The following is a 144,179-nucleotide window of genomic DNA, read 5'->3' on the forward strand; positions in this document are numbered from 1 at the left end:
GCTCCTGCGAGGGTTAAAGGAGATAGCCAAGCTATGTTTTTGCTTAATTTCTTCCTCTTGCCTTAACGCCGTTGAGTTGAAGTTCCCGGACCTGGCCTGAATGCAGCATGTGTGCCTGAGTGATGGACTTGATATTTACACAAGCCACGCTGATAAGTGCACATGTGTTTTTAATGTTTTGGCTTTCTACACCACAAACATGTCAATGTGTATATGCGTGCACACAGTCCGGCTGGGACTTGAGTAATGAGTTTTTTACTGTCCTCCAAAGCTGACACCTTTGTGAGCAAGATTTCCTGCCGCACTGAGCAACATGCATCCAGTACCTCCTGTGTTGTTTGAGGGCCACCTTCCAGTTGTCCCACCAGGAAAGGCGCTGCACTTCCAAAACAGCAAACGACCCCAGGCAATCCTTCCCCCTGTCTTCGCGGGAGCCAAGCTCAACAGGGCTGATGATTTAAAAGCAGATTTCCCTCAATACAGCCTTCCTGAGCCCCCAAAGTCCTGAAGCGGCCTGTCTTTGTACTGCAGCTACAGAGAACAAAACGGAGGAGGAGGTGAGCTGCTAGTCTGGTGGACTGCCGCTTGAAATTCAGGAAAGAAAAGTGTTAAAAAAGAAAATTTAAAAAAGGGCTTAATTATCTCGTGGTTTTGCAACTGCTGTTAAGGTTCCTTGCTTTTCTGCAAGTTGACTCAAGTTAATTACAGCGTTAAACATTCTTTTTACTTACCCCTCACTTCTATCCTCCCCTTTCTTCCCTTTAGTTCTTTACTTTTTTTCTCTCTCTCCTTTTCTTTTTTTGGTTTTGTTTCTTAAGGGGTGTTGACCTGTGTTTAGTTCTAGTAAACCGAACCCTCTTGCACGTGAAGCGATTGGTTAATTGAGCCGGTGACTGACGTGGTAAATGAGTGCGGCTCGCAGCAGCCGGGAGCTGATTGGCTGCGTCGGGAGACTCCGAGGGCTTTGCAACAGGAGCACGGGGCACTCGAGTCCTGCAGCCTCGGGAGTAGGTGCTGCGCGCCGCCCACCCGCCCGCCTGCTGCGCGTCCGGAGCCGGGACGCGACTCAGTCCGCCGCGTTGCGCTGCCCTCTCTGCTCGCGCGAGCTCACTCAGCGCGCCCGCGCCAGGCCAAGGTCCGCCACCGGCCGGAGGCTGGGCAGGAGCGTGCGGCCGCCGAGCCTGGCAGGGTGGGGACGGCGCCTTTTGTCCCTGGAGATTCCTAGAAGGAGCCCCAGAAGTTTGCGGCGGGACGCGCGCGTGGAGGCAGCGAGGGCAGCCCCGACGTCGCGGGTGCGAGTGCGCGGAGCCAGCATGGGCAGCGGGCGCGGCGTGGGGGACCGCCGCTGGGCCGCCTCGGGCTTGCTGCTGGCGCTGGCCGCCGGACTCCTGGCCACGGGCTCGGCCAGCGAGTACGACTACGTGAGCTTCCAGTCGGACATCGGCTCGTACCAGAGCGGGCGCTTCTACACCAAGCCGCCGCAGTGCGTGGACATCCCGGTGGACCTGCGGCTGTGCCACAACGTGGGCTACAAGCAGATGGTGCTGCCCAACCTGCTGGAGCACGAGACCATGGCCGAGGTGAAGCAGCAGGCCAGCAGCTGGGTGCCCCTGCTCAACAAGAACTGCCACATCGGCACCCAGGTCTTCCTCTGCTCGCTCTTCGCGCCCGTCTGCCTCGACCGGCCCATCTACCCGTGCCGCTGGCTCTGCGAGGCCGTGCGCGACTCGTGCGAGCCGGTCATGCAGTTCTTCGGCTTCTACTGGCCCGAGATGCTCAAGTGTGACAAGTTCCCCGAGGGGGACGTCTGTATCGCCATGACTCCGCCCAATGCCACCGAAGCCTCCAAGCCCCAAGGTAAGGCCGCCCCCCACAACCCCGGCGCCCGCGAGCCCCGGGAGCGGCCAGTGACGGGCCGCGGCGTAGACTGCGGGACAGCCTCTGCCACCCGCACCCGCACCCCGCCGCTCCTCCCCGGGGTTCGGAGGTGCGACCTAGAGGTTGCTCTCAAGCTGTGCAGCTGATTTTTAAAAGCTGCTAGTCTGTCCGAGGTGTCGCTTGGCGCCTCTGGAGACCCAGGTGCACGGCGGCGCTTGCCCGGGAGGGCGGCTGCGCCTCGGCCCCATAGAGTCTGACTCGGTCCTGCCCCTACAGCAGCTCTTCTTGGTTTCCACTCTCGCTTTTTCAGTTCTGAAACAAAGCCTAACTCCTTAAGTAAAAGGAGAGCTCGCCTTTCCTCGGGGAGGTGGGGCGGGGGGGGGGGAGGGGGAGAATCTGGTCCCCGTGGAAGTTTTTAACTCGCGAGATGGAATGCCCCGGTAGGAAAAACTCAAAACCCAAAGTGGAGGAAGGCCCAGAGAATGCTAGACACACAAAAATGCTAGGCGCAGCTTTATTTTCATTGCTTCGATGAGGATTTTTTTATTTTTAAACTTTCCTTTAGCTAGTCCTGCAGCCCCGTAGCCCCAGGACTTGGGAATAAAGAAGTTCAGACACTGGGGGGATTTGGGTTTCTCCACCTTTTTCAGGCTCCTAATTCGGAACTCCGCGGGGGGAGGGGTGGGAGGATGGAAGACCTCTCTCGTTCCTGCCTACCCCCTGCTTCCCTCATTTACACAAATCCTCAGGTAATTAGAAAGATAAGAAGTGTAATTAGCTCCTTGTTCCTCTTCTCCTTGGGGAGTGGGGCAGAGGTCCTGCAAATTGGAGGCATCCCTGACAGTCTCTAGGAAGGGCCTCTCTGCCCCCTCTGGCCCCCTCCCCTCTTCCCATTTAAAGGGCAGAATCACAGCATGTTGACCTTACCATTGTAGGAGTGAATTCAACTCTCATTTCTTTGGAAGCGGGGTTTAGACTCAAAGATGTGAGCACTGGGCTGGGGAGCCATATATCCCAGGTGCAGTGAGCACAGAGGACTGGGCCATGAGGGCTTTTTGGAGAGGGTCTATAGGCTGGGGGTAAGGGCTGCTCACTTGCTTAGCCAATCACCCTGAAGTGTTTAATGACTTTAACCTTTTCTATTACTGATGCCAAAAGAAGAAATGCCCACCAAGGGCCTGTACAGCCACTTGGCTCCCCCACAATGGAGACAGGTATGGGGAAAGGGGTACCCTGAATTCGGGATGCTCTTACTTATTCTAGGGAGGGAGGAGATGGGTCCAACGTGACCGGTGTTGGGCGGCATGGGCCCCGGGGCTGGTGGGAAAGGCAGCAGCCTGCCTGCAGTGGCAGGGTCTGGGCATCTCTGCTTGCCGTGTCCTGGGTGTTTGAGTGCACAGGGCTAACCTTCGGGGAAATGCAGCCCTTTGAGAGCGAGAGCTAAGCAGTTACCTAGAGCAAACAAAGCACTTTGTGTTCTGTCCGTGTAGAACCGTCCCCTGCAGCCCACAGGATTTTCCTTCTCCTCTTTCTCACCTAAGTGGGGGATTAGCCCAGCCCTACCCTGAAAGGCAGTGGCCAGCTCTACTTGGGCTGAACTGAAGTCCACCCCCAATGGCCATTAATTTTCTCTTTCTGGACATGAAGTGGAAACCTATGGGGGAACACCTTCAGGGAAGATGGCTGGAAGTCCAAGGGGGAATTGGTGAACTAGATGGAGTGTCTACTTATGAGGGGAGAATTTCCCTGCAACCCAACTCCCCAAAGGCTAGGGTGGAATGGGGGAAAAACAAATAATTGATGTTTTCTTGATGCCTTTTGCCCGTGGCTGCTGTTCAGCTGGCCCTGCTACCCCATCAGTAGCACGAGCCTGAAAATTTGCACCACGCTTCTCTGTGGATCCCTCCGCCCCAGCAGTGCTCAGGTAGTCACCTTGCCTGAGAGAGCAGCTGCTCAACAGAGAGAGAAGCTGTGAGAGGACCAGGAGTGGGATTTGGGTGCTGGTTCTCCTCTCAGCATTTCTGGTGGAGAGACCTTGCACCTGAGAGGGCACATGTTCCTTCCTGGGTCTGCAGCCCCTTGGTGTGAGGGGCCCCCTTCGATTTCCTCTGAGGAAGCTACTGACTGACAACTGAGGTGTGTGTGTACAGGGGACAGGTTGAAATAGAGCAAACTATTGGTCCTCATCCATGAAGAAAACTTTATGGCTGGTGGCGCTGGAATAAGAACTGGTGGCTTTGGATAAGAATACGTGCACTAAAATTTAAAACTGAATTTACAAAGTAATCTCATATCTCTACATACTTGTGGGCTGGTTTCTGTTCACATACATGGGCATGTATAGTTTTGGGACATTGGACAGGCCTTTGTGGCCATATGTTTATTCGGGATAAACCTGATAATGATAAATAAATCAAAAGATATCTTTCCCCCGCAAAAGGCTGATGTCCAAGGCACATCATCTGGTATGGAAGAGGTGGTCATTCTTTTTCCAGGCCTATAGGTTGTGGAAACCCTGGTGGCGTAGTGGTTAAGTGCTATGGCTGCTAACCAAAAGGTCAGCAATTCAAATCCACCAGGCGCTTCTTGAAAACTGTGGGGGCAGTTCTTCTCTGTCCTGTAGGGTCGCTATGAGTTGGAATCGACTTGACAGCAACGATTTATAGGTTGTTCCTTCCCATCTCTACCAGGTTTTCTGGATTCAAGTTGTACGAATGACCACATACTGTTCGTTATTGTTTAGGCACGTTGTGCATTAAATCACCCTGACTGGTTTATTCACAGATTGCAGAGGCCAGGGTACCATCATTTCCCTACACGGCCTTCCTTAAAGCCTTTTCTCTGTGCTTCCAGGAGTTGGCCAGGAAAGACCTGCTGTGTGTGTGTGCGCAAGCATGTGTGTGTGCGCAAGCGTGTGTGTGCATGTGCATATGGGCGTACGTGTGTTGCGTGTGTGTACATATATGTTTATGTGTGTGTGTTTTTTTTTTTAGTTCACGTAGTACTGGTTCCAGTGTTGGGCTTTTTCTTCTGCTCCCCCTTAAATGTTAATAAAACACAGGCCCTTTTAGTCCTTTGCTCTAGACATTATTTTAAATACACCTTAAAACAGCCGCTTAGCTCTGCTACTCAGATGGATGACCAGGTGGATTGCTCCTGCTGAGGCAGCCTGCTGGGGCCCAAGGACACACCAGATGAGGCGCAGATTAATACGGCATTGCACGTTCCTCCTCTTTTTCTCAAGCTGCTCCAGAGCCACCTATAAGAAAAGTTGAGACGATTAAAAACACCCTGAGCTCACCTGCAACAAACTGCTACTACAATGGGAGGCATAGCCGTCCAGCATAATTGATAGGCCTGAGGAAAAGGCCCCAGTGGGGCACAGGGCCCTGGGCTGTCAGTCGGATAAGGGAACCCAGGGTGTCCAGAGAGGGTGCAGAGGGGATGGGGCGTTGACTGGAGATTTTGATAGTCCCGACCTGATAGCTACTGGTTTGGTCAAGACTGTATTTTGTAGAATGTTGCAATGTGATGACTTCCTCTTTTTTTTCTTTTCTTTTTTAAATAACCTGTGAAAGGAAAATTCAGAAGCACAGGTCAGTCTTTTGGTATAGGCAACATGGTCATTTCCGTATTGCAAGATTTCGTTTCTCTGTTTTTCTTTCCGTGGAAGCAAGACTCATAATACAAAATTCTAGGTAAGTTTTAGCCTGTGTCAGGAACACCACCTCCAGAACGCAATCTCAAGTTCTGTGTGAGAAGCAAATTCCCAGCATCGGGACCGAAAGACAGTCATGCAGTCTGCTGCTTGGAGTGTGTTTCTTGCTGCCCTGAGAATCTGAACACAGAGCAAAGACGGGAGGGCTCTGTCAGTGAAGACTAAGGGGCGTGCTCTCTGCTGGGCCACACAGGGACCCTGCTTGGACGTGGGGAGAAGTAGGCACCATGTGTCTCGTGTGTCCTCTGTGTCCTGTGTGACCTCCCCACTGCTGACTAGGTGCAGGTGGCTGCAGAGCAGCTGGGCCCTGGGGCCACCATTTACCTTGGAGGGATGAGTAGCACTGTGCCCTCCGGCACCTTGGCAGGCTTTGCCCATTTCTCTGTGTGAGCCATTGGGGTGCACAGTGGGGACAGAGATAATGTCACAGAAGCCACTCTGGAGAGGGAAATGGGAGGAGGAGGAAGAAAGGAAGGACAGAGAGGCCACCTATTGGCCTGCTTGTACACACACACACACACTCACTCACTCACTCACACTTCTTCTTCAAAGCACTTTACAGTCACTCACTAAAGCCCCTCCAAAGGGTCTCTTCCCATCAAGCTCTGTCCTCCCATTTGGCAGCTCTTGCTAGTGCCTCACCAACCCCCACCCCAGCTGCTCTTGCTTCCTGCTCCCAAAGGAACTCTTACTAAATAGCCCTTGGGTTGGAGTGTGGGAATCTGTCCGAGCTTCTTTCTGAGCAGTCTCTGAGAGAGCTGGTCGAATTGATTGCCTCTCTTGTTGGGAATTTGGAAAAGAGAAAGGGGCGAGAATTCAGAGAGGGCTATTTAAAGGAGAAGGGAGAAACGATCGGGGACAGATAAACCTGGAAATCTTTTTGGTTTCTAAGCCAGCTTTTTCCCAGGGCCCACAATACTCCATCAAGTCCCAGTTCACAGAACCTGCCTCTATCCAGCACCAGGCAGTGTGGGTTTAAATAGTTCTGCCATATCCAACAGCTTGAGCCTCACATTTTTTAAAGAATGTACTGTATGCCTGTTTATAACTTTAGATGCTGGGCTCAAGGAATATTCTTTTTCAGTTCTAAGGTTGCCCGTCAGAAATCCCAGGAGACCTTTACCTACCTTCAGCCTGGTCCTGATGAGCTGTTTCCCAGGGGTGCTTCCTCTCCCTTCCCCTCAGCTTCATTACTTACAGCTCTGTTTCTCCCCTTTTCCCTTCTCAGGCACAACTGTGTGTCCTCCATGTGACAACGAGTTGAAATCTGAAGCCATAATTGAACATCTCTGTGCCAGCGAGTTTGGTAAGAAAGTGTTCCTGGCCTCCTCTGCAAGGTTTGGAATTCCCTGTCCCTGAGTGTCAGTGCCCCTGCTGTACACAGAGAGCCTCTTTGTGGTGCTTGATATTCCTTACAGCCGTCTCCCCAAATGGCTGCGTTTCTTGGGCAGATAGAAAACTTAGATAGGGCGGGGAACGTGCCAGTTTTTATAAACGTCAGACTTTCCTTCTTGACACATCTTGGGGGGCTTTCTCTAGGAGTGGAGGGAGGCAGCCCTGGGGACAGGTTGACAGGAGCTAGGGGAAAACACCAAGTCCTGTGCAAACGTGGGAGCTGCGAGGAGGTACAGCCACCTCTTACCTGCTCCAGCAGGCAGTTTTGGCGCTTTCTTTCCAGACTGGCTCTTTTTGACATCCACCCCTAGGTGTCAGCACTACTCCACACAGGATCTGAAATGGCCCGAAAAAAGCCTGACCCTGGGGTACCTTCCAGGGAGGGGGAGATTTCAACACTTAGGGGGTTCAGATGAGGGTCCCCCATCACGCTCTTCCAGGCGGAGAGAACTGGCATCCCCACGCTAGCATTATGTCGCTCCCTTCTTCTCAAATCGCTCGGGTTAAAAGTGAATCCAGAATCTGCACTTGGTCCCAAAGAGAAGGGCTGCGTGTGGCCTGGGGAGCAGATCCCGAGGGTCCTTTCGGGGAACACCCCGATTCCAAATGTCTGGGAATCTCTCCTCTGGGAAACTGCGTCCTGTTGAAGGGCCAGCCCCTTTCTGCCCTGCCTCTGTTTTACACGGGTGTAGAGAAGTGGCTCAGGTCAGGGTCACTTGCGGAAGGACAGGTTCAGCCTAAAGCTGGACAATGTGTTTCCTGTAATTCCTGCATTGAGTTTCAGAGGTTGGATTTCTTACAAAATTCCCACCAGGAAAAGCATAAAGGTAGGTAATGTGAGTCTTCGTGTCCATCAGAGCTGCCTCCTCCATGTTGTCATTATTCAAACATGTTAAAATATACGCAAGGGCCTTGTGCTGGTAAAGTGCCATGCACACATGTATGCGCACGCACACGCAAGTCGAAGGAAATTTTTACTTCATGACAGATGCGTTCTTAGGGCGTTTGTAACTGTGAATAAAGATGGAGGCTGGAGAATTCAGACCCTTTGCCACAAGCAAGCTTCTTGAAAATGGATACATTCTACTTGCTTTATCCCTGTATTAGGCATCCCTACTCTTTTATTCTTGGTGGAGGCCAACAGGACCTCTAGGAAAAAGTCAAACTACTCTATACTTCTCTCTGCTTGTGTTTGAGTCACACCCTTTTATCTTGTTTCCATTTAAAACGAACTCAGATAAAATTGCAGAGGCTACCTGAGGTGGTGTTTATAAACTCTGATTATCCTTCCATATCGCTGTAGTTAACGTTTGCTTCTTGATGTTGACTCTTGCTTCACCCGGGTGCCAAAAATTGAGCCTGGTGGGTCTCCTGCTGTAAAATCTGTGGACACACAGCCCCTCACTACCTTGTTGTGGTTGTTGGTTGCCATCAAGTTAGTTCTGACTCATGGTGACTTTATGTCTAACAGAACAAAACGTTGCCTGGTCCTATGCCATCTTCATTATTGTTGGTATGTTTCAGTCTATTGTTGTGGCCATTTGTGTCAGTCTCATTGAGGGTTTTCCTCATTTTTGCTGACCTACTTTACCAAACATGGTATCTTTTCCTGCAACACACTTCCTTAGCAGTGAGGTTTTAATCTGCGAAGGGGGTTGAGATTCCTTCCCAAAGATGCGTTTCGACATAGAGAAAACAAGGGCATAAATACAACCTCTGAGACATCGTGACAGGAAGCTTTGGCTACATGGCTGGGGCACGAACAATCTTCTCAGATAAGGCTGCTATTCCTAAGGAGTCTTATGAGGGATAGAGGGGCAGCTCTTCAGATATTGTAAATTGAAAGACTCACTTTGAGAAGTTGGCCCCTAGACATTTTGAAAGTCCTGAAGTCATATTTGAATGAACTCTGAAGGGTAGTTTATTTGAATAAACTCTGGCAGGTGATGCTTGCTGTTGGGGTACTCAAAATTCAATGTATCTGATCATTTCTTCATTCATGTATTCAGTCAACAAGTATTACTGAGTACAGAGCACTGTGTTAGGTACTGTAATCCAGAGTACTTATGTGGAATAAACTTAGTTTTTCTAATCCTGAGCAAGAGCTACAGCTGCTAACGTAAAGGTTGGCAGTTTGAATCCACCAGCCACTCCTTGGAAGCCCTGTGGGGTAGTTCTCCTCTGTTCTGTAGGGTCACTATGAGTCAGAACTGACTGGATGGCACCTAACAACAACATCAATCCTGACCAAACACCGATCAGTGATTCCCTAGGGAACTGTAGAGTCGCTTTTATAGCTCACAGGCTTCAGAGGGGGCTGTGGGCACTCGGATCAAAGTGAATATTAAGGAGCTGTGATGCATTTATGTTCAGAATCTTTGGGACTCATCAATCTAAAGTTGCCGTCAAGTCTCCTGTCTACTCCCCAGTTGTCCACTAACGTTCTAGGACCTTGTGGCAAGTAGTTAAACTAGAGGCATTCCTTAGTAATGGGCTGAAGAGCCAAGCCTTGGGAAGGCATTTGAATGTGGCAAGGTTGGCAGTTTGGTGTAGGGCAGGGACCTGGAAGTTACTTGGGAAACTCACCTGGAGTTGGTCATCTTTTCCCCACTGAAGTGGTACCTACTCAGTCACAAAGCTACCTCTTTACTGCTTCCAGGAAGGAGGGAAAAAAGAAAACCAACCCAAACCCATTGCCATCGAATTGACTCCCAACTCATGACAATGCCGTGTATGTCAGAGTAGAACTGTACTCCGTTGGGTTGTTTCAGTGACCGTAACCTTATGGAAGTAGATCACCAGGCCCTTCTTCCATGGCGCTGCTAGGTGGATTTGAACAGCCAACCTTTTGGTTAGTAGCTGAGTACAGTAGTCATTTATGCCACCCAATGACCTACAGGAAGGAGAGGTATGTCTTACTTTAATAACCAGACTGGTCTTGGGGAATCAGAGTAATTACCTGCTTGGGGCTGTGTTCCTTTATCCCTGAGATTGTATTCTACTTGGGTTCTTAGAATGTTTGAGTTCTTCCTGGACCTTGGAGGTCATTTTCTTAAGTACGCTTATTTGGTAAATAAGAAAACTGACTTTCCCACCTGGAGCTCTTTTGCTCTGTACCAGGCTGCCTTCCTCACTTAAGTGAAGCCAAATGCCCACTGGGAGCTAGTATATAAAATCTTGTTTCCGTAGAGCTTCCAGTAGGAGCAGGAGGCATTTATGTCCTCAGCACGGGCATGGTGTTGGCCTGTGACAAACTTCCTGGATCTGGATGCAGTAGAGACGTTTGGTTTATTGTTTGTGATGTTCTTAAAGAACAAAAAATACGATTTTTTTTTTAAATCTCTGTTGGGGCTTAGCTCTGCCCTTCTCAGCACCCTGGAGAATGCAGCCCTGTTGGGAAACTTGTTTCCTAACTCAGTCCAGTTCGTGTAAGTGAGGCCGGCAGCCCCGCTGATGGGATAGTTAGGAAACAAAGAAATTCTACAGTCCAAACTGGCACAGAAGAGAGAAGAAAATAATGTTTTACTCCCTACTCCAGGGATCAAACTTAGCATTAAGTGGCACTGACGTACCCCGGGGGAAGACAGATTGCTGGAAGGTTCTCTGAGCCCCAGGAATGAGGTGTGCATTCTGTCTGGGGGAACACGCACAGCTACCCTCCTGCCTACAAGCCCTCGGGCTCCCGTAGCCTCCTTGGAGCCCCCTTACCCACCTCCCTGGCAGGCCGTTTTTAACGCTGACAGATCTGCTTGGTGACTCGTTTCCCACCCCTGCACTACACCCCCTCAGTTCAGAGCACATCAGTAGAAACACCTGTGTGCTGGTGCTCAGGAATGCAGTTGGATCAGCCTGGATCAAGTACCAGATGTGGGAAGCCAAAAGTTACTTGGTGCAAAGTCTCTGAATTCAACATGGCAGCCTGCCTGCCTGCCGGACTTAAATTAGGATGCTCTGGTCTGGCTTTGTTGCTGTTCGTTCTCTTTCTGCTTTTCAAGTGGGAAATTCTTACCCTGCTGTATAATAACAGAGTGCTGCTCTTGCCTCTTAAACAGGCCAATTTAGTATTTGCGAGCCGCTCACTAATAATCTTGCTGTTAACAGCTCCGTACCCACAAGCCATCTTTCCTTCAGGTTAGTTTATTCCAGGGATGTGAGGATATGATTTATAATTGCTTTTTTATGGTGTTAGCAGCCTTCAGCCATTCATTCTCTTTAGCTTCTTCTCCAGTATCTGTGGACACCCTCAAGCTTTTCTGGCGGAAATTGCCACGATGACATACTTTTGTTAGGATATCAGTTACCAATTGGCTGGTGAGTTGACTCCAACTCATAGCAAACCCATGTGTGTCAGAGTAGAACTACGCTCCATAGTGTTTTCAGTGGCTGATTTTTCTGAAGTAGATTGCCAGGCTTTCCTTCTGAGGTGCCTCTGGGTGGACTGGAACCTCGGACCTGGTGGCGTAGTGGTTACGTGCTGCTAACCAAAGGGTTCGCAGTTCGAATCTGCCAGGCGCTCCTTGGAAACTCTGTCCTATAGGGTCGCTAAGAGTCGGAATCGACTTGACCGCACTGGGATTTTTTTTTTTTTTTACCACCAGTTCAGAACTTCTAACCACTCCGGTTTTTTGAGCTTTGAGAAAGTTCAGGTGGCAACTTCTTGAGCCCGCTGTTAGCTTGCCATGGAAAAAGATTTCTTTGCCCCCCTGAAATTTTCCCTGCTTTCTGGAAGGAATTTTTTTCCATTTGTATTTATATGTTTTCTCATAAAGAGTAAAATCGTACCTTGCAACACTAAAATTAGTCGAAGAGGAACGAAAAGAAAAATCAGCTCCCACCGTGAGCATTTGGGAGTATTTCCTAAAACAATGTTTTCTGAGGTTCCTGCCTCTTCTCTGGTATGTTCACACTCTGCCACTCTCTTCTTTCAAGGTATTTTGGCTGCGCTGCTGGTGGGAGGCATAGTGCGTTACTCTGAAGGACAGTTTGATCTTTTGCAAAAAGTAGGCTAAGTAAGCCTTTCCAAACTAATCCTTGAGGCTTTCTCCCCCAAATGGGGAAAACCTTTGGCTGCCAGCACAGTGATTATAAGCAGCATCTGTAGGTGGGTTCAGGGCAGGCTCTGTATCTGATGCAGTATTTTACTGAATCTAAGGCACTCATTGTCAGATGCACTATTATTTTTATAGCACTGACAAAACATACTTCATGTTAAAGTGGGCAGAAAATATGTATTTTAGAATGATCAAAATCACGCTTTTTTCTGTACTCAGTCACTGACAGTGTTGTATAGGTGGTAGGCATAAAGAAAAAACTTTGTCAAATGAGCATATGAATGATAGGGGATGGTGAAACCAAAAAAACCCATTGCCACTGAGTCGATTCCAACTCATAGGGACCCTATAGGACAGAGTAGAACTGCCCTGAAGAGTTTCCAAGGAGCGCCTGGTGGATCTGAACTGCCAACCTTTTGGTTAGCAGACATAGCACTTAATCACTACGCCACCAGGGTTTCGATAGGGGGTGGCAGGGACATGGAAATTGGATTTCCTTCTTTATAAAAGGATAAAGCTCCTTCTTGGGATCTGCAACTTGTTTATTAAATTCGAGGAAAACTACACGCCTTTGTTTTGGATGATTGAGTGTTGTATATATATGAATATGTTTAAAAAAAAAAAACCCTAACCTCCAGAAATCTAGTTCCATAGAAGTAAAATTAAATAGACATGGGAGAAGGAACTGTTACCCTGGGGTGGAGTTGGCAGGCTGAAAACAACTGTTTTTTATTGTCATTGAAGATCTCTAAAATATATACCCCATTCACAGACATGTAAATTCTTGGAACAAGTTCTTACGGCGTTTCATGTGCAGGAAAACAGTCAGGCCCTTCGTTAAGTGTACTGGAAGTGTAACCCACAGCTCAGGGCCTGGGTCCTAGCCTAAATGGTCTTCCATTTTAACCCATTCTAAATGGGTTATACTGTGCAGAGGATACACCGAGCCAGAAGCATTTGAAGCCTTTGAGCTGTGGGGGAGAGTTTGTGATATTAATCACCTCTTCACGCATGGTCTCAGATTCCAGAGTTCCTGAGTAGGTTCTGGAGCCTGGGGGCCTGGCTGGCGGAATCAGGCTCTGGGAAATTGAGGCTGAGAACACTGGGAACCACTTGCACTCTGATACCACATTGAGGAGCCAGGAGGAAAGGCTGGATAAAGAGTCAGATTTCTCCTGTGGGGAGCGTGGGACACCCTGTCTTCATCTCTGATTCTCTCTTGGCTGTAAGAGCGTCAGGGAGATACTTAAATAAGGCAAATTTCAGTTAAGAAACACTTTATTTTTGACTTTTTTTGTTCTTACTGTGCTTTAGGTGAAAGTTTACAGTTGAAGTTAATTTCTCATTCCAAAACTTACACACATATTGTTTTGTGACATTGGTTGCAATCCCCACAGTGTGACAGCACGCTCACCCTTTCCACCCTGGCTCCCTGTGTCCATTTGTCCAATTCCTGTCCCTTTCTGCCTTCTTGTCCTGCTTTTGGATAGGAGCTGTCCATTTGGTCTCGTATATCTGATTAAACTAAGATGCACATTCCTCATGTGTATTATTTTTTGTTTTATATTCCTATCTAATCTTTGTCTGAAGAGTGGGCTTTGGGAATGATTTCAGTTCTGGTTTAGCAGAACATCCCGGGGCATAGTTTAGGGGGTTTCTCTGGCTAAGTCTGATCTTTTTGCATGAATTTGAATTCTGTTCTACATTTTCTTCCTGCTCTATCTGGAACTCTCTCTTGTGATGCCTGCCAGGGCAGTTGTTGGTGGTAGGTGGGCACCATCTAGTTCTTTTGGTCTCAGGCTGGTGGAGTCTCTGGTTCAGGTGGTCCTTTAGTCTCAGTAAGGAACACTTTAGCATCTTTGAACCAATGAAAGTATATTGAAGGATGAGAAAGGATGCAGATGTCCATAATCAATGGATGGGTCATAGCGTCCTCTGGAACAGAGTTCCGATGCTCCCTCTGCCATTGTATATAAGCCCCACGACACTGGACAAACTTCTTAACCTCTGCAGGCCTCAGTTTCCCTCTTTGAAATGACAACTGATAAACAGTTCATAGGGTTTTGGTGAGGAACAGGTGAAATAGTGTCTGTAAAGAACCTAGCCTGGGCCTAACACTTGTAAATGAAGGCAGTAGATGTTCATTTGAGTATTCTTTTCAGGAAGTAAACCAGCCATTTGTCTCAGGTAGATGAGACCTCCCTCCGTGGCTTTCCCCAAAGAAGCGAGGGGTGCATTGCAGAAGTTCTTCTGATCTTCTGCTCTCAGCATATTTATTTGGATCTTTCCTGAACCTAATCCCATTTCCAGCCCTTCCTCCCTCCTTGCAACTTGATGGAATGATTGATTTTCTTTTGGTGCAAACAGTTAATGCACTTGGCTGCTAACAGAAAGGTTGGAGGTTTGAGTCTACCTGGAAGCACCTTGGAAGAAAGGTTTGGCATTCTGTTTTGAAAAATCAGCCAGTGAAAACTCTATGGAGCACATTCCTACTCTGTCTAGCTCACATGGGGGCACCATGAATTAGAATGCACTTGATGGCAACTGGTTTTAGACAGGTTTAGGTGGGGGTACAATTGGTTCAGAATCGGCTGACATGTGGCTTCTTCCTCTTTGTGGTTAAGACATGGTTTCCTCCAGTTCTGACTAGCTTATTCCTTGGGATGGTCAGTTGCCAAAAAGTATGGTTTAGATGTCCTTTGAAGTCCTTTCCAGCATGCAATTCTCAGATTCTGTGATTGTGAACAACCAAGCCCCACTTCCTAGCCCTCTTATCTTTTGACGTATGTATAAAATATCATGGAGTGTAGGAACGGGGGAAGGATTTACCCTCAAATTCGCTTCTGTCCTCTGTAGCTTTTCTGAGGAGGAGAAAGAGAGAGGGAAGCTGTTCACAGCCCACACAAGCTGTCCCTTTCTTTGGGTGTTGGGTTGCTCATCTGTGCCACTTTGTCACCGTAAAGATATGCTGAGCTGCGTGAAACTTCAAAGATCAACCAGTCAGTGCCCTCATTTATAGACTGAGGAAAATAAGACTCGGATAAGACTAAGGAGTTAGTCATTTGATTGTCCAAGGCCTCACCACATGGCATCTCCCACAACTTTCATTTCCATCAGCACTTCCTTGGGTAACCAGACCAGATTCCATACCCATGCTTCCTCACCCTTGCTTCCTTGTGTCCTCCAGGGCCCTCCTGTTTGAATCCCTGCTGAGAATTTGAATTTATAACAAGTTCCGAGGAAGTTATAAGTAAGAATCGAATCGCTTGGGGATTTTGTTAAAATGTAGATTCTGATTCAGTATATCTGGGGATGGAAATGCGAATTCTCAGCACGGGTTTGAACTGGAATGAACGGGTTCAAAGCCCTGGTGTTCTCTCAGGCCCATCATTGTCATTCTGCTAGGAGTGGTCCCGGAATCTCCTTGGGAAGAGGGCATAGGGTGTTTCTTTGCTACTTTCAGGGTCTGTGGACATTAAATGGACTACGCATGTGCTTAACACATAGAAGGAGCGTGGTAGTTGTTGGTTCCCTTCCTTGTGGGGAGGCAGGCTGTGTGGTCGAGGAGAAGGAGCCTAGGCTTTGGGTCAGAAAGACTTGGATTAAATCCTAACCTTGCAAGCTGAGGGAAACCCTGGTGGTGTATTGGTTAAGTGCTATGGCTGCTAACCAACAGGTTGGCAGTTTGAATCCACCAGGCGCTCCTTGCAAACTCTATGGGGCAGTTCTACTATGTCCTATAGGGTCGCTATGAGTCGGAATCGACTCAACGGCAGTGGGTTTGGGTTTTTTGGTTTGCAAGCTGAGTGACCATGAGTAGACATCTTCCTAAGTTTGTTCCCTCATTTGCAAAATATGGATAGTAATTCCTACTTTGCTGTATTGTGGAGAGAATTGAATTAATCAAGTGTGTAAAGTCCTGAAATATGGCAACTGCCCAATCCGTAATCATTGTTATCTGCTCTTCTTGGAGAGACTTTGTTTCAGGATGGAAATTAGTCTGGAAAGGAGGATTCAATCTAGCAATCATGAAATCGGTTTGTTTAGCAGAGAAAATGTAGTAAGTGGAATGGACTATCCTGGCTAATTGAGGGTTAAACGAAAGAAGCCCTTTAAAACACCTGTTTGGGGAAAACTTTAAAAGCTTTATGCAGTTTCATGTTATAGTAAAAAAGAAAAAAACACCCTGTACTGTTGTGGTGGTGGTGTGTCGTCGAGTTCATTCTGACTCACAGCGACCCTGTATGACAGAGTAGAACTGCTCCATAGGGTTCAATCTTTCTAGGAGCAGATCGCCAAGGTCTTTTCTCCCAACAGAGTAGCTAGTGGGTTTGAACCACCAACCTTTCAGTTAGCAGCTGAGCACTTAACCATTGTATCACCAGAGCTCCTTCTAGACCTTATACTAGAAGTTAGGAAATCTGGGCTTTAGCTAGATGACACCCTACGTCATTGTAACATTAGACATCATCAGACAATTACGACTTCAGAACATGTGGAACTTGGACTGAATTTATACCGGTTGTAGGACACAGAAGATTTTTGTTTTCTGTTTTTAAAAAATCTTATTTCTAATATAAGCTCTCCTGTTCATAATTTTTGGGGTTTAAGAGTGATTTTTAGATTCTTTTTGTGTTGTTTTCTCTCCTCTGTCTCAAGCGATATCTTTAAGGCAGTTTTCTTTATCTTCCAGTAGTTGACTTGTAACACTCACTGTCTTTTGCTAAAGAAAAAGACTATTCAGAAACAAATGAGCACTTAAATATTGGTAAAATTCTTCCAGTTTTGCAGAAATGAGCCAGAAGCTCCAATCTGTATTTTTTTTTCCCCAAAAAGAGAATAAATGGCCAAAGAAATGCTAGGCCCTTGCCCTGCCCCAACCTGCTTAGAGCAGCCAATTAAACATGCATTAGTTTTGGAAAGCTTCTCAAAGACCTATAGATTGCACTTGAAATCTTTGTTTAGTCTTTCAAGGACACTGTCACACGGATGATTTATCAAAGAAAGTTGTTTATCTGGCAGTAAAATAAACTCTGGGTCTGTTCAGACTAAGATTTCCCGTGAATTTCTACCAAGGTAAACACTGGTAACTGGCAGGTTGCAAATTCCGCGTGAAAGCCAGACACATACAATAAATATTTGAACTACAGCTTTGCTGTGTAAGAGGCCCAGCCTGTCACTGTGCTGTCACTCCCGCTGTGGCTCGGAAGACCTGGCATGGCAGCCTGGCTGGCTTGGTGACCGGGAGACAAACCTGGCAGTGCTGGTGTCTGCAGGGGCTGTCCCTGCTGTGTAGGCCTCTCAGGGTCTGAGTGGCACTTAGTGCTGGCACCGGTGACTTCCTGGTTCAGAGACTGGGAGGCTCAGGACGGCTTCCCTCAGCATCACACAAACAGCCTTGTGATGAGTTATGGGGGAAGCGAACCAGGCTTCCTAAAAAATAGAGGTTCGTTGGACCGAATGGGCATGGGGCTTAGGGTGTGTTGAATGAATTGGGGCCGTGGGGTATAGGAGCTGGGGCCAAGGGATGGTGGTAGGGGGTGAAACCACCTTCTGTGTTCTGCTGTGCTTAAGTGATACAGTTGATCCTCATTATTCACGGATTCCGTATTTGCAAATTTCCTACTTGCTCAATCAGTACTTGTGACACTTTTGCAGTCATTTGCAGACATGTGCAGAGCAGCAGAAAATTTGAGTCACCCAACCTGCATGTTCCCAGCTGGGGTTGAACAAGGTGATGTTCTGCCTTCTTGTTTGAGCTCTGATACTGTGTACAGGTATCCTTTCCGCTGTCTATTTAGTGCCATGTTTTTCGCATTTTTGTGCTTTTTGGTGATTTCCCTCTTTTTTTTTTTATATTAGCTTTTATTAAGCTTCAAGTGAACGTTTACAAATCCAATCAGTCTGTCACATGTAAGTTTACATACATCTTATTCTGTACTCCCACTTGCTCTCCCCTATTGAGTCAGCCCTTTCAGTCTCTCCTTTCGTGACAATTTTGCCAGCTTCCCTCTCTCTCTATCCTCCCATCCCCCCTCCAGACAAGAGTTGCCAACACACTCTCAAGTGTCCACCTGATATAATTAGCTCAGTCTTCATCAGCATCTCTCTCCCACCCGCTGACCAGTCCCTTTCATGTCTGATGAGTTGTCTTCGGGGATGGTTCCTGTCCTGTGCCAACAGAAGGTCTGGGGAGCATGGCCGCCGGGATTCCTCTAGTCTCAGTCAGACCATTAAGTATGGTCTTTTTATGAGAATTTGGGGTCTGCATCCCACTGATCTCCTGTTCCCTCAGGAGTTCTCTGTTGTGCTCCCTGTCAGGGCAGTCATCGATTGTGGCCGGGCACCAACTAGTTCTTCTGGTCTCAGGATGATGTTGGTCTCTGGTTCATGTGGCCCTTTCTGTCTCTTGGGCTCTTAGTTATCGTGTGACCTTGGTGTTCTTCATTTTCCTTTGCTCCAGGTGGGTTGAGACCAATTGATGCATCTTAGATGGCCGCTTGTTAGCATTTAAGACCCCAGACGCCACATTTCAAAGTGATTTCCCTCTTTAAAATGGTCCTTAGTGCTGAATTGCTGGCTAGTGTTCCTAAACTCAAGAAGGCTGTGATGTGCCTTATGGAGAAAATACATGTGCTAGATAACTTTGGAAACCCTGGTTGCGTAGTGGTTAAGTGCTATAGCTGCTAACCAAAGGGTCGGCAGTTTGAATCTGCCAGGCGCTCCTTGGAAACTCTATGGGGCAGTTCTCTGTCCTGTAGTGTCGCTATGAGTTGGAATCGACTCGATGGTGCTGGGTTTGGTTTTTGGTTAGATAGCTTCGTTCAGACATGGGTTATAGTGCTGCTGGCTGTGAATTCAATGTTAATGAATCAACAATATATATTAAACAAGATGTCTTCAAACAAAAGCACACATAAAAGCAAGGTTATGGATTGGTTGGCGGAGTGGTTAAGCGTTCAGCTGCTAACCAAAATGTTGGCAGTTAGAATCTACCAGGTGCTCCTTGGAAACCCTGTGGGGCTGTTCTACGCTGTCCTATAGGGTCGCAATGAGTTGGAACAGACTTGATGGCAATGAGTTTGGGTTGGTTTGGGTTGGTGAAAATGTGATGAAGGCTGGCAGGAACCTACCCTGTTTCTTCCTTCGGAGCAACATATTCAATATTTGCTAACTCAGTGTTCACAGCAACTTTATAGAGCATCACTACCGCGAGTAACGAGAATCAACTCTGTTGGCAGAAACCACTGCAGGTGCTTCCCAAGGGTCTCTGGCTTTGCTCAGTGGTGGTTGTGAGTGATCCAGTTGGGGATAAAGATGGCAGATCTAGCTTGGTGAGTGCTGAGTCTTAAGCGCCCCCTGTGTGTTGAAGTGAATGAGTAAACAAAATACTGGTGATGGTGAACTAAACCTTTAAAAGGGCGAGCCTGTGGTGATTGTTTATAGTGGTTTTTCAGGGAGGGATCAGTGAGTTATGAATTGCTGGTTCTCAGGCAGTCCCAGATGCCGGAGCTTCAGTATCACGCTGGCTTTGGGGTCCTAATGCAGGTCTGAGTTTAAAGGTGCTCATGGGTTCCTCCTGCAACTTAAACCCCACCCTGGGACCCTCTCATCTGACTTCCTTGGTGGGCCAGGCCAGTTGCTGGGAGGGTAAGGAAGGAACCTGGAGAGGAGGTGAAAGCTGAGCCTGTTCGATGAGGGCTTTTTTGGTTTGGGGCCTGGGCTCGGCTGTAGAGAACCCAGGTTCATACTCGAGCCTCAAGAGTAAAAGGTATTGGGGGTTTAGAGAAGCGTGGGGGTACGTGAGGCTGAGCTGCTTGGACAGCTGTTGGGGATTGATGGTTTTTTGGTATGAGTGTAATAGGTGGTTATTGGCTTGCAGATATTTAGGGGAATAAAGGAGTATTTTCTTTAGGGCATGAATTAAGGGGAATCATTTACAAATTCTGAAAGGGTGTCTGGGAGTTGTGAAGAGATGCCAAAATAATACTTTGGCAGTGGGGAAAAATTAGGAAACAGCTTCCCCACACTCTGTTCTCTCTCATTCAGGCAGGATTATCAGAGGGATTGTATGTCTGTTGTTTTCTCTAGCCCTGCCATAAGCCACCTCCCCAGGACATTTCCTTTTGGGACCACCTCAGACGCGTTCTCTTCTCTTTGTGAGCCTTTTGAAAATTAGCTCACACTGTTGTGTATTCCATAACAGATCCACTTGGCTTTTGGACATGGCTTTATGGCTGAAGGAAATCCCTAACTCTGTGTCTGTGGCACCAGGGCTAGAGATGGGCCCGGAAGAAGCACTTTAAACCCCTTAAACACAGCTGGTAGCTGAAGAGCAAGTTCCCTCCTGCAGCCCTGCACATGGGTGCAGTGTCGCCAGCTGGCTGAGTGGAGCTCCTGGACACACGCACTTGTGTCTGCAGCAAGGGACTCAACAGAGAGTGCCCGTGTTTCTTCCATATGTCGCTTGGCCTCAGCTCCATGCTAATGACCTTGTTCCTGCCCTCAAGAATCTGATGGGCATGACAAGCCTTGGCCATGCTTGTTTCACTCTTTTCTAGTAACTTCAGGTGCTTTAGTGCATAGTTCCAAGTTTTGGGCCTGAAGGAGGGAGGGGGTCTTTAGCTGAGGCTGAAGAAATTCAGGGACGTTTCCTGGAGATGAGCGTTCTCACTGTCAGATTAATGGAGACGCTGAAGAAGGGCATTCTCTGGTGTTGGGAGATTAGAGACAGGACGGGGAGTGAAGACTCAAAACAAATGATAATACTTAAAGTTAGAAAACCACATTCAAGTAAATAAATACAGATACAGAATGATCATGTCTCAGTTCTAGCAACTAACTCAGACTTCTGTGTCAGGGCTGGCGCTGACCAAAATCTTGGGGACTCGAAGGCTGAAGTGGGGTGTGACCAAGGAGTTGGCCCTTCTGATTCATTTCTCTTGGTTACCCAACTTGAAGGATGTTGGGGGTCCAGGAAGGTACCTCTGCTTCTTATGGAGCAGCAGTGGAATGACCAGGTGTTCTGCAGTGGCAGCCCACTCCGCTGTAGCCACGGGCCTGAGTTAGAGTACTACCCAGGTGGGCTTGGCTGCAGGAAGGAAGGGCTCAGTCAAGTAAGCACTAGTTGTCTGCCCTGGGCAAGGGGCTGAGAAGTGGAAGGGCAAGACTGAGCTGAGGGCGGGTAGCCTCTAACCTCCCACATAACCCTCAGCGACTTCCACCTAGAGAAGCAGGGCTGGCTGGAAAAGTCTTGGCGTTTGTTCTGAGATGCAGAGGTGCAAAGAGGCAGTGGGTAGAGCTCAGATGCCCGCAAGGAGACAAACGCCAGCCACCACCCAGCCTCTCGGGTTACAGCTATTTTACCCTTAACACATATTCATTTTAAAACAGGTGTGTGTGAATTTTTTTTTCCCTTTGGCAAATCTAACCATCCACAGATGGCAAGCACTCTTGCACAGATTTATTTCAGCAGACGGTTGTAGGGTTCCTTTTGAGTCCATGGCTCTGCCTAGACCTTATACCGCATTTACTATAAAATCGTCATCTGAAGAGGTTTTAGTTGTGCAGACAAACGTATTCATATCATTTCTTCCCAGGGCCTGGCAAGAGGAAGGTCTCCATAGTCAAAGTCAAAGAGGGCAACCATAGAGTCAGACCTGCTCCCTTCAGGTGCTCTGAACCTTGAATTAAACATTTGGCAAGGAAAGTGAGACCTTAGTTCGCCAGAAGATAGCTCTTACCTGTGTGCATGCATACAGGCAAGGGAGGTTTCTAGTAGGTCCAGCTTTATCTGGTTGCATGTTGTAATTGTATTTAGTTGTATTCCGAGTGAGAAGCCCTGAACACAGCTGCTTTGATGAGGAGAGTGCACCTCACTTTATCACACCTTGGTCTGACTGACCCAGAGCTGGTGAGTTTTAGAGAGCAGAGGAGAGGGGATGTTTATGGATGAGCTAATGGTAGGATGTCTTTTTTTTTTTAATGGTAGGATGAGGGCACCTCACCACACCCATTCCTGGGGCCAGCTTGAAGCAAAGGTGCCTTTGTTCTGCCTCTCAGGCCCAGGCACCTAGCACTTGTGCTACTCCTTATGGTATTTCCTGCCCTTGGGAGGAAAGTGACCCAATGAACTCAACCCCATGTGGTGTTAGAGACTTAATAAATGCCAAACCAACCAAACCAAACCCAGTGCCGTCGAGTCGATTCCGACTCATAGCGACCCTATAGGACAGAGTAGAACTGCCCCATAGAGTTTCCAAGGAGTGCCTGGCGGATTCAAACTGCCGACCATTTGATTAGCAGCTGTGGCACTTAACCACTATGCCACCAGGGTTTCCTAATAAACGGCAGTTGGGTTGAATTGAGGATGCATCACATGCCTGGCTCAGCACTGATTCCTGCACATAAAAGGATGATGGGGTTGTGGTTCCTGCCCTCAAAGGGCTTATCGTCTAGAGGAAGAAGACAGATACATATAATACTGTATGACAAATGCTCACCCTTCTGTAATAGATAAGCAGTGGATGCCAAGAGCGTAGATGAGGGAACAGTTCTTCTAGGAACGGGTTAAGAAAAACTACAGAGAGGAGATAACCTTTGTGCTGTCTTCTAAGGAATTGATAGAAGTTCGCGAGGCAGAAAAAGTGGGCGTAGGAAGAATGTTCCAAGCCGAGGGCCCAGCAGAGATAAAGACATGGCGGCATGACATTGCCCCCAGGAACTTTGTTCTGAGTGTGTGGAGCAGGAGCCAGAGCCTGTAATCAACTCATACTTGGATCACCACAGAGCTGGTCATTACCAAGAGCAGTCATCATTAGGAGCTGTCATAAATTGCCCTGACTTTTCTCTCCAGACCTTGTTAGTGGCCCAGGTAGGCAGCAAATATGGCATTTTTGGAGCCAGCCCCATAATTGTTGGACTGGTCATGGCATTAGTCAGGGCCTGAGGGGCTGGGTCGGGTAGGTGTCTTAGACTTCTTGGGAGGAGGGAGGTGAGAGGAGCTGTAGCTGCATTAACGGATAAGGGGAGAGAGATACAGATGATGGGGTGTGTGTTGTGTCTGTGTGTGTGGGTGTGTCTCTGAGGTGCATGTGTAGATGCACGTGCATGGCTGTGGGGCACCGTGGGCCATGTGCACGTGCACATATGCATGGTTGTGTTTGTGTTATGGGTGCACAGCATATTTGCCTGCAGAGCTTGCATAGCTAATGGAGCCTGTCTCTTACCTCCGCTCTGGGCTCACCAGGTGCAGTGCTTCAGAGTGAAGCCTTCAGGAACAGAGTGCCAACTTTCCCTTACTCAGGAATGGCTTTACAGAAGCCCATAAGGGGTTTCTTTAAAACAATGTCGTTGTGCAAGCCAAAGGCCATCTTTGTAAACTGGGGAACATTGCTAGGGTCTTGGCGTTTTGCTTCTTACTCCAAATACCAAATAGGCCCGGTTTGTTTTGGTTTTAGTGTTGGCGGCAGGTTCCCTTAGAACTGTTGGTTCTTTGGGCAGGAATCGCTTCCTGGGCAGATTTTAGCTGCTGGCAGGGATTGTCATAAAGGGTGTGGTATAATCCCCAGGATTTTAAAAGTATGTTGGACAGAATATGCATAGCCTTAGGAGTGTCAGACACACCTGAGTTTAAGGTCTGGTTCTATCACCTACTATGTCAGCTCAGACAAGTCTCTTAACATCTCTGTAGCTCAGTTTACCCACATGTTAAAAAATGAAAATAGAAAACTTCTGGGCTGGGAGATAAAATATGATGTGATGGAAAATAACACCAGTTCTGGAGTCTGGGGATCTAATTCTGTCTTAGCTTTGTGACTTTGGGCTATTTGGTGAAAGTCTCCGAGCCCCAGTTTCTATAAGTAAAATGAAGGGCTCACCATAGGTCACTTCTAAGGCTTCTTCCAGCTCTGAAATTGTCTGGTTTTTTGGGCAAACTCTGTGACTTGGTTTCTTGATACAGTGTCTTTGTAGGTACCTCGTGCCCTGCAGATCTTTCCACTGGGAATTGTTGGGCCTCATCTTAGGCACATGTGGAAAAGAAGCTTGTAAGTCAGGGAGTGGAAGAGGTGAAGAGTGACTTGGATATCCTAGTTGAAGAGCTGAGTTGAGCTGGGGCAGAGGTGGGGGGTGGGGTTGTCGGACCTCTGCCAAGGGCCGTGGACTATATGCAGTATGGGTCAGCATTCTCCACCAGGGCTGGAGTGTCCACTGGATGTCCTGGCTGGAGGCCCTTCTCCTTGAGCTGAAACCCACATTTAGGGTCCCTCTTCTGAATATGTCCTTGAGGTTTGTGTTCTCCCCTATGTTTACTCAGAAACCCAGGCATGGAATGTGTGGGAACCTCTTGCCTGGGGTAGGGTCTGGGAGGGAAGCTGTTTGGAAGTTTGGAACAAGTAACTTTCTAAGGATTCAGAACTGGGCTTTAATTCCTGATCCACAATTTACTAGCTATGTGACCTCGGCCACATCCATTTCTCTGAGCCACGGTTTTCTCACCTGCCAAATAGGTGCAAACCATGCATACTTCACAGAGCTCCTGTGTAGACCCCATGGGATTGTATCAGAGTGGCGGCGGTGACAGGGTGCTCCCTTATAGCTCTGCTTGGTGTCTCTAGGAAAAGCTTGCAGCATGGCTATTTAATACTTAAAAGCCACACACTTGGCTTTTCTTAAATACAAAAATATAAAGGGTGCATTCATTTTACAGATATGCCAGGTCTGAACCAGGATAGTAATATTAATGTTTTTCTCGGAGGGGCTTAAAAAGAATTTTAGAGGTTATCAAAATCCAGGCTGATCTAACCCCAGAACATCTCTGTGGGTTGTCAGGGGGAGCAGATAACAACTGAAGACTCTGAGGACCAAAGCAGTGGGTAGGAGAGGCCACTGGGAAAATGGCTTGAGACTTTGTGAGGGCCTCATTCCCAAAAAGGGGAGATGGCCTAGGTGCAGGGGCCTCATGTAGGCCCAGTGCAGACCTTACATCTGGGGCCTCCAGTCTTCCTCCATACTTGACCCATCTCTAGTACATGTGACCTAGCCAAAAAACCAGAATCTTCTTTTTCTAGAAGAGTGGTGAGTGCTCTGGTGCTTTTATTGACTCTCTCTACACTGTACCTTTGTGCTGATGCCAGCGTGTAGGATGACTGTTCAGCATTCCTTGGGCCCGTCATGGCTGGTGGCAGATCTTATGTATAGGTGGGAGTTGTGAGGTGGGAGAAAGTGAGCTGCCAAGTCATTGTCCCAGGACACTGAGGTGGCAGGTTGGTTGTTCTCCACTTTCCAAAGGGCCTGCCAATCCTCTTTTCCGTGTCCTCTCTTCCAACAGGAAAGCTTATGTGTTTCAGAGTGTCCCTCCTAAGGATACAGGTTTTTTTTTTTTCTAGTGCCATCGAAGGATACAGGTATCATGATGAAAATAATTGAGAGAGCTGAGACCTTAGGCCAACAAAGGGAGGACTTGTTCTGGGTAGCTCTAACAGAACCCGGCTTAATGAGGAAATAATACCTTGTTCAACAGAGAGATGGGCTACCTTGCCAGATAGTGGGAATTCTAGCACAGGAGCTAGCCACAGGCTGCCTGTGATGCCTGGAGGCTGGCATTTGGCAGGAAGTCAGAAGACATGAGCCTATGAGCCTTTTCAACCCTGCAGATTCATGATTCAGGGATTCTTGGAGCAACTGCTGTCTGCCTTCCCGCTGGTGGCTTCAACCCTGGAGGTGGCTTTATTGGTAGATGACCATTCCTTTTCTTGAGGGAATAAGAGGATTTTCCTGAGGAATATGGAGAACTAAACTGGGGTATCCCCAGCTCCTTAGGTCATTCAACTAGTTAGGAATCGCACCTTTGAAATGCGTTTCTATTCAGTCCCCCATCTCGCATATGAAGCCTCTCTTCAGTGAGGAGAGGGAGGGCTCCTTGGTGTGCAAAGCCAGAATCACACAGTTTTTCTGAATTGCGTGTCTTTGAGATGGAGACCAGATGGCTTGGAGCAGCCTGGTGGTCATGACTTGTATGGAATGGTCCTCCAGTTATCAGTGGACATGAAATGAGGCCCAGGCCCTGGGCTGGGCTTTCCTCTTCTCCTCTGTTCCTCCTGCCTTTTCCTATATACAAGCAGGACTGTCTGATCCCACCCCCCACTCCCTGAACCTCCCTTGGTATCAGTTTTCCTCGTGGTTTTTAAAAAAAACTCGCTTTTTGCCTTCACAGTTGTATAACTCTGTGTGCATGTATGTGTGTTGGGATGGGGGGAGGGAGGAGGAGTGGTGAGAAAGTTGACCATGAAGCCGTTCCTCCCCTGGAAAAGGAGTAAAATCAATATATTCTGTTTATTTTCCTCTGTGACTGACAGCTCTGTGCCTGGAGCCTTCTTCTCTTACAGACTTAATGTGTCTTCTGGCATATTTCCTTGTTTTGAGTGGTTATTCAAAGCAGTGAACGGGCAAGCCTAAGAAAGAGCTAGGAGCTTTCCTTTTCCTCCTCATCCCCATCCCTGTCCCCCCTTTCTGATGTTTTTTGAGGCTAGGTCAGTGGGAGGAGTCTGGTGTGGGCCAGGCCTCACCCTCCAGGTTCCTAAGAATGAGAACCTGTTTGGAGTTGAAGAGCAACCTGTTCCTCCCATGGAGCTCTCTGCTTGGCAGTTCCTGGGAGACCCAAACCCCAAGAAACTGGCACAGGACCGCACATAGACATCTACTTCTGAGGCAAAAGAGAGGGATTATTGGCATCCCCAGGCCTATCGTGATCACCTTGTGTGAGGCCATGAGCTGAGGTCCAGGGTTTCTCTAATACTTGAGCTAAACTGCACCCAGTATGGTGGTCCCAGGTCCCTGCCTCAGCCCAGCACACTCGTCCAAGGAAGGCGGGCCAGGAACACACCTGGACAAGTCCCAGGAGAGCTCAGTCAGTGTCTCCTGGAATGGAAGGGATTGAGTGCTGAGCTGCAGTGCTGCTGTTTTATCTGATATGGGGTCCTGGGAATGAGGGAGTGGGTCTGGGGTTCTGGGAACGAGAAGGGGGTCCGGGCAGTTCTCCTCAGGCCCCCCTGAAGGGGGAGGGGCGGGCTGGCAGGAGGCCTCAGGGTCCTCACTTTCCTCTTTTACTGCAGCCACTTTCTTGCAGGAAATAACTTATCTGATTGTGAGCTGCAGTCGTTCCTCTTTAGCCGAAGTGGGGCTTAGTTTTCTTTTTTTTTTTAACATTTTGTTCTGGCATCAAGATAGGAAGAGGACTGCTTGCCTTTGGAGAAGGAGGGCGGGAGGAAAGAATTCTGAGGCTGTTTGATCACAGGGGGCTGGGACCTGAGGGGCTGTGGTGAGGAGGCAGGGGCACCCTTCCAAGACAGAGTGTGTGTCAAGAGTGAAAAATGAGAGGAAAAAGTGCTGGGGGGACAGTGGGGGCCACGGGGAGCTGGGAGTTCTGGCTCCAGTGCCTGGTCAGCAGATGCTGGCTGAGTGACTGGCCCTCAGTTCCTCTTTAGGCCTTAGTTTTCTGATCTGTAAAACGAGACTTGGGCTAGATGGCCTCTGAAGTCCCATTCAGCTCTAAGCCTCTTTGCATTTATGCCCTCAGTGTTCTTTAAACACACACGCATGCCATGAAGCAAAAGCCTCTCTTCAAAGGAAATATTACCCTGAACTCCATTATAGAAATCTGTCAACGTGGGCCACGAGGTTGGAACAGGAGGGAACCTGGAGCTGGCCTGCTTGGCCACCATTTACTCCTGGGGCACGTCTGTAGGGTGACTCTAACTCTTGTAGGATGTAAAGGGTCCTGTGGAAGTGAGTCTGACCTCAGTGAAGAAGAGCTGAGATACCTCAATGAGACACTCACCCTGTTCTGTCTTCCTGGTCTGGAACATTGGGGCTTTTGTCAAATGTCCAGGCCTCTGGGTACAAATGATTACATTTCCATTCAAACCATGTTAGCCTGCTAGCCTGCCTTTGCTGGAATTCTCCAGGCATTAACCAAATGATTCATGGCAGTGCCCCAGGGGAGAGTCTTATTCCCTGTGCCGTCCTTGCTGGGTTTGCTGAATGAGCGGCTACTTACTACAGTCCCTGCAGGCTATGGCTGAGATTTGCTGAGGTTGCCTCGTTGGCAGCTGCCTGAGCCTGTGTCCCTGTTGCTGCTCGCCGAGCTGGAGATCGCTTGATGCTTCCAGCCCAGCTTTGCAGGGCCCCAGCTCCACTGCCAGGTTGCGGATCCCTGCTGCTGCTCCTAGCGCTTATGGAGCCACGCGAGTACTATACCCGGCCTCTAAGTGTGAGTCTCTATTAGACAGGGCCTTACAACCAGGTTGCTTAGGTTGTGATGTGTTCCAGCCTCTAGTGAAACAGCTCCTTTCATCTATTTACACATCCATAGACTGAATGGCCTACATAACAGCCACTGTGCTCTACCCGGAGCCACAAATCGCTCCTCCCTTCAGGTCCTGCTTTTGAGTCTGGGCTAATGAACCAGACTTTCTGTTCCTCTTGGATTTCTCCAGGGCCTTCACATTCCCTCTCAGTGATTTGGCTCCTCTCAGCTCCTCCAGTTGCATATGTTTGGATCCTACTCACTTGACAACCTGGGGTTTTATTTTCCCCAGAAAGTTCTTCACCACTTAGGTAACTGGTCAGTTGCAAACAGGTAATGATGGGGGTAGGGGAGGGTTGTGGGGGACAATGTTGTCCAGTTGCTCAGACCATCTGTGCTCTGGCCCAGCTTGTATACTTTGTACCCAGCCATAGGCTAGATGGAGCAGTCAATCTGAGAAAAGAAATGGGCTCCAATCAACTTGATCTATTTTTTGAACTATCAATAGACACAGGAAAATCGCAGGAATGGTATTTTTTTTCTAGAAAATATAGTGTTGATCTGAGAGATTTTGACAAGCTCACCTGCTGATTTTGGTCTGACCTCCATTCCCTCCATTGGATTGTCTTTAAATAAACCTTGAGAATGGCTGGAAAAAACAATCCGGTGCCTACACCTTATCTTTCTAAGGACTGTTTCGCTGAGTTTCCTATCCAGCCACCAGGTCTATTTGATATGGAAGACTTGCCCTAACTCCCAGGAAAAGGCATAAAGATCATTCCAATGTCATTTAAAGGGAGAATCCATATATGTTTAAGGGGGGCAAAAAGGAGGAGTTGCATATGATGGCTACCTGGTAGTCTCTCTGATTCTAACACTTGTACAGCAGAGTGCTTTTTGTTGTAGTGGAGGGAAGAAGAAGCCAAGATGTGACTGTCTCCTGAAGCACAAGAAATAAAGATGCTGAAATCTAAGTGCCAGAAGGAGAGGGAGAAACAGGGTGGGGAAGATTTGGTGTCAGCAGACACATACTTAAAAAGCAAGAGTCTAAATTTATCAGTGTACTTACCTGTAAAATAGTCCGGGATCTTCACTCTTTTGGGAATGGGATGAAAAAGAACGAGATTATAGATAGCACAGAGAACTTTTTGAAAGACCCCAGGGAAAATTTAAAAAAAAAAAAAAAATTTAAAGCTAGGGTTCTTTTGGCTTAACCAGAGTAGAAATTATTTTTTTGTACTTCTCTGTTTTCCCTGAAAGCAGAGGGGTGTTTAAAAATTGGGGAGAAGATCAGGAGAATAAAATGGATGAATGAATAAAATAGAAATAGTGAGATACATCTATACATATATATCTAATTTATTTTTGAATATGTAATTTATTTTTTAAAAGTATATTTGCATGGTATAAAATTAAAAAAAAATGTACAAAACAGTACAGGGTTAAAAGAGAAACAGTTTGCCATTTTCAAAATACTTTCCCATATTTAATCTTACTTTTATTTTGAGTATACAGTGACCTGGTGTGATACGGAAAATGTTGTTATCCCTCTTTTTCAGTTGAGGAAAACGAAGTCCAGAGAGTTCAAGTGACTTGCCCAGGGTCACACAGCAGAGCTGAGTGAAACACAAGGCAGGGTGTCAGGATGCAGGTACCATGATGGGAGGACTCCCTTCCATGTGTCTCTTAGCAGCCTGTGTCTGTTGAGACCTAAAATGCTGTGGGGTTAAGAGTTTGGGCTGTAGGACCAAGTTGCCTTAGATTGAATTCTGGCTCTGTTGCTCACTAGTTGGTGTCTTTTGGAAAATCCTGTGCCAAAGCGCCTTGTCCTAAAAAGTGGAAGATAATAGTACCCACTTCATTAAGTTATTGTGAGGATTACATAGAAGGCACTTAGGCCAGTGCCCAGCTCTTGACAGTCAATACCCGGAATCTCGAGACAGACTTAGTAGGTGATGGTAGAGGAAGGTGATTTTTAGAGGGATGGTGATCTCTGCCACACAGAGAAAGGCCAGCTTGATGCAGTGGGTACTGGTGTGTGAATCTAGGAAGGCACTCCAGTGAAGAAAGTATTGTTGGTCTGGAGCAGCTGGTTTAGCAGAGGAAATTCTAGACATGGGATGGGCACCCAAGGGGTGCTATATAACAAGTCAAGGCCTGGATCCTGGCAGCCACTGGGAGGCATATATGCAATGGCTCTGATGTCTCTCTGCTTGGAGGGAAGGGTGTTACAGACCTAATTTATAGCATTACCACTGTGCTTTGTGAACAGAGTCAAAGAAAAATTCAGACGTGCCTGTGCCTAGAACACCTGAGGTTAGAGGATATCCATCTGCCTTGTGGCCAAACCAGAGAAAGTTAGATGTTCCCCTGGTAGAGGGAAACCAGTCAGCTACCCAACAGGCACTTTAGAAACTGGGTTCGAAAGGGTGAGGAGAAGGACTGAGGAGTGTGCCTTTGGTACTGAGCGTTCTGAAAAGGCCTCTAGCACTCGAACAAATTGCCCCAGAGCTCATTTTAGGCTCTCGGAGAAATACTAGTACCAGTTGCCACTGAATCAATTCCTACTCGCGGTGACTGTCATGGATTGAATTATGTCCCCCCAAAAATGCGTGTATCAGTTTGGCTGAGCCATGATTCCCAGTATTGTGTGGTTGTCCTCCATTTTGTGATTGTAATTTTATGTTAAAGAGGATTAGGATGGGATTGTAACACCTTACTAAGGTCACATCCCTGATCCAATGTGAAGGGAGTTTCCCTGGGGTGTGGCCTGTACTACCTTTTATCTTACAAGAGATAAAAGGAGAGGGAAGCAAGCAGAGAGTTGGGAACCTCATACCACCAAGAAAGCAGTGCCAGGAGCAGAGTGCGTCCTTTGGACTTGAGGTTCCTGCGCTGAGATGCCCCCAGACCAAGGGAAGACTGATGCATCACAATGACCTTCTTCCAGAGCCGACAGAGGGAGAAAGCCTTCCCCTGGAGACGGTGCCCTGAATTCAGACTTCTAGCCTACTGGACTGTGAGAGAATAAACTTCTCTTTGTTAAAGCCATCCCCTTGTGGTATTTCTGTTACCGCAGCACTAGATGACTAAGGCAACCGCCTCATGTGTTACGGAGTAGAATTGCTCCATAGGGTTTTCAGTGGCTGATTTTTAGACGTAGATCACCAGGTCCTTTTCCAAGTTGCCTCTGAAGGACTTGAACCTCCAACCTTTCGGTTAGTAGACAGATGCTTAACCGTTTGTGCCACCTAGGGACTCCTTCAGGGAAATAAGGATCCTTTAAAGCCTCAGTTTGTTTGTTGAATGTCAGCCACAATGTAGGTATTCACCAGAAGTCCTTTGGAGGAATCATGCTCGGAGTAGATGAGAGCGCCAGCGAGCAGTCAGTAAAGCTGTGAAAGAATCCCAGATCCGGAGACTCTGTCTTTCCCGATTGGCCATGCATTTGAAATTCTTCATACCATAAGGTGTGCAGGTTTACTCTGAACATTGCACAGCCCCCCGGCTGGTGTGCAGGACTAGCCATGGCGTGCATACCATATTAAGGATCCTTTCACAGCAAACCCTGTATTTGTGACAAACTGGCATTGTGGACTGTTATTTTTATAGTGTCTCTGTATATATAGGGTCGCTATGAGTCGGAATCGACTCGACAGCACTGGGTGTTGGGTTATATATACATCTGTCTGCACAAAGATATAAACGGGTACTTGTGTTTGTACATTACCTGACAGATGACAAGATATCTTCCCACTTGCCAAATTATCTGAAATATTCTAATGGCCGCCATGAGCACAAATATTTTGAGTTCTGAAGTGACTCAGCTGGTGCTCTAGCTGTGATTGTACACAAGGTGACATTCATCTTCCATCTTCCCACTGTATGGATGTCGCGTTCGTCCTTCTATGCTGAGAGGCTGAGGGATGCTGTGAGTTTATTTCTCTAGCGAATCGATGGTAAGGACCTGCCCACTCTTGGTGACTCCCCCAGGTTTGTAACAGGGCATACCCTGCTGATGAGACTTACGGGGAGGAGCTGTGGTCAGAGTCCTCTGGTGGAGCTCTGGTGGCCTTGGAGACGAGTTGGAGGAGAAAGGACTGTTCCTTGCTCCCTGGGTGGGACAGCAGCCCATGAACAAGGTGTGGGGGGCACTTGGCAGGCAGCATGAGAACCTGTGAAAGGAAGTCAGAGAGAGTGAGTGTGTTGGCTTTGAGGGTCAGCTCTATAAATTAGCACTGAGCGCACTGACCGGGGGGAGCTGGGAGCTTGTAGAACTCCCCACAGGGCTCTCAGCCAGAACCACTGTCCCTAACCCTTGGGATTTCAACTGTCTTTGGTAGGAAGAGAAGCGCTATACGTGGAGCATACTGTAGTGCCTTAAAAGAAAATCTGTCCATTCTGGAGGTAGGAAATTGGTAAACAGAAAGCGTTTGCCTTATGAATAAACCAGTAAACCAGTTGCCATCGAGTTGACTCCAATTCATGGTGACTCCATGTGTGTCAGAATAGAACCATGCTTCATAAGGTTTTCAGGGGCTAATTGTTTGAAAGTAGATTCCCAGGTCTTCTCCTGAGGTGCCTCTGGGTGGATTCTATCTGCCAACCTTTTGGTTAGCAGTGAGCACGTTAACTGTTTGCAGCACCCAAGGACTCTACCTTATGAGTGGTAGGAGTGGATTTTAGAGTTGGAGATGGTGCCCTGAATACCTGTTTCTTGCTAAGCTCTGTCTCAGCTGTACCCCAGAGTCTTTGCCCATCTTCTGGAGTTCATGTGGGTCTCCTCTGGGGCTGCGACTCTTTATTCTTCCTCTGGGCTGACTCAGCCCCATTGGTCAGCAGCCTCCACAGCTGTGAGGCAGTTGTTCTGTATTTTGTGGGGCCTTTTTTCTTTTAATTGTGCTTTAGGTGGAAGTTTACAGTACAAATTAGTTTCCCATTCAATAGTTTGGACAGAAAGTGTTTCATGACCTTGGTTTCATTCCCCACAATGTGTCAGCACTCTCCCCATTTTTGCCGTTTTCCCTATTTTGTGGTGATTATCTAACCCTTCCTGCCTTCTCATGTTATAATTGATTGTTCTAAGGAGTACATTCCTCTCTGGTGTTATTGTTTATCTTATGTGCTTGTCTATTGTTTGACTGGGAGGTGGTTTCCAGGAATGACTTCATTTCCAGGTCAGAATGATGTCTTAGGGCCATAGATTGAGTTTCCTCCAGTCTCTGTCAGACCAGCAAGCCTGGTCTTTTTTGTGAATTTGATTTTTTTGTTCCACAGTTTTCTCCTGCTCTTTCCAAGACCCTCTATTGTGATCCCAGGCAGAGTGGTCAGTAGTAGTAGCCGGGCACCATCTTGTTCTTCTGGTCTTGGGGTCATGTAGGCTGTGGTTAATGTGGTCCATTAGTCCTTTGGACCAATTGCTCCCTTGTATCTTTGGTCTCCTTCACTCGCCTTTGCTCCAGATAGGGAAGACACCAGTAGTTGTATCTCAGCTGCTTGTAAGCAGGGGATTTTTCATTTTTGTTTTTCCTTTATTTTTTAAATAAGTGGCTTTCTTGAGGCAGAAAAGGAGCATGGAATTTGGGGCATGTGAGTTTTCATTGCCTTTTATTTTTCTTGCACCACCTAGTCCTTCAGGCTCTCAGAACCTTTGTCCTGCTACCTGTCTGTGAGGCTCCACGTAACTTAAAAGAAAGACAAGAACCCCAGGGAAGGTCAGAGGACCGAGCAGAGGAGTCAAGCCACCTGGCTCAAGACTGAGGACCCCCTCATCCTACCCTCTTGACTGCCTGCCCTCTGAGCCCAGCAGGGAACGGGAGCCTAGGAAACAGAAGGGCCAGCTTTGAGATAGGGCCGGGTGCCGAGTCCATTAACTTTTTAGACTCTTGGCTTCAACCAAACTTATCTCAGGCAAAGACAAATTTCACCTTTGGAAGACAAGCCTTCGTCTCCATCCTGTTTTGTGTAAATTGTAATCCAACCAGATAGTTGTATATCTCCAGTGGCGCTTTGCTGGCTGGGTGATAGGAGAGCCATATGTGCTGTGTCCCCCCGACTTGAGGGCTCTGCCCAGTGGAGCCTGGGCTTGGCCCCCATCTGAGGGCAGGGAAAGGTGTGCATGGTAGGCCCAGGCGGGCACTGGACCTCGGTGCCTGCCAAGGGGCAGAGTTGGGGCAGGCTGCCAGGGCAACACGGGCCTTTGGAGCCTTCTGGTTGTTTAGACAAAGTCTAGAAAGGTTGAAAAGAGAAAAAAAGAAAATGCAGACAGTTGGATAGAAATTTCGGGTTAGAAACGTGAACGAGTAGGAAGTAACTTAATGTGTGACTGTAGGGACGGCGTAGGCTCCAGTCTAGAGCCGAGGCTTCTGCTTCTGTTCCAGGGGCAATCTGTGATGTTTGAATGAAGGATTTTGGAAATATGCATTTTTCTTTTAAAAAAAGATTGTTTTAGCTTTCTTAGTTTTGTATTTTGAAGTCCGATGAATCTGAGGGGCGCTTCCCTTTCTGAATTTATATGTAGAATGCCCTCGGTAGGGAAGAGGGTAGCAGTGAGTCCTTAGTGAGAGCCTTCCCTGACCCCAGACCTGAAAAGCAGCTTACCCAGTAGAAGGAGGACACCCCAGGACACAGGTCACAGGCTCCTGTTTTGGTTATGTCCCAAATAGCTCCATGACCTCGGACAAATTGGTAACATCCAAGGTCTTTGGTTTCTTCACCTGTAAGCTAAGGAAAGGGACCCTGGTGGTGCATTGATAAAGCACTTGGCTGCTCACCGAAAGGTCAGCAGTTGGAACCCATCAGTCATTCCACGGGAGGAAGATGTGGCAGTCTGCTCCTTTACAGATTACAGCCTTGGAAACCCTATGGGGCAGCCCTGCTCTGTCCTATAAGGTCGCTATGAGTCGGAATCGACTCCATGGCAATGGAAGCTGAGGAAACTGGGCTGAGAACCTTGTAGTGACTTATCTCTAAGGTTCCTTCCAACTCTGGTTCTATGCTCACCAGACTCTGATTCTCTAAAAGCCAACGCTGTCTTTGTTTAACCGCCCTAAAAGGGTTGGAGAAACTGTACATTACTCTTACCTGTGGACTTTCTGGGGTCTTTAGGAGCCCAGGAGGAGGAGAGGAGTGTTCTGACCCTCCTCTTCTCTAGGCTGGTCCCCGTCCTGCCCCATCATCACCTCTACTCCAGCTATGTATCTTTAAAACATATGCTTACTTGTGCACAGGGGCCAGTTTCTTGTTAGGGTGGCTGAATACCCTTGTTTGCCCTGGTCAGTCCCAGTTTGTTCCCATGGTCCTGGCATAATAATTAATTGCCCTCATTCATTCTCGAAAGTGTTCTGCTTTTGAAGATAAATTATGTGGTCAGCTTGTGCTTCCTCTCACCCCCCTCCTCCACCGCCATTACCAGTGCTGCTCTGTGGTGACTGCCCCAAGAAACTGCACGGGGTATAAGGGATTTAAATTGTTTGGATGGGAAATCCTGGTCACACACACACAGGATTAATGATGTTTAATTTGGTGTCTTCTGGGATTTCTATGAAGATCTGCTTCCCCTCCTGAGGCAGCAGATTCTCTTAAAAGGGAACAGAAATTAGTCCCCTCAAAACCTGTTGATGAGTGGGAAGAGATTTAAAAAAATAATAATATTGTATTTTTTTTGGTGAAAGTTTACACATCATATCGGGCTTCCATTTAACACTACATAAATTATTCAGTGACATTGGTTACATTTTTCACAACGTGTGAACATCCTTATTAATTCTGCTCTGGTTGCTTTGTTTCCAGTAACTAGTTTTCCTGTCCACTTACTCTTCCCTTTTTGCTTTAGAGTAACTGTGGACCATTTGGCCTCCTAGATGGTTTTTTAAAGGCATGCAGTACTCGCAGGCGATATTCCTTATTTTATGAGCCAATCCATTATTTAGCTAAAAGGTGACCTTGGGATAGCTTTGGTTCAAGGTTTAAAGAATATCTCAGGGCAGTAGTCTTGGGGAGTGTCTACTCTCAACTGGTCCAGTAAGTCTGGAGTTTTTAACAATTTGAGTTCTGTTCCACATTTTTCTCCCATTCTATCGTATCCATGTATTGTGGCCCTGATTAGAATGGTCAGTACTGGTAGCTGGGCACCATCTAGTTCTTCTGGTCTCAGGGTAGATGAGGCCATGGTTTGTGTAGACTGTTAGTCCTGTAGACTAGTTTCCTGTCTGAGTCTTTGGTTTCCTTCTTTCTCTTTCGTTCCAGATGAGTACAGACTGATAGTTGTTGAACTGTAGGTTTTAAATATCTCATTTGTCCAAATCTTTTCCTCAAATAACTGACCTCTTTTTTGGTGAACTTTCTTTGTTTTTCTGATTAGGAAACACATAGTTGTTATTAGTTGCCGTCAAGTCAGCATGAAAGAAATGAAATATTGCCTGGTCCTGCGCCACCTTCGTGGTTGTAGGTGTGTTTGAGGCCATTGTTGCAGCTATGGTGTACTGCCTTCCACCCTAGGGGACTCATCTACCAGCACTGTATTGGACATACCCTGTCATGATCCTAGGGTGTTCATTGGCTAAGTTTTGGAAGTAGATCAACAGGCCTTTCTTCCTAGTCTGTCTTAGTCTGGATGCTCTACTGAAATCTGTTTATCATGGGTGACCCTGCTGGTATTTGAAATGCCATTGGCATAGCTTCCAGCATCACAACAATGATCAATCCAGCACAGTAGGACAGACTGATAGGAGGGTGGTGAATAAAATACCTACTTACTGTATAAAACTTGGAAGATTGTGAGAGGTGTAATTAAGAGATTAGAAACCAGCCATATACATAACACCCAGAGACAGCTACCATTCAGACTTTATGTATTTCTCCCCTTCTCTGCATCACTGATACCCCCATTGCTTACTGATTCCCTTTCCACTTAACATTATATTGTAAGCATTTTCCTTCCCTAAAGTTACTTTATAGTTTTCTTCATCCTAGCCCTTTGAAAACCAGACATTTTTTTTTTTTTTTTTTAATTATGAAGGACTGAGGGAAATGCTGACTCAGGTTTGTTCGGAAGACTTAACTTTATGTGAATCGGCTTTTACCTTTTTTTTTTTGGTAATTTTTATTGTGCTTTAAGTGAAAGTTTACAAATCAAGTTAGTCTCATACAAAAATTTATATATACCTTGCTGTATACTCCTAGCTGCTCTCCACCTAATGAGACAGCACACTCCGAGACAGCACACTCCTTCTCTCCACCTTCTATTTCCATGTCCATTCTGCCAGCTTCTGTCCCCCTCTGCCTTCTCATCTCCCCTCCAGACAGGAGCTGCCCACATAGTCTCATGTGTCTACTTGATCCAGGAAACTCACTCCTCACCAGTATTTTCTATCCTATGGTCCAGTCCAATCCCTGTCTGAAGAGTTGGCTTTGGGAATGGTTCCTATCTTGGGCTAACAGAAGGTCTAGGGACCATTACTTCCAGGGTCCTTCTAGTCTCAGTCAGACCATTAAGTCTGGTCTTTTTACGAGAATTTGAGGTCTGCATCCCACTGCTCTCCTGCTCCCTCCTGGGTTCTCTGTTGTGTTCCCTGTCAGGGCAGTCGTTGGTTGTAGCTGGGCACCATCTAGTTCTTCTGGTCTCAGGCTGATTTTTTTTTTTTTTTAATCCCACTGCTCTCCTGCTCCCTCATGGGTTCTCTGTTGTGTTCCCTGTCAGGGCAGTCGTTGGTTGTAGCCAGGCACCATCTAGTTCTTCTGGTCTCAGGCTGATGTAGTCTCTGATTTATATGGCCCTTTCTGTATCTTGGGTTCATAATTACCTTGTGTCTCTGGTGTTCCTCATTTTCGTTTGGTCCAGGTAGGTTGAGACCAGTTGATGCATCTTAGGTGGCTGCTTGCTAGCATTTAAGACCCCAGATGCAACACTCCAAAGTGGGATGCAGAAAGTTTTCTTAATAGATTTTATTATGCCAGTTGACCTAGATGTCCCCTGAAACCATGGTCCCCAAATCTCCGCACCTGCTACGCTGACCTTCAAAGCATTCAGAAAAGCAGACAATTTTATTTACTGTTGTCACCCTATCAAGTGAATACCACCTTAGTTGTAAATATGGCACCATGCAAAGCTTTAAAAGGCACTTCTCTGTTAGTACTTCTTAGGGATGATATTTGGAATGAAGTTTTTGGAGAACATTCTCTGCATTTTAAAGAGAAGAAATACTGGAACACAGCACGGTGGTAACCTGTAGGCCTCAAGTGAGGCATCCTTGTTGGCTTGGACCTTCATGAGTACCACCTGGGTGTCTGAGGGGTTGAAGGAAGACAACCTTGCCTAGACGCTCTTGGCAGAGTTAGTTTTCCCTCTGATAGTGTTCGCATTTTGTAAGCCAAACTCTTGGGGACCACATCCCAGCTCTGCCGTTGACTATCTGTGGCACCTTGGACCGATTACTTGAACTCTAGTGTGCTTCAGTTTCCTCTTCTGGACACTGGTTATAATTATAGTGTCTATCTCATAGGGTCTGTGATCGTTAAGGTGTGTGTCAACTTGGCTGGGTCATGATTCTCAGTGCTTTGGCAGTTATGATGTAGTTTGGCAGTCATGTGATGATGTAATCACCTCCATGATGAGATCTTGTATAATGTGATCACCTCCATGATGGGATCTGCTGTGAGTAACCAGTCAGTTGAAAGGGCATTTCCTTGGGGTGTGGCCTGCATACAATATAGGTGGACTTTTCTGGCAAAGCTTGTGGGCTTTTGCTTGCACTGGCTCCTGTTCATTTGATCTCTGGTTCTTGGGACTTGAGTTAGCTAGCTTACCTGCCATCTTGCCTGGTGATCTTGGGTTCACTAGCCCCTGCAGCTGTGTGAGTCAGGAGAAGCTTGCAGCCTGACCCAGGGACTTGGAGCTTTCCAGCCTCTACAACCATGTGAACCATTTCCTTGAAGTAAATTTCCCTCTCTATTTATTTATACACTTCACTGGTTTTGCTTCTCTAGAGAACCCAGCCTAAGACAGGGTCATTGGAGGATTCATGAATATGGACAAGTATCAAGTCCAGTCCCTGGCCTGTAGCAAGTGCTTAGAAAACTATTAGCCATTGCTATTATTGCTATTACTATTACTGTTATTAAGGCTAAAAGAGAGGTTTGTGCAGGCCTTTCTTCCTAGTCTTAGTTTGGAAGCTCTGCTGAAATCTGTTCAACATCATAGCAGCATGTAAGCATCCACTGACAGACGGGTGCTGTCTGAGCATGAGGTACATTGGCTGGGATTTGAATCCAGGTCTCCCTCTGAGCCACCACCGCCCTCATCTTCACTGTCGGGCATGGTAGATGTAAGCAAGGTTCCTGGGCAATGTGAGCAGTTGGGGTCGGCAGTTACGATCCGAGATATGGAATATTTTTCCTTGAATGATCAGGGCATCTATATTAGATTTTGAAGACAGAGAAAGGAAATAATGAAGATTTAGGAAGCTTGCCAGTGCTGGCATGGAAATTGAGATGAACTTGTCCAGTGCTTTCATTTTGCAGATGGCCACACTGAAGCCCAGAAAGTTAGTGGTAGACTCTGGACCAGAAGCTGGGGTCTGCTGACTCTGGGCTCAGGGTCCTTCCCTCTGAAATGTGCTGCCTCTCGCTATCACAGGCTTTGTTTATCTGATGTTGCAATCAGCCACAGCTGTAGAACACAGACACCGTAGACGTCAGGGCTTCTGGAAATGATGCCAGACCCAGCTTGCTCCATGTCAGCTGCGTCTTGGACATGCTTGTGCTGATCTTACGGCCTTTAGCTTGATCCTCGGTGAGTTTGGAGTGCTGCTTAGGGCCTCCAGAATGTTTAAAGCATCTCCCAAGAAAGATTCCTCAAAATGTGGGACTGTGAAAAGCCAAGGTAGCAAATGGAACAGCCCACCCTGTCCCCACTTCAGACCCCTAAATCCATGGCTCTCAAGTGTGGTCCCCAGAACAGCAGCATCATCATCACTTGGGACCCTGTGAGAAGTGCAGATTCTTGGGCCTCATCCTGTTGCTGCCGGGCCAGAGGCTTTGGAGTTGGGGCTCAGCAACTCGTGCCTTTAAGGGGTCCTCCACGTGACACCGATGATGTGGAAGTCTGAGAATCCCTGTCTTAAGTATCTCTCAGAGCCTGGAATAGCTCGTGGCTTTTCCATTTCATTGGTTCTGAAAACCACTCCTCTGGCTACATCTTTTTCCTTCCAGGATACCATCCCACCCTCTCTACCTTGCCATTTGGGCGAACACTAAGGGGTGAAGTGGAGAGGAATGGAAAACCAGTGACCCTGCAGCAGGAAAAGCTGTTTGCTTTGGCAGGTTTGCCTGGACTTGGAGCCAAGATTCAGTCAATCCTAATGATTGACTTTATTTAAGCGATTCTCCTATTCTCCTCTGCCTCTTGCTTTGTGGGCAGGGGTGGGAGTGATTCAGGTGTTTACTGGAAAGGAGCAGGACCAGGGCTATCCTTTGTCCCACTCTGATGGCCATGCCCCTGCTGCCAGGCCACCAATGCACACGACTTCTCAAATAAAACCCAACCAGGCAGCTCTTTGCTGAGTGGGGTTTTCATTTTGCACCATTAGGTTAATTCAGTGAGGTTTTAACACAATCCATGAAATCAAACAATTAGGCAGCTGGATTTTAGATGGCTGACGTCGATGCTGGCTTGTGCGTGTGTGTCTGTGTGTGTGTCTGTGTGTCTGTCTGAGGAGGGGCAGTAAAGTTGTAAACTCTACTCCCCTGCCTGACACACTCCCCACCTCCTCAAGGTGTCTGAGATCCAGAAGACAGGAACAGCTTCAATTAAGTAATTTGCCCCCAATGAGTCACTCAGGAGCGTTGTCTGCATCTGCTGGTTTTTTGCAGATGGGAGAAAAAGCTGCTTTCAATCTTTTTGTTTTTTGGCAGTGTATGTCCTCGTAGTCAGTAAAGGCATGTAAGTATGCAGCGTGTGGTTTGTGGTCAGGAGAGAGAGTCTGAGTTACTGTGACAAAGTGCAAGCCCCTTTCTTTGCTAAATGAATTAATGATTCCAAGCACTGACTCCTGCTGGGAACAGAGGAGCCTGGTAAGCTGCCGTTGCAGGGCCTTTGTCAGTCGGGCTCATTTGGGCCCTAATGCCTCAAAGGCAGCCCTCCACAGTGCCTAGACCCTCTGCTGAGCATTGGAAGGAGCCTGCAGTTCTCATAGCCAAGGGTGCTTACCCAGTGCTGTTACCAAATCTCATGTACACAGTTGGATTTGGGGACTGGTGCTTCCCCCTCAGGGTCGCCCACCCAAGAGATATATGACACTGGAGTTGGGAAATGAAATCTGACCCTCTCTCTCAGTATGGCTTAGTTAGGCCTTATTAGCCGAACCCACCCAGAGGTGCTGCAGAAGAAAAGCTTGGCTTCCGTAAAGATTACAGCCGAGAAAACCCTATGGAGCAGTTCTGTTCTGTAACACACGTGGTCGCCATGAGTATGAATCGACTTGATTTCAACAGGTTTGGCTACTATCGTAACAGACTTTTGCAACTGGTGGCACTGTGTGTATAGGAGGGTGTGTATGCTCAGCCCCAAGGGCTGATGCCCCAAATCCGGGCATTGGTCTGTGGACCACCTCTGATTGACCCGGCTGGTCACAGCCAGCTGGTAACAGGCCATTTCGTGAAAGGGCATGCTACCCTCATCTCTGTGACTAGCTTACCCCCTGCTCCTCAAATTGTCTATTGGGGAATGTTAGCCCTCTCTGAAAGGTTGGCAGTTTGAGCCCACCTAGTGGCTCTGAGGGAGGAAAAAGCTGGTGATCTGCAACTGTAAAGATTACAGCCTAGAAAACCCTATGGGGCACTTCTGCTCTGTCACAGGGGTTGTTATGAGTCAAAATTGACTCCATGGCACACAGTAACAACAGCCCTCTCTGAAACAGAAAGTAATTGAGAAAAAAAGAGAGTAACTTAGGAATCAAGGTTTGCGGTCAGATATCTGCCCCAAGACGATTTTTCATCAGTGCCTTTTGGAGAAAATGTATCCAGAGTGCTTGCCCAATTGTCCCTAGAATCTGCTGGCACCTCACTTGTCCACTTTTGTTCTCCTGCTCAGAAGAACTATGGAATAAAATAAAAAGCTCTGGGTGGCCAAGCAAGGGAACAGATTCTGGTCGTAGCTATGAGCCTCTCCAGCTCTGTGACCTTGGGCAAGTCACTTAACCATTCAGAGCATCATTTGAACTAAACTTAGTATCTCTTCCAGCTTAAAGTAAATAATCCGGATTCTAAACAAATTAATTTTTTATCTGAAAAATGATAAAGACAAAGCTCTGCATTCTATTTGGTGAGTAATGTCCGGGGTCTTAAAAGCTTGTGAGTGGCCATCTAAGATACAACTATCGGTATCTTACCATTAGGAGCAAAAGAGAATTAAGAAAACCAAAGACCCAAAGGAGCAATCAGTTCAAAGCACTAATGAACCACAGCCTACACAACCCAGAGACCAGAAGAACTAGATGGTGCCCAGCTACCACTACTGACTGCTCTGATGGATGACAGCAGAGGGTCCCAGACAAAGCGGGAGAAAAATTGCAGAGCAAAAAATCAAATTCACAAAAAGACCAGACTTACTGGTCTGATAGAAGCTGGAGGAACCCCCAAGACTGTGTTCCTAAGACACCCTTCCGATCTGGAACTGAAGCCATTACCAGAGACCAAACCATAGACAGGTCCATAAAATAAACAATAACACCCAAGAGGAACGTATTCCTTAGAACAGTCTATTATACTAGATCAAAAGGGAACATTTGCCCAAAAGCAAAGAAGGCAGGAAGGAGTAGCAATTCAGGATGAAAGGACATGAGAAACTTAGGATGGAAATGGGGGGAGGGCAGGCACACTATGGGGAATAGAACCAGTGTCATAGAACACTTTGTGTACAGACTGTAGAATGGAAACGAATTTGCTATGTAAGCTTTCACTTAGTGCATAATAAAAAATTAAACATGAAACCAAACAAACAAACACAAAAATGAGAATGTAGGGGGGCTAGGAAAGTAGATGAATGGAAAGGGAACCAATGAGAATGTTCGTGCACTATGAAGAATGTAACCAGTGCCACTGAACAGTTTGTGTAGAAATTGCTGAATGGGAACCTAAACTGCTGTGTAAACCTTCACCAAAAACACAATAAAATGTTATTTAAAAAAAAAAAAAAGATGGGCATTGACTAGATCTGTAGTAGTTCCACCCCCCCCCCAAAAAGGGGGGGACAGCAGGAAAAGCAGTGAAATTCTTATTCAAACAAACCCTTGTTGTTGTTGTTAGGAGCCGTTGAGTCAGTTCTGACTCATAATGACCCTGTGTACAATGGAACAAGAGACTGCTCGTCTGGTGCCATCCTCACAGTCGTTGCTATGTTTGAGCCCATTGTTGCAGCCACTGTGTCAGTCCATCTCATTGAGGGTCTTCCTCTTTTTTGCTGACTCTCTACTTTACCAAGCATGATGTCCTTCTCCAGGGACTGATCCTTTCTGACAACATGTCCAAAGTACGTGAGACAAAGTCTCTGCATCCTTGCTTCTAAGGAGCATTCTGGCTGTTCTTTTTCCAAGACAGAGTTGTTTGCTCTTTTGGCAGTCCGTTGTATATTAAGTATTCTTTGCCAACACCGTAATCCAAAGGCATCAATTCTTCTTTGCTCTTCCTTATTCATTGTCAAGCTTTCGTATGTGGGTGAGGTGACTGAAAACATCATGGTTTGGCTCAGGCACACCTTAGTCCTTAAAGTGACGTCTTTGCTTTTTAACACTTTAAAGAGGTCTTTTGCAGCAGATTTGCCCAACAGATCCTTAAGAAGCCTTAACTAAGGCTCTAACTAGCCTTGCCTGGTTGAACAGGAGAGTGGAAGGCTTGTCAAAAAACATACGTATGTAGTTTAAAAACTCAAATAGACTTTTAAAAAAGGCCGCAGCCCCTGCCTTCCCAACCCTAATTCCCATACCTCAGGGTAACCATTCTCAATTATTTTAGCTGTTTCTTGTGATAGTCAGCAATACGGAGTAAATACATAACATGCTCGTGTTTTGATTTCTTGATTTTTGTTTTTAGACGTTATCTATTGATTTTCTGTTATGGAAGATAAAGATTTAGTTTATGCTCTCTCTCCGTGTCCTTTCCCCATTCTTTCTAATATTGTTTTGTCACACTTTTGGTTAAATTAATAATTAATGTTCATAATTATGTAAATCTTCTTTGCAACTGAGCCGTGTAGTATACTGCCTTTGTATTTCCTTTCTTTGTCATCTTTTTGTTTTTCCCTTGAAATAGTAATTGCCTTAGTTTATTTGCCCAGTTTGTTTCTGTTATGAATTCAGCACTAATCTTTCTGATGGGACACCTAATATGGTCATATTCATCAGGTAACCTGACTGAGTTGAGCCCTGTCTTTCTGTTCCAGTCTGGACTGGCTGATCACTAGGCCTGATATACAGCTGTTCTGGAACCACTGTTCTAGGACTGTCCTTGCCTTTGTCTTATGTTGGCTCTTTGGTTTCCTGAATCTTCTTTCTTCTTTACTTCTGTGTTTTTGTGGAGCATATCATTGACTAGTTTCCTAAGAAAAGATATATAGGATGTGTGTGTGTGTGTGTGTATATACTTTTGAATGTCCGAAGTTGTCTTTTCTCTCCTCTCGCACACTGATGGATAGTTTGGCTGGATATCAAATTTGGGGGTCTTAAAAGAATTGCTCCATTATCTTCCAGCATCTAATGTTGCTGTTGATAAATTCAGTGCCATGCTGATGCCTGATTCTTTGTACTGAATATATTCTTTCTCTGTCTTTTCTGGAAGATTTAAAAAGTTCTCTTTATCCCCCTAAATGTCATGATTTAGTGAGTTGGGCACTATTTAATCTGAGAACTGATGTTCCTTGTTTCTGGAAAGTTTTCTGTATTATTTCTTTGTTATTTTCTCCCATTTGTTTGTTTGGTTTTCTCCTTCTATAATGCCTTTAATTCAGATGTTGAAACTCCTGGATTTATCCTTTATTTTATTTTTTTTTCTTCTATTTTCCACCTCTTTTCATTTTATTCAGCTTTCCAGAAAATTTCTTCAACTTTGTCTTAAAGTTCTTGTCTTGAATTCCTTGTTTCTTGGTCTTATATTCTAAATTTGCAAGTACTCTTTCACGTTCTCTAAACAGTCCTTTTAATATATGAGTCGGAATTGACTTCAGTGGCAACGGGTTTGGTTTATTCTTGTTCAGGAGCCCTGGTGGCACAGTGGTCAAGAGCTATGGCTGCTAACCAAAAGGTCAGCGGTTTGAATCCACCAGCCACTCCTTGGAAACCCTGTGGGGCAGTTCTACTCTGTCCTGCAGGGTCACTATGAATTGGAATCAACTCAAGGACAATGACTTTGGTTTGGTTTTATTCTTGTTTGTAAATACAATATGTTCTCTGAGATTATTATCATTTTTTAAAGTTTTCTTATTGTTTCCTGCATTGTCTCTGCTATCTCTGAGTTCTTTTTCCTGTTTGTTTTGTAGGTTTTTGTCTCTTGTTCACATTTAGAGACCTCCCTTAAATGCCTGCCATCCTTGGCTCTCCATTTGGATTTAAGAGTCCAAAACCAAACCCATTGCTGTTTGGTTTTGGACTCTTAAATCCAAAATTATAAACACTTGCAAGAAAGGAAACAAGAACACGTCAACGACATTTTGTATAATAGAAAGCAAATGGATGGCGGAACATGGCTTGGTAAACCCGTAAAAAAGCCCATTGCCGTCGAGTCAATTCTGACTCATAGAGACCCTATAGGACAGAGTAGAACTGCCCCCATAGGGTTTCCAAGGCTGTGATCTTTACAGAAGCAGACTGCCACATCTTTCTCCCGCAGTACGTGTAGTGAGTTTGAACAGCCAACCTTTCGGTTAGCAGTCCAGTGCTTAACCATGGGGCTCTAAAAAGCCACGTAGGAGTCCTTTGCGCTTCCACAGGGGCTGTGAATTTTTTGCACCTCATTTTAGTTTTATTGGAAGGACTCGTAGGTGTTTTCTTTTAGGCTGCTAGTTTATTTAGAGAGAAACCCTTCAGTCCTCTGGCTGGGCGATGTAAATTTAGCTACCAGTGTTCTCAGAGCTGACGGTCTCACTCTGCGGACTGTATTAACCTCCTGGTATCAGCGTAGCAGCTCACCCCTGCCCTCCTATGGGTCTGATGTATCTGAGCCTACAGTCTGTCTGGTTCAAACTTTCTAGGGTTTGGACAGGCCAGTCACCTGGCTTCATGGCCTAGGGGAGGGAATCTGAGTGTCCTCATACAGACTTTATACCAATTCCTGTATTTAATACAGCCTCTGTAATGGAGTTCAGACGCACCCAGTGGCTCCAATTCATGAGCATTTCTGGGTTCTGCGTTGTGGATCAGCTTGCTGCTTCTTACTGGCATCCCCATCTGGAAGCACCCAGGTTTAGGCTTTTCTGTCTCCCTAAACCCTGGTGGCATAGTGGTTAAGAGCTACAGCTGCTAATCAAAAGGTTGGCATATCAGTTCCACCAGGCGCTCCTTGGAAACTCATGGGGCAGTTCTAGGGTCAGTATGACTCAGAATCGACTGGACGGCAACAGGCTTTTTTACGGGTTTGCCAAGCCAGATCCTGTCATCCATTTGCTTTCTATTATGCAAAATGTCGTTGATGTTGTTGTTGTTTCCCTTCTTCCATGTGTTTATAACTTTTTTTTCTTTTTAACTATAATTTTAATCTGATTTCAGGAAGGACTGGAAATGATTGTGTGCGCTCAATCTGTTTGGCTAGAAGTGGCCAGTGGCATCTCTTCACAGACTTTCCAGAACGCGGTGGTCAACTCTACAGTACACGTTGTTTTTTCAGCTCCCACTGGCTCTGCTTTTTAGGTCTCTGGAATTCACTGTTGCTCCTTCATATTCCGGCCTCCCAGAGGTCACCCGTGACGCCTGATCACCAGATCTGGTGACCTACCTCTCAGACTTCATTCTTCTCCAACTCTGTAGCATTTGGCATGGATGAATGCATCCTCCACTTGAAATGCTTTCCTCCTGTGGTTTTTGTGACACTGGTCTACCTGGTTTTCCGTCTGCACCTCTGATGACTTGTGATTATTTTTATTGTGATGAAAATTTGTATAACAAAACATTTGTCAGTTCAACAGTGTTTACATGTGACATCTGTTATGTTCATCAGTGTTGTATGACAGTCATCACTGTCCTTTTCAAAGTAGCCCATCACCATTGACAGAACCTTGGTGCCCCCATAAGCAACAATTGCCCCACCATTCCACGCCTGGTAACCACTGATCAGCTGTGGTCTCTGTGTTGTTCTTGTGTGCCATCAAGTTGATTCTAAAACGACCCTATAGGACAGAGTAGAACTGCTCCTTAGGGTTTTCTAGGCCATAATCTTTACGGGAGCAGATTGCTCAGTCTTTCTACAGCAGAGCTGCTTGTGGGTTCGAACCACCAACCTTTCGGTTAGCAGCCATGCTCTTAGCTGTTGTGCTGCCAGGGCTTTTTAAGACTCCACTGTTGTTGTTGTGTGCTATCAGTTCAATTCTGACTCATGGCAACACTATAGGACAGAATAGAACTGCCCCATAGGGTTCCCAGGATGAAATATTTATGGGGGCAGATTGCCATGTCTTCTCTCCTGTGAAGCCACTTGTGTGAGTTCGAACTGCTGATCTTTCGATTAGCCACCGAGCATGTAACAATTGTACCACCAGTGCTCCTTAAGACTCCACTAAAAACCCCCAAACCAAACTTGTTGCCATGGAGTCAGTTCTGACCCTTCAGGACAGAGTAGGGTTTCCAAGGCTATACATCTTTAGGAAAGCAGATGGCCACATCTTTCTCCTTTGAGCAGCTGGTGGGTTCAAACCAACAACCTGTTGCTTAGCAGCTGAGTGTTTAACCACTGTGCCACCAGGGCTCCTTACCTTCTGTATACATTTGCCTATTTCATATAAGTGGGATCATAGAATATTTGTCCTTTTTGATGATCTTTATACTAACTCCTCTTCTTCTTCTCACTCCAGTGAAGACGCTCCAGGGGAAGCCCTCTTTCTTCTTTTCTCTATACTTTATCTCACCACGCCCTGCATTTTAACTATTGCCTGTAATCAGATGACTCATAATCTCATTTCTCACTCAGCCCCATTCCCACTTTCCCACCAGATCCTCCTGGATCCATGCAGTAATTCCACGTCACTGATTGGCACTTGGCAGAGGGTTGCCTTACATCCAAGCATGATGTCTAGGTAATTGGAAGAACAGGGACACCATTAGTAGAAGCAGGGGAGTCAGGCGGGAGAGAGAGTTTTGAAGAAAGTGTGAGTTTGGAATGTGTGTAATGAGAGTCCTACTCTCATTTCAGCCTCAGAAATATGACCAGGTCTCGTGGGGAGACTACAAAAAAAGTGTACTTCGTGAGCAAAAAATCGGGTTTGGGTAACTGAAAGTGGACTGAGACTTTAAAGGTTTACTTGAATATAAGGGATTATTAAAGATTGCCATCAATTGGTCTCAATTCACTTGGAGCAAAGGAGAATGAAGAACACCAAAGACACAAGGAAAATATTAGCCCAAGAGACAAAAGGGTCCACATAAACCCAGAGGCTCCATCAGCCTGAGACCAGAAGTACTAGATGGTGCCCGGCTATCACCAGTGACCGCCCTGACAAGGAACACAACAGAGAGTCCCTGACGGTGTGGGAGAAGAGTGTGGAGCAGAACTCAAATTGACGTAAAAAAAGACCAGACTTAATGGTCTGACTGAGACTGGAGGAACCCCCGAAGCCATGGCCCCGCAGACACTCTGTTAACCCAGAACTAAAAACCATTCCTGAAGCCCACTCTTCAGACAGAGATTAGATTGGACTATAGCACATAAAATAATACTCGTGAAGAGTGTGTGTCTTAGTTCAAGCAGATACACGAGACCAGTGGGCAGCTCCTGTCCAGAGGCAGGATGAGAAGGCAGGAAGGGACAGGAACTGGTCGAATGGACACAAGAAACCTGAGGTGGATGGGGGGGCGGGGGGTGTGTGCTGTCACTTATAGAGACTGCAGCTGATGTCACATAACAATATGTGTTTAAATTTTTGTGTGAGAAATTAACTTGAGCTGTAAGCTTTCACCTAAAGCACAATTAAGGGAAAAAAAAGTACTAAGACACACCCAGGCAGCCCCTACCTGCAGCTTCAAGTTTTGAGTTTTCAAGGTTGCCGGGTCTCTGGATTCTTGTTAGTTCCCTGGGTGGTGCAGATGGTTAAGCAGATGACCACTCACCAAAAGGTTGGCAGTTTGAATCTACCCCGAGGCACCTCGAAAGAAAGTCTTAGTGATGTACTTTGAAAAAATCACAGCCATTGAAAACTGTTATGAAGCACAGCTCTACTCTGAAACACATGCGGTCACTATGTATTGGAATCAGTTTGATGGCAACTGGAGAGAGGATTCTTGCTGGCGGTGACCCACAGGTGTGAGTAGTGTCCTACTCTTAGAGGATATCAAGTTGTTGTTAAAAAAATGACAATTAAAAAAACTAATCTTTAGTTCACAGTCCAGCTCTTACAGGTAGCTGAGATCAAGGGCCTTAGATCGTAATGGAAACGTTACCCCCCAGGGTGAGAAGGGCACGTGGTAAGGGAAGAACAGCTCAGGCAGAGGACACGCACTGAAGATGAACGTTGCTGGCTGCCCAGCATTGCCCAGCGTTGGCCGGCACCAGCCCTCTGTGTGGTAACCTGCCAGGCTGGCAGTCACACTGTAGCCTGCACTTGACAGATGAAACACAGAGACTTGGGGGGCTCCAAACCAGATTTTGTGGTCACACAGTTAGAACCTAGGACACAGGGCTCCGTCCAGCATACCAGCTGTCTCCCCAGCTGCTGCTTCTGGAAGTGGCTGCTCCATGCCCACCACCATCATTTGTCTTGCAAACTGTGAGCACGACCTATGGGTGAGATCCCTTGGGTCCGGGCACTGCCAGCACGGTGGGGAGGACGGCTGCTCCCAGGCTACCACCACCCCCGCCCCAGCAGCCTCTGGATGTGGCTTGGTGGGGGGTCGCACACATATTCACAAGGAAATCAACCTCGGACAGTTAATCACCTATCCAAACATTGTTGGTAATCTGCATCCTTAAAATAAACCCTTGAAAGATAGAAAGATGGTAGTAATTTCTGGCCATATGTGCCTTCTCCCTTCCTACTCTTCCCTACCTCAAAAAAGAAAGTGAGCCAAATGGCAAGGAATACAGAGTCTAATGCCTAACACGTTGCCGTCATTTGATTTCCCCTCCCTGCTCCCCTCACCCATGTAAACGAGATTCTTCTACACGGTCATGGCTGAGGAACATTAGTTTTTTATTTGGGTTATGATTAAAAGCAACACAATCAAAAGAGTGGAATAGTTTCCACTGAAGCAATATTTTAAACTGAGTCATGGTATGGGAGGAAATGGTGTGGCCTTGGGGGCTAGATGTGTGTTCTAATCCTGATTCTGTCTCTTAGAAACTGTGGCCTTGTCCTGACAGTTCTTAACCTTCAGTCCTTCTCAACTGTAACAAAATAACAAGGATGCTTTTTTAGTACGGTTGCTGTGAGTATTAAATAAGGAGCCGTATGTTGTTGTTGTGTGCCCTCGACTTGATTCCTACTCATAGCAACCCTGTATGACAGGGTAGAACTGCCCCATATGGTTTCCTAAGCTGTCGTTTTTACAGAAGCAGACTGCCAGGTCTTTTCTACTGCTGAGTGGCTGGTGGGTTCAAACTACCAAAGTCTTGGTTAGCAGCCAAGCATTTAACCGTTACGCCACTTGGACTCCTCTACAAGGTGTATATAGAGCCCCTCTCTCAGAGCCTGGCATGTGGTGGGCCCTCGGTAAATGATGGCTCACTTTATCTGAAGGCTGGGTGTAATTTGTCACTCCTGGCAATGCTGAGCAGCCCTGGTGGTGCAGTGGTTAAAGCATTTGGCTGCTAACTGAAAGGTCGAGGTTCAAACCCACCAGCAGCTCTGTGGGAGAAAGATGTGGCCATTTGCTTCTGGGAAGATTTGCAGCCTTGGAAACCTATGGGGCAGTTCTACTCCATCCTGCAGTGTCGCTATGAACTGGAATCGACTTGGCAGCACTGGGTTTGGTTTTTGGTGTAGCCTTAGGCTTTGGGAAGTAGCTTGGAACTTATCTAATCCCATGGGGCCACTTCTTGGAGGAGCTTGTGAAGGGAGCAGACTTGTCCTTCCTCCCTTGCCTCCCTGCAGTGCTCCTTGCAGCCTTGCTTTGAAAAGTGGTTTCTCCCAGCCCCTTTGGCCCTGTTTCTGCAGAGGGTGATGGAGACTTGACTTTGCCTAGGCCTGGGTAGTGAATCTCCTCTTGATGGTCCCTCACTCAACCCCACTGAGAAGTTTTCTCATTCTGTGAACCACAGGCTAGACAACGTGACATCTCCTAACTAAGCGAACCACCAAGTACGGGGTCGGTAAGCCAACAGGAAAAGCTGAACCAGTTGTGGGCCTGTTGCGGGTCGTCTGGGTGAGGCTTTGAGGGGGCCGTATCTGCACTTTCTACTCGCTGCGCTCCAGCCTGCTGACCTCCGCTGAGCTCTGTCCACAGTAGGGGTGGGAGTCAAGCGTAATCAGAATCACTGGGAAGAACTGGTTTGGAGTGGGGAAGAACCCTCTCTTGGAAGGACACAGCACTGGCTCCTGGCTGCCTGTCTGGGAGGTACTGTTGAATCTCACTCTAAAGTCGAGAAGTCACTAGGTTTCGTTTTGCCCTGGAGGAAACTCACTGGGAAAATGCCCCGAAGAAAGGAACTTACTGGGAGCTAGACTTGACTCACTTGCATGTGCCAGGAAGCCTGGGGCATCCTGAGAGGATGATGTTACTCTTCAGCTAGTCCGTTCTGCTCGTTAGTACCCTGTTCCTGAAACTTCTCCCAGCCTCAGGGGTAAGGCGTTTCTCAGGGGCGGGTACCAGGCCTGGGGTATTACGTGCATTTTGAGTTAAGTAGGAGTCCCTGGGTGGTATAAATGCTTAATGGACTTGGCTCCTAACCAAAAAGCTAGAGGTTCCATTCCACCCAGAGGTGCCTTAGAAGAAAGGCCTGGCTACCTGATTCTGAAAAATCAGCCTTTGAAAACCCTGTGGAGCACAGTTCTACTCTGACATACATGTGGGTCACCATGAGTTGGCGTCAACGGCAATTGGTGAGTTAAGCAGGCATAAGAATCTGAAGCTCTTTTCATAAGAAAAAGCAGTGGGAGAGTGTTTAATTTACCGGCTTTGACACATTCATTAAAGGTTTGTTCCAAAGATTTTTCCCTCCTCTTTATTGTTGGATTAGCCAAAGGTATATTTTTCTCATCAACTAAACATTAAGTAATAAAGTCTCCACGAATGCAGTTTTCCTTTGCCAGAATAGTCTCTTTCAACCAATCTTGTACCATTTCAAGTCAAGTCATTTTGAAATGGAGGTGAAATTGGGAAGTAGGTCTAAACGCCTCCCCCTAATTTTCTGGTCCCTTGAATCAGTACTTTAAGTTTGGAATTCATTATAAAGAATTTTGGGACCACAGAGTCAGTATGGACAGAATGGTGGTTAAAAGTGCACTTCGAGATATGGTCTAAGTTCAGGATTGGTGACTTTGGGCAAGTAAACGTAACTTCTTAAGCCCCAGCGCTCTCATCTGTTAGATGGGGAAAATAATTAGATCTTCCTCATGGAGTTCAGATTAAATGAGAAAATGCATGTAAAAAGCTTAGCATACGTTCTGACACATCGTGTGCTTTATAATTGTGTCAGAGTAGAACTGTGCTCCACAGGATTTTCAGTGGCTGATTTTTTGTACGTAGATCGCCAGGCCTTTCTTCAGAGGCACCGTTGGGTGGCCTTGAACCGACAACCTTTCTTCTAGCAGCTGAGATCTTCAACCATTTGCACCACCCAGGGACTCCTTATAATTGTTAGCTGTTGCTATTTACTTCGGGTTCAGCACTTTCCTCATGGAGTGTAGGTGGAAGCTTTGAGTTGTTAAGACAGAGGGCTTGGTAATTTTGAATTCAAGAGAGTCCAGAGGATATATGGAAACCCTGGTGGCATAGTGGTTAAGTGCTGCAGCTGCTAACCTAAAGGTCGGCACTTTGAATCCACCAGCCAGTTCGAATCCTCTAGGCGCTCCTTGGAAACCCTATGGGGCAGTTCTCTATTCTGTCCTGTAGGGTCGCTATGAGTCAGCAACAGGTTTTTATGGTGTCTGTCATCTAAGAAATACATCTCTCAGCTCCCTTGGAAGTATTGAGCTGGCCAGTCTTCAAGGGGAATTGTCTTAAAGGGCCTCCTCCCCAGAGGTATTATCAGTGACATCACGTATTCAGTGCTTTTCCAGCTGACACTGTGCCGTCCCCCTAATTTACCTTCATCAATAGATTCTGTATGCCCATCACTAAAGTATTTGGTCACAGGTTAAAAATAACGTTAATTCAGGGTCTGTAGAGACAATGGAAAGAAGAACTCAGAGCTGGTGGACGGGCTGGTTTTCTGTTTTTGCGGGAGTTGTGCTGAATAACAAAAGAGGCTTGGGGGCCGTATTAGATTGGTAGCAGAGATTAACACCATGACTTAACCAGGAGGACTTGACCAAGGCTTGCTCTTACCTGCCAGAAAGTCAAAATAGAGTCTGATTCTATGAGGGTGTACTCGCTGGGCTGACAGAATATTAACGGTCCCTGCTGTTAAAACAGCTGCCTTAGAGATGCAATCTGATGGACCCTGATTGCTTTGACGCTGAAGTTGGGTTAGATGCACCCCAGATGTGACAATTAGCAATACTCTTTAACTTCCTATTCCCAAGGGCACAGAAACAGATTCTGCGTGTCTTATTTACAGGGCCCAACCTTCAGGGAATTTTAGGTTCTTAAAACACTAAGCAAATAACTTTTTCTTTAAAAAAAAAGATCCAGATAATATTTTTCTTTGAATTCTGAGATCTGAAGCATTAGATTATATGACTTATGTTGGGTCATATGATTCCCTTCTTAAAGCATTATGATATTCTAAGTCACTGAAGTTTAAAAAAAAGAAATGATTTGATTTTGCAAATTTTTCTGAGGATTTTGACGCCCCATGGAATTTTCGAGCTACCATTAGACGCACAAACCGGGGGGCAGACTCAATAGCATAAAGAGTAACTGAGGCCTGGATTTTTATTTATAAAGCTGCCTCCTTCTTTTACTTGCGGTTTGTCGTGCATTTTTACCCTCGTCTTCAGCCATAAGCTTGGGTTATTGTTTTAGATGAAAAACTGCTCTAAAATGTTCTTTTCCTCTTCTCTTCTGTCTTCCCTGCCCCACCATTTCTAGCACTGAGGATGAAAATAAAAGAAGTAAAAAAAGAAAATGGTGACAAAAAGATCATCCCCAAAAAGAAGAAGCCCCTAAAGCTGGGGCCCATCAAGAAGAAGGAACTGAAGAAGCTTGTCTTGTACCTGAAGAATGGGGCCGACTGCCCCTGCCACCAGCTGGACAACCTCAGCCACCATTTTCTCATCATGGGGCGGAAAGTGAGGAGCCAGTACTTGTTGACAGCCATCCACAAGTGGGACAAGAAAAACAAGGAATTCAAAAACTTCATGAAGAAAATGAAAAATCATGAATGTCCGACTTTTCAGTCGGTCTTTAAGTGATCCTCCTGGGGGTGGGCCGGGGAGGGAGCCGGTGGGTTGGGGTGAGGGGTGGGGGAAGAGCGGGACAACCCTGGATCCATGGTGGTTCACACACATTTCTCCTTCCCTTGGTAGTGGACATTGTAATCCAGTTGGCTTGTTCTTGCAGCATCCCCATCCCCTTCCTCCATAGCATGCTCCAGACCCCTGTATAGCCAATATTTAAAGCTGTACGTTAAGGTAAAGAAAGGACCATTTAGATTAGGGAGCCATTTTTTAAGAGCTACAGTGCGAAACAGTATGCCACTGTGGAAAAGGAGGCGCAAACCCATTTCAGCCAGAGACACAGCCACTAAAAAAAGAAAATGTTTGCTGGTAGGAAGAAGGGGCTGGGCAGAGAAGTAACAGACATCCACAAACACCAAGTTCTGCAACTTGCCCTGTGTTTCAGATTGCTTGTGGATCTGTCGGTTAACAATAGCTTCGGGACTAGCAGATTCTCTCGGTAAACCACGTTGCTTTCAGTTAGAGTATGTCTCTTCCTGCCTATTTTAGCCAGAAACAGACACACCACATTTACAATTTAAGATCAGTTCCGGAACGTAATAAGGACACAGAAGAGAAACTCAAGCAGAGCGTATAATAGTGAAAACAAAGGAACTAGGAGGTAGGTCACTGCCTGCTCTCCCGTCAGTCTTTCCAAATGATATGAATCAGCCATTCTCAGATGCCATGTAAGTGGCAGTTAACATCAGCCTTAATGCAGGCTTTTACCTCTAGACTTGTGGAGGGGAGGCACGTGCCTGCCTTTGTGAAAAGAAAAAGAACACACAGTGGGTACCAAACCCACAGCATGAGAGAGACGACGAGTTTCAGACTGAGAAGGCAATGGTTAGTGGTTTTCAAAACACATCTTTAAAGAAGAAAAAGAGAAGAAGATGTTTTAGAACAGCCCAGCAAATTGCTGGTCGGGGTGATTGGGTGAAGAGCTTAGTGTTCTAATTTCATCTGTTACTTCACCTCACATTTTTTAAAGAGCCACCACCAAAAAAGAAAAAGAAATCCACTTACTTGTCAAGGTTTTTTTTTCTTTTTAAAAGTCTGTATTGAGCATTTGAAAGGTATGCTAAGACCAAGGTCTCTTGATCCATCTGAGACCGCTTTCTATAAGTCTTGCTAGGCATTTTAGTGGGAGGTAGACTCACCCGGTAGCATAGCCATGTGGTTCTTTTCTTTGTAAGGAGATTGATTGGTTTGCCCTCTCCATGGCTCTCACCCCAACACAAAGCTCATCAAAACAGTGCCTACCAGTCTTTTCAGCAGAAGCTGATTACTTTAAACATGATTGCCCATAGATCAAAGAAAATAAAAACAACTTGTCTGTCCCCTTGCACTTTAAAAAAAATTTTTTTTTTTTAATTTCTGCAGAGGGAAAGTTGAACCGCTAATACGTCCCCATCCCAGGAGATAGTACAACATCCCTGCAGCGTCTCCCAAGTGCCCTAAGATATTTCTCAAAGCCCCTGCGTTTAATGAAAACCAGTTGCCGTCAAGTTGATTGCAACTCACGGCGACCCCATGTGTGTCAGAGTAGAACTGTGTTCCATAGGGTTTTCAGTGGCTGAGTTTTTAGAAGTAGATCACCAGGACTTAGGTGCCTTTGGGTGGACTCAAACTGCCAGTCTTTCAGTTAACACATTAATGGTTGGCACCACCCCGGGACTCTTGTGTTTATAAAGTGATATACATAAACTTTTCCACTTAGAACAACTTCATTTCTCTTGGTCAGTTTATAGGAAGTAATTCTGAAAAACCAATGCTAATTTCTTCCCAAAAGCCTGATTCGTAATTCTCTGTGACGCCTCCAGGACTTAAGTGATTGTCCCTGTAGGTGAATGTTTATAACCCAACCTGAATGCTGCATCGAGGCTGGGAAGTGTCACTCTGTGACCCTGGTCTGCACACACAAGAAAGTGGAAGATTGTTAACTTCTGAAGACGCCAGTGTGTAAATCAGCCTGCCAGTTTAGTTACCTACATGAGAGTTATCCCACCATAATTAAGCTTTCACAATTAGCGATCTCACCATTTTAACACTTTTCTAATATTTATCTCTGACCTTTAATCATAGCGTTGGGAGAACTTCCGTGATTTGCCTGTAACTTGGGATGATTTTTTTTTTTTTAAAAAGTGTGTATTAGTTAATTAGAACTATTCTCTTTTCCTCTTGTCAAACTGAAATTCAGAGCGATCCACGAGTGCGTGACTCTGGGTCTTCGTTTTGATCGATTAACTCGAGTTCAGTGCACTTTGTCTTTTTGACCAAGTGCATCACGCAACAGCGCCCTCTTTCCAAGGCAGGGCTGTATTAGATGGGTGTATCTGGGCTCTTAGCAGTTACGGCAGCAAGAAATTTATGAAAGAATAGGTGGCCATACTCTGCAACTCTGTAAATGGGAATTCTCAGATAGGCAGTGACGGCATTTGAAGAAAGTTCAACATAAATTGGAAGTACGATTTGCAGCTGCAGGTTTGACCCCCACCCTCAGCGGCCTTGGACTTGTGAGTTCCACCGTGAACTTTATGATGGCATTAGACATCCATGAGCTTTTTCTACATCCCATCAGCAATTTCAAGATGAAAAGGGAGGCTCGGGGCCAGTAGCTGCATTTTTATCATATAAGCCTTTGTTTTTTCTCAACAAAAGATGTAACAAAACCAATGTGCAGACTCATTGGCTTGGTCATTTGTTTTTCCAAAAGAGGAGGTCAGTATGCAACTTGGTCATTAGTGCGAGTGCAAAGGTCACATTTCTCAAAGTCGAAAATAATCACGCTGGGTCGAGACCTGCCAGGTGGTTGGCAGAACTCAGCTACATCTTGGAAGAGTATTAGTTGTTACCTTAGAAGGCAGAATGTGAGGGGAGAGTGGCCAGAGCCTTTGATCTGTAACATATTCTGTGTAACCCTTGGTTCTTGGTGTCTGTGGCTTAGCACCGTGTTCTCTGAGTAGCTAGTTGTTCTGTTGTAAGTCCCTAGATGCGGTGGTCTCAGATGACCTGTCTTAGAAGCAGATCTTAGTCAACTCCCGAAGCATAATGCACTGTCTGTTCTAACCTGTCACCAGCAGTCACATAGGACACAGACAATACCCCTTTTCCCTCTAGTTTCTTCACGTAGCGCCCCTCTCTTAGTGTCTAAGCCTTTTCCAAAAGCTTTGAATACTGTGAAAATGTTTTACATTCCATTTCATTTGTGGTGTTTTTTTTAGACTGCATTTTACCAGATGTTTTGATGTTATCGCTTATGTTAATAGTAATTCCCATCTGTGTTCATTTTATTTTCATGCTTTTCCTGTCATGTATCAATATTCACTTGACTAAAATCACTCAATTAATCAATAATGTGAGTTGTGACTTTTTTTTTTTCCATCATCCACCCCTTACCCTCATACACTCCACATGTAACCCTCATCTTGAATTTTTTAAATAATGTTTTTTTGGTCCCAGTTCAATAGCTTTCAAATGGGAGCTGGGCGTGGGTGGGCTGAAGGAGCACCTGGGAGGCCCACAAGCTGCCCCGACCCAAAGCCTACATTTACCATCTGCTCCTATGAATAACTTCCAGAAGTGTTTCTCCTGGCTGTGTGTGTTTCAGATCGGAGAGAAGGTTAAATACTTGCTCTGCAAGAATGTATTTTGCAGTCCTGCCTGAGTTTCTTTGCCCCGTTTCTGCTTTCAAATGTTCTCTGACCTCCAGCCTAATTCAATGTTAAAATGGCCAACTAACATTTTAAAACACTTTGGAAACCCTGGTGGCGTAGTGGTTAAGTGCTACGGCTGCTAACCAAAGGGATGGCATTTCAAATCCGTCAGGCGCTCCTTGGAAACTCTGTGGGGCGGTTCTACTCTGTCCTATAGGGTCGCTATGAGTCGGCATCGACTCTACACTGGGTTTGGTATTTTTGTATCTGGAGTCTCAGGCCTGAGTGAGACCTTAGAGAATGCCACACCCACCCTTTAAGTTGCAGATGGAGAAGCAGATGGAGACCTGGGCCCCCAGGTCACAGGCATTGCTGGAACTAGAACCCAGGGCTCCTGAATCCCAATTGTATAGACACAATGTCTGAATCACCTGCTGAACTTCCCCGTTGAACCCAGAGTCTTGCAGTTTGCCAAGCCCAAGCTGTTCCGCATTAGAATATATGCTTCTTGCCCAGTGAATTCTTCAGTGTGACAGTTAATTCTGTTAGCAATTACAGCGATAACTTCAGTCAATGGAGTTCCCTGATTAACAAGGCACCTCCACACCTCAGACAACCAGCATTCTTACCCAGAAGTGAAAGAATAACTCCCAAATCACCCAAAGCCACACCCAAGCCCAGAGACACCACTTCTTAGGCCAGCTGTGAGGTCTTGTAAAAATGTCATTAAAGCCATGCTCCAGTATAGAATGATTTTCACACACGTGAGTACCTGACTGGTAAAATAGTGATAGTCTAGCTCAGCCAATGAAAACAGTGGCCTTTTTTTTTTTTTTTAAACAGAAGAAGGATGGTGAAGTGTGTACAAAGGCATCTTGGCTCCAGCTGCTGTAGTCACCATGAAGTTTGGGGTGCCCAAGGATCTGGGCGGCTTGAGTCTTGTGCTTGAGAGATACTACAAGATGGTCAGCTTGCCCTTGAGCCATTACAACACCTATACCTCTTCAGTGAATTATACAGGCACTCCCCTTGAATTTTGTGGAGCTGACTCATAGCAACTCCGTAACTGCCCCCTGGGTTTTCTAGGCTGTAATCTTTATGGGAGCTGATCACCAGGGCTTTTCTCTCTCGAACCTAATGAGTTTGAACAGCCCACCTGTTGGTTAGCAGCCATGTGCTTAACCATTGGGCCACCAGGGCTCCCTGGCACTGTCCTACCCAGGAGCAATCCAAGAAGAAGGGTCACAGTGTTATCCAAGTTAAATAGATCATCTATGGACACCTCTCAGATTGGACCCAGAGCTGCCAGCAATTCACTTTTGCTCATGAGGAAGAGAAATCTGTACCACTCACTCAACTGTAAACAAACGTAATAGGGAAAATCAGTCTTAAATTTTAGCACCCTGGAGAGCTTGCGAACACACAGTTTCCTGGCTTTCACCCCCAGAAATTCTGATTAAGAAGGTTTGCCATGGGGCCCTGGATGCTGATCTTTGAGCCAGTGCGCTAGGTTTCTCTGAAGCCAGCAGTCCACTGGATCTTAGTTTGCAAAACACTAATAGGACACGTGTCATTTGGGGACGGGAGACAGGAGATTACTTCGGCATTTCCTTTTCCACTACCCACACTTCATATTGCTACAACTTTTATGAAATCCCAAGAGTTGTTCTTACTGGGTTTTAGTTGGTAGAGGTAAGTTAAATACCCAAGTGAGTGAACCCTAACTCGTTCCTTCATAGCTGAGTACTCCTGGCTCTCCAAAGAGTGCTGCTGAACTGTAGTGTGCATGTGCTTCACCTGGGACAGTGTGGTCTGCGTTCTGCATTCCTAACAGACTCCTGGGTGATGCTGAGCTGTCGGTCCGGAGAGCACACTGAGTAGTGAGTCTCTAAAGCCGGGTGAGAGGGCTGCCATGGCTCAGTAGTGCCCCTGCTCCCCGCTATAATGCCACCATCTCTGGGATCTGCGCATAGATCCCATCTCCTGGGGACTTTGGGACGTAAAGAAAGTTAAACCATGGAGAATCACTGTAATAGACCGGGGCCTCGAATTGGTTCACTCTGGTTGAACCCTGTGTTGAGAATTTGCCTTCCCTCTCCAGATATACTAAATCGTAACTGACATTTTAACAAGATCCTCTGGTGAGTCATAGGTATATACAAGAATCACCTGGGGATTTCTAAGAAGCCCTGTAAAAATCCCAAAGCTGGAGGCTCATCCTTTCAACCTACTCATTAGATTTCATGTTTGTCCCAGACCTTGAGGTCTGACTCTTTTTTCCCATTCTCCACTTATTCAGGAAACTCAGAGACCCTTTTCCTTTTTTCTTCCTCAGCCATCTATTAGCAATCTAGGCTGTGGCTTTTACCAAACTTCCCCTGCCCCCAGCCCTGGACCCAACAGGGGTGACTGGCGCTTACCAGCCAGTGGTAAAGGCAGTTATAGTTTCCTTAGATGTTTTTACCTCGACAGCTAAAGTAATATTGGGATTTGACAACAGAACGGGACTTTTCATGTTTCATTTGTTCACCATGTCTGGGCAGTTTCAAACTCAGGCTGTGGGAGGAGCCAAGCAAAAGGGGAAACTGAAATAATTGGAGGGAAAATCCCTCCTCTTTGATAAACGGAGGCCAGCCTGCCCAGTCGGCTGATTTACTGGGAGAGCAGGGGCTCGGAATTCCTGTCAGCAAAGGCTGGGGAAGGCTGCCTTTTGTAGGTTTGGAGAAGATGGGTACCAGAGCAAGCCCCAAATAGGAGCCGAAAGCTCCTGTATCCTTATACATCTGTGGACTATTTAGATAAGAAAGGGCTGGACTTAATCACAGAGAGAGTTGTTTGCTTAAATAAAGGGAGGGAAGTTTGCATGTGTGTGTTTAAGGAGACTAAGAGGAGGTGGCAGGAAGGAGAAAGGAGCCAGCCATTTTCCACAGCTGAAGCCCCACCAAGTGGTTTTAATTAAGATGACCTTCCCATCACCTGAGTACCAGGAGTGGCGGATTAGGGGGTGAAGGATTCAGAATTCTCATGATCTCGTCCTTGGGGTTTCAGCTAAGGTCTGCTGTGGATGGCAGCAACTTCCAAGGAAAAGTTCTTCTCTTCCCCTCTCTTTGGAGTGGCTGAGCCCAGGGCCCTAGGGCTGTGTACCCTCAGGAAGCTTGCCCGTTATCTGGCCAGGTGGGGTCCCGGGCCAGGGCTTCTCTTAGGTATGGTCCTGTGCCAGGGCTTCTCTCCGATTCCTTGGGTGTCGGGATTTAAATAAAACAATCAAAACCCAGAACTGCACGTTAGATTTTCTGTCCAAGAAAGGAATTAGGAAGAAAAGAGGAGACGCTGCTGAAATGCTTCATACATGACTCCTCCTTAGTGGTACTTTTTAACGATTCACACCAGCACCCGCTGTCACTATGGGGAATGGATTAAAAAAAAAAAAAATTAGGGGCGGTGTTTTGAGGGCTTCAGTTTCCATTTTTGTTGCCTAGTTATCCAGAGAGCTTATGCAGATCTGGGTAATTTGGCCTCTTTGTCCAGAAGATTAAGCCCATCATCATCCAAAAAAACCAAACCAAACCCACTGCCATCGAGTTGATTCTGACTCAGCGACCCTATAGGACAGAGTAGAACTGCCCGATAGGATTTCCAAGGAGCACCTGGCGGATTCGAACTGCTGACCTCTTGGTTAGCAGCGGTAGCACTTAACCACTGCGCCACCAGGGTTTCCAAGCCCGTCAGAGGAAAGAATAAAGTATTCGAATGCCAAAACCCAACTGCCTATTTCACAACATGGCCCAGGGACAGCCATGGTGGGTTCCACAGAATTAGCTGGATTCCTCTGGGTTCAGCGCTCCCTTCCAAGGCTGGCAGAGACACCACGGGGAATCTAAACTCGGCTGCTGGTCTTGCCAGGTTACTCAGTGACTCCTAGCAGCAGTGCATCCCTCTGGCATGGCAAATGCAGCCTTGACCTGGGCCAGGCTTTGAGGAGCCCCCGAGGCCCCTGCAGAGGAGAACGAGGAAGAGCCGGTAGTCAGCCAGAGGGAAAAATAAGCGCCAGCCTGGAAACTGCAATTCATGTCAGCACGTAGCCTTCCCCGCTCTGCCCTGCCTTGCGAACCAATGCCACGCGTCCACTCTCCATGTCTTCTTATAATGCTCTCAGGTGGCTGCCTTGCTTCCTTGCAGTGCCAAGACTGGCAGCATTTACAATATGGAGGCTGGAGCTGGTGATGGAGGCATCCCTGACATAAGTCGGGACCATTTAGATTTACACTAGGACCAAGAGACTTGCATTTCCATGTAACTGGTTGGAGGAAAAGGAACTCACCTGGAACCCCTAGAAAATAGCGTGACTGTGCACGTGCACGCTTGCACACACACACATACACTAAAGTGCACGGAATCACATACAGTGTAGTGGGAGACGGTCACAGCTCCGCCCCAGAAGGAGTATTTTTTTCCAAGCGCAAGCTGCTCCACGTCTTAATTTGTTGCTATCATTTTTATAATCACCGCTAAGTGTTCAGACGATTCTGAGCAGCATTGGGAATGTTTGTGCTTGGGTAATTGCTTGTTCCCTACTGAAATTTCCGTGTCAAACCCTTTCATTGTTCTCATTATTGCTTGCCCAATATTCTGCCTGACCAGGAAGGGCAATAGCAGCCTGTTGGTATTGATTATGGAAGTCTCGGTGCCTTTCCATAGGCAGGCAGGCAGGAGGGCAGGCGGGCAGGCAGGCAGGCAGGGAGGGAGGGAGGGAGGGAGGGAGGCAGGCAGGGAGGGAGGGAGAGAGGGAGGCAGGCAGGGAGGGAGGGAGGGAGGGAGGCAGGCAGGGAGGGAGGGAGGGAGGCAGGCAGGGAGGGAGGCAGGCAGGCAGGCAGGCAGGCAGGCAGGCAGGCAGGCAGGCAGGCAGGCAGGCAGGCAGGCAGGCAGGCAGGCAGCTGTCATGTGCTGGCCACAGGAATTCAAGGCTATGAGTGAGGAACAGTGGGGGCAGCAGTTCCTGGTCCCTGAGCCAAACATCAGGACAAGAGAGACTTGACAAGGCCCTGGCCTGCCTCCTGATTTTGGTTGAGGCCAAACGCAGAGTGCATTTTGCACCCCCACTCCAAGTATTGCAGAGGAAATGTGACCCTTGAGTTTCTGATTCATGTTCACTTAACTCATTAAAATGTTGATTTACAAAGGCCTTGTGATGTCCAAACAAACCCCTGGGACCTCTATTCCAAGCCAACTTTTTTTCTTGGTGACTTTTGTGGGGAGGGTAGGTGGGAAGAAGGGATCAAAGATTTTGTCTTTGAACCAGGAAGCCACATTCCATCAGGAATAAAACTTGGACTCTCGGGCAGGAATGTAGACCTTTGGAATTGATGGGTTCTCCCTTGGGTGAGTCATGTGCTTCTAAACCATAATCAGAACCACCTGGACTTTCTGAAAGCCTAGTCACTGTCCAGGCATTGCATTTGAACTTGACCCATGCTGAAAAAGAGCCAGGGTACATTAAAAGGAAGACCAGTGTCCATTTATAGGAATAAATGTATGTCTACAGAGAGCACTCAGCAACCTGGGACAAATAGTCCATACTTGGCTCTTCTCTTTTGCACCTAAAATTTCTAATGACCACCTCAGATGAACACTCATTTACCCCTTTAAAAAAAAAAAAAAAAACCCAACCATTCCAAGAGCCTAGGGTGAATTTTCTTACAGGATACACATAAAGTCTGTTTGGAATGGGGCAAAAGGATGACTAAAAGTTCAGCCATGAGTATCTTCTTGGACCACCAAACTTCTTTAGGAAGCCCGAGCTTTTGTCCATTTTTCATTTCTTTTAAGAAAGAAAATGCCTCCTTCCTTCCTTCCTTCCTTCCTTCCTTCCTTCCTTCCTTCCTTCCTTCCTTCCTTCCTTCCTTCCTTCCTTCCTTCCTTCCTTCCTTCCTTCCTTCCTTCCTTCCTTCCTTCCTTCCTTCCTTCCTTCCTTCCTTCCTTCCTTCCTTCCTTCCTTCCTTCCTTCCTTCCTTCCTTCCTTCCTTCCTTCCTTCCTTCCTTCCTTCCTTCCTTCCTTCCTTCCTTCCTTCCTTCCTTCCTTCCTTCCTTCCTCCTTCCCTCCCTCCCTCCCTCCCTCCCTCCTCCCTCTCTCCCTCCCTTCCTTCCTTTCTCCCTCCCTCCCTCTCTTCTACCCTCCCTCCCTCTCTTCTACCTTCCCTCCCTCTCTTCTACCCTCTCTCCCTCCCTCCATCTCTCTCCTTTTCTTTCTTATCCCTGAACTGGTGTGAGAAGAGTACATTTCTTTTCAGGGCATGTGTGTGGTTGAGTATCTGTGTATATATGTGGGGGTATATCAATGTTAACAATGTATGGGTTGCACTGGCATGTATGTGCTTGTGTCTGTGTTGTTGTCTGTGTGTGTAATGTGGCTTCAATCCAAGGCTCCTACAATCTCCTACTCCTCACTGGCCTGTCTCCTGCAAGCACGTACCTCCCTTGGTGTACAATGGAATGTTAAATTGTGTGGCACCAATCTGTCTTGTGTTGATCACTCTTGTTTCTTGAATGTCTTTTAATCACTTCAACCAGTTTGTAGGTACCATGAGGACCATAACGACGTATAATACGACTCCTGTACCGGCCCACTCCACTACCATTGCTCTAAGCACAGTGACTTGCACATGGATTAGTTCATGTAGCTTGTACTGGATGGTTAAGAAAGAAGAGGAATGGGCAGAAACAAATGGACCTTAGAGTCTTGTGAATCATGGCCGCATGTGGGACCTCTTCATCCCATCTAAAGGATGAAGTTGGGCAGCATTCCCACCGTTTTGCTTGCCTTGCTTTGTAGCCCCTTCCCTACCTCCTATTGGTACTATTATGTTGATGCCATCTTCAATTAACCTAGCTCTTTTTCCATTATGACTGTACTTGAATGTATTAAAGGCTGGTCTGGCTTCACAGACGGTGTCCATCAGCTGCTGACGTACCAGTGAAATTAAAGAAAAGCTTGTTTTCCAGTATTTCTTTGGCAGAGGACCCAGCAGCTGACACTAGCTCAGAATTATGGCTCATAAAGCATACCGCCAGACCCCTAGATGCTGAGTGCTTTCTTATAAGGTGCTTTCAACTCCTTATCTTTCAGAACCATTAAATGTCCACATTTGGCTCGTTCCCCTTGGGACCATTTATTGACTATTTAGGATGATCCTTTCTAGTGCAAGTACAGGCAGACCCCCGGTTATGAATGTCAGACTTATGGACAACTCGTAATTGCCTTTTAATGTTATGTAAATTTGCACTCACTTTGAAATGATTGAACTAACCCCTACTTGCACCAAATTTTTCATCAAAATCACCTTTACTTGCTGCACTGCAGCTTTGAAATCACTGAAAAGCCTTTGAGCCTTTTCTTGCACTAAAGTAAGGCTAGATAAGAACCGAATGGACCTGTTCTGACTTACCTACAAATTCGACTTAAAGACACACTTAGGAATGGCTCTCGTTTGTATCCCAGGGAATGCCTGTAGTCAAGAACTGGCCAGGAAACCTGGGACTTTTCCTTCTAAATAAGTGGTTCATTTGGGATCTTCTATGTGAAATTAATTCTTCGTGATTCCTTGTTGAAGGACTTGAAAAGCATACTCAGAAGGCAGGGAAGAAGCATCACCAGCATCACACAAAACCCAATCAGACAACAACAACAACAACTACTCCCCTCCCTCCAAAATCCAAAATTTCTGCATGAATTTAGTATAAGTCTGCCAAGAAAGAAATTCTGATAACCTTATGTGCTAACTCTGACCTGGAAGGTAAAAGAACAGAGGTTTAGCTCCTAACCTGGTAAACCCCTGCTTTGTGGTTGTGGGGCTTGTCGGAAACATATTGGACATACCTTGCATTCATCAGGTTGGTGTTTCATCTCTGTTCTTTCTCTCACTTCATGGTGTCTCAGGAAGAGCCATAGCATTGGAGTTGGCTTAAAATACCCTTCCTTCTCTCCTGGGCATTCCTGGGTCAAGAAAATGTCTCCAAAGCCCAGGAATATGTGAGTTGGAAGTTGTACATAGCAGACCCTTGTTTCTGAATGACTTACACAGTTGACTGGCCTCCTAATGGGGGGAAACAAAAACAAAAAACTTCATGAAGTGTTTTTCAACCTCCCTCTGCTTACCACACTGGGGATTACAAGAGGAAAACAGCTACACCAACATCAAATTGACCAGACCTCTCACAGTGGCAAGATTTTCCAAATGCACGCGCGCACACACACACACACTTTCTGCCATCTCTCAGTAGAGATGTTGCCATCAGATAGCCTCCTGGCCCAGCTACAATAGAGCACTGGACTTGCGTCCCTGGGACTTCGGCTGCCTAGGAGGAAGAGGAGGGGACTTGGATTTCACCAAGACCCTCACAGCTTTACTTGTATGGCCCTGCTCCTTGCTGGTGTGAGAAGAGGGAGCTTGGACCAAGGGCCACCATCCTGGAAGGGAAATGTATCTAAGAAACCTTTTCTATCAATGAATGAAGCTCTCAAAGCTATTACTGTTAATACTATTATTCACCATCTTTTCTCCTCCCTTTTAAAATGTCCTCATTTTCCCTTTTTTTCTACTCATTTTCTTTGTCTTTTTCATTATTATGATTACTTTTTAATCATCTTCACTCATCTCTCTCTTTTTCAGGCCCCTCCCACCCCCTACCCTCTATCTTTCTGTTTTCTTTGCTCCTTACTTATCCTTCTCTCTTTCTCGGCTCCCCTTCAGGCTCCTGATGGAAGCTGAAGATGCTATACTTGGCTCAGGGACTTTCCTTCTGAGGCGTAAAGCAGTGAGAGCCTGGCTCAGGGACCCCCTTTCAGACTGGGTTGCTGGCAGAGCATCTGATCCCACTTTAGAAGGTCAGGTAGCCTCCTTGAGAAGGGCAAACCCATTTCCCAGGCTCTCCCTCCTTCCATCTCTCAGTCACCTCTTAAGGCTGCCTTTGACGCGGGGTGACCAAGTCTGCTTTATGGCAGAGGCATCACAGCTGAATTGCAGGAAGAGTTGCCATTCCAAGAGGCAGGATGGATGTGGGTTTGGATCCTGCAGGTATGAAATGTGGCATTTTGTGCCTGTACACGGCCACTCATCCTGGTCCATCCTCACATACAGGAACAGAAACAAACCACCGTTGTTTTCCAGCCAGGCGGCACATTCCTTCCACAGTTCATCACCCTGTAATCAAGCCTCATGTTTGCCACGCACACTGGGGGTCTAAACAAAAGTGGTTTCCTTTCACACAACACAAACCTATCTTCCATCTGTCAAGTTGACTTCCCCATCTTGGGACAACTGGCATATGGGCTCTGACACCCTGCTAGGTAGCAAGAAGGCCAAGTGACATGAAAGGAAACTTCCTGCTTGACTGAGACAGGCGACAGCTGGTGTCCTCGTTTTCTGAAGGGCTTAGAGAGGCACAGAGCCCTTGGAAAGTGTCCACTTAGCAACCAACCACTTTCCCGAGCACTCTTGGGATTTCCTTGGCTGGAGTCCATGAGGGGCTGGACCTTGTTGGCACTTGAGGATAGGAGAACAGACAAACTGCTATTTATCTCTGCACTGCCTGCTCTATCTGGAGGGAGAAGCTTCTGTTGTTTCCAGTCAATGATAACAGCCAACTCTGTTGAGTAACCACTATGCTGGCTATCATGAAGGATGCAAAGAGAAAGCAGAAACGAATCCTGCCCCTATGTATCTTGCAACCTCAAATGGAAGGTAAGACATGGGTGTGAATATCCACAGGGCTGGGTAGGAAGTGAAACACATAAGAGAGGTGTGGATGAACTGCTTTGAGAAGCTCGGGAGTGATGCTGTCCAGGAGGATCTGAAAGGTGGAGCAAGTGGCACTGATTTTCGGCCTCAAAGGATGGCTAGGACACACCAGAAAGAGGGCATTCCAGGCAGAGGGAACAGCGTGGACATTGAGATTGAAATTTAGGGCATGGAACTGATCCCGGAGGACCCACTGAAGGCTGAGGTGCAGGAGACCGACATAATCAGAAGTGCTTCCAGTCAGGGCTTTGAACCTGTTCATTCTGGTTCGACCCCCTGCTGAGAAGTTGCCTTTCCACCCCAGATATGCTGAATCAGAATCTATAGTTTAACAAATTCCTCAGGTGATTCTCATAGATCCCCAGGTGATTCTCATGAGTACATAAAGGGGATCTTGTTAAAATGTAGATTCTGATTCAGTGTATCTGGAGTGGAAAGGCAAATTCTCAGCAGGTAGTTACATCAGAATGAACCAGTTCAAAGCCCTGCTTCCAGAAGACTGGAGAGGCCATCAGCGGGGAATGAAAGGCACAGAGCAGGTCAGTCAAATGGCCTGCAAATGTCAATGACTGGCTCCTGGGTAGTGCAATGGCCAGGGCTGGCTGCCACTAACAGTCCCAGGCTCAGAGCCACTCAAAACACTGCCTGTTACTGATCCACGATGAGATAAGCGCAGAAGTTGCAATGCGATGGAGATATTTTACACTAGTTAAATCTAGTAATATAAATTTTGAGCTTGTGGTTAGTATACTTTGGTTTTATTTGATTTTTTTTCTTTTAATTCTTTTTTCTTGTCAGACCACAGAGAATGCATGCCCCGTCTGGACCCTGTGTCAGGGCCCCACAGGGTGGGCTGTGGGAGAGAGGTGGGAGGAAGGAGGAGTGGATTCGTTAAGCTGTCCCTGAGAGCAGGGATTGGTGTCCCCTTGCCCCATGTGAGCATCTGCTGGTAATGAAGCTGGTCTGTAGCTGGTCTGGTCATCGGCCTATAGCCGAGGCCACCTAAGTGGAATCCCACAGGGCAGGCAAGCAAAACCTTCTCCTTGTGGGCCTCTGAGATCCCATCTCTTCCTATAAACTATTTTCACCTGAATGAGCTGGACTTGGGGTCAAATAATGAAATAATACTCTATTTTTCACCTTTACTTTTCTTACCTGCTTTCTGGTCCCTCTCAGGTACTAAGGAACTGTCTCCTTTTTCTGTAGCAAAAAGTCTAGACTAATCCAAAGAAAAAATTCAAATTCTTATGCAAGTTAAATCTCCTCTCCTCCCCCTCTCCCTCTCCCTTACAGCCTCAGAAGCCCAGAGTGGAGAAAGGCAGGGTGTGTGGTTTTTTTCCTCTCCTTGTCCTGCCTCCTCCTCCACTATTTCTCCTGGTTGTTGGGGAGCCAGAAAGGGATAAGAATCTCATCCTCAGCTAGTGTCTCAGTAAGCTGGTGTAGGTGCTCTCTAATTGGTGGGTGCACAAAGCTAGGCTCTTTCTCTCATTGGGCACTTTTATGAGCTTGCTGGGAGCCTCCGCCCCCATGGAGATCACCCATCTTCCAGCTGACACAAGCAATACCCCTTCAGTTTCTGCTCGCTTGTCTGGTGGTGTCACTTGGTCCTGGAGGGAGCTCTCCTGAGTGTGGGCCCTTACATGGTGTCAGCCCAGCCCACATTCTGGCCACAGACACACCTGGCACTATGGCCCTGCCAGACTCTGGAATATCCTTCCCAGAGTAGTCCTCTCATTACTCTACCTTTTCAAAAACTCTATCCACCCTCACCTTCAGGAATCTTTTTGAGATTCAGACACCAGTCTCTGGGGCCTTCAGACTCCAGGGGATCTTCTTTATGCTCCCTAGGAACTCTCCTACTGGCTTCCCTCTGCTCTAGTCTCAAGGCTCCTTTTCTCGAGGTAGGGAAGGGGGTAGGGCTACATCTGAATGCTCTACTCTTACTAAGCCACCAATCTTCTTCTAAGAAATATATTCTCACCAATCTTCTCCCTCTATCTCTCTTTCCCATGCTTATTAAACTGAAGGAAGATGGTTGATGTTTCAGTCAGGGCCCTGACAGGAGTCAGAAAACATTCTATTTTAACAGAGAGAATGCAATATAATTAATTGTTAGCCAAACTTTGGATTCCTGAAAAGGCAAAACAAACCACCAAGATGCAATGGTTAAACACTCAGCTGCTAACTGAAAGACTGGCGGTTTGAACCCACCCACTGGTTCTGTAAGAGAAAGACCTGGTGATTATCTCCCAGAAAGATTGCAGCCAAGAAAACCCTATGGGGCAGTTCTGCTCTGTCACATGGGGTGGTTATGAGTTGGAGTTTACTTGATGGCACCCAAAAGACAACAACAGCAGTTATTATGGAAGTAGTAACTGTAACAAGCAGCTACCACACCTCAGGGAATAGAAGGAGGAGGTAGAAATTATGAAAACTTAAAAGCACTTCCTATGAATGGGAACAAGGTCTGCAATTGACCTCCTGCTGTAAACAACTAGAAAACTGAACCAAATCAAAAACCCATTGCCACTGAGTTGATTCTAACTCACAGCAACCCTATAGGACAGAGTAGAACTGCCCCATAGGGTTTCTAAGGAGTGAATGGTGGATTCAAACTGTGGACCTTTTGGTTAGCAGCCAAGCTCTTAACCACTGTACCACCAAGGCTCCAGAAAACTGGACAGAACATATGAAATGGACATTGTTAAACACTGGATAACAGACAGTGCAGGACTGTGATCTCTGAGAGAAGAAAAACAGAAGAGATAAGCCCTACAATTGCCCTGCCTCTCTGCCTGGAGCCAATTTCTGAACCTGGATACAGGGAGAGGGAACACAAACGGAGCCCAGCAGGCTTGCTGAGACCGTGTTTAAGAGAATTTAAGAGCATTTCGGGAGGTGGAGGTAGCTGGAATTTGTGTGGTGGAATACTGGAAATGAAAGAGAGAGCCCCAGGAACATACATAGCAGTCCCCTTGAGTCTTTGGCTGAATATCAATGTGCATGTGAGTAGGATGACAATCCATGAGATTGAGCAAAAAAAACCAAATACTGAGTTATTGACAGCCACAATATTTCCAGAGCCCACACAGTATTGGGAATCATTAGTTTCCACAAGACAGAGTGAAGAAACCTTGTTATATACAGAGACAACCCAGAAGGAACACTCCTTAATGGTTGGGCTTAAGTAACCTATAAGGCTACTCTAGACCTCCCTGAAAAAAGGTAATAAAAAAGTCAGAAAGATTAAACTGATATGCAGCTAACTTAACTGCCTTCCCAAGTAAAGTCTAACACTCTAAAGAAATGCAACAAAGCCCAGTGTTCAAGATTGTAAAATTTACAAAATTACTAAACGAAGCAGGAAAATGTGATCTATAATCAAGAGAGAAAAAAATCATTTAAAAGAAATAAATCCAGATATGACAGAGATAATGGAATTAGCAGAAAGTACTCTAATGTTTCCCACTCTCAACCCTTTATGTGTGGTTGATCTTAGTGACTCACCTCCAAAGAATAGAATATGGAATAACAAAAAGAATATAGTAAACTTGCAGTGGAGAGTCCTGAAAGTGACTACCTTAACCAAGTGATCAAGGTTCACATCACCAGTGATATGTTAATCTCATTTACTTCCTTTTATGATGCGATGAGAAGGGCACTTCACTGCAATATAACCCCTACCTGAACATGAGAAAAAAGCCAGAGAACTCCTAGTTGAGACACATTCTATAAAATACCTGAACAGTGCTCTTCAAAACTTAAGATCTTGGAAAATAAAAGAAGACTGGGGAACTATCACAGTCCAGAGGAGACAAAGGAGATAAGATGACTAAATGCAATGTGGTATCCTGGATTGAATTATGGAACAGAAACGGGATGTTAGTGGAAAAAACAGTGAAATCCTAATAAAGTCTGGAGTTTAGTTCATAGGGTGGTATTAATGTTTGGTAAAATAGAAGGTTAAGGAAAACCCTCAATAAGATAATAACCTTAGCAATGGGCTCAAACATATCAAAGATCATGGAGATGGTATAAGACTGGGCAACGTTTTGTTCTATTTTGTATATGGTCATTAACAATCACAGCTGACTCACTGTCAACTAACAACAACAGCAAGGTACCGATGTTAATCTCTTAGTTTTGATAAATATACTGTAGTGTAAGATGTTAACATAAAGAGAAATGGCACATTGAACAATATTGATAGGTCAACATACATTAGTTTGAGTCCCCCAAAAAAGAAGGAGAAAACATAAATATTTGAAGAAATAACAGACCAAAATTTCACAAATTTTTGAACACTAAAAATGCATAAACCCAAGAAGCTCAGAGAAGCTCAAGCAGGAAAAACAAAAAGAAAAGCAAATCAGAATCAAATTGCCAAAAACATGATAAAATGAAAATCTTAAAAACCTAATGATCAGCCAAAGAAAAGGACACATTATATCCAGAAGTGCAAATATAAAAATGAAGATTGACTTCTTGTCAGAAACTATGCAAGTCAGAAGGCAGTGGAGCAGTATCTTTAAAATGCTGGGGTAGAGAGAGGTGTGGGAGGCTTGCCAACACAGAATTCTATACCCAGCAAAAATATCTTATGAAATTAAGGCAAAAGAAAAGCTTCAAATGAACAAAAGCTGAGAGAATATATCTCCAGGAGCCATGCACTATCAGAAATGTAAGAGGAAGTTTTTCAGGCAAAAACAAAACAAAACGAACACACAAAAATAAAAAGGACCCCAGATAGAAACTTAAAAAAGCATGAATGAATACTGCCAAAAATGGTAAATGTATGATTACATATAAAAGGTATTTTCCCTCGTTTTTGAATTTCTTTAAAAGACTGTTTGAAGCAAAGTTAATAACAATGTACTGTGAGATTTATACTTCAGTAGAAAATGTATGACAATAGCAGAAAGGATGGAAAGGTGGAAATGAAAGTATACTGTTGTGCAATAATATTATTTCAAGTTAGCCTGTGATAAGTTAAAGATACACATTATAAACCTTAGAGCAACCACTGAAAAATTAAGCAAAGAGAGATAACTAAGAAGCCAATGGTGGAATTAAAATGTAATACCAAAAAATATCCAATTAATCAAAAAGAAGGTAGGAGAAAGGATTTTTTAAAAAGCTATGAAAAAGAGATGGGACACATAGAAAACAAATAACAAGATGGTAGATTCGAGCCTAACCATATCAATAAGAACTTTAAATGTGAATAGTGTAAACATTCCAATTAAAAACACAGATGGTCAGACTGGATAAAGTAGCAAGGCCCAACTACTTGCTATCTACAAGAGATGCACTTCAAATAAGTTACAGAGGAAATTAGAAAATATTTTGAATGGAATGAAAATGAATCACAAAATATTAAAATCAGTGGGATGCTGCTAAAACAGTACTTGAAGTGAAATTTATAGCTTTAAATGCTTAGATGAGGAAAGGTCTAAAGCCAGTGATCTAACTGTCCACTTTAATGATCTAGAAAAAGAAGAGCAAATTAAACCCAAAATAAAAAGAAGGAAGAAAGCAATAAAGAAAAGAGTAGATCCAAAGGACTGATGGACCATGTGAACACAGCCTCCACCCACCTGAGCCCAGAAGAAATAGATGGCATCCGTTTACTACCACTGACCACTCTGACAGAGATCACAATAGAGGGTCCTAGACCAAAAAAAAAAAAACCAAACCCAGTGCCACACACACCCACAGACCAGGCTTACTGGTCTGACAGGGACTGGAGGAACCCCTGAGACTATGGTCCCTGGACACCCTGCTAACTCAGAACGGAAGCTACTCCCAAAGTCCACCTTTCAGCCAAAGATTAGACAGGCCTGTAAAACAAACAATAACACATGTGAGGAAAATGCTCCTTAGTTCAATCAAGTACACAAGACCAAAAGGGTGACACCTGCCCAAAAGCAAAGACCAGAAGGCAGGAAGGAACAGGAAAACTGGACGAATGGACACGGGGAATCCTTGGTGGAAAGGGGGAGAGTGATGACACATTGCAGGGATTGCAACCAATGTCACAAAACAATTTGTGTATAAATTTTTGAGTGAGAAACTAATTTGCACAATAAAATTAATGAAAACAAAGAAAAGTAGAAATTGATGGAATAGAAATGATAAAAATAAACTATTGATGAACTTCAAAGTTAGCTCTTTGAATAGAACAATACAATTAATATACCTCTAGCTTGACTGATCAAGAAAAAAAAAAAGACAGAAATGATCAATATCAAGAATGAAAGGGGAGATACCATTGAAGATCCCACAGGCATCAAAAAAACAATAAAGGAATATTATAAAAAGCTCTATGCCAGTAAATTCGACAACCTAGGTGAAAAGGACAAATCTACTTAGAAATATCAACTGCCACAAGAAGAAGTAAAAAATCAGATAGCTGCAAATCAATCAAAGAAATTAAATTCACAATTGAACAAGTGTTTAAGGAAGACATTGTACCAACCCTGCACAAATTCGCATAAAATAAAGAAAGGAATGCTTCTCCACTCATTTTGTTGTTGGTAGCTGCCATCCAGTCTGCCCCGGACTCATGGCAACCCTGCACACAGCAGAACTAAATGCTCCCCAGTCCACTGTCATCCGTAGGATTTTCATTGGCAGATTTTAGGAAGTAGATTGCTCGGTCTTTCTTCCTAGTCCTAGTCCATCTTAGTCTGGAAGCTCTGCTGAAGCCTGTTCAGCATCATGGCAACACACAGGCCTTCCACTGAGAGATGGGGGTGGCCATGCGTGAGGTACTTTGGCCAGCGATCTTGGCCAGGGATCAAACCCAGGTCTCTAGCATGGGAGGAGAGATTTCTACCACCAAAATACCACTGACTTCCCCCCTCCCTACCCCCAAGTGACACCCCCTTTGTGCTCCTCTAGATCTTATATATCCATCAAGACTTAGTTCAAGGCTACTTCTCAATGAAGCATTCTCTCAATTATTTTAGAAGACCCAAATCCCTTCTTTCCTGAACTCTGCTTGCAATAAGAAGCCAGTACCTCATCACTGAGCACTCCATGGCCCTTTAGTTATTTCTGTGTGTCACTGTCACCAGCACAGCTTGACAACTCCTTGAGGGTATGTGCTACATGCATTGCATAGTTCCACACACGCCTTCAGGTTTTACATAGTTTGAGTCCACATTTGGATCTCAGTAAAGAGGTACTAAGGAGGCCTGTTGGTGCAATGGTTAAGCCCTTGGCTGCTAACCAAAAGGCCAGTGGTTTGAAACCACCAGCCAGTCTGGGGAAGAAAAGTCCTGGCAATCTGCTCCCATAAAGATTTCAGCCTAGGAAACCCTATGGGGCAGATCTACTCTGTTCTATAGGGATGCTAGGAGTTGAAATTGACTGGAAGGCACATAACAAAAAAAGAGTTACTATTTGAAATGGGGATGGCTTTTCTCCAACCAATCTCCATGGGCAAACATCCCCAACACCAGCCCCTACCCTGCCCTCAGCACTTACCAAGCAGTTTCATTCCTTCCCTTTCTTTTCCCCTCTTCCATTTCTTATGTTGAGAGAGGGTGTGGCTTACACCCTGATCACAGAGTAACCTGGGGAAGGCAGATACAGCTCCACAGCCTTACCTCCCAGCCTTGTGTCAGTGCCTCTGTTGGATCTTACAGTCCCGTTAAAGGGAACATAAAACAGTATGCCAACTTGCGGCCATCCCATGTGTGTCAGAGTAGAACTGTGCTCTGTAGGGTTTTCAGTGACTGATTTTTCAGAAATAGATCACCAGGCCTTTCTCTGGAGGTGCTCTGGGTGGATTTGAGCCTCTGACCTTTAGGCTAATAGCCAAGCATGTTAACTGTTTGTACTCCCTAGGAACTTACATCCTTCTTCACTTGGGTCAGTCTTGGTGACACCTGTTTTGTGTCATAATTGTTAGTAGCATCCCTTTTCACTCTCAAATTCCCTGTTTGGATGATAAACTTGTGGTCACCATTGAGAACCTGGAGCCCTCGTGGTGCAGTGGTTAACAGCTACGGTGAGCTACGTCTGCTAACCAAAAGGTCGGCAGTTGGAATCCACCAGCCACTCCTTGGAAACCCTGTGGGGCATTTGTACTCTGTCCTGTAGGGTTGCTATGAGTTGGAATTGACTAGATGGCAATGGGTTATAGAGAACCCGAGAGATCGAAGCACATCTTTATGCCAGTGAAGAAACTGAGGCCCAGGGAGGTTAAGTGGCTGTACAAGGACAACCAGCTATTTAGTGGCAGAGCTGAGATTTAAACCCAGGTCTCTGACTCACTGACAGGACTCTTTCTGCCTCACCCACAGCCAATGAGCCTACTTCATGGAGGCAGTGAGCCTACCGCAGTGGCTCCACCCTTCTTCCCAACACTGCTTCCCAGAGAGTCCTTCAGGAACACAGAGATTTATCTTCTCTGAGTGGATGTTTTGAGTTGGGAAAGTTATGGCTGTGGCCTGCTGGGTCTGGGGGCTGAGCCAGCAAGGGGCTAGGACCTGGGGAATTAACAGTGTTTAAGGAAGAGAGGTGCAGATACTTAAGCTGGGTGAGATGCAAGTGCGCATTGTAACTCTCCCACGTTCATTCCTGTCCAAGGTCAGGATGCCTCTTCTCTCTGCACAAGCCCTCCCGCCCTGCAGCAGCTGGGCTGTGGAGCTCATTCTTGCTAGGCTGCTATGATGAAAAGCTACCAAATGTGGATTGGGCACACTTATTCAGAAATATTAGGTGGTTGAACTGCTGAATGAATGGTTCCCAGAAATAACTTGTGAACTCTTGAGGGTGGGGAACCTGCCTTCCATGTTTGTAGAGCCTAGGCCCTGCCACCAGGCTGAGCACCTAGCAGGAGCCCATTCTTTCTTGTCCTGTGTTCCCTGATCCTGTCAGTGACACCCTGTCCTTCTGATCATCCAGTTGCAAAACCTCCTTTTAATACTTGACACCTTCCTCCTGCTTCTCCTCCCCTAGTCCTCTGCGTATTTAACCAGCTACCGAGACCTACACATTACTCTATGTGACCTCTAACTTCCGGTCCCTCTTCTTTGTGCTCTCTCTTAAGGCTTTCACCAGCTGTCACCTGGATGACTGTGAAACCGTCGCCTGTGCCTCAAGGCTAGAATGCAGCAAGAGTACAAGTGATGGCAGGGTGTTTTGACTGCTTTGCTCACTGATAAATTCCAAATGCCTTGAACAGTGCCTGACACTTCGTGGACACTCAATAAATAGTGAATGAATCAATCTCCCCCCACCTCATTTCTACTGTAAGATTTATCTTCCTGAATTATAGCTCTGATCAAGCTGCTTGAGGTTTCAAATAAAGTGTATTTTTCTAAATAATATGGTCCCCAATTTGGTAACCCCTATCCTGAATTTAAGAGTCCCTAGGTAGTGCAAATGGTTGAGCTCTCCACTCTTATCCAAAAGGTTGGTTGTTCTAATCCACCCAGAAGAACCTCAAAAGAAAGGCCTCGTGGTCTGCTTCCAAAAGGTCACAGCCTTGAATACCCTATGGAACGGTTCTACTCTGCACACATGGGGCCGCCATGAGTCAGAATCAGCTTGATGGTAACTGGTTTTTGTTTTGTTTTGTTTTTTTAACCTTGAATTTGTTATTTGTTATTTGTTATGAATTGCACTGTGTTCCCCAAAGTGTGTGTTGTAAATCATAACCCCTATACCTGGGAAGGGAAACCCTGGTGGCTTACTGGTCAAGTGCTATGGCTGCTAACCAAAAGGTTGACAGTTTAAATTCCCCAGGCGCTCCTTGGAAACTCTATGAGGCAGTCCAGCCCTGTCCTATAGGGTAGCTATGAGTCAGAATTGACTCAATGGCAACAGATTAACAGATTATACCTGGGAAGAACATGCTCAGCATTTCTCAAGCTGAAAGAACTGAAGAAAAACTTCAAGCCTCAAGTCACAATATTGAAGGATTCTATGATGAAAATATTGAATAAAGCTGGGAGCATAAAAAGAAGATGGAAGGAATATACAGAGTCATTGTACCAAAAGGAATTGGTTGATGTACGTCCATTTCAGGAGGCAGCATATGATCAAGAACCGATGGTACTGAAGGAAGAGGTCCAAGCTGCTGAAGGCATTGGCAAAAAACAAGGCTCCAGGAATTGACGGAATACCAGTTGAGATGCTGCAACACAGGGATACAGTGCTAGAGGTGTTCATTTGTCTATGTCAAGATATTTGGAGGACAGCTGCCTGGCCAACTGACTGGAAGACATCCGCAAGAAAAGTGGAATGACTGGAAGACATTGCAAAGAAAACTGATCCAATGGAATGAGGAAATTATCAAACAATATCATTAACATCACACGCAAGTAAAATTATGCTGAAAATCGTTCAAAAGTGATTGCAGCAGTACATTGACAGGAAACTGCCAGAAATTCAAGCCAGATTCAGAAGAGGACATGGAATGAGGGATATCATTGCTGATGTCAGAGGGATCTTGGCTGAAAGCAGAGAATACCAGAAAGATGTTTACTTTTGCTTTATTGACTATGCAAAGGCATTTGATTCTATGAATCATTACAAATTATGGGTAACAGTGCAAAGAATGGGAATTCCAGAACACTGAATTGTACTCACGCAGAACCTGTACATAGACCAAGAGACAGTTGTTTGAACAGAACAAGGGGCTACTGCCTGACTTAAAGTCAGGAAAGGTGTGTGTCAGGGTTGTGTCCTTTCACAATACTTACTTAATCTGTATGCTGAGAAAATAATCCCAGAAGCTGGACTATATGAAGAAGAATGAGGCATCAGGATTGGAGGAAGACTCATTTTAACAACCTACCATATGCAGATGACACAACCTTGCTTGCTGAAAGTGAAGAGGGCTTGAAGCACTTATTGATGAAGATCAAAGACTACATCCTTCAGTATGGATTACATCTCAACATAAAGAAAACAAAAATCCTCACAACTGGACCAATAAGCAACAACATGATAAACGGAGAAAACATTGAAGTTGTTGAAGATTTCATTTTACTTGAATCTACAATCAAAGCCCATGGAAACAGCAGTCAAGAAATCAAATGATGACGTACTGCGTTGGGCAAATCTGCTGCAAAAGACCTCTTTAGAGTATTAAAAGCTAAAGATGTCACTTTGAGGACTAAGGTGCACCTGACCCATACCATGGGATTTTCAATTGCCACATATGCATGAGACAGCTGGACAATGAATAAGGGAGACCAAAGAAGAATTGACACCTTTGAATTATGGTGTTGGCAAAGAATATTGAATATACCATGGATTGCCAGAAGAATGAACAAATCTGTCTTGGAAGAAGTACAACCAGAATGCTCCTTGGAAGCAAGGATGGTGAGACTTTATCTCATGTACTTTGGACATCTTATCAGGAGGGATCAGTCTCTGGAGAAGGACATCTTGCTTGGTAAAGTAGAGGGTCAGTGAAAAAGCAAGACTCAAGCAGATGGATTGACACAGTGGCTACAACAGTGGACTCAAGCATAGCAATGATTGTGAGGATGACGCAGGACTGGGCAGTGTTTTGTTCTGTTGTACACAGGGTAGCTATGTGTGGGAACCGACTTGAAGGCACCTAACAACAAAAACAATATACCTGCGGTTATAATCCTGTTTGGGAATGGGTTTGCTTTGTTATATTAAGAGGCAGTATCAGTGTAGGGTATGTTTTATGCCAATCACCTTCGAGATATAAAAAGAACAGATTAGGCATAAAGGGGTGTTTTAGTCATCTAGTGCTGCTATAACAGTCATACCACAGGTGGATGGGTTTAACAAAGAGAAATTAATTTTCTCACAGTCTAGTAGGCTAGAAGTCCAAATTCAGGGTGTCAGCTCCAGGGGAAGGCTTGCTTTCTCTGTTGACTCTGGAGGAAGGTCCTTCTCGTCAATCTTCCCCTGGACTAGGAGTTTCTCCATGTAGGAGTCCTGGGTCCAAAGGATGCACTCTGCTCCTAGTGCTTCTTTCTTGGTGGCATGAAGTCCCCAACTCTCTGTTTGCTTCCCTTTCCTTTTATTTCTTGTAAGATAAAAGGTGGTGCAGGCCACACCTCAGGAAAACTCTCTTTACATTGGATCAGGGATGTGACCTTAGTAAGGGTGTAACAATCCCACCCACCCTAATCCTCTTTAACATAAAATTAAAATCACAAAATGGAGGACAGCCACACAACACTGGGAATTACGGCCCAGCCAAATTGATATATACATTTTTGGGGGGACATAATTCAATCCATGACAAGGAACAAGCAGAGATGGGGGAAGATAGATGCCATACCACATGACTGCCAAGGAACAGAAGCTCAAAAGAGACAAGGACCTTCCTCCAGAGCTAGCTTAGAGAGAAAGCCTTCCCCTAGAGCTGACACCCTGAATTCGTACTTCTAGCCTCCTAATTGTGAGAAAATAAATTTCTATTTGTTAAAGCCACTCACTTGAATTTCTGTTATTGCCACACTAGATAACAAGACATCTTTCTTATGCTATTTTATATGCATGTTTTTGTATTATTTCTGCAGACTATGTGTCCATAACAATGATAGCATTATTTTGCATTTTTCAAATTTTATTTAAATGGTATCACATATATATGTTTATCATTGTGCAAAGCTTTGAAACTGAACTTTGTGTGATTTATCCACGTTGATACATGTTACCTTAGATTCTGCATATGAATGACTTAAACTACTCTGTTACACAAAAAAAAAAAAATTTTTTTTTTCTCTGTTACACACATAGCCGTAATTTACTTATCAATGCTCCTGTTGATGGATTAATAGTTTGCTTCTATTTTCCAAAGAAATCTAAGAAGCCTCCATGGGTTCTTTTGCTCTTTTCAACCTGTTTCTGATCTTTATAATAAAAGCTCAGAAGTTGAACTGTGAGGGAAAGCAGGAACCTCAAGGAGAGGCTTTGAACAGTTGTATGTAAATGTAAATGTATGTTTCCATAATATTTCAGCAATATATAATAACTGTGTGCCAGGTTCTCTGCCAGGTACTTGGTGTTCCCTGGTATATTAAATAGCCTTAGACTCTGTCCTTGTGGAGCTTACCATTCGGTGGGAGAGACTGGTGTGGAAGAAGGGCAGAACTAGATAGTGTTACAGAAGGAATTAGGAAGTACAGATAGTCCCTGACTTACACATATTCTAGTTATGACCAACTGCACTTATGACTGCCTTTTTTTTTAACCTCTTATCATTAGTAATATGTACTACATAGAATGTTGCAGCTCACAGTTTGCTGATGTTATCATTTTCATCAAAACCAAAAAACCAAACCCACTGCTGTCGAGTCGATTTCGACTCATAGCAACTCTATAGGTCAGGGTAGAACTGCCCCATAGAGTTTCCAAGGAGCACCTGGTGGATTTGAACTGCCGAACTCTTGGTTAGCAGTCCTAGCACTTACCCACTACGCCACCAGGGTTTCCATCATTCTCATGCCAGCCCCTAAAGACAAGTAAAGATTAGGTTTATAAAGGTACTGATAATAAAAGGCAATAATAATGAAAACTAAAAAAAAAAATGAGGTATTTGACTTACATCAGAGCCAACTTGCAATGAAGTCATCTGAGCGGAACCCCGTCGTAAGCCTGGGACTACCTGTACTCACGATTAGAAAGTGGCCTTCAGTTCCAACAACTCTCTCTCAGGCACTAATGTGTTCCTTCTAAAGACCTATCTCCAAACTGACTGTGGGCTAGGATATCTCTAATTAGCCATAGCTAGTAGAGTCTTTCAAGGAGCCCTGGCGGCACAATGGTTAAGTGCTCTCAGGTGCTTATTGAATGGTCAATGGTCTAAACCTACCAGCTGTTCCGCTTCCATAAAGATTACAGCCTTGGAAACCCTATAGGGGCAGTTCTACCCTGTCCTATAGAGTTACTATGAGTTGGACTTAACAGCAACGGGTTTGTTTTTTTTTTTTCTAAGTGGAGTTTTAAGTAGCCCTACTGAAACCCTGGCAGCATACTGGTTAAGTGCTATGGCTTTTAACCAAAGGGTTGGCAGTTCAAATCTGCCAGGCGCTCCTTGGCAACTCTATGGGGCAGTTCTACTCTTTCCTATAGGTTCGCTATGAGTCGGAATCGACTCGAGGGCACTAGGTTTGGTTTGGTTTGGTTTTAGTGGTACAGTGGTTAAGTGCTTGGCTGCTAACCAAAAGGCTGGCAGTTCAAACCCATCCAGCAGCTCCATGGGAGAAAGACATAGTGCCCTGCTTCCATAAAGACTACAGCCGAGAAAACCCTGTGGGGCAGTTCTACTCTATGGTCGAAAACAACTGGATGGCTCCTAACAAAAACAACAGACTTCTGCCATAAGTAATCATTACAAGTGTGATTCTACCCTCGCAGGGGTGCCTTTCCTGACTGGTTTCAAGAGAACCACTCTCTGAGTCTGGTATCTGACCGACTAAATGCAGACACAGTCTCTTATATAATAATAGTAACTAACCATGTTCTCAGTCCTAGTCTAAGTGCTTTCTTTGTATTAACTCACTTTACTTTTACAACAACCCTGAAGGCTTGGTACAGATAAGGAAACAAGAGAGGTTAACGTTCCACAGGAAGGAAATGGAAGAGCTAGGATTTGAGCCTGACCACCTAAACACTGGATCTGTGACAGACAGTTTGTGCAGTGGTTACAGACATGGTCTTTAGAGTGAAACATCAAACCCTGGCTCTATTTCCTTGTAAAGTTAAACATGCACCTTCCCAATTACCCAGTAATTCCGCCTACAAGTGAAATGAAATCCTATGCTCAAACCAATACTTCTACAAGAATATTCACATCCATCTTTTTCATAATAGTCCTGTCATGGAGTCAGTTGTGTCCCCCAGAAATGTGTATATCAACTTGGTTAGGCCATGATTCCCAGTATTGTGTTGTTGTCCTCCATTTTGTGATTGTAATTTTATGTTGAGAGGATTAGGGTGGGGTTGTAACACCACCCTTACTCAGGTCACCTTCCTAATCCAAGGTAAAGTGAGTTTCCCTGGGGTGTGGCCTACATCACCTTTTATCTCTCAAGAGATAAAAGGGAAGCAAGCAGAGAGTTGGGGACCTCATACTACCAAGAAAGCAGTGCCGGGAGCAGAGCGGGTCCTTTGGACATGGGGTGCCTGTGCCTGAGAATCTCCTCAACCATGGGAAGACTGAGGACAAGGACCTTCTTCCAGAGCCGATAGAGAAAGAAAGCCTTCCCCTGGAGCTGACACCCTGAATTTGGATTTTTAGCCAACTTAACTGTGAGAAAATAAACTTCTCTGTGTTAAAGCCATCCAGTTGTGGTATTTCTGTTATGGCAGCACTAGATGACTAAGACAAGCCCCAAGCTGGGAACCATGCAAATGTCCATAGACAGGAGAATGGATAAACATATTGTAGTATATTTATATAAGGAAATACTACTCAGCAATAAAAAAGAATAACTACAGTTGTGATGGTTAAGGTTGTGTGTCAACTTGCCTGAGCCATGATTCTCAGTGTGTTGATAGTCGTACGTTGGTGTGATTTGATTCCATGATGAGATTTGGTATTATGTAATCACCTCCATGATGGTATCTGCTGTGAGTAGCATGTCAGTTGAAGGGGAGTTTCCTTGGGTGTATGGCCTGCATTGAATATAAGTGGATATTCTGGCAAGGTTGGTGGGCATTTGCTTGTTCTGGATCCTGCAGCTGGCTCCTGTTCACCTGACCTCTGGTTCTTGGGACTTGAGCTAGCAGCTTACCTACCACCTTGCCTGCTGATCTTGGGATTCACTGGTTTTTGCAGCCTCAGAGCTAGAGCCCTGCTGTCTGACCTGCTATTCTTGGGTTCGACAGCCCCTTCAGCTGCGTAGATCAGGAGAAGCCTCCAGCCTGACCCATAGACTTGGGATGTTCTAGCTTCTACAGCCTCATGAGTCATTTCCTTGATACAAGTCTCTGTGTATATTTATATACTTTACTGTTTTTCTAGAGAACCCAGCCTAAGAAAATCTCATTAGCATAATAAAGAAAATCCTATTCCCAAAGAAAAAGAATTTTTTTTTTTTTTTTGGGAATGGGATTATTTCCACAGGTATAAGGGTCAGGATTTACAACACATATTTTTTGAGGACATAATTCAATTCATAACTACTTACAGACCCAACAACACAGTTAAATCTCAAAAGCATCCTGTTAAGTGAAAAAAGGCAGACACAAAAAAGTACTTACTTTATGATTGCATTTTTATAAAATCCAGATACTGGCAACTCTAATCGATAACAAAAGATACCAGATAGTGGTTGCAGGTGGTGATGGTGGTGGAAATATTCTGTATCTTGTTTTGGGTGGTGGTTACAAGAGTGTATACAATTGCAAAAACTCATCAAAGTGAACCTTAATATTTATCCATTTTATTGTGTGCTAATTATGTTGTTGTGCGCTGATGAGTCGATTCCAACTCCCAGTGACCCTATATGACAGAGTAGAACTGCCTCGTAGGGTTCCCTAGGCTGAAATCCTTACAAGAGTAGGTTAAAAAAAAAAAAAAAAAGAGCAGGTTACCAGGTCTTTTTTCCTGTGGAGCGGCTGGTGGTTTCGAAGCGCCAACATTTTGGTTCTCATCCGAGAGTGCTTTAACCGTTGTGCCACCAGGGCTCCTTGTGCTAATCATACAGTGGCGCAAATGGCTACACGCTTGACTACTAATCAAAAGGTCTGTAGTTTGAACCCACCCAGAAATGCCTAGTAAGAAAGCCCTGGGGATCTGCTTCCCGAAGTTCACAGCCACGAGAACCCTACGGAATACAGTTCTACTCAGCAATTGAATCGACAGCAACTGGTTTGGTTTTGGTTTTTAATCATACCTTAATTAAAAATAAAGTCTTGGCTTTGCCATTTATTATCTCTGTGAGCTGGTTGCTGAATTATTTTCCCTCCTAAGCCTACATTTTCTCATTTATATAATGAGGGCTTTCACAGCTCTTCTAATCCTGATATGTTGTGATTCGATCATCTAGAAGAAAATGTAGGAGACCATTTAACCGTTCTTGGGATGGGGAGAGCTTTATAAGTATCAAAGCCAGGGGATAAATCACAAAGGTAACTGCTGGTAGATTTAACCACATGAAACAAACAAGCAAAACACAACCTTCTATACTAAAAATAAACTTCTCTGGAATAAAATTAGAAGTGAAAGAAAAAGTGGAGAAAATATTTGCAGTGACTATGACAAAGGATAAGCAGTTTTAATTATATCAAGTCAATAAAAAGCTACTAATGCCGCAAGTGAAAAATGACCAAAGAAGATGAACAGGCAATTTATAAAAGAAGAAATCCAAATGGTGAATAAACCTAGGAAATGTCGATAGAACCATTAATCAAAGAAATATGAATCAAAACAATGAGCTATCCTTTCCTCCTATTAAACTGAATAACATCTTAAAATACTGGCTTGTTTTTGCAGTGTGTTTGCATTAATACATTGCTGAAAGGAGTGTAAATTAGTATAACATTTCTGGAAAAAATTTGGCAATAAGAATTTTCTTTAAAAATGTTTACATCATCTGTCATAAAAACCTCACTTTTCATAATCTCCTAAAGAAAATAATCAGAAAGATGATCAAATATTTATGTGTAAGTATTTACACATAGGAGCCTTGGTGACGTGGTGGTTAAGAGCTTGGCTGATAATCCAAAGGTCAGCAGTTCGAATCCACCAGCTCCTCCTTGGAAACGCTATGAGGCAGTTCTACTCTGTCCTATAGGGTTGCTATGAGTTGGAAGCGACTTGACAGCAATGAGTATGGTTTGGTTTTTGGTCACTTACACGTGAATATTCATCATAGCACTATTTATATTAGTGAAAAATTAGAAACAACCTACATGTTCAAAAACTATCATTTAGCTGTGAATATAGGGTTTTGAAAGACTATATAATGGCAATGACACAATTATATTAAAGTGGTAAGAGAACAAAGCAATTTAATTTAATTTAAAAATACAGTGTGTGTTTATACATCCATAGAGAAAAGCCTAGAAAGGAATACACCAAAATGTTAGCAGTGGTTATGGAGGGAGGGGAAAAGAGACCCTGGATGGCAGTAATTTTCTTTAAATTTTTAGGATACTTACATCTCCAAAATTTCTACAGTAAGTACAAATTACTTTTACTTATTTCTTTTTAATGAAAAAGTATTAGTTTTATAATCAATGAACAAAATGAAATCTTATTAAAAAAAATGGATTTGAAGACACAATTCTGGCTGAGAGCTTCTCTATAGATGGGCCAGTGGGGTGGGGTGGGCAACAGCTTCATCCTTCCTGGTGGGCCAGGGTGTCCCACTCCCAAGGGGTCACTTGCCGGGTGCAGCTCCATGTGGCCTGGGTGCTGTTGACATCTCCACTTATCTAGCCAGATGTGGTCCCTCAGGGCAGCATCACACTGATGCTGGATGCGGAGGTTCCATGCATGACTGTTCTGAGCAGAAGGTTGGAAAGGGGTGCTGGTGAGGTTAAGGCTGGGTCCCTGTGTGTAGCCAACAGCTATATCTTTGGGCCAGCCATTCCTCAAACACAGGTATTGGTCATGGACTGGAAGAGAGCATGTGGATGGATCTGTGTCTACCTAGTCCCACTGGGAAAATAGCTAATTAATTCAAGGTTCATGTCCCCGACCCCCACCTGTGGTGGGTTTACACAAAGTGTTGACTCACTTTACCTCTGCCATTGCCTAGGTTTATAACATATCCACACCTCGAATGCACCATTTCAGGCTTTCTCCAACTCACCTCTCTCTTGTTCCAGCCTTCACCATGGCAACCAGCTCTGCAGGGCTCCCATGGACTCCATGCAGATAAAGCTGACATGCCCACCTCATGCTCACCTTGGCTCCTCCTGCCTTCTGCCCTGGGCCCTTCCTGGGATGCTCCTCCATGCTCATGCATAAGCGCCCTCCTGCCCCAGGTGGAATTCCACAAGTTGTACTTCACAAAGCTTCCTGGACAGTCTCCAGGGGTCAAGCAGTCAGTTGCATTTAGTGATGCCAACTTGCTGATGATCAGGCCCTCCTTTCTTCCTTCCCTTTTTTTTCCAGGGGAAAAAAATCTCTTCATACAATAGTAATATAGGCCCTCGTTTCAGACTCAATTTTTCTGAGGAATCCAGGCTATGATGAAATCCTGGGGAAATTACTTAACTTTTCTGAATCTTCATCTTTAAGATAGGGATGATGTAACAATACATAATGTAACCCATTGATACCAAGTCGATTTTGACTCACAGCAACCCTATAGGACAGAGTAGAACTGCCCCATAGGGTTTTCAAGAAGCAGCTGGTGGATTCAAACTGCCGACCTTTGGGTTAGCAGCCGAGCTCTTAACCACTTTGCCACCAGGGCTCCAGTTTTGGGTGAATAAATGAGTCAATAGATGAACCGACTCGACGGCACTGGGTTAGATGTAAGATGGTGAAACAGTGCTTGGCACATATTAAGTGTTCAATATGTGTGAGCCGCTATTATTAGCTGTCTATTAGGCCTCTGGGTGGTGCAAATAGTTTATGACCGGCTATTAGCCAAGAGGTTGGCAGTTCAAATCCGTCCAGTGGTACCACAGAAGAATGGCCTGGTGATCTACTTCTTTAAGATCATAGCTATTGAAAACCCTATGGCTCACAGTTCTACTCTTGGCACACATAAGTTCACCATGAGTTGGAATGGACTTGACAGCAACAGGTATTAGGAGTTAGACACTATCTTATGCATGTAAAGACCTCACTTTATTTTTACAGAAATTTTGCAAGATTGATATTACTCATTATCTCCTTTTTATTGTTGAGGAAATTGGTTCTCAGGGAAGGGAAAGTCTTGCTTACAGTCACTGAGCCAATCCCAGGTAGGGCCATGACCACACCCGGCGCTCTTCCCTCTGTACTACCTGCTTCTCCTGCACTGAAGTCCTGGCCCTATGACTTCTCAGTAATGTGAGCCTCAGGTTTCATTTGTAAAATAGAAAACTATCTTAACTAACTTACCTCATAGGGTTATTGTTCTTCAAGTTAAATTTAAAAAGAAAACATTATTTGTAAATTGTTCATTGTTGTTTTTGTTAGGTGCTGTCAAGTTGGTTCTGACTCATAGTGACCCTATGTACAAAAGAATGAAACACTGCCAGGTCCCTCGCCATCCTCACAATTGCTGTTATGGTTGAGTCCATTGTTGCAGCCACTGTGTCTGTCCATCTCATTGAGGGTCTTCCTCTTTTTCACTGACCCTTTGCTCTACCAAGCATGATGTCCTTCTCCAGGGACAGATCCCTTCTGATAACAAGTCCAAAGTATGTGAGATGTAGTCGTGCCATCCTTGTTTCTAATGAGCATTCTGGCTGTACTTCTTTCTAGACAAGTTTGTTCTTCTGGCAGTTCATGGTGTATTCAATATTCTTTGCCAACACCATAATTTAAAGGCATCAATTCTTCCATCTCTCTTATTAGTTGTTAGTTGTGTATAAACAAATTATTAGTTGGGTATAAACTTAGAGCTTAGAGGCTGTATCGGTTTATACTAGCTGCTTTGAGAGATAAACCCTGTATTCTCACAGCTTGAACACAATACAGGGTTCTTTCTCACTCATGCACAGTCCTAGTGGTGCGGACTGAGCTCTGCTCCATGTGGGCATTCAGGGACACAGGCCAATGGAGGCTCTGGACATGTGGCTTCCAAGGTGGCTCTGCATGCCAACATCCAGGAGATAGGAGAAGAGAATGAGGAGAAGACCCATCTGTTTCTTGTCCATTTTGGTCCAGAAGTGACCCAGTCACTCCCAGTCATCCTTCCATTGGTGAGAACTAATCACAAAGAGGTCTGGGAACTGTAGTTCCTAGCTGGGCAGCTGCTTTCCAGCAGCAAGTCTAGGGGCTGGGGAGTGCAGATCTTTGATGGACATTTAGCCTTTCTGCCAAAGAGGGCCTACAGTTCAGCCTCCTTCTTTTAAAAGATAAAAACTTAGGCAAGAATGGTGAAGCCATGTGCCTAGGATCAAAAACTTAACAACAGAGAAAGATCTTGAACATAGGTCTTCTGACTTATGCCAAGTGTCACTATTCTTATCATTACCATATTAGGAAGTCATTCACACAATAAACTCTTTTTTGCCCATCTCCCACTATAGAGCCCTGGCAAAAACAAGGCTGGGGTGACTGTCTTCTTCTGGTTTTCTATAACGTTGCCCAAACTTTCCTGACGTAACTAGCTGAGTTGGGGCTGACAGGATCTGTCCCAGATGTCACTTTGATTGAAAGCCTTCTAGGGCAGCCTTCTTTTCTGTTGAACTGTGTGCACTTGCTCCACTTTCACGCTATTTCAGAAAAGGTGGCCTCTTTCCAGTTACAGACTCAAGCAGAGTGCTACAGGAATGTCCCCTGTCCCTCTAGAGGCAACTCCATCTCCTTCCCACCTTCATCCACTCTTTCCCCTTTTTCCTGCATCCCCAGCTCTGTTGAGGAGTGTCATGGGTTGAATTGTGTCCTCCAAAAATGTCTGTCAACTTGGCTAGGCCATGATTCCCAGTATTGTGTGACTGTCTACCATTTTATCATCTGATGTGATTTTCCTATGTGTTGTAAATCGTATCTCTATGATATTAATGAGATGGGATTAGCACTAGTTATGTTAATGAGGCAGGACTCAATCTACAAGATTAGGTTGTGTTTTAAGCCAATCTCTTTTGAGATATAACAGAGAGAAGTGAGCAGAGACACAGGAGGACCTCATACCACGAAAAAAGGAGCACCAGGAGCACAGTGCATCCTTTGGACCTGGGATCCCTGTCCTGAGAAACTCCTTGACCAGGGGGAAATTGACAAGGACCTTCCCTCAGAGTTGACACACAGAGAAAACCTTAGTTTGTAGCTGGCACCCTGAATTTGACCTTCTAGCCTCCTAGACTAGAATAAATTTCCCTTTGTTAAAGCCATCCACTTGTGGTATTTCCGTTATAGCAGCAGTAGATAAATAAGACAGAGACTGAGTGGTAACCACACTGATGAGATTGCTAGGAAGGTTCATTGTGGCTCTCCCAACTGCAAAAGGCCACCACTACTTCCTTTCTTCCCATAGGCATTTCTGAGGGATACTTAAAGATGTGATAACTTCCCTTCCCCTGTGGCTTTTGGAAAACTGATTAACATGTTGAGTTTCTTTGCCTTTGGCTGGAATGATATCAGTGCAGGGCCAGAATGTTGGCATTCTTGGGGTGACCAGCAGCTTTGATTATCTGTTAGTCATATAATATGAGAAAGCAATTTATTTGGTACTTAACATCATTTTTTGGTAGATGACACATTTAAAAGAAGATATATAAAAAATAATTTTTGGGGGGTAAACATTAATAAATGGGTCTTGGTGAAAATGTTGTGAACCACTCCCAACCCTGAATCGCTAGGTACTTGACAGGCATAAGGTCTTGTAGATTTGACACAGTTAACAGCTTCTGGCATGACCAATAGCTAAGACAGCCTGTCAGTGCCTATTAAAGGTGGCAGGTCAAGGGCCTAGGACAGCAGTATACAGGACAAGGTTCAATCAGAGAACCACTAGGATATGTAATAAAGATTTATTATAGGAATTTGACCTTACACAGTTGTGGGAGTTAGTTAAAAGGTTTTTTTGAGAGGTTGTTGCTTCTTTGTCTGCCAGCAGGGAAGGCAGTCTGAACAGACAGTTATGAAGTGGGAGATGCAAAGACAAACTGAAACCTATGCAGGTGATTCTGAACCACAAGGATGGACTAGAACCTGCATTGACCTCTTGGCGCTTGCAAGTCTTCATCTTTGATGATGGGCGGTGATGGGCAGGAGAAGCTGTGCTCTCTGTCACAGAACTAAAGCTCACCTGGCCTGGGAGCTGAATATGCTTCAGAGAGATCTCCAGCAGGAGCTGGACTTGCTGCAGCCCCCCACTAACAGGATGAGCCAGCTAAGAAGCGACAGTGTGTGTGAGCTGCAACAGCGCCTGGTACCCCGCACCAACTTTTTGAGCATTAGAAGAATATGGCTTCTGCTTGACTTTTGCCTTCCAGATCTCATGTAAGATGTCTCTTATGGCCGATACTAACCCAGGACTTCTGGAAAACATAGTTCCAGTTTAGCTAAGTTGACACAATACAAATTCACCACGGTTCACCCCTTTTAAACGTCTTATCCAAACACACCTATTTTAACATACTTCTTGTTGTTAGATGCTGTCAAGTCAGTTCTGACTCAACAGAACGAAACACTGCCTGGTCCTGCATCATCCTCACAATCGTTGTTATGCTTGAGCCCATTGTTGCAGCCACTGTGTCCATCCATCTCGTTGAGGGTCTTCTTTTTTGCTGACCCTCTACTTTACTAAGCATGATGTCCTTCTCTAGGGACTGGTCCTTCCTGATAACATGTCCAAAGTATGTGAGATGTAGTCTTGCCATCCTTGCTTGTAAGGAGCATTCTGGCTGTACTTAATTCCTCATAAAAACAATAGAAAAACCATACTTTCACCTAACATAATGCAACTAAAAGCTTGCTTACCACTTTCCTTAAAAAAAGTTATAAAGTCCCTTTATCTATCTGTGAGTGATGGGGGGATGTGAGTTATATTCCAGTTCTAGCTGAATTACATTCCCCCACCAATATCCTCTAACTTAAATATTGAGATATAAAGTTAACTACTACTGATAAAACTTATACTAGATGATAAGAGATTAGAAGGTCAAGAGGGAAAAGATTTGGTTAATATATACACAAATACGTTTATATCAAAATAAGAAAAAATACTATTACAGTTCTCATTTCTGTAATTGTTCACATGGTTGCAGCTGTTACTTATAGCTCGCTTCTTGCGCTCCTGATTCCATACTTATTCCTTTTGCTCTTAGCAAGCACTGTGGTTGGTCATAATTTCTTGCCTGGTGGAGTGACCCAAACCTTTATGCCTGAAGGGTCTGGGCCATTAGCAGTTCTATCTGTATTGGGTTCTATAATTAATTCAATTATAGGGTATGAGAGTACTAAGAGGCACCCCAAGGGATTTCCTCTATTCTATTAGAATCCTTCTTACCCCAGTTATGTAGTAACAACCCAATTTCTCCTGGATAATCAAGATCGGTTACTCCAGCCAGTACAGTCACCCTTACTTAGCCTGTTGATTTACTGGCATGAGGAGCTCAAAGTGGCTGGGTGGCAGCAGAGGATCCACTCTCATCTCCCTTCCTTGGTTTCTGGGTCTGTGAATCCTAATTACAGGAGAAGTGGCACCGTATATTTAGAGAATATCTTGCATGTTGGAGGACATTACTCTGTCTCTGCAAGGTGTTGCCCCCCAAGTGGTGCTGTAACTGAGCTCCAAACAGGTCATTCAATCATCATATTAGGCGAACTGCTTCAGGGTTATGCGAACATAGTTAAACCAGTGAATTTCATGAGCATGAGCCCACTGCCACACTTCATATAAAACGAGTTTCTTGGTAAAAACAAACCAAAACTATGCTGTGTGGCATACTTGAGAGTGAATAAGGCAAAGCCCACTGATGGTGGTGTTGAACAAAGAACTGTGGGTAGGGGAGGCAAATCTGGGTCCAGATTAAGTGTTTATTTCAGTGAAAACAAAGCGCTGCCCTTTCCATGATTAAAGCAGTATCTGGCTGCTCTCTCTGGGGAACGGCGCCATATTGGGGCTCACTGTTTGCTTCTGTTTTTGGCAGATTGGATGCTCAGCTGTGGGTGTAGTCAGATCAGCCTTGGTCAGTAGAAGTCCATGCTGAGCCCATGTAAAGCTTTCATTCATGTTTCGATCCCCATTTGTTCATGAGCCCATTAAGGAAGGATGAGGTGGTTGGGGAAAGAGGATAACTGATAGTCATAGGACAGGTCATTTTATCCATCTGATTATTAAGATTCTTCTCTTCTGAGGTTGCTCTTTGAAGAGCTTTCGCAAGTGACACGTGTCTTTGTACTCTGCCTCATTCAGCGAGTTTTATCCAATACCTCTTCCCCAAATCACTTTGTTAACAATTTTCTAATCTTGATACTTATAAATCCCTGACCCTGCTGCCTAATGGTTAGCTATTGCATATGAGTCCATACCTCTGGCTGTTTTTTTTTTTTTTTTCCAGGCAAAATGAACAACCAGTGATCTTTTCAACATTCTGTCCACTATTGGGATTTTCCATCACCACCCTTCTTTATGGTCATTTAGAATTAAACTGTAGTGCTTCAACCAACCATTTTCAAGTACTGTCAGCATATTGTACAGAGCCACTTGGGCTACCAGGCCCAAAGCTTTTCTTTCTCAGACAACAGGTCATAGGGATCTTCCCACAAAGCCATAGGCCCAGGTTGAGAGGGAGGAGGCAATATGGCAGAAGAATGGGCCACGGGCACCTGCACCACTGTTCATGTAACTCACTGGTACCTTTAGGATATGCTCAAGCCCGATATCCTACATACCACTTCCATTTGATGATGGAGTGCTACTGTGCCTCCTCAACTGTATGGAGCTTGGGGGGTTAGACAACACCCAGTTCATGACGGACAGCTCAGGCTGTTTGGTAGCCAATGGTGAAATATTCAGTCTCTTCTAAAGCCAAGTAGCAACCCAGAAGCTGTTCTTCAAAAAGATAATATTTAACTGTAGAGGATAACATCGCTTTGCTTCAAAATCCCACGGGCCTGGGCCATGATTCCTCTATACAGGCCTGCCGAAGTTTCCATATTACGTGCATATCTGCCACAGACAGTTTAAGCATAGTCAGATTTGCTGAGTCATATCGTCCATGTGGCAGAGCAACTTTCATTATAGTTTGGACCTTCTTCAGAGATTTCTCTGGTTTTGGATCCCACTGAAAACTGGTAGATTTTTTGGTTTCCTTTGTCAATGTATCAGAGTACTCAAACGAGGTTTACGTTGCCTTCAAAATCTAAAGAAACCTGCTAAGCATAGACCCCTTTCTTAGTGGTAGGAAGGGTCAGATGTAGCAATTTGCCCTTCAGTTTGGAAGGGATATTTCAACATGCCCCTGACCACTGGGCCTCAAGAAGTTTTACCAAGGTGGAAAGCCCTAGAATTTTTGTGGGAAATTTATTTTCCACTCTCTGACATTCATACAGCTTGCCAATGTGGCTGGTGTAGTTGCTACTTGTTGCTCATCAAGTACTATTAACATATTATCAACGTAATGGGTCAACATGATATTCGGTGGTGTGGAAAGACTAATGAAGGCCCTTACTGAGTAGACAGTGACATAGGGCTGAAGGGTTGATATACCCCTAAGATAAGATAGTGAAGGTGTATTGCTGGTTCTGTGAACTGGAAGCCAACTTCTTCTGATGGTCCTCAGTAAAAGGTATAGAGAAAAAAGCATTCATCAGGTCAATAGCCGCATATACAAAACAAAAACCAAACCCATTGCCATCAAGTTAGTTCCAACTTGTAGTGACCCTATAGGGTTTCCAAAGCTGTATATCGCTACAGAAGCAGACTGCCACATCTTTTTCCAGTACAGTTGCTGGTGGTTTTGAACTGCTGATCGTTTGGTTAGCAGTTGATCACATTAACCACTGCACCACCAGGGCATCAGAAACAACAACTGCAATTAGAATCACCACCTCATTAAGTTTATTCCATTTCTGCGAGGTCAAACAGGTGAGCTGAAAGGTGATGTAGTAGGGATCACCACCCCTGTACCTTTCAAGGTCTTAGTTGTGGTACTAATCTCTTAAAAACAGCTAGAAATGTAGTATTGCTTTTGGTTTAATATTTTAGTAGATAGAGGGAGTTTTGGTGGCTTCTACTTGTCTTTCCCCACAATAATAGCCCTCACTCCATGGGTCAGGGAGGAATGTGGAAATTTTGCCAGCTCTTGAATATATGTATTCCAATTATGTGTTCTCATACTGGGAGAATAACTACAGCATGGGGTTGGGCTTTGAGGACCTGCTGGGTCCGCTATGAAATGGACCTGAGCCAAAACTTCATTGCTTATTTTTGACCCCACAAGCTCCTACTCTGACTGGTGTACCATTGTGGTGTCTAAGAACTAGTGTCAGTTCAGAGTTGCTGACTAGTAGTCTTCCCAAATTTTGATAATTTCCTTTTCTTCAATGCACAGTCACCGTGGAAAATGACTCTGCAATATAACTTTTTTGTAGTGAAGTGGGATCCTTCCTGAAGAGGGCCTGGGCTCCATTTCCGGGGTAGCAAATAATTTTTTTCACCCAAAGCCTTGCCTTCTATAGGTTCTTGATTACAGGCATTTATAAGTGATAATTTAGGTAACTCTTTTGTGACTAAATACCATGGACTACCGGTGCCCCTTGTACCGCTGCAAGCAGGGTCACTAATGCCTTTAAATCTAGTCAGATGAGGACACCAGTTCCAGAAAAGCCAGGCCCAATTCAGAGATCCCATTCTTAAAGTCTGTTTTTCTGGAACCATCTCCAGTACCAAATTCTGTGTCAGAGAAGTAGAACCACTAAGGAATTTATTATGGGAATTTGGCCTTAAGCAATTGTGGGAGCTCTGGGAAAGGCTGTTGCTTCTGGTCCTAGTGCTGGACCCTCAAACCAGCTAGGAAAGCAGCCCCGAAAGATGACCATGAAGTACAGGGAGCAAGGACAAACTAGAACCTACACAAATGAACCAGAATCCATGAGGATGGACTGGAACCCATGTAGGTTTCTCACCATCTCTGACCCTGAAACTTCGGTGATGGGTGGGATCTGTAGGAAAGACTGGTGCCCTCTATCACAGAGCCAAATAACACCTGATCCAGGAGTCAAAGATGCTAACCAGGAGGTCTGGCAGGATCTGGAATGGTTGCTTCCCCAGGCTAATGAGGTGAGCCAGCAGGTAAGTGATAATATGCTGGAGCTGTGACAGCACCTGGTACACTGTCCTGACCTTCTGAGTGCAAAATCACTCTGTTTTTGTTTTACTTTTGCCTTTCAAAATGACACAAAATGTCTCTTGTGTCCTGTACTAACCTGGGCCTATGCATGGGAATTTGGGAAACAACATTCCATGTTAGCGGCATTAACTCCACACAAACCCACCACAGTCTCAAAGCTTGAGAAAATGCTCTTTCCAAGATTCCACTGCTCTTTCAAATGCTGACCCCATGAGAGACAGAAATTAAGGAGAACTCTTGCAGCTGTGTCTCTGAGCATAAAAGCATGTTCCTTCCGCCTGCGCTGATGCTGACATCCAGGGTATAGACCAGTGGGACCCCACCCCAAGTGTAAGATAGAGCTCTGGGTTCAGTGCCTGGAATGGTCGCAGGCCTGTTTGCCTTATATCATCCTACCCCAACAAGGTCCTTGTGGGACTCTGTCCTCTGATTCCAGGCGTCCATACAAAAATCTCTGATATTTCTTTGAACTTTAAAAAGTGTTTTACATGTATTTTCTCATTAAGTTCCCACAGAAACTGAAGCCAAGAGAAGTTTGATTTGTCTAAGTTATCTCCAAAAGATCAAGGAAGTATGAGAGCCTTGAGTAGGGGGATCAGGGTCACTTTTATCTTCAGAGAACTTTCTTGTGCAGGGCTAAGCGCCATTATGCTGTTATCAATTATCTTCTTGGCAACTCGAACAGGCCTTTGCAAAACCAGGAAACAATCATGGTAATTACTTATCACTTTAGCAGCTTGGAAACCAATCATGCTTTGACAGAAATCCAGGAGGCCCTCCACAAGTAGTTGGGTCTCCTGAGGAACAATTTGAAAATACACATGCTAGGGGGTTATCACATTTTTGTAGGCACGGATTGGGGCCTGTGAGGTGGTGTGGAGATTTCTGGTATACTCCTCCAGGTGAGAACGGCTATTCTATTCTTGATACTCAGCATAATGTCAGGAGATGACTATCCTAATAAGATATTTTACTTGACCAATAGGCCTAAGTAGTTAAAGTGATATGCAAATACTAGTTGAAGATTAAAAAAAAAAAAATACACTTTAATGAAACGATGACATTAATTCAGGAGGTGGTATATATAGGTGCTCAATTTATGGGTTAGGTCCTTTTGAACTCTGTACGGCAAAGTGACGTCTACATTCAATCAGATGACCCAGAGGCATACCACACTGTTGATCTTATAGTCAGTTATCCTCAGGGAATAACTTGGTTCTTCTCCATGAAACAAATATTTTCTAGAATGAAAATGCTGATGAGGTACTTGCAATTTGGGTGTGCGGGAGGAAGAGAGGGGAAGCTGCCAAGTCTTCTGGGCTTCTTTCTCTTGTGCCCTTATCCTCTACTAGGGCATTCCTTTGGACCACTAACCTGCCAAACAACCAAACAAATCTCCCAAATAAAACACTAAAATGAAATGTTTTTCAAATTCTAGATCTTGGAGAAGGAATGTAGTAGGTATACACATTACTTGTGTCATCTTTTGAACCCAGAAAACTGTTTTCCAGCAGATGGACTCAGCTCTTTTTCATGTCCAAATCCTGCCAAATAGGTCAGCAGCATGCACAATGTCTTTAGTTTGGCAATGTTGTAACAAAACAAATGTATGCTCTAGTTTTCTAAGGACAGAAATCTTTTCCTCTTGACATCTCCTCTGATTCATATAGTTGCTTTTGTTGTTGCTACTTGCCATCAAAGTAGGCTCTAACTCATAGTGACCCACGTGTAACAGAACATAATGTTGCCTGGTACTGTGCCACCTTCATGACTGTTGGTATGTTTGAGTCCATTGTTGTGGCTATTGGGTCAATTCAACTCATTGAGGGTTTCCCTGGTTTTCACTGACCCTCATGATGTCCTTTTCTAGAGATTAGTCTTCCCTGATACGATGTGTCCAAAGTAGCCGGCCATAGTCTTGCCATCCTTGCTTCTCAGGAACATTCTGGTTGTACCTCCTCTAAGACTGAATCCTGTTAATCCATAATGTCTAGCACATAGTAAATACTCAATAAGTATTTGTGGTTAAGAGTGATAAAAGGCTTTAACCCATCAGATAGAAGACTGCTAGCCTAATCATGGAATAGTACAATACACTTCATTATTGGACTCTTATTTTTGTAATATTACCCTGGTTGGGTAGTGGTTAAATGCTACAGCTGCTAACCAAAAGGTCAGCAGTTCGAATCCACCAGGCGCCACTCAGAAACTCTATGGGGCAGTTCTACTCTGTCCCGTAGGGTCCCTATGAGTTGGAATTGACTCGATGGCAATGGGCTGGGCCGGGCTGTAATATTAGAAGAATCAATTTCTGAAAAACGGCAACTGTCCCAAGGGTTAATACACGTCTTGGAATACTTGTTTTCCTGGACACGTAGTATTTATCTGTTGCTATCCATGCAATCCTGGAAACAAGGATAAATGAAAATAAGAAATTAGTAAGCAAATTATTAGCACTTACTACAGCCTGAGTATCATACTTGAGCCCATGGGCATACTGAATATAAGGCATGATTTGTGCCTTCCAGGAACTCATAGTCTATTTGGGGAGGGAATTAACCTATTGAATCATAGTGAACTATTAAGGAGCAAATGATGTGGTTAAAATATAAGGTGAGTGAGGAAGATTAGAGTGGTAAGAGAAAGTTTTTAGGGCAGGTGGGTACTGGCTAGGTTCTTGAATAGTGGGCAGGAGTTAAATAGTCTACTCTTGATGAAGAAGAGGGAGACAGACAGACAGACAGACACAGAGTGAGACTGAGAGGGAGAGACAGAGAGTTTCCTGAGCTGGTTGGGGTCAATAGTAGCTCACCACTTTGAGGAGAGGCGTGAGTCTGTGATGGCTGAGACTGTGAAGTTCCTTTTCATTTCTGGCTTTTCCCCAAGCCACTTCATACCAGGGTCAGTCCTGACCAGGGCAGCCACATCTGGTGACCTGTCTCTTCCAGCAGGTGGTCTTTCTGTCCTTAAGCCAGTGCTTTTTTTCTCTCCCATCCTGCTGTGCTTGGCCAGTCTCTATGGCTGCGTTGTTGCTTTAATTCTCCAATTTATGGTCTAACTCTTTTGCTGAGGACCCAAACACCTTCCCTCTGCACCTGGATGCTAGGTCCTGTTGCCTGTAACTTCAGGTGCTGGTGGGCATCTGCTTTAAACCACGGGGACTACCAGGAAGCACACTATAGCTATTAACCTGCCCCCTTGCCCAACACTTCCTGGGGTCCCAGCTGGGGGGACCATCCCAGTCCTTGTGCAGGACAAGTTTACCATGTTTCAGTGGGTCCTTGATTATTGCTCGCGTATGGGCCAACCACTGTGCACTCTATGATTCTGGTTTTCCTCAAAAAACAATCTGGAAGGCATAAATTATTATCCCCTTTTTAGAGATAGGACTCCCTGGGTGGCACAAATGGTTAACTCGCTTGGCTGCTAACCAAAAGGTTGGAGGTTCGAGTCCACCCAGAGGCTCTTTGGAAGAAAAGTCTGGTGATCTTTTTCCAAAAAATCAGCCACTGAAACCCCAATGGAACACAGCCCTACTCTGACACCCATAAGATTGTCTCATGAGTTGGAATCAACTCGATGGTAACTACTGGGTTTAAAAAAAATAGATACGAACTCTCTCTCTGAGAGAGTTAGTAACTTGCCTGAGCACACCTAGGTCTGAACGGTAGAGCTGTAGTTTAATCCGACATCTTATTCTAAAACCTGTGCTCACTCCTGCAGATCACAACTGGTGGGCCTGACACCCACATCTTTGCACATGACAAACTCCAATGTTAACACAGTCTGTTGTTCTCCCACTCCTCCCTCTTTCTGATGCCTTGGGGGAACTCATTTCTCAACATGGGCACTCTGACAATATTTTGAAGAATATCCATGTGTAGAAAGCCTCACATGTATGGTGTATAATTATGTTAAAACAAAAAAGAGAGTTAAAAATCCCAGCTCATGTTAGCAAATACATATGTCTGAGGCTTCAAATAGTCCTTGCCAACAACTGCAGTCACACAAATGTTCTTTTGAGTCATTGTACTATAGTATAAAAATAACTTGAATTTGGAGAAGATTGGGCCTTGTTTGTGAATGTCCATAACTGATTCAATATGTAACCGTGAAGGCTATTTCTTAATTCTTTCTTTCCCCTTTTCTTTGTGTCACTGGGATTTAGTTCAACACAACAAGGACTAGGTCAAAGTTTGATTTCCGCGGTAAAAGTTGAAGCTGTTACAGATCTGAGCGGATGCCAAGGTTTCATGAAACTTCCTGGGGTCTCTGGAGTATGTTCACTTATGTCTTGGAAGGGCCCATCCTATGAGTGCCAGCAGCTGCCAGCCAAGTGCAGTGATTGCTGCTGGCCTGACTTTATCACAGAAAGGACAGATGTTCGTTTCCTGGCCAACTGACAAGCCCTCGTTATATGACAGTTGGTAAAGAAATAGCAGCTATGGTCTCTGATTCAAAGGATCTTAGTATCTAAGTAAGGAGTCAGGACTAATTTACTGGAAAGAAAGGGAGGCAACCAAGCTCTAGGGTTGAAAATGCTAGAAGGGTTCAGGGGAAGGAGTCCCTGTGGAGTGGAATGGCAAGGACACCTTCCTAAAGAAGGAGGGTGGAGTAGGGCCTTGAAGGACGGAAGTAACTGGGAAAGCCAGAGGAGAAAGATAGGGGTACAGACTCCCTGAGGTGACACTGTCCCTGGGGATACTGAAGGTCAGGGGGAGACAAGACTGAGGGCAAGATGCTGGCAGATTTTGAAAGTCAGGTGGAGGGGGCAGCTACTTTATCCTAAAAAAAAAAAAATACATAGAGGCCTAATAAAGAGCCTTGGGATGATTTCGGGAATGGAGACTGTCAAAGATCCAGGAAGGAGTCCTGGAGTGGCTCAAACAGTTAAGTGCTTAACTACTAGCCAGATGGTTGGTGGTTCGTATCTACCCAGAGACGCCTTGGAAGACAGGCCTGGCAATTTTTCTTCCGAAAAGTTACTGCTTGAAAACTTTGTGGAGTAGTTCTAGTCTGCACTCAAGGGGTTGCCATGAATTGGAATCTACTTGACTATGGCAACTAACAACAACAACAAACGAGCCAGGGTTATGGAGTGAGTCTATAAACATAGACAATGGCATAGCCTGGCATTGAGGCTCTGGGGAGGATGTTGCTAGATGCAATGGGCCTGTGGGCCTGGCTCTGTTGTTGTTTTTCTTGCATATATTTAATTATTAGTTATTTACTTGTCTTGCTTTGCTTTGGTTTGCCTTGTTAAGTTCTTAAGTACTCTGGTTGCCAGAGCCAGAAGGTGCAGCTGAAGGGCCTATCTGGGAGGTGGGCCTGTGGAAGTCCCTGGTGTCTGGCCATCCTTGTTGTTTGGGGCAGAGGGATAGTATAGTGTGTGTGTTTTAGGGGGGAGTTACCCTAAGGAGATGTGCCCACCCACTTTATGCCCATATGTTCTGTGTCTGTAGGAAACTAGGAATAAACAATGCACTGAGAAGGTTGTTAGTCAGTGGGAGCCCCCATGACAGAAAATGAAGAAGGGCCTCCAAATTTTGTTACTGGTGACATTGCCACAACTCAGCCTCTGCAGCTGCCTGGGCTGGCTGCTTGTCCTCTGACTCAGGATTGCGCCCCGCTGGTCTTTCCCGGAACTGATGAGAGCCGTGTGAGAAATTGCTGTTTTTAGTTGCCATCGGGTTGATTCCTACTCATGGCGACGCCATGTGTGCAGAGTAGAACTGCTCCACAAGGTTTTCAAGGCTGTGACCTTTTGGAAGCAGATTGCTAGGCCTGTCTTTTGAGGAGCCTCTGGGTGGGTTCAAATTGCCAAATTTTCAGCTAGTACCAAGGAAAATTAGTCCCCTGCAAATTAGCAGCTGAGAGCTTTTTGAGAGACAAAGAGGGGCTAGCAGATGCTGTGTTTTGTGATGCTGTAGAGGTCTGTAATCTCTACCATAAATGTCCTTGTTGCTCTAGTGGTTGTTTCTGTCACTTTGGGCTTGGCCTCCCAATGGTCCCTCTCTCTCTTCCAGTCTTCACTCTTCCTTAGGTACAACTGGGAGAAGCTTGGAGTGAGCCTTTCAAGGTACTTCATGGAAATACAGGGTAGGGGTGCTGGGATAGTGGGCTCTAGAACTGCAGGGATTGGAGGTTAAATTCTGACTCTCCACTCACCATGTGACCTTAATCTCTTGAAGCCTCAGCTTGCCCTTCTGGTAAGAAACCTATCTCATGGGGTTATTCTGAGGCTTCAATAAGGTAGTAGGGGGCTTTTTGGCACTCGGTAAGGGCTTTTGGGGCCCAATGATGGTTTACCTGTTGCTTTTTCCAGTTGGGGTGTCTTGGAGGGTAAGGTCCTGAGCCAAATGTGTTCTTGGGACCATCTTATACCTGGGATGCTGCCTAGCATATCAAGGCATAGTATCAGAATGTGATCGGATATTGTGATAACAAAAGAGAACCGGTTCCTTTCCTCTGAATGTTTACTGGTTGTGACTCCATCTTTCAAAGGATGATTTTAAGTATTAGACAGCTTCATTCAGGAGACTCATAGTACCCTCATAGCCTTGTAACCAGAAGAGGGTGGAAGAAAAAAAAAAAAAAACCCTCTCACACCCACAGGAAAGTGTTTATACTTTCCTTTCCATTTCTGCCCTCTCAGTCATCCTAAATGTTTATTTAACGATGCTCAAAGACCTTTTAAGCTTTCTTGGTTTAATGTTTGCAAAACACCCTGTCACTTCCACTTCTACTGATAATTTCCTGCTTGCTGCAAAATTGCTCATGCTTACGCACCATCTGGAAACTCTTAATAGAACGACTAAAGGCTCAGTCCCTCAAGAATGGGTTCCCCTCAAGTGTGTGGGTAGCCCATGAGGTCAGGGTGCTCTCTGGGGCAGAGAAAAATGAAGAGGAACTGTGAAGTTGGGAACTCACTTGGAATTCAGGAGTTTCTAAGACTTTTGACCAAAAGTTTCAAATGGATTGTGAAAATTGTCAGAATGCCAGACAGCAGCAATCTTGTTCATCCCTAGATGGCCCCTAGACCCTTGACTTGGCTCAAAACATTGTCCAGAGTTTCTTCATCATGACGAGGGAATGACGAGCATGACTAGAAGCCAGGTGGTGGTTCAGCATGACTCCTGGCACACGAGCTACAGAATACCAAAGAGCAAGAGCTGGCTCTTTTCCCAGCCACAGGCTGAATGTTCAACCAAACTCCAAGCTCAGCTCATCCTCTGTGTGATCTCCTTTTCTCCTGGTGGCCATAGATGGACAACTACCAAAAAATGGACTTCTGACCATTATGGCAATAGGGAATTAGATAGTACTGCCATGTATGGCTGTGAAGATTGTGTGTTGGACAACTCTAGGGGGCAATAGTCACATCGTACTGTAAGTGAATGACACTCTCTGGAGTTGTACAATGACAAAGATTAGATATAAATTGAGAAATAAGTTGGGCACTTTTGTGTCAATGGACCAGGGCAAAGCTAAAGACAAGATCTGCAAAGGTCAGGGTAAGGACTCCCAAGAAGGAACCTCTGCTCTAGACCAGCTCCAACTGCACCCTACCCCAATACAGCAATTCCAGATTAGAAAGATGCTCAGAGGTGTGTAGTATTCTTGGATTGTTGGAATTTAAGTCTGGAGCCCTTTCATCTGTAAGAAGGACTATAGATTTCTGTCCTTCAAAGTTTATAGTCTAGTAGAAGTCATAAAAATGCTAATCATAGGCTATATCAGGACCTTAAGATTTTCTAGTAAAGAAAGAACAGCAAAAACTAGAATATCTCAGAGCAGAGAGAGATCAGTGTCAGCTGGAGTGATTAGGGAACACTTTTCGGAAGAGATGGATCATCATATGCTACTTCTAGAATGGGCTGGATTGGATGAGTTCGAGGATGAAGAGAGCAGAGTTCTCCTGTGTAATGAATTGGGGTGAGAGCCAGAAGGCTGGGAAGCATGTGAACATTGGCCTGGATTGGGAATGAGTAGGGGATAAGGAAGCATGCTAGCTGAGACCATGCTTAATGGAAGGCTTGTCGGCATGGCCAAGTGGGGCCAGATTTGAGAGACTTTGATTTGAGGGAGCAGTCTGGAATATATTCTCTTGGGGAGTCACTGAAAGATTCTGAGTGCGACATGCATATGAAATTAAAATGGTGCTGCAGAGTGGGTCCTACCTCCACCTTTTCCACCTAGGTACCTCCAAGCTTAGAAAGGGCTTTGGAAGCCCAACTAAGGAGAGTTGGCTTAGACCTCTACCTCTGCCCTTCCCCTAGGCAAGTTCCTTTCCTTCTGGCTTTGGTAGCCCCATCCTCAGGGACAGTGGGTGGTGTCCTTCCCTGAAGCATAGCCAGTCTCCAGCATGACCAATGCACAATGGGTGAGAGCGTCCAAATTCCACCCTGCTGCTTCTCATTGTTAATGGCTGGCTGCTTCTGAATGGCTGGTAAATCCTGGCATTTATTTCCTGTGTTCTGCAAAGGCCCTTTCCTGACCACTGTAGGGGCAGGGAACCAGGGCAGGAACAACCTCAACAAATCCTAGGAAAAGAGCTCAGCTAATCAGAGGCCACTGCCACACTGCTATCCCTCTCCAGGTTGCCCGTGTCCAAAGGCACATTCACTTAGGCCATATTTATCAGAGAAAACATGTATTTGAGATGATGTCATATGAGATAGCTGCAGGCAGCATGGCTACCTCAGCCCCAAAGACCTCAGCTAGTTTTGGGAGCAGGGCCTTCTCACCAGTTAGCTTGGCTCTTGAGGCCCTTCCTCCCCAGTTTGAGCCTTTGGAGCGCTTGCCTACCCTCTTGGCCAGGTTAGGGTTCTTCTGGGAATTAACTGACCCTTGGACTTCTTTCTGCTTTGAATCTTTCCTGTCATGCTCCTTTTCCCAATCCAAGAGCAAATTGATGATAGACAAGAGCAATGGGCCCGTCTTGCTTCTATTCAGCCTGTCAGTGAGCAAAGCCATCTGCTCACAATTATGGCTCTTCAGGTTGAACAATGGGTTGGCAGGGCTGACTTCCTAAGCTGATAGGAAAACCCCATCGATCCGTAACTTCCTCAGAAAACCACCACTCAACTCCTTATCAGCCTGGGGGAGCTCTTCAGCCCCCACTAATCTTGGACGGTGACTGTCAACTGGTGGACTTAGGCCTTGCAAAGCGAGAGGAGAAATATCATTTCCATTCCAGCAGTTCTCGATTCTGAATCAGAAGCCTAATTCTAAAACTGGCAAGGATTTGGTATTCAAAACAATAGGGATACAGGTCAGCAGAGCCAATCCCATTTTTCTTGTGACTTTGGCATATAATAGGGATTCTATGAAACTATAGTGAAGCCAAGATTTCAGGAGCAAAGAAAGGCACTCCGAGGTGTTACAGCCTTACAATACTGTCTAGCTGGGGCTGAGAGTGACTGAGCCCCTAGTGTGTGTGGGAAGTCCTGCGAGGGACAGCCTTTTCTTTCCTCTTTGAGTTAGGAGGCCTCTCACATTTTACTTACCCTGCAGAATGGTATTTGAATTTCTCCCCTTGTGGTCTTCAATCAGGAGCCCTGGTGGTACAGTGGTCAAGCACTTGGCTGCTAACTGATAGGTTAGTGGTTCAAACCCAACAGCCTGCTCCACAGAAGAAAGATGTGGCAGTCTGCTTCTGTAAAGATTTACAGCCTTGGAAACCCTATAGGGCAGTTCTACCCTGTCCTATAGGGTTGCTGTAAGTTGAAATCAACTTGATGGCTGTGGGTTTGGTTTTCTGGTTTGGCCTTCAATCAGATCATGGGCCTGTGAGCAATTCTCTTTCCTTTCCATTGGAGAAGGCTGAGTCATTGTTTGTTATATTGAAGAATCCTGGACTTTCAGAGTTGGAAGAGATCTAAGATCTCTCCTTGTCTACCCCTGGACTTACATCTGAAGTAACCAAGGCCCAAGAGGTGGAGGGTTACATTTCAGGTCACATAGTGAATGAAGAGTTAGACTTTGAGAGCCTGGTCTCTTGACTTCCACCCCAGCGTTCCTTCCATCCCACCAAACCGCCTCCACTTGCTGCAGGTTTATATAGTAAAATCTTTGAAAGCTGGAACCTGTGTAAGGCAGAAACCTGTCGGAGAAAGAAAACTCAACTATTTTCCACTAAAAGGAGTGATAGAAAAGTGGTGAGTCTACACCCTGACAAAGGCAGAAAACTTGAGAGATCTGGAAAATCAAGGTGGTACCATTGAGTTCTGGCTCTCACAGGTTTCACTGTACCTTGATCAGGGCTAGGAAAGGGGTGGAGATTCCACCTGTTGGGCCCTGCGAAGGTATTTGAAATCTATCATCCTCCCCCATACGCAAACTCACTTGGGCTGATTCTGGTGTGTGGTGGGGGTTGAAAACAAAAAATTCTAGGGCAGATACCTGGTCCCAGCCCTGACCTAGTACATCAAAATGTCTCAAGTGGGACATGTATGTTTTAAAAACTCTGCAGGTAATCCTGAAGGACAAATAGATTTGAGAACCATGGCCCAGTTAATGCCCCATGAGGGGCAGCCTGGACTGCAGTGTTGATCTCTGTGAAAAACCTAAATTTCTTAGAAAACCAAAAAAAGCCAAACCCAGTGCAGTCGAGTCAATTCCGACTCATAGTGACCCTATAGAGAAGCACCAAAAATTAATGTAATAAAATATATTTATTATGAGTAGATCCGATTCGAATCTGGCACCATCACCTTAACAAGTCAAGAAGGCTCTTTGGAAGAGGGGACAGTGAAAGCAGGTTATATAGGTCATTGTTATGTTAATTTCTCAGAAGATAACCTGAAACAGGAGCAGGGCTGAGCAGGATCCTTTGGTTACAGAAACAAAATCACCAAGGACACACCATACATCTTAAAACAGTCTCTGGTCAGACCCTGGAGTTCCTCCTTCTTGAAGTTGGCTGCACATATATAATTTTCCAGAGGAACTCAATGCCTAAGGCAAACGTCTCCACTAAACTGCTTACTAAGCTATTGTTCCACCTGAAGGTGACTCCAGGGAACCAGTTCCTACAAGGTTCAAAAAGAGACACCTAAGGGCAGATGGATCACTGTGAGTCAGAATCGACTGGATGGCAATGGGTTTGGTCTTTGGTTTGGTAAAGGCAGATGGGAGCCCTTGTGGCATAGTAGTTAAGAGCTCAGCTACTAACCAAAAAGTCAGCAGTTCAAATCCACCAGCCACTCTTTGGAAACCCTATGGGGCAGTTCTATTCTGTCCTATACGGTCACTATGAGTTGGAATTGACTTGATGGCAATGGGTGTTTTAAGGGCAGATGGCCTATGTGAGCCACCCCAATTCCATGAACCCAGAAACCTAGATTCCAGGAGAATCAAAATGATTTTGTCACCTGGTGAAGCTAAGGGGCAACTCTGGTGACTTTTGCAGGGTGCTTGTGAGGAAAACCTCTGCTTTTCAAGTCTTTTGAGGGAAGATGGCTGCTGATAGGGAAAGAACCATTTGAACCTGATGCCATTAGAATCTACGTTCTTTGAGGACAGAAAATCCTTAGTATGCTCAGCCCTAGCACAGTGCCAGACCTGTATCAGCCTCTATGAATATTTGTCAAATGAAATGATGATAATGCTTGAGGCTGTGCCTAGCGCAGCAAGGTAAGTCTCCAGCCTGCTTTACGAATGCTGTCCACTCAATCCCAGTTGATTTAACTCATTTCAACTGATGATCGTGGACCCTCTGCCAAGTGCAGTCCAGATGCTAAGGGCCATACATACCTGGGTTAGCTGTGAACCCTGCTCCCAAGTCCTGCCACTTTGGACAGGGAAAGGCCTCACTCAGTCAGTAAGGCATATGATTGAAGAACGGGCTCCTGGGATATAGGGCTGAATCATAATAGCAAATCCAAGTCTGAGCTGTTCTCAAATGGCTAAATTAGGAAAAAAACAATCATGTAGGTCTAAGTGTGTGCATGTGTGTATGTAGCCTATGTGTGTGTTTGGCAAAGTACTTTCTTAAGCAGCCTTAGAGCTCTCATTCACTTTTCTTGGCCTTTTCAGGGTGATGAGCTCATCATTGAATAGGAATGACTCTGTAGAACAAAGAGGTGACTCTGACCAAAAATCAGTCAACTGATCAATATGTCACTAATACTTGCCTAGGGCAGAGACAATGGGAAAGTACTTAAGTTCTCAAACAGGTGACTCACTGAAATGGAAGGAATTCATCATAAGAGATGAATTCTGGTCACCATGAGTCAGAATCAACTTGACAGCAACTAACAACAACAACAAAGCCTTAACTGTCTCCAGTGTGCCTGTTCAGTGTATTTTCTTTCTGAAAGGCCCAAACCCCCACCCAGAGCCTAGGGAATTCCCTTGTAAGCAAGGACATTGCAGTCAGCCATAGAAATCTTGCCACAGGCAAATTCTCTGTCTGAAGGTCCGAAAAACCCAAAACCAAACCCTTGAGTTCCAACTCACAGTGACCCTATAGGACAGAGTAGAACTGCCACACAGTTTCCTAGAAGTAGCTGGCGGATTCTAACTGCTGATCTTTTGGTTAGCTGTCATAGCTCTTAACCACTGTGCAACCCAGGCTCCCAGAGCACCTTTAATGATGTGTGCCTGTGATGATTCTGGCCCGTCATCTGGGCTCATCCTCACTGAGTGCCTTCCCTCAGACAGGCAGAGTCCTCCCTATGGGCAAGGGGGCATATCTCTCCCTTCCATTTGGGAGCTGCCTGGAAGAACATTGGATCTGTCCTGGCCACAATCAAATCATCCCCTACTTTTGTATAATCCCTTTTTAGTTCACATAGTGCTTATGCTGCAGTATCTCCTTAGCTCCTCACAGCAGCCCTGAGCAGAATCAGCAAACAATCAACAGACTGGAATGTGTGTGTGCCAGGCCCTGTGTCAGACACATGTAAATGAGTTATTTCCTTGAGAGCGAGATAGTAAGCGCTAGGTAAGCAGGGACCCTGGTGGTTTGCTCATGAGCATATTCCCAGCTCCTAGCAGGGTGGAGACCCTGGTGATGTAGTGGTTAAGTGCTATGGCTGCTAACCAAAATGTTGGCAGTTCAAATCCACCAGGCACTCCTTGGAAGCTCTATGGGGCAGTTCTACTCTGTCCTGTAGGGTCTCTATGAGTTGGAATCGACTTGATCGTGATGGGTTTGGTTGGGTTTTTGTTTTCACAGAGTGCCTGGAACACAGGTGGTGCTCAATGAATAGACGGACAAACGAGAGCTGTGAGATAAGCATTTCCATTCTCTTTGTACAAAGAATTGAGGGGCAGAGAAGGCAAGTGACTTGAGGAGCAGACTGGAATGGCTTGCCACCAACTAGGACAGAGTAGACTTTGAAAAGACTCTGATTGAGGTCTTCTTGCCTTCAAGCCCTGTGGGCCCCATCCCTGCTCCCATCACTACCTTACAAGCGTCCTGTCAGCAGCCTGCAAGAAGGATGGGCCTGGGGTAGGAAGTGCTGTGTCTCCCATGAGCAGCTCCAGCGAAGCGGGGCTGAAGCACATGTGTGGCAGAAGCCAACATACAGTGTACTGAGGAAGCTTCTGGGTACTCAGAGCCTCTTCCCAGAACATCCCAGTCCCAGGGAGTGCATCCCAGGCTACAGCTGCCTTCCTGGGGGAAGCAACAGGTTGGCAGGTTCTCAGCCACCTGGGTTTGCTTTCCCCTTGAGGGCAGTCCCAAAGGGGTTGAGGGAAGTGGCTACTGTCCTCCTTTCCAGGCCCGTAGGCCTTTGGGGGCACTTGGCAGAGGAGTGAGGGTGCATCTTGGAAGGTGTGCATCTTCAGGGGACGATAAATTGACACGCACTGAGCTTCCTGCAGACAGGGGAGGCTCCTGGACAAGTGGTCGGCTGCAGAGTTGCCTGGCCCAGCAGTCTGTTTGTGTGAAGCTCTGCAGAGCAGTCCTGAGGGAAGAGAATGTGATGACTAATGGAGACATGTCTGGGCAGATGGGCGGGCCTGGCTCAGGCTGGGCTTCTTGCTGACACAACAGGCTCCCAGCTGGGGCTGGCTCCAGCCCCTGGGAGAAGGGTGGAGCAGGCGCGTTCTAGGTGGGCGCTCTCTGGGGTTTCTTTGGACTCATTCAGAAGAAGGACTTCTTGTTGAGAACTGATCAGATGTGGGGGAGGTATTCAAAGGAGCATACAGGCACCTACCCCTTCCTGATGCCATCGCTGAGGAGGAGGCAACGCATAAAGCTAAGCCATAGCAGTGCTGAGCACGCAGGGCGAAAAGCCAGCCCCTGCAGGGTTTGCAGCAGCACCATGGTTGGCCAAGGACGTGCAGTGTAGTGGAAAGAGCATCAGACCTCGAGTCAAAAGACAAGTTCAAATTCTTGCTCTGTCACTTGAAAGCTGTTTGATCTCAAGCAAGTCCCTTAATCCTTCTAACTGCAGCATTCTCACCCACAGAAGAACCTGTTTGCCATGGAGTTCACTCCCACTCGTGACGACCCCATGTGTGTCAGGGTGGACCCGTGCTTCATGAGGTTTTCCATGGCTGATTTTTCAGAAGAAGACCTTCAGGCCTTTTTTCCAAGGTGCCTCTGGGTGGACTCGAACCTCCAACCTTTGATTAGGAGCCAGCATGTTAACCATTTGTACCACCGTTGTAGATATAACATCACTGACTTTAGTTCCTACCTCAGAGGGTCACTATGAGGATCAAATGAGATAATATGCATATAACTAATTTGACAAACTGAAAAACCTTGTATGAACACAATGGGCTTTGTGTTCCAACAAAGAGCTGGTGGCAGGCAGGGTGCAGGCCAGGGGACTTGTCACACTGTCAAGTTCAGTGCTGTGTCAGGTTAGGATAGCCCTGGTGGCGCAGTTGTTAAGAGCTCGGCTGCTAACCGGAAGGTCGGCAGTTTGTATCCACCAGCTATTCCTTGGAAACCCTATGGGCAGTTCTACTTGGTCCTGTAGGGCTTCTGTGAGTCGGAATTGACTCGAGGGCAATGAGTTTGGTTTTTATATTCTCTCCAGAGTTTTTCCAGGTAAATAGTTTCTTCCTTCCCTCTGCAATATTTTTGCCTGGAAGCCTCCCCTCTCTGTGGCTGTACTTGTCCCTAGTCCCAGCTGCCCCATCACTTCCTGGCATGTGACTTCAAACAGGGCACAACCCCCTTTGGAAGCTCAGCTTTCTCTTCTTACAATCGAGGACTTTAAGAATGGCGTCTCCCTTAGAGGATTTCAGTGCGATACTGTATGAGAAAATGCTCGAAAGCTGTTATCGATGTAAGTTTCTGCTATTGCTAGTGACAATTCCTCAGTACCCGTGTGGCATTAGCAGTGTGACATTTTTGCAAGCCTCCAGCCTGTGTGGTATATCCACCTTTCTCCCTGTCTTCCTCCTTTCTTCCTTTTCCTTCCTTTGCCTTTACCCCGGGCAAGTCTAGAGGCACAACACAGTGACTTCATTGTTTTATAACTGAGAGCTGGGGGCAAAAGGCGGGGGGTTTCCCCTGCTTTGTGAGGCCTTCCTAGCTCCTCTGGGTTATCTTGTAAACACAGCCTCCCTGACTATGCACAGGAGCCCCCAGCACTCAGCGGGGTTCAGCCAGGCAGACTCTCAGAAGAGGCCTGGATGACAGACACTTCCCAAAGAAAATAAGCCAACCCTGGAGGTCGCCCTTCTCCTATAACCTCCTGGAACCCGGGAGGACAGCTTTTATAGAGCTGTTCACTGACCTTCCTCCTCAAAGTTCCTGAGACGTTGGTCACCCCTGACACTAAGGAAAAACACTCTCAAAGGAAAATGAAGAACATTTCTGTAATGGAAAATCAGTGGTCCGTGGTAAAGGATCTGTTTCTTAGAAACAGCATGTACCTCTTGCAAGAGCTTTTAGGTGATGGTGAAGTGTCTGATGCTACAAAAACAGACATCAGCAACTGGGTCTTTGGGAAAAGATACGAAAGTATTAGGTATGAAGTAACTGTTCAGACTAAGGACTCACGCTAGGATAAGGATGGCAGAATTACACAACCATTCTTAAGTGGAAAGGGGGTGGGTACCAGGTTTTAAAATAACGATTGTGCCTTTTTCTTTTGCTTGCTGATTATGAGACCTGTACTCTGGTCCTGCACTGCCCAATATTGTAGACCCTGCCAACAGGTATAAAGGTCCTTCGGTTGCGTAAATGGTTTGCGCTCAACTACTTATGTAAAAGTTGGTGGTTTGAACCCACCTAGTGATGCCACAAAAGAAAGGCCTGGCAACCTACTTCCATAAAGATTACAGCCAAGAAAACTCTTTGGAGCCGTTCTACTCTGTAACCCATGGGTCACCATGAGTCGGAATCAACTCAACCACAACTGGTACCCGTATGTGGCTATTTTAGTTGGAATTCTGTAAAACTGAAAAGTCAGTTCCTCAGTCCCAGTAGCCACATTTCAAGTGCTCAGTAGCCACATGTGGTTATTGGATCGAAGAGCAGAGATACAGAGCTTTCCCATCATCACAGAAAGTTCTTTTGGACAGGAGCTGTTGTTGTCTGCTCAAAACATTCTTCGGTTTTGGGGGTGGAAGACCACAGAGGAGATGAGAAACATTATTTTAAAAATGCAAAGAGGAAAAACAACTTAACATTCAGTCTTTGACATTCAAAGTCTGGTCTTTCAGCGACAGGATAGCTTTGTAAGTCAGACTATTGTCTTTGAGAAACACATTTCCACATTTCTTTACCTCCTTTATCATTTCAACAATGGAGCCTGGAAGACTCTGCTAAAAGATTTCTCCCACAGCATAGAGGAGAGCCAGACTTAGCTGGAGTAAGGGGGAAGGAGGATATGAAGTTGGAAAGTAAAACAGAAGTCAGGTCCTTTTCCAGCTTGAAGAATGTAGGCAGAAGAAGGAAGAGAAAGAATGAGGCCTGGGGAGCAGCTGGGCTTGTTTGCTGAATTGTGGTTTCTACATAATTTCCACAGTTTAGGCTGGTGAGGGACGGGGGTGTCAGACAAGAGGAGGGCCACACTGCAGGCAGAGTTTGCCACACATCAGCCTGGGGGACCATTAAATCAATGTCAACCTGTGGCTCAGCACAGGGTGGCCCGGGGAAACCCTTACGGCTTGCTTTCTCAAGCTGCCTTTGGCCACCACGTGGTGTAAACATGGAGCTGGCAGCCAGTAACCTGCCATGGGGTCCACTATGGCAGGCAGAGATGACTCCACCACAGAGGCTGGGGCTGGGCTTCTTGGGGAGTGAACTAGATGGTGGTTGAGCAACCATCAGGGTCTGCCGCTAATGGTGGTTGAGATAGGGCCAAGGCAATCTGAAGTGGCTACTGGATCCTGACCAAGATAAGGGAGACCAGCCTGGGAAAGATCCACACTGCAGGCTTCAGCATAGAAAGACAGCAAAGCAAACATCGCCTGGTGGACAAGAGATAATATCCAGACGACATCAGAGGAAGCTGAGAATATTGAATCCAAGGCCTCTGATCCCTTCTCCCTGACACAAGGATGAGCAAGCCCCGTTCCTTTTAAGCGCCCAGAGACCATGTTATGGAGAGAAGCAGGAAGAGGGGAAGGCTATTTCATTTCTGAGAATTTCTATCAAAATGACAGTCTGTGTATTTCCTACAAAGGCTGTTTACATAAATGGATCAGAGTAAGTTTAAATTGCATTTAGTTAATATTTTCTTGCTAACCAGTGGGTGGGGGCTCTGGAGAATGGCCAGATTAGCTATTAGCACAATAAAAGCATTGCATTTTCTCGCACATCTAGGTTATGATTGGAGTTGAATTTAGAGTCCCTGACATATAAGCAAATGCTGACAACTCTTGATGATCGAGAATCAAGGCCCCAAAGGAAGATCAGACCATGTAGTGCAAGAGCAATCCGAAAATCCAGAGGAAAGGATAATCACAGAGACTGTACCCAGACAGGTTCAGAGTTACCTCCTTTGTTCTAGAGAGGAGGAAATGGGGCCTGATGTCAGACTTGCTGGGTAAGTCATCACACATATACTTCACAGTTGGTTGTATCCTGTGATCGGGGTCAAGTATCCAAAAAGCAAGGTAAGCATTGGCTTACTTGTGCTTACTTACTAATCTGTAATGGGTTTCACTGTACCACATCAGCATGTAAGTTTGAAAAGAGGCTTTGATTCTGAAAGAAGGTGCTGTGGGGTTGTTACATGGTGGACACTCCAGGTTCTTCCTCGGCATGACTTGTATTGGCCAATAAATGAGAGACCTAGGTGGGAGAGCAGGAAAGGCATATTTATTTCGTTGTACAAGGAAATGAAATCAGTTGGAGCTGCTGCCGCCAAGACTGCTCACCAAGGGTGGGCAGGCAACTTACTTTTAAAGGGGTTTACAAGTAGGGAGTTCGTACAAGTTATGTCAGCAACATTCTCAATCATACCATGTAGGTGCAATGGGGTTTCCATATAACCTCCAAGCAAAAGCAGGATTCAAATGCAAAGCTGGGTTGGGGAGCGGGAGGGGAGCCCAGCAAAGGAAACGATTTTTCAATACAACACTGTAGGGGAGGAAGCCAGGTAAAGAATACAGCACTGTGGGGACTCTGTCTCAGGGTCTGGAAAGAGATGCCAGCCATACCTACAAGTAGAATTTTTGATGTGGAAAAAAAAATGTGAAAATTTTCACTGTTGTTGTTGTTAGCTACCCTCAAGTCAGTTCCGACTCATAGTGACCCTACATACAAGGGAACTAATATCACCTGGTCCTGTGCCATCCTCACAATCATTGCTATGTTTGAGCCCATTGTTGCAGCCACTGTGTTAATCTACCTCCTTGGAGGTCTTTCTCTTTTTCACTGACCCTTTACCTAACCAAGCATGATGTTATTCTCCAGGGAGTGGTCCCTTTTGATAACATGTCCAAAGTATGTGAAACGAAGTCTTGCCATCCTCACTTCCAAGGAGCACTCTGGCTGTACTTTTTCTGAGATGGATTTGTTTGTTTTTCTGGCAGTTCATGATATATTCAGTATTCTTTGCCAGCACCATAATTCAAAAGCATCAATTCTTCCTCAGTCTTCCTTATTTATTATCCAGCTTTCATATACATACGAGGCAAGTGAAAATACCATGGCTAGAGTAAAGTGCACCTCAGCCCTCAAAGTGACATCTTTGCTTTTTAACACTTTAAAGAGGTCTTTTGCGGTGGGTTTGTCTAATACAACAGGTCATTTGATTTCTTGACTGCTGCTTCCATGGGTGTTGATTGTGGATCCAAGTAAAATAAAATCCTTGACAACTTTGGTATTTTCTCCATTTATCATGATGTTGCTTATTGATCCAGTTGAGAGGATTTTTATTAAAAAAAAAATTTTTTTTCTTTTTTTTTTTTTTTACCTTGAGATGTAATTCATGCTGAATGCTGTATGTAGTCTTTGATCATCATCAGCAAATGCTTCGAGTCCTCTTTACTTTCAGCAAGCAAGTTTGTGTCATCTGCATATTATAGGTTGTTAATAAGTCTTCCTCCAATCCTGATGCCATGTTCGTCTTCACATCATCCAGCTTCTCAGAATATTCAGCTAGCATACAGATTGAATATGTATGGTGAAAGGATACAACCCCAACACACACCTTTCCTGACTTTAAATCATGCAGTATTCCTTTGTTCTGTTGGAACGACTGCCTCTTGGTCTATTTACAGGTTCCACATGACCACAATTAAATGTTCTGAAATTTCCATTCTTCACAATGTTATCCATAATTTATTATGATCTACACAGTCGAATGCCTTCACTTAGTCAATAAAACACAGGTAAACATATTTCTGGTATTCTCTGCTTTCAGCCAAGATCCATCTGACGTCAACAATGATATCCCTTGTTCCACATCCTCTTTTGAATCTGGCTTGAATCTCTGGCAGTTCTCTGTTAATGTACTGCTGTAACCATTTTTGAGTTATCTTCAGCAAAATTTTACTTGCATGTGATATTAATGATATTGTTCGATAATTTCCAAATTCAGTTGGATCACCTTTCTTTGAAATGGACACAAATATGGATCTCTTCCAGTTGGTTGGCCAGGTAGTTGTCTTCCAAATCTCTTGGCATAGATGAGTGAGCACTTCCAGTGCTGCATCAGTTTGTTAAAACATCTTAATTGGTGTTCTGACGATTCCTGGAGCCTTGTTTTTTGCCAGTGCTGTCGGTGCAGCTTGGAGCTCTTCCTTCAGTACCATTGGTTCTTGATCATTTGCTACCTCCTGAGATGGCTGAACATCAACCAATTCTTTTTGTTACTGTGACTGTATATATTCCTTCCATATTCTTTTGATGCTCCCTGTGTTGTTCAATATTTTGTCCATATGATCCTTCAAAATTGCATTTCGAATTTTCCTGAATTTTCTCTTCATTTCATTCATCTTGAGAAATGCCCAGCGTGTTCTTCCTTTTTGGTTTTCTAACTCCAGATCTTTGCACATTTCATTGTAATTCTTTGTCTTCTCAAGCTGCCCTTCGAAATCTTTTGTTCAGCTGTTTTACATGATCATTTCTTCATTCCTTTTAGCTACTCGGCGTTCAAGAGAAAGCTTCAGAGTCTCTTCTGAAGCCCATTTTGGTCTTTTCTTTCTTTCCTGTCTTTTTAATGACCTCTTGCTTTCTTCATGTATGATGATGTCCTTGATGCCATCCCACAACTTGTCTGGTCTTCAGTCATTAGTGTTCAATGAATCAAATCTATTCGTGAGGCGGTCTCCAAATTCAGGTAGGATATACTCAAAGTTGTATTTTGGCTCTTGAGGACTTGTTTTAATTTTCTTCAGCTTCAACCTGAACTTGCATATGAGCAATTGATGGTCTGTTCTGCAGTTGGCTCCTGGCCTTGTTCTGACTGATAGAGCTTTGCCATCGTTTCTTTCCACAGATGTAGTCGATTTTATTTCTGTTTTCCATCAGGTGAGGTCTACATGTATAGTCACCGCTTATGTTGTTGAAAAAAGTTGTGTGCAATGAATAAGACATTAGTCTTGCAGAAGTCAATCATGTTATCTCTGGCATCATTTCTCTCACCAAGGCTATATTTTCCAAGTATCGATCCTTTTTTGTTTCCAACTTTCACATTTCAATCACCAGTAATTATCAATGCATCTTGGTTGCATGTTTGATTAATTTCAGACTGCAGAAGTTGGTAAAAATCTTCCATTTCCTCATCTTTGGCATTAGTGGTTGGTGCCTAAATTTGAATAATAGTTGTATTAACCGGTCTTCCTTGTAGGAATATATTTATTATCCTATCACTGACAGGAAACCCTGGTGGTGTAGTGGTTAAGTGGTACGGCTGCTAACCAAAGGTCAGCAGTTCGAATCCACCAGGCGCTCCTTGGAAACTCTATGGGGCAGCTTTACTCTGTCCTATAGGGTTGCTATGAGTCAGAATTGACTCGAAGGCACTGGGTTTGGTTTTTTGGTTATCACTGACAGCATTGTACTTCAGGATAGATCTCAAAATGTTCTTTTGACAATGAATGTGATGCCATTCCTCTTCAGTTTGTCATTCCCAGCACAGTAGAGTATATTATTGTCTGATTCAAATGACCAATACTAGTCCATTTCAGCTCACTAATGCCTAGGATATTGGTCTTTATGTATTCCATTTCATTTTTGACAACTTCCAATTTTCATAGATTCAGACTTCATACATTCCATGTTCTGACTATTAACGGATGTTTGCAGCTGTTTCTTCTCATTTTGAGTCATGCCACATCAGCAAATGAAGGTCCCCAAAACTTTACTCCATCCATGTAATTAAGGTTGACACTACTTAGAGGAGGTAGTTCTTCCCCAGACATATTTTGAGTGCCTTCCAACCTGAGGGGCTCATCTTCCAGCACTATATCAGACAGTGTTCTGTCACTATTCATAAAGTTTTCACTGGCCAATTTTTTCAGAAGTAGGCCTCCATGTCCTTCTTCCTAGACTGTCTTTTCCTGGAAGCTCTGCTGAAACCTGTCCACCATGGGTAACCCTGCTGGTATTTGAAATACCAGTCACATAGCTTGTAGCATCACAGCAACAAGCAAGCAACCACAGTATGACAAACTAATAGATGAGTTTTTCACTACAGATTAGTAAGTAAGCACAAGTAAGCCAGTGCTTACCTTGTTTGTTGGAGAATGCTCCCCTGTGATACGGCATTATTTGAGAATCTTTTTGTTACAAGTGACAGAAAACCCAACCCAAGCTAGCTTAGGGCAAAAAGGGAGTTTATTGTTTCATTTATTCTATTCCAGCTTCAGCTATAGCTAGATCCAGGGTTCGAATAATGTCTTCAAGTCTTAGTCTAAATTATTCTCTTACCTCTGCTGTTCTTCATCTTGCCTTCATTCTCAAGTAACTACGTGGTGACAACATGTCTGCCAGCAGCTATACAAACCCCACAGGACATAGCTTATGCCGTTCTTCCCAAAGGCCCGAAAATAGCCCTTTCATTGGCTCTGATTGTGTCTGGCACTTTTTCCTCATCCAGTCACTGCAGCCAGGACAATTCAGTGCTTAAACTGATCAGGCCTGGTTCCCGTGCCCACCCTGAAGTCAGAGGTGAAGTTAATTACACCTGCAACCCACGGACTAATGGCGGAGTGAAAAAGAATGCTAAGCAGTCAAAAATAATCAAGGTCAACTCTGCTTGTAGAGTAAACTACATTTGGTTATTTTTATACAGGGCAGCAGAGTGAATCATTCTCAAAAAATTACTTTATTGTCCTCAAAGGTACTTAGGTTCAAGAATCCCTTCAGGTACTGTTAGATATATTGTAGATACGTATCTACCTGAAACCAGGTTGACTTATCTCATTATCATGGCCCAGATCCTGATGCTCTCTCTCTTATGGAATTGCATGTGGACATGCAGTGTGTGATGAAAGCCTACTTTGTAGTATCCTTTTCCTGAGTCCATGGGAACTGTTGTGACTAAAAAAATAAAGGGGTCATTTAATGCCTAACTTCCTGCTTTATTCTGGCTGTTATTCTAAAGCCTGGACCATTGGTGTCCCCTGGAATTTGCCCTTAGGTCACCGTAAATTTTAAGATATTGTTGAGGAGGTTGTACATATTTGCATAAATTCTCAAGGTGAAATATTTTTAGTGTTTATCTTGTGGCTGCCATTTGTCTTTCTCTCTCTTTCCTTCCATTTACTACCAGTGATTCAAATCTCTTAATCCTAGAGAAGATCTGGGAACAAAATAACCCTAAACCTGGTGAAAATGCAGCAGTAGAGACCTCGAGTGTGATCTAGAACTCTGCCCAAAGGATATCAGGTAACTGTCAAGCTCCCCATTATTTTATTCCCAAGTCTTCATTTTTTAGGATTGTAGTGGTTTGCATATTGTCCTCATGAGATTTATGTCCACCTGGAACCTTGGAGCATGACCTTATTTGGAAATAGGGTCTTTGCAGATACAATGAATTAAGAGGAGGTCATACTGAATTAGGGTGGACCCTAAGTCCAGTGAACGGTGTCCTAACAAGAAGAGGAGGGGACGCACAGAGACACACACAGGGATGAAGACCATGTGAAGACAGAGGCAGAGATTGGAGCAATGCAGCTACAAGCCATGGGACACCAATGTTTGCTGGGGTCCTTCATAAGCTAGGAAGAAGCAAAAACTAGTCCTAGGGCTTTCAGAGGGAACATGGCCCTACTGACACCTTGATTTTGAACTTCTAGCCTCTAGAACTGTGAGAGAATAAATTTCAGTTGTTTTAAGCCACCCAATTTGTGACCCTTTATTACAGCACTCCTAAAAACAAATACAGGGGCTTAAAAAAAGAAAAAAAAAGAATCTAATGCCCAGAGCAAAACACGGGTCAAAAAATGGAAATGCTGAGATAGAGATCCCTTAGAGGTTCCTTGACAGGATCTATTTGAAAGATTAATTTCTTCTGCAAGACAATGTTGGCCACCACCTTCAGCTCTGAACTTGGTACATTGCACAAAACCATACAGCTGAGAGGTGAGAAGGCACAGGAATCTGGTCTCTGCTTTACCAGCCAAGCCTCAAGCCCTCATGCAAAGCCCCATTTCCCTAGAGGAAGGGGTTTCCCTTTCTTCACTTGAAGGTTCTAACTGTTCCATGGGTTCCTTAAGCTATGTGCTGCGGGGTTGAGGCTGTCCAGAGAGGGTACTATGAGCAAATTAACAAGAAAGCATCATGCAGGCTAGCCGTGGCTCTGATCTGGCTGTGCACAAGCCCTGACATTACCCCAGCCACAGAAGCATATATTGAAGATCTGCATGCAAGCCCTCAGCTCAGCACCAGGAGGGTAATGAAGATGACTTGGGTAGTGTCCCTGTGTTTGAGTGCCTCTCTGTCTGTAACAGAAGGAAGAAAGCTCTAGAGAATGGGAGCTCTAGAAAATTCTAGGTTCTAGTCTGTGAAGATCACTGCTCTCATTTAGCAAACATATTCAGAACCCCCATGGCATGGGAGGGAGAGGTGATGCCAGCATGAGGCAGGGCTTTACCTTAAGAGTTGAGAGACAGCAAACACTTTCTCTGCAGCAGTGATTTAACTTAGCACCTCTCCCTGGCCCAAACAAAGCAAAGCAAACCCTAAACAAACAAAACAAAACAAAAAATAAAACTTACAAATCAGAAAACAAAAACAATAAAAGCAAACCTCTGCCTAACAACATGCATGTCACAGAAGGTGATTACTTGCTGTTCACCCAGTTCAATTATATCAACCCAAGTGGATGGTGCGTTGCTGTTAGGTGCTTTCGAGTTGTTTCCAACTGATGGCGACCCTGTGTACAACAGAAGGAAGTGCTGCCCGGTCCTGTACCATCTTCACAATCATTATTATGCTTGAGCCCATTGTTGCAGCTACTGTGTAAATCCATCTCATTGAGTGTCTTCCTCTTTGTTGCTGACCTTCTACTTTACCAAGCATGATGTCCTTCTCCAGGGATTGGTCCCTTCTGATAACATGTCTAAATTATGTGAGATGTAGTCTCACATTCTTGCTTCTAAGGAGCATTCTGGTATACTTCTTCCAAGACAGATTTGTTTGTTCTTCTGGCAGTCCATGGTATATTCAACATTCTTTGCCAACTCCATAACTCAAATGGATCAATTCTTCTTTACTCTTGATTCATTGTCCAGGTTTGCATGCATATGAGGTGATTGAAAATGCCATGGCTCGGGTCAGGAGCACCTTAGTCCTCAGAGTGACATGTTTGCTTTTTAACACTTCAAAGAGGTCTTTTGTAGCAAATTTGCCCAATGCAATAGTCATTTGATTTCTTGGCTGCTGCATCCCTGGATGTTGATTATGGATTCAAATAAAATGAAATCATTGACAACTTCAATATTTTCTCCATTTATCATGATGTTGCATATTGGTCCAGTTGTGATAGCCAGTGGATATTTGGGAGAAATGCCAGGATAAAGAAATCCATTAGCTTCTGTCTTAAAGGCCTATCCGGGTCACTTTCATTCTTGATATGAGTGGTGTTGTTAGTTGCTGTCGAATTGATTCCATCTCATGGTGACCCTGTGTGTGCCAAATAGAACTGTGCTTCATAGGGTTTTCAAGGCTGTGACCTTTTGGAAACAGATTGCTGGGTCTGTCTTCCGAGGCATCTCTGAGTGGGTTCAAACTGCCAACCTTTCAGCTAGGAGTTGAGGGCTCATTCTTCTAATTCTCATTAAAGCCAAAACACAACAAAACAGCAATAACAAAACCCAGAAATCTGAATGGAGGATCTCCCTACTCACTGTACTATATTAGTCTAAGGGCTTAACAAAGTAAGTTAAAAAGTAGCTGTGAAAATTATAAGGCTGGAAACGTGGGTGCAGTGACCTGGCTTATTAAAAGAATATACAATAAAACCGCGTTTGCTAACCTATCAGTAATTCAGAATTTGAGTAATTCTTAGAGAGTTGAGGCTAAGGTTTAGTCTGAACTTTCCTGAAGAAATTTAACCTAAAGAAATGACTTACAATGCAAAGCAATATTGGAAAATCATTTACTCACGGGGAATGTTAAAACTATGTAAGAGAAGGAATTTTTTAAGGTTAGCCTCCGGCAACTGGAGGTCAATCAAAACGTATTTATGGTATTATAGTGCCTTCCACATGCAAAGTACTGTGCAGTTTTCAATTTAAAACTAACTTTTGCCACTGAGTAACCGTGGGCAATTTACTTCAAACTCTCTTTGAGCCTTAGTTTTTTGATCTAGATTCTGAGACATGGGGTCACTGAGAAGGTCAAATGATAATTCACACGAAAGAGCTTTCTAGATTATAAAGGGCCATGCAAGTGGTAGGAGTCGTTATTATTGGGTGCTTCCTTCTGTCTTATCCCAGGCTCTTTTCCCATCATACTCTTCACTGGTTCTGTTTTCTAGTCAAGTCAAATGGTCTGTTGTACCTCTCTGCTTTTCCTTCTCTGTATATCCAAATTTTACCTTTCTTGCAGTACCCAATTAATATCTTATTGCTTTTATGAAAAATTTTGATAGACCTTCAGCTAGTTGAAACCTCTCCCTCCTCTGAATTTCCATAGCACGTTATCTGTACATATTTCATGTCACGCGCCGTGTTATGCCTTCTATGACAACAATTTTGGGTGACAACTTTATACTCTCTGCTGATACGTAGGCTCCTTGAGGGCTGGGACACTATCTGATAGGTCTCTCCTTCCCACACATTGCTTAGCCCAGTGTCTTCCATGGGGCATTTGAACAACACCGTGTTCAATGTATAATACATATTCTAGACTGATCAACCCAGCCAGCCTCCTTTGCGTGGACTCCAACTTTTAAGGACCCTTTGTAAAATAAGCTAGTGCTCAGGACTGAATGCAGCCCCACAGAAGTGGTTTGATTCCAACTGTCTTTTAGGAAGGCTAATCTGTCCTATAGGGTCGCTATGAGTCGGAATCGACTCGACGGCACTGGATTTGGGTTTTTTTTTTTTGGTTTAATACAGCCTCAATGTACAGGTTGGAACCAGGATGGGCTGATGACAATTGAAGGACAGTAGCTATCAGAGATTTAGGTTAGTAAGGATAGAGTTTGTGCAGTGGAAAGCAACAAGAAAGAACTTAATATGATAATCCTTGAGAGAAAGGACTTGTCCAAAATTGTTTTTATAACTGTAGCAGCTATCAGTAATTGTTGGTTGACTGCTACTGTTATAGATAATACCTCTTCCCCACTATCCCCCACCATCCCTATTTGCTTTGCTTCTGAGGGAGCAGAGAGGAATTTATGGAGAAGGAAGTGAACCAACACACCCCCCTCCAAAAAAGTAGAAGGTGTACGGATGTATGGAATTTGTTTTCCATGGAATCAATTTGTTCTTTACAGATCAGGGATGGGAAGGTTAGTACTAATTGCTGATAGAAATTATTAGTGAGATGCCATGAGACTATGAGTTGGAATCGACAGCAATAGATTATGAGACTCTGTGTTTAGGCAGAGGTTTCAGGGCAAGAAGACAACATTTAGCCTGCGTTTTACTCTTCTCTTGCCTTGTCAAGAACCTAGCCCTCTGGGAATGAAAGTGCTGGGAGCATCTGGAGACAGCCCTGGCAGAGGCAACAGGAGGGGTTGAGGCAATGCTACTCCAAGAGGCTTTCCTGGGGGTGGCATGGGCAGGTGGGAGGATGAGTGGGAGGTTGCATGGATCCAGACTGGTTGGAAGGCATGTGAGAGGCATCCCTTGAAGGCTGTCTCAGAAATGACAGGGATGTTATAGGGCACTGAGTCCCTGCTACTGCTTGGTTGGTAGCTGGGGAACTGGCAAATGTTTAGGTGCTATCTTACTTCCCAAAGGGATTTGGCGAGGCTCAGTGGCACATTAGAAACAACACTTACTGCCAACAATTGGGGCACTCGATTAAAAGGTCTCATTTCTTTTGATGGTCAAAATTCAAAAGGCATGAAAGGTACACTATGAAAAGTCTGTATCCAGTTCCTACACTCCAGACATCCAATTTTTCCTCCTGGAGGCAAGCAGTGTTAATTTTTTTGTGTATCCTTAGAGATATTCTATGAGGTCATACTGGAGTAGGTTGGGTGCTAATCCAATCAGAATGCTGTCCTATAAAAGACGCGAAAAGACACAGAGAGTCAGAGAAGGAGGACAGCCATGTGAAGATATATCTACAAGCCAATGAACGCCTGGAACTACCTGAAGCCAGGTGAGACAAGAAAGGATCTTTCCCTTAGAGGCTCCGGAGAGAGCAAGGCTCTGCCCACACTCTGAATTCAGACTAATAGCCTCCAAAACTGTAAGACAGTAAACTTCTGTTGTTTGAAGCCATTCACTTTGTGGTACTTTGTTACAGCAGCACTAAGTAATGAATACAATACTCTTTTCTCCCCAACTCTTTTACTGTGCAGATGACAACAATGTATAATACACATTGTCCTGTACTTTGCCTTTTCACCTAACAATATATTCTTTTTTTTTTTTTTTTTTAATTTGACTGTGCTTTAGGTGGAAGTTTACAGTGCAAATTAGTTTCTCACTCAAAAATTTATACATGAATTTTTTTTGTGACATAGGTTACAATCCCTGCAATGTGTCAGCGCTGTCCCCCTTTCCACCCCAGGGTCCCTGTGTCCATTTGTCTGGTTTTCCTGTCCCTTCCTGCCTCTGGTCTTTGCTTTTGGGCAGGTATTGTCCATTTGGTATCATACACTTGATTGAACTAAAAAGCATGTTCCTCACATGTTTTATTGTTTGTTATATAAAAACCGAAACACTGAACCCATTGCCATTGAGTCGATTCCGACTCATGGCGACCCTATAGGACAGAGTAGATCTGCTCCATAGAGTTTTCAAGGAGCACCTGGTAGATTTGAACTGACAACCTTTTGGTTAGCAGACATTGCGGTTAACCACTACGCCACCAGGGTTTCCCTTTGTTATATAAACAAACAAACAAAAAAAACCCCACCAAACCCAGTGCTGTCGAGTTGATTCCAACTCATAGTGACCCTATAGGACAGAGTAGAACTGCCCCATAGAGTTTCCAAGGAGTGCCTGGCAGTTTCAAACTGCTGACCATTTGGTTAGCAGCCGTAGCACTTAACCACTGTGCCACCAGGGTTTCCCTTTGTTATATAGGCCTGTCTAATCTTTGGCTAAAAGGTAGACTTTGGGAGTGACTTCAGTTCTGAGTTAGTAGAGTGTCCGAGGGTCATAGTCTTGGGGGTTCCTCTGGTCTCTGTCAGACCAGTAAGTCTGGTCTTTTTGTGTGTGTGTGTGAATTTGAATTTTGTTCTACATTTTTCTCCCTCTCTGCCCAGGAACCTTTATTTTGATCCCTGTCAGAGTGGTCGGTGGTGGTAGCCAGGTACCATCTAGCTTTTCTGGCTCAGGCTGGTGGAGGCTGTAGTTCATGTGGTCCATTAGTCCTTTGGACTAGTATTTTCCAGCATCTTTAGTTTTTTTCATTCTACTTTGTTCCAGACGGGATGGGACCAATAGATGTATCTTTCTTAGATGGGTGTTTGCAAGCTTTTAGGACCCCAGATGCTACTCACCAAAGTAGGATGTAGAACATTTTCTTTATGAACTACCTTATGCTAATTGACTTAGATGTCCCCTGAGACCATGGTCCCCAACCCTCAGCCCCAGTAACTAGGTGCCTCAAGATTTTTGAATGTATCAAGGAAGCTTCTATGACTTTTTCTTGGTCAAGTTGTGCTGACTTCCCCTATCTTGTGTGTTTTCTTTCCCTTCACCAAAGTAAACACTTGTCTACTATCTAGTTAGTGATTTCCCCTCTCCACACTTCTCCTCCCCCATAACCATGAAAGATTCTTCTTTTCTGTGTGTAAATCTTTTCTTGAATTTTTATAATAATGGTCTCATACAACATTTGTCCTTTTCTGATTGAATTATTTCACTCAACATAATGCCTTACAGATTCATCCATGTTGTGAGATGTTTCAAAGATTCATTGTTGTTATGTATCATCGCATAATATTCCACTGTATGTATGTTTATCCATTCACCTGTTGATGGACACTTAGGTTATTTCAATCTTTTTGCAATTGTGAATAATGTTGCAGTGAACATGAGTATGCATAAGTCTATTCATGTGATTGTTCTTATTTCTCTCAGCTATATTCCTAGTGGGATTGCTGGATTGCATTTCTACTTCTAACTTTTTAAAGAGGTGCTATATCATTTTCCATAGTTGTTGTACAATTTTACATTCCCACCAGCAGTGCGTAAAAGTTCCAGTCTCCCCGCAACCCCTCCAATATTTGTTATTTTCTGTTTTTTTTTTTTTGGTTTGTGCCAGTAATGTCAGGGTGAGATGGTATCTCATTGTAGTTTTGATTTGCATTTCTCTAATGGGTAATGATCTTGAGTGTTTACTCGTGTGTCTGTTAGCTACCTGTGATGGTTAAGATTCTCTGTCAACTTGGCTGTGCCATGATCCTCAATGTTTATATGTGATCACCTCCATGATAGGATCTGCTGTGAGTGGCCAATTAGTAGAAAGGAAGTTTCCTTGGGCGTGTGGTCTGCTTCTAAATATAAGCGGATGTTCTGGCTTTTTTCCTCTCTGGTTCCTGCTGCTGCCTACTGTTCGTCTAACTTCTGGTTCTTGGAACTTGAGCTAGCAGCTTACCTGCAGATATTGGGATTTGTAGATCTTCACAGCCTGTGAACAAGAGCCCTGCTCTGCGACCTGCCAGTCTTGGATTCACCAGCCCCTATGGCTATGTGAATCAGGAGAAGCCTCTATCCTGATTCATACGCTTGGGATGTTCTAGCCTCTACAATCGAGTGAGCTGTTTCCTTGATATAAATCTCTCTCTATATATATTTATATGCTTTACTGGTTTTGCTTCTCTAGAGAACCCAGCCTAAGACACTGCCTGAATGTCTTCTTTGGTGAAGGGTGTGTTCATATCCTTTGCCCATTTTTTAATTGGATTATTTGTTTTTGTGTTGTTGAGGTGCTGAAGTATTTTATAGATTTTAGAGATTAAACCCTTGTCAGATATGTCATAGCCAAAAATTTTTCCCAGTTTGTACGTTCTCATTTTACTATTTTGGTGAAATCTTTTGATGAGCATAAGTGTTTGATTTTTAGGAGCTCTCAGTTATCTAGTTTCTCTTCTGGTGTTTGTGTACCACTGGTTATGATTTGTATTGTATTTATGACCTGTATTAGGACTCCTAGCATTGTGCTTATTTTTTCTTCCATGATATCTATCATTTTAGGTTTTATATTTAGGTCTTTGATCCATTTTGAATTAGATTTTTTGTATGGTGTGAGGTATGGGTCCTGTTTCATTTTTTTACAGATGGACATCCAGTTTTGTCAGCACCATTTGTTAAAAAGACTGTGTTTCCCCCCATTTAATGGAATTTGGGCCTTTGTCAAAGATCATAGGTGGATGGATTTACATCTGGGTTCTTGATTCTATTCCATTGGGCTATGTGTCTGTCATTGTACCAGTACCAGGATGTTTTTACTACTGGGGCTGTACCATGGTTCTGAGATCAGGTATTGTGAGGCTTCCTACTCTGTTCTTTTTCTTCACAAATTCTTGGCTTATCTGGGGCCTCTTTCCATATGAAGTTGGTGATTAATTTTTACATCTTTAGTATATTTATGTCTTTGTGTCTAATGCTATTGGTATTAGGAACAGGATTGCATTATATTTATAGATCACTTTGGGTAGAACTGACATTTTCACAATGTTGAGTCTTCCTATCCATGAGTATGGTATAATTTTCCATTTAAGTGGGTCTTTTTTGGTTTCTTGCAGCAGTGTTTTGTAGTTTTCTTTGTATAGGTCTTTTATATCCCTGGTTAAGTTTATTTCTAAGTATTTTACCTTTTTAGGGGCTATCATAAATGGTATTGTTTCCTTGATTTCCTTTTTGAAGTTCTCTTTGTTGCTATATGGAATCAACTGATTTTCTTTTTTTAAATTTTATTGTATTTTAGGTGAAAGTTTACAGGCAAGTTAGTATCCCATTAAAAAATTTATACACAGATTGTTTTGTGACATTGGTTGCAATCCCTGCAATGTGTCGAAATTCTCATCTTCTCCTTTTACACCCCAGTTTCCCCATATCCATTCATTTAGGTTTCCTGTTCCTCCTGCCTTCTCATCTATTTTTTGTTGAGAGTTTTTTTTTTTTTTTTTTTTTTTTTTACCTCTTCCATCTTTTCTTTTGTTATGGGTCTGTTCAGATTTTCTGTCTCAGTTGATGTTAGCTTAGGTAGGTAGTGTGTTTCTAGAAATTTGTCCATTTCCTCTAGGTTCTTAAATTTTTTGGAGTACAATTTTTCATAGTGTTTTGTTACGATTCTTTTTATTTTAGTTGTGCCTGTTGTAATGTCCCCCATCTCATTTCTTGTTTGGGCTATTTGCTTCCTCTCTTGTTTTTCTTTTGTCAGTTTGGCCAATGTTATGGATTGAAATGTGTCCCCCAAAAATGTGTATCAGTTTGTCTAGGCCATGATTCCCAGTATTGTGTGGTTGTCCACCATTTTGTGATCTGATGTGATTTTCCTATGTGTCGTAAATCCTACCTCTTTAATGTTAGTGAGGCAGGATTAGAGGGAGTTACGTTAATGAGGCAGGACTCAATCTACAGGCTTAGGTTGTATCTTGAGTCAATCTCTTTTGAGATATAAAAGAGAGAGTCCAGCAGAGAGGACAGGGATCTCATGCCACCAGGAAAGAAGTGCCAGAAGCAGAATGTGTTCTTTGGACCCAGGGTCCCTGCACTGAGAAGCTCCTAGGCCAGGGGAAGACTGATGACAAGAACCTTCCCCCAGAGCCAACAGAGACAGAAAGCCTTCCCCTGGAGCTGGCACCTTGAATTCGGACTTCTAGCCTCTTAGACTGTGAAAGAATAAACTTCTGTTTGTTAAAGCCATCCATTTTTTGTTTTAGCAGCACTAGGTAACTAAGACAGCCAGTGGTTTGTTGATTTGGTTGATCTTTTCAAAGAAAAAACTGTTGGTCTTGATGATGCTTTGTATTTTTTTCTGTTCTATATTTCATTTATTTCTGCCCTGATCTGTATTATTTCCTTTCTTTTGGTGCCTGTAGGCTTCTTTTGCTGTTCTTTTTCTATTTGATCAAATCATAGGGCTAACATTTTGATTTTGCCTTTCATTCTTTTTTGATATATGTGCCTATTGCTATGAATTGACCTCTGAACACTGCCTTTGCTGTATCCCAAAGGTTTTGGTACAATGTGTTTTCATTCTCATTTGGTTCCAGAAATTTTTTGATTCCATCCTTGATTTCTTCTGTTACTTAGTGATTTTAAAGCAAGGTGTTATTCAGTTTCCATGTCTTTGATTTTTTCCTTGCTTGTCCTGTAATTAATTTCTACTTTTATGGCATTGTGATTAGAGAAGATGCTTTGTATTATATCAGTGCTTTGGATTTTGTTGAGGGTTGCTCTGAGGCCTAAGATGTGAGCCATTCTGGAGAACATTCTGTGAGCATCGGAAAAGAACATATATTCTGCCTCTCTTCAGTGTAGTGTTCTATATACATCTATTAGGTCAAGCTGGTTGATTGTGGCCTTTAGATTTTCTGTATCTTTGTTGAATTTCTTTTTACTGAGTTGAAATCTCCTACTATTACTGTAGAACTGTCAATTTTGCTTTTCAGTGAGTTCATTTTATGTGTGTTGAAGCTCTGTCATTACGTTCATAGATATTTATTATGGTTATGCTATCGTGGTGGATTGTCCCTTTAATCATTATATAATGTCCTTCCTTGTCTTTTGTGGTGCGTTTTGCCTTAAAATCTATTTTATCTGAGATCTGTATTGCCATGCCTGCTCTTTTTTGGTTACTGTTTGCTTGATATATTTTTTTCCCATCTTTTGATTTTTAGTATATTTATGTCTTTGTGTCTAAAGTGTGTCTTATGTAGACAATGTATTAATGGGTTGTGTGTGTGTGTGTTTTTAAATCAATTCTGCCACTCTCTGTCTCTTTATGGGTCCATTTAAGCCATTTACATTTAATGCGATTTATGATAGGTATGAGTTTATTGCTGTTGTATTGTTGTGCTCTTTTTTTTTGTGGTGCTGACGTTTTCTTTATTCCTCTTACTCTTTTGAGCTGAATTCCTTTTGTTTGTGGATTTTCTTTTCATTTCCTTCATTATTATAGACTTTATGTTCACTGAGTTTTTATGTTTTTCTTCTTTTGTATTTTGATGAGTAAGTTTGTTAACTTTCTTTGTGGTTACCATGAAATTTACTCTTAGCCTCCTAACTTTGAAGCAGTCTTTTTTTACTTGATATCTTATCTGTGGGAACGATGGCTCTCACCACCTTATCTCGGTGGACTGAGCAGCAGGCAGAGTGAGCCAGGTTCACTGTATGCTGGTTTGGTGAGGGTGGACTTGGCAGGGGCTGTCTGCCTGGTGATGTTCATCCAGCTGCATGGGAGCATTCACAGCCCCTCACCAGATGGTGTGGGTGTGGAATGGGTATTGGCATGGGCTCATTTTCCACCATTCAGCAGCTGGTCAAGTGATGGGAAGGGAGGAGCAGTGCGTGCTTGTTGTGGTGGTGGACCTGAGCACCAGAGGCTCTCTAGCCATGGTGGTGTGATGAGGACCAGTGGGAAGTGCGGGGAGGGGGGTGGCTAGGTAGGGGGGAGAAAAAAAGAGAGAGAGAAGAAAAAGGGTGGCACAGTGGGAGCTGGCACGTGGGGCCTGTGGGGACTCAGGCCAGTGGGAAGGGGAAGGGAGGTGTTGTATGTGGAAGAGAGGAAGAATAGAAAGAAGTAAAAATAAAAACAAAGGTTGGCAGGGTGGGGTCCAGTGGGTGGGGGCAGGGTGGACTCAGGGTAATGGCTCACTGGTGAGATGGTGGCACCCTATCTGTGGCAGCATGGCTGGGGCCAGTGGGAAGAGGGGGAGATGGCATTCAGAGCTAGATGGGAGGGAGAAAAAAAGTAAGAAACAAAAAATATGGTGGACTATTTAGGCTGGTGAGTGGGGGGTGCAGACCTGGGGGGTGGTGGGTGGGAAGGAGAGGTGGCTTACAGGGCTAGGTGGGAGGGAAAAAGAAAAGAAAAAATAAATAAATGGTGATGTGGCAGAAGCCGGTGGTTGGGGGCGGGCCAACCCAAGGCAGTGGCAGACCGGTGGCTCTCTAGCCACGGTGGTGCAGCAGGGGCTGGTGGGAATGGGAGGAGGTGGCATATGGGGCTAGGTGGAGGGGAGAAGGGGAAAAAAGTGGCAGCATGATGAAGACTGGTGATCAGCGGCAGGATAGACCCAGGCACTGGTGGGAAGTGGGAAGGTGGTATATGGGGCTAGGTGGGAGGAGAAAGAAAAGGAAGAAAAAGAAAAAAAGAAGAAAAAAATTAAAAATTACGTGGTAGGAGGGAGCGGGGTAGGCCCATGGGGGAGCTGGCTTTGTGGACCCTGGTGGTGGAGGCTGCCAGGATGGGGGTGTTCTTGCTTCCTCATCAGAAGGGTGAGAAGTGGCAAAGAGTGTTTCTCTGGTTACTGGGTGCTCTGTCTCTTGTTGGGAGCTCTGTGAAGCTGCCTTTCTGTATGCCCTGTCTGGGGTCATTGCTGGCTGTGTTTCAAGATGGCCACAACACAGTGCGGGAGCTCCACTCTGTATCTCTCCTTGTTCTCTGCTTTCCGTCAGTTTCTTCTTCCATTTAGTGTTTGATCTAGTTATTTATCCCTTCATTTGATGCTCAGGGTTCTAGGAATGACATTTGTATCTGTTTTATTTAGTTTTTTGGGTCTTTGCTGCAGAGGGATGGTGTGGTGCTTCTGTTTACGGTGCCTTGTTGGCTCCGCCTCCAACAATATATTCTTAACAGTACGTAAAGAGTTCCCTTAGAACTCAATCCCTTTTTTACATTTGCATAGTATTTCATTATATGGATGCACCATAATTTATTTAAGCAACGACCCCTATTGATGAACATTTAGGTTTTTCCAATCCTTTGGTGGCACAGTGGTTAAGAGCTCAGATGCTAACCAAAAGGTTGGCAATTTGAATCTACCAGCTGCTATTTGGAAACCCTATGGGGCAGTTCTACTCTTTCCTATAGGGTTGCTATGAGTCAAATTGACTTGACAGCAGCGCGTTTGGTTTTTTTGGTTTGCCATTAGAAACAGTATTACAATGAATAACCTTGTGTATACATCATTTCACATACATGAAAACACATTTCTTTGACAACTTCTTGTAAGCTGAATTACTAGGTCAAAGGTGTGCTCAGTAGTAATTTTTATGAATATTTTCAAATTATCCCCTAGAGAGGTTATGTCAAGTAGTGTATGGGCTTGCCTGTTTCCCCAAATATTTGCCCAGAAAGTTGTCAACAAAGTATGTTATCAAACCTTTTGAAATGTGCTTATCTGGAAGGTATATGATGTAGTTTTAAGTTGCTTTTTCCCCATGAATAAGACTGAGCACTTTTTTTATGTTTAAGCTCCATTTTTATTTTCTTTTGTTACATATCCTTTGCCCATCTGTGTGCACGTGTGTGTGTGTGTAAGGCGGGTTGGTGTTTTTATTTTGCAATGTTCTTTGTATATTAGGGAAATCTGGATTACAATTTTTTTCATCAGCTTATTGTTTGTTATACATTACTCTAACTAACCTAGTTAAACAAAATATTGACCTAGATTTAGCTATTTCATTTCCTTGAAAAGTATGTGATTACATTCCTGAAAAGGAATACTACGCAAATAAAACATTTACTGCTGGTGAGAGTTTTCTATTCAGACACAGAACATCCTGATAAATAGTGCCTGAAATATTCAAGAAACACTGAACACCTGTGTTTGACACTGTGTGAGACATAAACAAGCATTAAAAGTGCTGAGCTTGGCACTGTGAGGAACACAAACAAGTAGATTTCAAAATCCACAGTTGAGTAATTCAAATAGACTAGGTAAGTGTTGAGAAATGGGGACCAAGGTGTGGGCAGGGCGTGTTAGGGCGGAGTGAGGATGGGGCTGGGAATCCCTCAGACTGCCAGGAAGAGAGCACTGCGTGCAGCAGGTGAGGATGCAGGAGTCCCGGGGAGGACTGTGCAGAGCAGAATATAGTGATCTGGAGGATGTGCCAGCCAAAAAGTAAGGCCTCAGAGAGTCTAGTCAGCAATGTAGGTGTCCAATGCTACAGAAAGAGTCAAGGCCCCACTGCCAGAAGGTCCAACCTTCTCAGAGTAAACTTTGTTTGCCCCTTGGGTGGCTGGGGCTGTAAATAAATTTGTGACCTCTTCCCTTGCTATCCTTGGTCCAATTCACTACCCAGTCCCCCTTCCCACACTAGCCTTCTAGCAGCTCTGAACCACTGCTGAAGGTGTAGGTCTAAGCCAATCTGGAGGTAGATGGTGCTACTATAGGCCACTTCATCTTCCTCTTTAGTTTCTACCTCAGACCTCATTCTTCTATTACAAATGCCAAGGGAAAGGAAAAAAGAAATGAACAATTTGTTTTTTTCTCCCTAAAGAACAAGATTATCTGGCAAAGCTCAGGCCTACTAGGATGGTGGGCCAAGGCATCAACAGAGCTCAAGGACGCCAATGCCAAAGACAAAACCAAGATGTATTATCTATAGCAGTAGCACACAATGAACTATTTTTGATTGCTCTTATGGTTATAAGTCAGTAAACATTTGTTTGCTGATAGTTTGTCATTTGACCCATTCATATTATAGCTCTGTAGAAATTTTGTGGTCTGACCTAAAATGTTGGAAATCTGTTCTTTTGTCAGGTCTAGGAATCCATCATTCCCCATTCTCCACTTCTGTATTTCTATTCTCCTTGTCCAAATTTCATAGAACCTTGATCCAAATGTGATCAAATTCCAGCTTCGATGCATAGGGTATTGGAATAGTCAAAGCAATCTTCAAGTGTGGTCTCAGATCATTAATAAGCAAGGTTTTTCCATTATTACGTGGTAGTAGCTTATTGATTGTCTATATGTACCAAAACACTGTGCATACGTTATCTCTAAGTCTCTCAACTGTACAAGGTAGGTATTACATTCTTTATTTTATAAATGAAGGAACCTAAACTCCTCAAGGTCATACAGTTAGTAAGTGGCAGAGCTGGAATCTAAACCCAGCTCTGTCTAAACCCAAAGCCTGAAAATTTACTTCTACCTCCTGCTGTATCCTCAACTGAATAATTACCTGTTCAATGCAACTGGAGAGCAATTTAAAAAACACACATTTACAATGAATTGCTGAACAACAAGTTATAGATGGCAAAGGCATTAGAAGCTTGGAGATGCACTTGACACTACAAACTGAAATTACTGGGAAAGAGTTTCTGAAGGAGAGAGGTTCTGTTTTGGGTCTCAATTGGTGGTTAGGATATTGAAAGGCTAAAAAGAAAAAAGAAGCTAACTTCTACTTCTGGCTATGTGGTGGACTAGATGTCGTGGAAAACTTTCCCATATAATACAGCTAGCTGTACTAAATACAAAATTCCTTTGGAATGCATAACTGAGTTTGCAGAAAGGTAGGAGTAGTTTCTAGAGGATAAAAACAAGGAGAGAGTTGCTGATGCCTTTGGCAATCCTATTGTATAGAGCAGGGGTTGGCAAACTTTGTAAAGGGCTGATTAGTAAACATTTTGGCTTTGTGGGCTATGTGATCTCCCTTGCAACCACTCGACTCTGCCTTTGTAGCATGAATGTGGCCATCAACAATATATACACAAAAGAGTGTGAGAGGATTTGACTTGTGGTGAGCTGAATTTGGTCCATGGCCATAGTTTGCTAACCTCTGGTCTAGAATCTTGGGTTTTGGTGCTTTGCGAGGGCCTGAAGTCTTGGGCATATACAAGGTAATAAGATAGAACTTAGACAGTCCTCACACACATACAACAGGATCCCCAGGGAAAATGTGGATTAGGAGAAATGTTCCCATTGGCAAAGGAAAACAGCCAGAGAAACTTGTCTTATCGAGTTGATCTTTGGGTGAAAAAAAAAGTATCTTTTCTGGGAATTGGGGGATTTGTTACTATAGGTCTACTCTCACATGGGTTTAGCATTTGAATTTATACTACATTTATTATAGAGGAAACTTCAAGCTACAAAATTAACTTGACATTTTTCTTGATTGGTAGTGCCCAAGGGCACCTTACCAAATAAACATGAGTTTATAATCCAAAATTAAAAACACACGACTAAACAAGTCACTGTGAGCAAGAGTCAGCAGAGACAACAAATGGCAGAATTATTGTCTCCAGGATTCAATGTATGGAAATTATTGGTTACAGAAAATGTTCGAGGAAATAAAAAAGAGAATAGAGGGGACTAATGGATCACATCTACCATGGCCTCCACCAGACTGAATTCAGTACAACTAGATTGTGCCAGGCTACCACCACTGACTGCTCTGACAGGGATCACAATAAATGGTCCCGGACAGAGCTGGAGAATAGTATAGAACAAAATTCTAACTCAAAAAGAAAGGCCAGACTTGCTGGCCTGGCAGAGACTGGAGGAACCCTGAGAGTATGGCCCTCCGACACCCTTTCACCTCAGTAATGAAATCACTCCTTAGACTCACCCTTCGGCCAAAGATTGGACAGGGCTATAAAACAAAATGAGACTAAAGGAGCACAGCAGTCCAGGCGCAAGGACTAGAAGGCTGGAAAGGACAGGAAAGCTGGTAATAGGGAACCCAAGATTGAGAAGGGAGAGTGTTGACAGGTTGTGGGGTTGTTAACCAGTGTCATAAAACAATATATGTACTAACTGTTTAATGAGAAACTAGTTTGTTCTGTAAACCTTCAGCTAAACTACAATTTTTTTTAAAAAAGGAGAGAATAGAGGATACTTTAGGCAAAAGGAAGAACAGTAGTTAAATTTTAATAGCAGGGATGAGGATATGTTGGGGGCAAGGAGGAAAAAAATCCTAGGTAGGATTCATATGAGGGTATGAATAAATGAGTGAATTAAACTTTGGTTAAATTCACAGTGTTAGTGCTGTGTTAGACACTAGACTCAATGGTGACTAACAACAACAATAGAGATGAATGACACACAGGATTTGTCCTCAAGGAGATTCCAGTCTAGAAGAAGAATCAGGTAATCCAGTAAATATATAAATACCATAAAATGTACTTTAACTAAAGAAGACTTCATGCTTGAATCAAGTTCTGAAAGATCTGAAATTTATCCTACAGGTGATGGTAACTATTGAATAATTTTAAGGAATAAAGTAATATGACCAGAATAATAATTTTGAAAATAACCATGGCTGCCATAAAATGAACGGGAAAAAAAGAGTAGAGAAATGAGAGACAGGAAGACCAATTCTTAGATTGTTTGAGTAACGGTGAAGAGAAACCATGACACCCTAATATAAAGCAGAAGTGTAGGGGAGTGTGAATTTGAGAACTATTTTATAATTTTGTTTATTGGGAATACCAAGCGGTAGTAACATAAATTTAATGGCTGTAGCTTCATTTATGATGGCATATCTTATACCATTGCTTCCCAAGGGTTTCTGGGAGTTCCCAGGGGTGCCCACAAGTGTTTACAAATGAGTGTACTCCTGGCTGACTTCCCCTGCTCTGTCTAGTGCTTTTGCTGTCACAGACTGTTGGGCCATGAACTGGGCAGGCAGGGAGGGTGGGAAGGATGTCTCTACCCCTTTGATGTTGAGTGTATTGAAGTAGCAATGCGTGTTCCCTAACAATTATGTGTCTTTCATTAAATGGTTCTTTCGGATTCTTTGGTCCCATGGAAACCCTGGTGGTGTACTCGTTAAGAGCTACAGCTGCTAACTAAAAGGTCGGCAGTTTGAATCCACCAGGTGCTCCTTGGAAACTGTATAGGACAGTTCTACTCTGTCTTACAGGGTTGCTATGAGTTGGAATCAACTGGATGGCAACAGGCTTTTTTTTTTTTTTTTGGCCCTGTAGGATGCAGACGAAGTCAGCGGGGGCCGTTCTGGGGAAAAAGTGCAACCGTCAGAGCCCATCCTCATGGTGCCCCTCACTTCCAACAACCCAGCTCATGGTTCCTGGCTCCTTCTTTCTTTACGACATCCATGGAGAGCTAAGGCAGGGGCAGGAGGGAGAATTTGGTTCTCCCAGGATGTTGCTTAACTCTCGTCCCAAAGGCACTTTTGCTGAGTCTTCTACCAGTTCCTCAGAAATGCCTTTCCTTGGGATGTTCATGCAAGTGTGGAAACTATAGTTCTGAGGCATCAACTAGATACGGGGCGGAGGTAGGGAGAAGGCTGGAAAGGTTTCCAGGAGCAATAGGAAAGATCATTGAAAAGATCAGTGAGGTCTTCAGTGCCAGCCTAAGGGTTGTTTACCCCAACAAAGCAGTGTCTCTCCAGGCGTGGACTGGTTTATTACAGCTCTGAAATCACCTGGGGGAACTGGCTCAAAATTCAGATTCTTGGGTCTTACCTGACTCAGGAGCCCTGGTGCGTGGGGCTTTGGAAACTTGCATTTTTAACTTGTGCCTCCTAGGTGATAGTTTGAGAATCCACACATATTTCTGTAATGAGGATAGTTTGAGAATCCACACATGTTTCTGTAATGAGGTCCCTAAGTCACATATTTAGGTACCTTTAAGGCTCCTGAGTATAGGTGCTGTGTCTAAAGCTTTTCTTCAGGCACATTGTACACCAAAAAAACAAACCCACTGCCATCGAGTCAATTCTGACTCATAGAGACCCTATAGGACAGAGTAGAACTGCCCCATAGGGTTTCCAAGGCTGTTAATCTTTATGGAAGCAGACAGCCACATCTTTTTTCCCACAGAACAGCTGCTGGTTTTGAACCGCTGACTTTTTTGGTTAGTAGCCAAGTGCTTAACCGCCTTGCCACCAGGGCTCCATGGCACATGGCAAGTATATTTAAACATATACTATTTATTGAAGTTGACCAAAGGATGAAATGCCAAAAGCAGAACGACTGTGCTTGTAAACCGCCTTCTCCAACAAGACAGCCATTCATTCACTTCTTTGTTACTCTTTTGTTCTGAAAATATCTATTAGTACCATCCTAGGCCATGCGCTGTGCTGGTGCTGAGTGTCAAGAGAATTAGGGTGGTAGAGAGGCAGGGGCACGGGCGTGGAGAAGGCAGCAAGGGGTGTGCGATGATGGGGGTAAGGTAGGCCATGGCAATGCGACTTTTTAGAAGAAAAGTCGGTGTTCAAGCAGGAAAAGTGAAAATCCCTTAGGAGGCTTTTCTTAGGATAAGCTATAATTTCTGCATTGTTCTCTGTCTCCCCAAATGAAGAAAGACACCTCAATTCCCCCCTAATTCCCCAGCTTCAGGGCATGGCAGGCAGTTTGAAGACTCTTGGAGTCAGGAGATAAAGGGAAGCATTATGTTCCATTGAGCCCCGTTTGATCTTTATACCATCAACATGGGGGCTCAGGGCTTCTCTGTTTCCCTTTCTCTATTCCAAGGTCACCCAGAAGGCCGTGGGCTCTTTGATGTTCAAAGAAAGTTTGAACAACTTGCCTGGTCCTTTGTGCCTTAGTGCGCTGTTGGCAGAACTTTCTGGAATCAAGTCAGGGCAGATGAAAATTCCTTACCTCTTTCTGAGGCAGATCTCAAGGCTGTTAGGAGCAGGACGAACATGTTCGTAAATAAAGCCCCCATCTCCTCTTTTTGGTTTGGTCACAAATGAAGTTTTCAATCCTTGCGCATCTCCATTCTCTTAACCAGCAAATTTTCTCCTTAATTTTGACCATATAAGAGTAGCAAGAAACACTTAGGGGTCAAGAAAGGCTTCAAGAATAGTAATGCATTCAGGCAAAACTCATGAGGCCACAGTGAACATGTATCTTTGCAGCACTCAAACTTCAGGAAGCTGAAAAGAACAGATGTCACAATCCTAGAAGGAAGCAAAAAGCAAAATGGAGAGCCACCTCTACTTTTCCCTTAGCTCAATATTGTAACACAGTTTCAAGGCTGTCTCTGTGTTGTATGAAAATGCCAAGAGTGCACCTCAGCAGTTGTGATCAGGGGTTTTCTCTCTGGTGCTAGTGAGACCTTGAGTCTCGGCTGGTTTTAGGAGGGGTGCTTCAGCTGGTTCCCTGTGCCAGGGCACAAAGCAGGGGCAGGAAACAACTTTGCAGTCATCCGACACTGAGAGGAGCATGGTGTAAGGGAAAGAGGTGTGGGTATTAGTTGAGGCCACCCAGTGACTTCAAGGACTGGGAACTTGGAGCGAAGATCATCTTCAATAGAGGAAGAAAGGAATGTCACAGGATACCAGGAAGAACCATATCACTGGCCTCAAGGACACTGGAATACAGTTTGGGAACTGAATAGATGCAGCTCTACCCACTCAGTTATCATTTCCTGACACCCTTTGCCCAGCCCTGGTGTTACTGGTCCGCTACAATTTTGGTGACTCAGAATGTCTTAGTCTCTGCTTCTACCACTTAGGCTGCAACCAACGGACTAGCTCACTCTCCACCCTTTATATATGTTTGTTCTCTTCTGACTCAGATATTTGGCTTACTCATTTATTCTGCTTATTCTTGGGGCCTTGTGGCCTCTTCCTGTCTTCTTTCTGAGTGCCTTTTAAGTCCTCCCACCCTCTAAAAAAAAAAAAACAAAAAAACTTAACTGTTTATTCTCTCTCCCTGTATCTCCTGTTCAAGGTCAAGACACAGAGAATTTCACTGGCCCAGGCGAACCATCATTATCCTTCCTGGGACTGAGATAACTTCACAGGACTCTCTGTTCAGCCTAAAGATTGGCCAACCCCGAGGCAGGAGCTTGGCCTGGCTCTGGTCAGCTTGGCCAGAGGCACTAAGAACCCTGTTTACAGCAAAGCAATACTGTCAAGGATTGAATTGTGTGCCCCCCAAAATATGTGTCAACTTGGTCAGGCCATGATTCCCAGTATTCTGTGGTTGTCCTCCATTCTATGATTGTAATTTTTATATTAAGAAGATCAGGTTGGGATTGTAATACCACCCTTACTCCGGTCACCTCCCTGATCCAGTGTAAAAGGAGTTTCTCTGGCGTATGGCCTATACTACCTTTTATCTCTCAAGATATAAAGGAAAGGGAAGCAAGTAGACAGTTGGGAACCTCATACCACCAAGAAAGCAGCACTAGGAGCAGAGCGCATCCTTTGGGCCTGGGGTCCCTGTGCCTGAGAAGCTCCTCCACCATGAAAAGATCGAGGACAAGGACCTTCCTCCAGAGCTTGGAGCTGACACCTTGAATTTGGACTTCTAGCCTACTTTAGTGTGAGGAAATAAATTTCTCTTTGTTAAAGCCATCCTTGTGGTATTTCTGTTACAGCAGCACTAGGTAACTAAGATAAACCAAAATACAAACACATAAGATTTATTCCTCAGATGGTTCTAGTGAACTGACCTATTTTCTCAAAAGGGGCTTTAGGTATAATTGCCATTTTCTACTTGGTGCAATGAGGGAAGATAGATCTGGATTCAAGTTGCAGTTCTTCCATTTACTAGCTATGTGACCTTAGGTAAGTTACTTAATCTTTCTGAGCTCGTTTCCTTACCTGTAAAAATGGAGATAAAGATACTATCTTGTAGTGATGTGTGGATTTGAAATACAGTATCTAAAGTACCTAATAAATAGTGGGAAATTAGATGCTCAATAAATAGTTTCTATTATGACAATGCTCCATTGGTCTGCATGATTCTGGATTTTGCACGCCACTGATTTTGTCATCATAATTTCTTGGCAGGAGTCCAGCTCTTGATTCAAACCACATGGTTCCTGCACAGTCAGCTTTGATGGTAAAAATGAAGATAAACAGGGGCAGAAAGAGCACCCATGAGCAACATTCAAAACATATTTTTGGCTGTATTGTAAGGTCTCATCTAAGTCTGACTAGAAATAATAGGCAAGACTTTAAGTGTTTCCTCTTCAGTAATTTAACAAGAATGACTCCAGTTGTTAAATTTGAAATGAGTAACCAGACAAGTCTTCTTGGTTAGTCTCATTCAGTAATTCATTTAAGAGACTCTGCAACACCTTTGCAGTAAGACACAATGGAGACAATTGAGAGATACATCAATGGATAAATGCAGACCCAGTCAGAAAACATAATGACCGGTTATTGGTGTTTTGCAAATAACTGGCTTAGAGTTGTGATTGCTGCAGTAGAAATTGTAATCAACCACAATCAGCAGCCATGTGGAGAAGCAGCAGACCAAAATGAAGATGTTCTTTCTTAGGTATGTCCCCTGAGAAACAAATATGGATGATTGCCTCCAGCTTCTTGATCACGTCCCATGGAACAGGAGGAGGCTTGACTAGCCGGGCTCATGCTCCACTCCTCTGTCTTCTTCTCAATTTCAGAATCATCAGACAGAACTTCTAGCCAATTCTTTCACATGAATAATTCCTGGAATAAGCTGCATATAGCATAGCCAGGCCTTCTGAGTTTTGGTGTGATCGTCCATAAAAGGAATCCTTTGTAACAGCTCATGTTGATCACTTATGAATGGCTTGAATTTCATCAGGCTGATTCTCTTGGCATCCAGTTTGTGACACTGGGACCAGTTTGGGATTTCATGCAGCTAACTGCAATTGATCATCCTGAAGGAATAGGTCAGGGAGGACTTCTAGCATCCATATTCCCATGGAAAGTTTCCTATTATAAGTGGGGAACGGTAGTGCCAGAAGGCTCCAGCTATCAGCATCTTGCACTGTGCATTCAGACTTGTTGACAAGTATGGTTTCTTAGTCATCTAGTGCTGCCCTAAAGAAATACCACAAGTGGATGGCTTTAACAAAGAGAAATTTACTTCCTCACAGTAAAGTAGGCTAAAAGTCCAAATTCAAGGCATCATCTCTAGGGGAAGGCTTTCTCTCTCTGTCGGCTCTAGAAGAAGGCCCTTGTCCTCAATCTTCCCATGGTTGAGGAGCTTCTCAGGTGCAGAGACCCTGGGTCCAAATGATGTGTTCTGCTCATGGTGCAGCTTTCTTGGTGGTATGAGGTCCCCAACTCTCTGCTTACTTCCCTTTCCTTTTATCTCTTGAGAGATAAAAAGCAGTGCAGGTCACACCCCAGGGGAACTCCCTTTAACTTGGATCAGGCACATGACCAGAGTAAGGGTGGTGTTACAATCCTACCCTAATAGTTTTAACCTAAAATGACAATCACAAAATGGAGGACAACCACAGAATACTGGGAACCATGGCCTGACCAAGTTGATACACGCATTTTTTGGGGGACATAATTCAGTCCATGACATATGGTATGAGAAAAATTGATACCTGGTGACATAATTAAGGATGTGTATGTGTGTGTGTTGCCATCAAGTCAATTCACACTCATGGCAACCCCATGTGTGTCAGGGTAGAACTGTGTTCCATACGGTTTTCAATGGCTGTAATCTTATGGAAGTAGATCACTAAGGCCTCTCTTCCATTGTGCTGCTGGGTGGATTTGAACCATCACCTTTTGAATAGTGGCTTAAGTTTTTACAGTGTCTTCTAAAAGACATCATGGAGACATGATCTGGTGGAAAATATTCTTCTAGTAAGTGAGGAAGGCTACTGTTATAGAAGCAACATTTTTTCCAGGTGCTATTTTTGGTAGAAATAAAGTGAGGTAGAAAAATGCGTAGCTTACTCCTTTCATTTTGCTGGAAAGAAGACAAATAATGAACTGCAAGATCTTAAGGAAGTGAATTCCAGACTGTACTCGCCTAAGGGGCAACACTGAAAATTCTCTTTTCCACTCAGATTTCTGATAGATAGAAGGCACTTGAAAATGTTCTTGTGTGAACGTGTATTTTGTTACATTGATTTAATGATTGAACAAATATTTATTGAACACCTATTATGTGCCAGGCACCACCTTAAGTACTGAGAATTTAGTAGCAAACAAAGCGAATATTTGCCTATTAATTGGAATTTAGGCTTTATCCACAAAGAACCAAACTTGTTGCTGTCAATTTGATTCCTACTCCTAGTGACCCTACAGGACAGACTAGAACTGCCCCACAGGGTCTTCAGGGAGTAGGTGGTGGATTTGAACTGTGGACCTTTTTGTTAGCAGCCATAGGTCTTAACCACAACGCCACCAGGGCTTCAGGCTTTATCTAGTTCTTTCTATTACCAACAGAATTTGATCTCCATTCATATATGTCTGGACTGCCTAATCTCTTCAATACTTCTTTATTCCTTCATCAACGCTTCTGTCTTGATTAATCTACTTTTATAATAAGTCTAAGGAGTCCTGGTGAGACAGTGGCTAAGCACTTGGCTGCTAACTGAAAGGTCGGTGATTCAAACTCACCAGCTACTCTGCAGGGGAAAGATGTGGCAGTCTAATTCCATAAAGATTATGGTCTTGGAAACCCAACTGGGAAGTTCTACTCTGTCCTATAAGGTCGCTATGAGTTGGAATTGACATGAATGGCAATGAGTTTTGGTTTTTTGATATAACAAGTCTTGATAACTGTAGAACAATATCCCATATCTACTTTGTCCTTTAAAATTTCCTCTACCATTCTTGGCAATTGGCTCCTCCATATAGTATTTAGAATTAGTATTTTGCATACATTGAAAACATATTGGAATTTAGACTAGTATTTCATTGACTCTGTAAAATAATTTGGGTTGAATTAATACATTTGACATGTTCATCTTATAAACCATCATCGTGGTGTTTCTCTTCATACACATGTCTTCTTTAAAGACTTTCTAGTTTTTTAAAACCTTTTTGAAATATAATTCACATAACATACAATTTATCCTTTTAGAGTGTATAATTCAGTAGCTTTTAGT

The 144,179-nt window shown here is 44.6% G+C and overlaps 1 protein-coding gene across 1 annotated transcript; it reads left to right on the forward strand.

Moving 5' to 3' along the window:
* The first annotated feature begins 493 nt into the window (after nucleotides 1–493).
* SFRP1 (secreted frizzled related protein 1) lies at nucleotides 494–55,068 on the forward strand. The gene is made up of 4 exons (XM_049865972.1): nucleotides 494–557; nucleotides 839–1,857; nucleotides 6,825–6,902; nucleotides 54,730–55,068. The coding sequence occupies exons 2-4, from the start codon at nucleotides 906–908 to the stop codon at nucleotides 55,050–55,052; spliced, it is 1,353 nt and encodes a 450-aa protein (XP_049721929.1). The 5' UTR covers nucleotides 494–557; nucleotides 839–905; the 3' UTR covers nucleotides 55,053–55,068.
* Nucleotides 55,069–144,179: the final 89,111 nt, after the last annotated feature.

Source organism: Elephas maximus, chromosome 22 (genome assembly GCF_024166365.1).
Source record: "Elephas maximus indicus isolate mEleMax1 chromosome 22, mEleMax1 primary haplotype, whole genome shotgun sequence".
Classification (NCBI taxonomy): domain Eukaryota; kingdom Metazoa; phylum Chordata; class Mammalia; order Proboscidea; family Elephantidae; genus Elephas; species Elephas maximus.

What these genes read in the sequence shown, in the direction of transcription:
- SFRP1 (XM_049865972.1), top strand. Translation starts at nt 906, where the DNA reads ATGAGTGCGGCTCGCAGCAGCCGGGAGCTGATTGGCTGCGTCGGGAGA. An exon ending in CGAAGCCTCCAAGCCCCAAG is followed by an intron (nt 1,858 to 6,824) that starts GTAAGGCCGCCC and finishes TTCCCTTCTCAG; the next exon opens with GCACAACTGTGTGTCCTCCA. An exon ending in TCTCTGTGCCAGCGAGTTTG is followed by an intron (nt 6,903 to 54,729) that starts GTAAGAAAGTGT and finishes CACCATTTCTAG; the next exon opens with CACTGAGGATGAAAATAAAA.